This window comes from Botryllus schlosseri, chromosome 10 (genome assembly GCF_051294905.1).
Source record: "Botryllus schlosseri isolate E-star chromosome 10, Bs_hap1, whole genome shotgun sequence".
Taxonomy (NCBI): Eukaryota; Metazoa; Chordata; class Ascidiacea; order Stolidobranchia; family Styelidae; genus Botryllus; species Botryllus schlosseri.
In genome coordinates this window covers 17,879,939-18,000,512 of record NC_137245.1, presented here as the reverse complement: position 1 = coordinate 18,000,512, position 120,574 = coordinate 17,879,939, and the positions used below count along the sequence as shown (strand labels likewise).

At 39.9% G+C, this 120,574-nt stretch overlaps 4 protein-coding genes across 4 annotated transcripts; 1 reads left to right on the top strand and 3 right to left on the bottom strand.

Annotated features, from left to right (window-relative positions):
* Positions 1 to 13,501: 13,501 nt before the first annotated feature.
* LOC145447919 (uncharacterized) lies at positions 13,502 to 112,097 on the bottom strand. The gene is made up of 17 exons (XM_080326190.1): positions 112,014 to 112,097; positions 108,252 to 108,336; positions 106,020 to 106,188; positions 105,820 to 105,932; positions 104,467 to 104,742; positions 101,211 to 101,447; positions 100,989 to 101,132; positions 91,645 to 91,826; positions 91,391 to 91,505; positions 27,456 to 28,451; positions 27,267 to 27,398; positions 26,022 to 26,160; positions 18,769 to 18,890; positions 18,515 to 18,669; positions 17,569 to 17,686; positions 15,851 to 15,954; positions 13,502 to 14,261 (listed from the first exon to the last, which is right to left on the bottom strand). Exons 6-17 carry the CDS (start codon positions 101,302 to 101,304, stop codon positions 13,920 to 13,922), a joined length of 2,643 nt encoding a protein of 880 aa, XP_080182316.1. The 5' UTR covers positions 101,305 to 101,447; positions 104,467 to 104,742; positions 105,820 to 105,932; positions 106,020 to 106,188; positions 108,252 to 108,336; positions 112,014 to 112,097; the 3' UTR covers positions 13,502 to 13,919.
* On the bottom strand, positions 52,392 to 65,566 carry LOC145447925 (uncharacterized). The gene is made up of 6 exons (XM_080326197.1): positions 63,810 to 65,566; positions 61,893 to 62,053; positions 60,850 to 60,940; positions 59,036 to 59,204; positions 58,824 to 58,936; positions 52,392 to 53,683 (listed from the first exon to the last, which is right to left on the bottom strand). Exons 1-6 carry the CDS (start codon positions 63,886 to 63,888, stop codon positions 53,334 to 53,336), a joined length of 963 nt encoding a protein of 320 aa, XP_080182323.1. The 5' UTR covers positions 63,889 to 65,566; the 3' UTR covers positions 52,392 to 53,333.
* Positions 54,426 to 56,092, top strand: LOC145447928 (uncharacterized). Its single transcript, XM_080326200.1, has 3 exons — positions 54,426 to 55,150; positions 55,211 to 55,494; positions 55,746 to 56,092. The coding sequence occupies exons 1-3, from the start codon at positions 54,980 to 54,982 to the stop codon at positions 55,789 to 55,791; spliced, it is 501 nt and encodes a 166-aa protein (XP_080182326.1). The 5' UTR covers positions 54,426 to 54,979; the 3' UTR covers positions 55,792 to 56,092.
* LOC145447920 (uncharacterized) lies at positions 73,859 to 88,467 on the bottom strand. The gene is made up of 8 exons (XM_080326191.1): positions 86,725 to 88,467; positions 86,535 to 86,666; positions 80,562 to 80,700; positions 79,537 to 79,658; positions 77,937 to 78,091; positions 76,410 to 76,527; positions 76,220 to 76,341; positions 73,859 to 75,078 (listed from the first exon to the last, which is right to left on the bottom strand). The coding sequence occupies exons 1-8, from the start codon at positions 88,232 to 88,234 to the stop codon at positions 74,857 to 74,859; spliced, it is 2,520 nt and encodes an 839-aa protein (XP_080182317.1). The 5' UTR covers positions 88,235 to 88,467; the 3' UTR covers positions 73,859 to 74,856.
* Positions 112,098 to 120,574: the final 8,477 nt, after the last annotated feature.

The following is a 120,574-nucleotide window of genomic DNA, read 5'->3' as shown; positions in this document are numbered from 1 at the left end:
TATGCGCTATAACTAAAATAACAATGTATTAGTTATGGACGCAGAACAATGAAAATAGTGAAATCCGGTGAAAATCTGTGTTTCGCTTGTATATTCCTAAGCATGCATACATTTTCTTGCCCCGATAGCGTTCATAATAACTTTACTCATATATTCCCCTAAGGATGCTCACAGCGCATTCACTCCGTCGCCAACAAACATGTATATTGCACAGGTAATCAGGTATATGCAATCTACGGTTACAAAAAAGTGCACCCATGCGCGAGGCTGATTTAACATGTTGCGACAGGCCAGTAAGTACCAGTCAACAGTACCAGATCTGGAAGAACAGCAGTTGATGCCATCAGACGGTTGAAATATTGATGGAAAATGATCTTTATATCCAGGTGCGCGGCGTACATCTTATTTCGTGTATCATTACTATATTTTTAATTGAAATAGAAAGCGAAGGAAAATGTGTCGAAATGTCAAACGAGTAGTAGCGAGGTAACGAATATCAGTTTGATTGACTGGGTCTGTAACAGAGATAAGCGGATATCCGATTGAAACGCTACTATGCTCAAATCCTGTCGACTCATTGATTCACACTTTTATAATGTTTTCAACTAAAGGAAATATTTATAAACGAATGAATGATCGCGAAATTCTGGAATCTAAGTCTCTATACTGCTTCTGCAAGATGTATGAAATTCGGATACATCCAATCAGGCAGAAAATTCTTGTCGTTCTTGTAGAAACATCTTGATAAGATCCGACGATGCAAGCAATTCTAAAATTCATATCCCTTGGCCATATCTAAATTGATAAAATCTCAATAGTTCCTTGGTTGCATGCAGACTGTAGAACTGGGTGAGCATATCTGCTCTATATCTATTATATTTGAACAGATAGATAAATATTCCTGGATTCGCATGCCGCCCGCCATTGGAGTGCATCCGTTTATCTATTTCGGCGCGACCAACGTTTGGTTTTTGACTAACAAGAGAGGTTAAGCTTACGCTTTCTAGGTTAGACAGGACTAGGGCTGGGCACAATGATTCGAGTAATCGAATCTGAATCGAGTATTAATTTTAATGATTCGAGTCGAGTAGTAAAAGACGATTTTTTCGAGTACTGAAATTATACGCTCCTCGCAACTGAAAGTTAATTTACTAACGAGAATTGTGGTTTTCATACTATTTTCCACTAAGGAAGTCGTGAAATCTTGATTGGCCGTGTCGCAGCATACGAGACATAGTACAAAGCTACGAACGTTAGTGGGAATAACACATTTCCGAAGTCACTATCATCCCACAACATTGTTAAGAAGGGCAATGAAATCGGTATGGTCGAACAAATAACAAAGTATCTTCAATGTGACGGATAACAGGCATTATTCCCGTTGTGGTGGCACAAAAGGTCCATATTTGAACTTTGACATATTACATTATGGTGTGACGTCATAATGAGTGATACTCGAATACTCGACTCGAAGCGTAATACGTGATTCAGAATCGAATGACTCAGGTACTCGATTTTGCCCAGCCCTAGATAGGACACTGTATTCTTGGTGCGTCAGCTTCATTGTTATTGATCAGAGTGAAAAAACGGTTTCTATATTTGCTACATATATCACCTCAACAAGTTGCCTGGTGTGTTATGAACACAGGGGGTGAAAGTAGTCGTCGTCGCTACTCAAGTAGAAGAAGAAGTAACGCCGGAATTTATACTCAAGTTGAAGTAGGAGTGGTGGTTCACAAGTAAGTAAGAAAGTAGGTATTCTACGCCTATTTTTGCCTGTAAAACAGAATACTGTCAAGTAGAAGTAGAAGTAGTCTAAAATAATAACTACTTAAAAAGTGGTGAGAGTAGGCAAAATCTACTTCAAGTCCTTCAAAAAGTACAAGTACTTCGTTACATTGAGAAAAATGGATTCTATTAAATGAAAAACAAATCGTCGACAAATGTTCTGTTGTAAATGTTTTTGAATATAGTAATAGTGATTCTGCGAAAGATACAGTATAACACTTGTCGTTTTGATATTCCATCACAATGTACGGGTAAATAAATCCGGCCTAAACCTGAAGACTTGGGAGCACCCACAGTCATACGAACAGGACCGTAACTGCCGCACCCCAAATGGGTCGGGCTCGAGCTCGAAAAAGGCCCAAAATTACTTCGTGAATTGACATAAAGTATATAGTATTTTTTTTTTAATTTACGCAACTTTTCGAAAACTATACGCGCTTTCCGCGATTTTGTGGTGTCAAATATCTTTAATATTGCGTACCCTTCCCACAAGAAAAAATACCCATGATTGATAGAAATGGGTATTTCGGCGTCGGCCATTACCGTGTCTCAACGCATCAAGATATATAAAGTTTTAGGTCATGTAACATTCGACTTCGAGAAGTCTGCTATAACGATCGGCAGCGAGAAAACCTTGGCCGGAAAGTACTGTCCTTATGCTGATCGAAAACTTCGATAGGCCCATAAATGACTGGTGCAGAATGTTCCTGACCTGGAATCTGAACACCACAACACAAATGCCATTACTATATTAAAGGGCCCTACATTTTCTAAGGCACCTCAATCACCTTTACCGATAAATCTGATAACGTGAGCAGAGAGAGGATAAAAAATTGATAGCGATATATTTGCAATCCCGATCATATTTACCTATTCAATCATGGATTATAGAGATTTTACGCGTGTAGTAGTAATATGTAGTAAAAGTAGGTGAGGGTCTGGGATGCCAAGGCCTCCAGGAGTTTGGTTAATCACCCTATACGGGGGGCCCAAGACCAACGTTTTTTTTGGGGGGGGGGGGGAGGTGACGAAGTGCTGTTTCGGTCCTGCATACATAGGTGCTCGAGACGAAGTACTCCTACCTCTTCGGAGTACTGCTCTACGTACCAAGCAGTTAAGTTTTTAGACTAATTCCACTTCTAATTGAACAGTTTTTCTGCCAATACTACACTTACTTTCCACATTTGGGAGGGTACAGAATGTATGTAGTTGTGGGATAAGTTTGGTCACTTTTACGAATGAAATTGTCATAAGAACCACATGAAATACAGTAACCTCTTTATCACGGAAACTGAAAATATTTTCGAACATTCTGTCTATTTGTATTGTCATTAGTCATATGTAATAAAGCCGCGGAGATGCATCCAGTAATTTCCGCGGCACTTCCGATTATCTTTCGCTAGTATGCGACCCCTCGACCGAATGTACATCTTTAAGTGTTGCGCAAATCCTTTCAATGTCTGGACGCAAATTCTATAATGCTACGTGACCACCATCTTGCCCCATATTGATGCAGGGGATTTTCAGAGTTCGCTTCCATTTCCTTGCCAAGTTTGGTAAACAATTTGGACTCAACAACAGTGGTTCGCGTTGATTTACTAATTTGTCACAGAGACTTCGAGCGCTCGGTGATACTGACACTTAAGATTTGTTTGACAATAAACCCTGTCCGCTGCCTCATTGTCGATGCAACTGACCATCACATTGCAGAGGCCACGCACGATCGCCACTAAAGAATACAGAGACATGCAAGAATACCAAACGCAGCTCCACGGAACCGTATGGCACGCGTGGGTATAGCCAATCAATTCTACTGACAGCCAAACACAGTCCAATTAATACTTATAAACTGGAATAATAGCCTCAGCGGCGGGAAAATTAGTTATCTGCTAAGATTTGATAAACTTTACTTCTAAATCCTCAAATTCGTCACCTGCAACATAACGTTACGCTGCAAGCCTACATTTTAACGGCAGTGCCGGTACGCTACCTTACAATCGCAGTATTGATAGTTATGTTTGTAATTTGAATTTGTAAACGTGAACGTCATTTCCAACGGATCTCATTTCTCGCTAGCGATTATAGAGACAATGACGATTTGAAAACTGCATTGTCATTTGTCACACAGGCACCGCCAGATCTGCTCTTCTGTGCAATCAATCAATGTATTGTATAATACTGAATTCAACCTTCAAAGCACGCGACGGAGGGATTTTGCAAATATACAAACATCACATCGGGCCCGACGGATTATAATATAGATTTGTTCACCGTTTGCTATAGACCTGAATTATTTTGCGGACAATTTCAAAAATTTTCAGAAATCTCGGCTGAGAACCACTGAATTACCTGGCAAGGAGTGTATAGCTTTAGTACCCTACTTTGGGAAAAGTCATCTGTCATCATTCGATGGCTTGATGTGGACTAAGGATTCAGAACACAACGTGTGATCACGTGCGACTCGCGGTCAAAACCCCAGAGAACTTACTGCTCTCTCATTATACCTAAAAATCAGTTCGAAAATGCAATGTCGTGCAATTGCACTTAATACTGTGCTAGTTAGTCTGTCTTCCAACAACATGGAATTTCCAAAGAGAAATATTATTCCATAAAAATTATTCATGCAATATACATTTATTTTGCTTTAAACCTACGGAGAGCAACAGCAGATGCACGAAACAGCCGCACGTGACTCATGAGTCGCAAGTTTCCGATCCCTGTGCCAGATGATGTTTCCAAAAACCAAAACAAAAACAATAAACTGTATGTCGACTCTATATTTCCATCACATAATTATTAGTACTCGAACCATCAATATAGACCAGTGGTTCCCAACCTTTTTCGGTGGCGGGGCCAAATTTAGAATTTCTGAGTACGGCCGGGGCCGCACGAATACCAAGGCAATGCAAGGAACCCAAAATAGCCACCAAAATATGAAAATTGGCATTTTTCCGATCATTCGCTTGACGCCATTGGCCATTGTGTTGCCGCGCTCCCGTTGTTCAGAACAATCAACCTTTGCTGGCTATTTCGGTGTAGTTTTATTGCCGATTCGTATTTTTGGAATCAGTGCGACACTTGCTTTCGATGAACACCGACATATCAAATTATTCGGACGCTTGAGTCGCGAGCTATAGGACTACTAATTATGCTGCTTTTTGCCGGCTAAGCAGTACGCATCTCGGCGTATTCAATCGTGAGTCACTTGTTGCACCAGGGCCGTAACAGCACTTCGTCCCGAAAAAAACGTTTCTCTTGGGCCCCCCATAGGGTGATAAACAGAACTTCGAAGCCCCCAGACCCCCTCAGGCTAGATGGCTGTTTACCGCTATTTATCATCTAAATCGGGTGTCCGTTTTAGGCAGCTTCTCTCGACTAATCGCGCGAAGCGCGAAAAGTTTATATAATTCATGATTGAATCGATCAATATAATCGGGAATTGCATATATATTGGTATCAGTTTTTATCCTGTCTCTGCTCACGTAATCAGATTGACCGGTTGAGCCGAGTGAGTTGTGTTTGATAAGGTAGGACCACTCAATAATAATTAAACATCTTCGGGCGTATACCCGTTGGCAGGAACGAAACAGCACTTCGTCAGCCCCCCCCCCAAAACACTTAGGTATTGAGCACCCATAGGGTGATAAACCGACCCCCCGTGCCGTTGTTCGCTTCTGCCACGAAATCAGGATCCCCGTTTAGTGAGCCAGCGTCGAGCGCGAAAATTTTCGATAATTCAAAATAAAATAGGTCAATAAGATCGGGAATTGCATATATATTGCTATCGATTACTTGTCCTCTCTGCTCACGTAGTCGGACTTACCGGTACAGCTGACTGAGGTGTCTTGGAAAGTGTAGAGCCCGCAAATAATAATTAAGCATAGCCTATTCGGACGGGTGGGCCCGTTGGTACGACTTCGTTACATGATGTTATTTGTTATTTCGTGACCTCCAGTCTGCTATATCAAGAAATATAGAATCGCCCAAACATACTAAACTAAAAGATGCACATGATTTCAAATTGGTAGTTCTTCACTGACATATAATTCTTCCCTGCGGAATGGTAGCCTATTTGTCTCGTGACGTTCAGATTGCCAAGACAGGAACATTCGGCGCCAGTCATTTAGGCGCCTATGGTCAATTAAACCTATATGTATTTTAAATATACATAACGAAGTTTTCGGTCAGCGTAAGGGCAGTCCTTTTCGGTTAAGGTTTTCTCGCTGCTGATCGTTCTGGCACACTTCTTGGAGTCGCATGTTACATGGCCTAAAACTTTATATGTCTTCGCGCGTCGTGGCGCGGTATTGGCCAACGCCGATATGCCCACTTCTATAAATCTTGCGTATTTTATCTTGGTCGAAGAGTACCCAATAATTAAGGTACTTGGAAACTAGAAATCGCGCGCAGCGTGAAAAAGTTGCATAAAATTACATAAAATACTCTATAATTTATGTTAATTAACTAAATAATTTTGGTGCCTATTCGAGTTATAATTTTTTTTTCATAAATCGATTTCTCAATATTTTTGGGGGGCCGCAAGAAGGCTTGCTGGGGGCCGCATGCGGCCCTCAGGGCCGCGGTTGGGAATCACTGATATAGACTATAGACATTGTATAGTCATTGGACGTCATCGAAAGTCTTCATGGCGGAAGGAAACGATCGTTACAGCGAAAAGTGATACAAAGAAGTGTATCCACGATTTCAAGTTAAGAACACAACAACTCACACTAACAACATGACATACATAAGCTACATCTTTTCCCGTTCAGCTGTAACAAACTGCGACTGTATGACTGCTACACTAAATTGGAATGCTCCTAATATCGCAGTGGGCAAATAATATAATGGGGCCGAAATGGGGCCATTGACCATTACTATTATTTTACTACGTTGTTGAATAGGTTTATACTGTGTTAATAGAAGGTTTCATTGCGCAGTATTTTTCACGATGCATTCAGCATAAAAAAATGAATATTGACATGTAGATCATTCCTCTGCTGAAATTGAATGGAGCCTATAATTCAAAGTGAATGAATTCTCCGTGTACGTTGTATTTGAACAACACGGCTTTACTTTCCAACGGCGGTTGGCGTATACAATGTACTGTATAACTGCAAAAACCTGAAAGCTATGTTGTCAACGAAACGAAGACATGTGGTCATAGCAAGCCCGCCGTGGACAACAAATAACGATGACCTGGTACTTCATCTCACATTACATTAATTGTATCCCTCATACATTGTCCCCCATTTAATGACGGTGCCAAAAACTAGGTATAGATGTCCCGGGTGTGAATGTCAACAAATTTTAGGCTTGAATAATTGGCACTTCACAACTACTGGATTCCAGCCCCGAAACGAGCTTGCTGGTTTGCGATTACACGGTGACGTCGGTGCGAGAACTAAAACATGTTCATGTACGATGCCATGTGATCCGCTTCAGCGTTGTTTAAACAAAAGCCTAGAACGAAAGTGGGCCGTATACTACATGTCGCCAGATCACCACAATGTCGTGGCATTTTGTTGTTGTCACCAACCGAATTCTTTCAAAATCAGGTTCTTAGCTGAAAAATGCAGCCCCCTCAACAAAATAGGTTACCTTTACAGCGCGACCACCTTCTGCATGGATAAAAAGACGGACGCCGCGACTTTAATGCTCTAGGCCAGAGATGCCCAAGCTATTTCGAATGCGGAACGCACTTTACATTGGTAAGGTATCAATTTATTCAACATCGGATTATAGGCCAAAAATGTGGATTAATCAATATAAAATAAGTCGCCACTTTCGGCTCTGGAAACATTGCGTTAAATTCGGCAATGGTATTCCCGGTCGGAGTGTGACGGATTTTTTTATTTTGATTTATATATTTCATATGCAATAATACTCTTTACTACTTGACTTGGTGGATCTGTCGCGATTGGGCAGATATTGACTAGAAAGGTATTGTTGTGATGGATTCGGCAAGTTGAAACAAATTGGCATGATACTGTACACAGCCCACATACACAATCATAAGATACAATTCAAACTTGCACCAATTGCTGACGAGCAATATAAACCTAAAAATTATATTTGTTCGATTCGAATGTTCCAGTGAACACTGAGCAGTCTATGGAACAGAGAGATATAAATGTATTACTACTATAGTTTACGACAAAGTTAATTTTGATCACTTCTTTTGCGGTCAATTCATTTGTGGTATAAAAATGTAGGCTCAGTAAATATTGCTACATGCACATTGGCAAAGTCTTTGAATGACTGGTTGCTTTCACGGGTCACACAGCGTATCGCGGACATGTGAATGTGCACTGTCCAGGTACAGCGATTTAGTCAACACCGATTGCTTGATGCCGCGAAATTGACTTGAAATAAATGCCATCGCTGCGTCACAGTACCAAACTCCGCTACGATGCGAAATTCGAGGCTGATTTTTGGCTGTTACATGACCACAAGCAGAATAAAATTTCTATTTTCGCAATGAGTACCGCGGTAGTTTTCAGTTGATACCAACTTTATCAATTTATGCGCTCGGCAAGCCTTGGCCAAATGGAAAGAGTGCATTACGCAACCCTATCGCAGCGAGCAGTGAGACTTGCTTGTGTCCACACCATTGTAGGACATTAACGTTAGGCTTACCATACGTCCTCTTTTAAGAGGATTTGTCCTCTTTTTTGGCTTTTTTGAAAGTGTCCTCGGAGGACGCCCTTTTGTCCTCTTTTTTGAGATTTTGTCCTTTTTTTTGAAAATTTAGGTCAGATTTAGAGGAAATTGCGAGTGATATGCCGCAAATTAGCACAGAAGTGACGCTCCGGCGGGTATTTCGGAGTGAAAAACGGTGATTTCTGCTCTGAGCGAAAAAATGACCTTTTTTTTTAGTCATCCACCTGGCAATGTGGAGAAAGAAACGGTATTTTGAGCTCTGAGCGGAAAAGATGACCTTTTTTTTTTTTTTAGTCAACCGCTCGAAAAGTGGGAAAAATTCACCGGTTTTTGAGAATTCTACTCCGGTTTCGCAAGTTGCAAATTTCTAAAAAAGTGTCCTCTTTTTAGATTTCCAAAATATGGTCAGCCTATTAGCGTGCGATCCTCTGAAAGGTTTTGGTTTGTGTAAACCCGAACCGTTATGAAAGGTTCTATGTGAATGTGAACATATTACGTAACGTGACGTCATATTGCTAATTCTAGGCCTACATTTCCGTAACGTAATATATTAATATCCACGACACCTAGCGACGACTAGGCCACATTATGGCACAATGCTGGCAACAGTATCAACTGTAACAATCAAATGCTCTAATAATTCCATAAAATCAATATTTTCTGTCTCTTTGTCAACAAATTCGACGAATATAAGCTAACCCCTTAACGGTCCAGGCTAGACCGGACCAAAATCACTCAATTACGAATGAGTTTGAACCGGGCAGTGTATTCTCGAGGCGTCATGAAAAATATACAGGAACTCGAACCTCCGAATTTCTGAGGTTCACACACCGAACGCGAACTGACTGAATACACGTCACATCAATCGAACACTGATTCGAAATCTAGATGATGGATGATTTGCATAGGCTAAACCTTGTGATTTCACCCCAAAAGAATCCTAATTAACATCCATGAAAATTCAATGGTGATGATAAGTATCGTGAACGGAATGGATGCATTTCGTGCCGGTTTCTGCGTAAGGATAGCATAGGTTCACGTCTATTCAGCGTGGAAATTAAATTTCAGCCAGCTGATATGCGTAACTACTGACATATGCTATAATCCGCTTACCAAAGGCACGTGACCTGAAACCAGAGCAACGATCTGACAAAAGTAGCAAAACCAAACCTTTAACAATGCTGAAACAATCGTATAGCTTCCGTCCATAATAAAACATATTGCATTGCATTTCCATTACAATCGTGTGTTTCTGCTCTGTACATTCATTAATACTGCACCATTGAAAATCATCCGCAGTTTATCCGCGATTACAGGAACAAAAGTAGCCTAGGCCCTAGATAGCCTGGCAGCCTAAAGCCTGATATCCTTTGGGTGAAGATTGCCAATGTGATAAGAAACAGGTCGCGAACTCAATTGGCTAACCTTTTATTATTCAAAGGAATCTGCACCGCAATCATGGAACTAACCATGATTTTCCACAGTCTGAATGATCTCTTCAACCATTATTTAAGTTTGATGTTAGTGAGTATCATATTTAGTTTTGTCGATACGGTGTCCCTTTTATTATTGTAAAAATAAAATCAAACGATCAAAGGTCAATAGAAATTATTAAACCTAAATTAGAACCCTAAATAAAATATTTTTGGATTTCCATCAATCATTTTCATTGAGAAATCTGTATTAAATCGAATAAAATAGCTGGCTATTTCACTGAAGGAAAAAATGAAATATGTATTGTGGAATGTAAAATTGCAGCGGCTAACAGAGTGCAGAGTGCAAACGATCCAATTTTTTTTTTTGGGGGGGGGCGAACTCGAAGGGGCCCAAGATTATTTCGTGAATTGACATAAATCATGGGGTATCATTTTTGAACATTTATGCAACTTTTTCAATTCCTGGTCATATTGACCGATTTTATCACAGATTACAATTACATAAAATGTTCGTGCTTCGCGCGGTCAGGTGATACAAGCTGGCTCACTAAACAGCAGAATAAATTGATGTTGATAGTGCGTGATGGGGGGGGGGGGGGTCTGGGGGTCGACGTCCTCTAGTAGTTTCCTTTATCACCCAATATGGGGGAACCAAGACCAACGTTGTTTTGGGGCTGATGAAGTGCTGTTACGGCCCTGTTTGTATGTGTGTGTGTGTGTTCGCGGGGGATCAGTGCCTCACCGTACACCCACCTCACGGCAACTCACTGCATCAACATGATGGGTTGTGGAATCTCGATGTCCTGCTCTGGCCCTGCGACGTTTTACACTTATTGAGAAAGGCGAACGATTCACACTGTTACCTGATTGTAAAAATAGTTTCTGTTGTGGTATTCACGTTGTTTTTCGGATACGATGGTAGATTACATCGGGCCGATATTCTTTATTATGATCCGTATCTTCCGACCAGGGCCGTAACAGCACTTCGTCAGCCCCCCCCCCCCAAAAACTTTGGTCTTGGGCCCCCCATAGTGTTATAGATCGAACGTCTGGGGGGCTTCGCCCCCCAGACCCCCCTCCGGCGATACACTGTTTACCACTATTCATCATATTCATTGGGAGTTTCTTTAGTGAGTCAGCTTTTGTGGCCGAAGCGCGCAAAAATTCTAGAATTCATGATTTCATCGGTCAGTATGATCGGGAATTGCATACATTGTTATCAATTTTTATCTTCTCTCTGCTCACGTAATCAGATTTGCCGGTAGAACTGAGTGAGGTGTGTTTAAAAAGGTAGGACCACTCAATAATAATTAAACATCTTCGGGCGTATACCCGTTGGCAGGAACAAAACAGCACCTCGTCAGGCCCCCCAAAACGTGGGTCTTGGGCTCCCATAGGGTGATAAAACGACCCCCTCCATCACATTGTTCGCGTTTGTCACGAAATTATCCGTACTGTATAGTGAGCCAGCGCGAAGCGCGAAAATTTTCGATAATTTATGATAAAATCGGTCAATCAGATCGGCGACTGCATATATAATATGCTATCAATATATTGTCCTCTCTACTCACGTAATCTGATTTGCCGGTAGAGCTGAGTGAGGTGTGTTTGAAAAGGTAGGGCCACTCAATAATAATTAAACATCTTCGGGCGTATACCCGTTGGCAGGAACGAAACAGCACCTCGTCAGGCCCCCAAAACGTGGGTGTTGGGCTCCCATAGGGGAATAAAAGCACCCCCCTCATCACGTTGTTCGCGTTTGTCACGAAATTACCCGTACGGTATTGAGAACCAGCGCGAAGCGCGAAAATTTTCGATAATTTATGATAAAATCGGTAAATCAGATCGGCGACTGCATATATAATATGCTATCAATTTATTGTCCTCTCTACTCACGTAATTAGATTTACCGGTAGAGCTGAGTGAAGTGTCTTGAAAACGGGGAGGGGGGGCGTAAATAATGATTAAACATCTTCGGGTGGGCGGAACCGTTGATATGACTTCGTTACATGATGTTATTTCGTGACTTCAAGTCTGCTATATCAAAAAATATAGAACCGCCCAAACGTAGGCTTCTAAACTAAGAGAAGCACACGATTTAAAATTGGTATTTCTGCACTGGCATAAAATTTTTCCCAGCGGGATGGTATTTGTCTTGTGAGGTTCAGACTGCAAAGACAGAAACATTCGGCGCCAGTCATTTAGGCGCCTATGGACAAATTAACCTATATGTATTTTGTATATATAGCGAAGTCTTTGATCTGCATAAGGGCATAGACCTTTTCGGCCAAGCTTTTCTCGCTGCCAATCGTTCTGGCAGACTTCTTGGAGTCGCATGTTATATGGCCTAAAACTTGATTGTATGTCTTGGTGGGTCGTGGTGCGGTAATGGCCCAATACCCAACAGGAATGATACACGGCTACGTGAATTCGCGCGCAGCGCGAAAAATTTTTGAAAAATTGCATAAATTTTCAAAAAATACTCTATGATTTTTGCTAATTCACGAAATAATTTGGGGCCCCCGTCGAGCTCGGGCCCCCCCAATTGGGGGGTTTGGGGTGCGGCAGTTACGGTGCTGCTTCCGACTTATAGTACGGCCCACCGCTTAAGCCGATCGGATGGAGGAGCATGTTCATTTTCGACAATCGTTTAATTTTCAGAATTATGGCCATTGACGTAGCGAGCATGAACATTTGAGAGACGCAATTGATTCGAGTTAAAAATGTTCCAACTACTACTCGGTGTCATGGTTCATTATGATACGTAGTATATATAAAAGTGCTCTTCGCCCATGACTACGCTGGTGGAATCCAATTCCGATTCATAAACGTTTCAAAATTAGAAAAAAATGAGACGTTGAGCACATTAATTCTTATACATGCGGCGAACGCGGAAGACACTTCCGCAAGAAAACACTGTAATCGTCCCTATCGTGTAAGTTGAGTATTATCCTGCTACAAAAGTGTTCGATGGTTTTTCTTTTAGATTTTTCAAAGTAGTTGGTGTGGGTCAATGAATTCGAATCAATCGGAAATGTAAATGCCCTCTCATTCATCAATTGGAGTGGTAACAACTAACACCTTCCTTATGTATTTTTCTCGTCGCATAGCACAGCGTTAAATGTAATTATTAATATTAATATTATTTGTATTGTCAAAAGTAGTATAGGCCTAGTGACGCTCATAAGGAACCGACCGACATAAGGAACCGACATAAGGAACCGGGGCGCCACGGTCCGGTAATTACCTTCTGGTATGAGCGACTCCGGGACATAATTTAACTTTTACTGTACGAGTAGCGTTATATATAAGCATCCTGAGTAAGTGTTGTACTTTCGTAGTTTGGTATGGCAAGCTGCTTGCGAAATGCTGACTGCGATTTTCGTTGTTTGATCAAAGTGACCTTGCCTCTCTCCTTGTTGTCGCTTAAGCACGCGTTTCGAATCTCATAGTCATGATTCAGTTTCGAACCTACGGTAAATTCTATGCTCCGTAACCTACCTTATGACGTCCGAAATTCGGGAGCATTTCATGGCTCGGAAAATGGGATTACCGTGTAAAATATAGTACGCATAATTCATATCAAATAGACCCCTCTATAACGACACGAAATATTGCATGAAATTTCCATTGTTATAATGGGCATATATTATAACGTACGCTACTGTTATAAGTTCAAGTGAAATATACACAACGAATAGAGTTAGCACAATTAGAACATATAAACGTAATATCGACGGAAATAAATGTAGTAGTCATGCGATATCGGAACAAGCTTCGCCTTCAAACAACCTGAATATAATTTACACGATTTTGCATAATCCAGCCAAGGATTCAGTAGTCTTATATGAATTGTTAATAAATTAAAGGATTTTGCATAGGCGGTAACACGCTTACACCCAACACGTAATTAAGGAACGAAAACAAAAGCACTGTTTGCTCGTTACAGATAAATGTGCTTTTAGGGGAAGTGCATTATGATTAGGTTCGAACTCGAGCATGAAACTATGTAAGGGTCCGTGAAAACTAAACCTACAATTCCGTTGATCTTGTATCTTGTTGTGAGTCTCGTGGAATCCAAAAGATGGCTTTCCATCCACAGCATCCCCTCTGCTGATTTTCGTGTGCCATGTCGTACGGATTTTCATCCCTCGGGTCATCGGCTTTGTTGCGTCTTTGTTGAGCCTTAACTTTGAACACTCGTCGCCAGGGGAACCAGGGTGATTTGACACCGTTTTCTTCAACATCATCGTCCATCTCACGGTCATTCATGTCCGATTCCTGAACCATGAGAATGGCACTCCAGCAGGAAAAGCAGCGCGATGAATTCAATTCGTTTCGAGTTGTCACGTCGAGTTTGGCGTACCAGTGGTTCTGATGACACGTTCGTTTCGATATGAAGAGAAAATCATATATTTTCATTCTAATACAGACAAGTTATTTTCAATATAGGTCGGACACGCTTGTGATTTACACATGATTTGTTGCTAACAAAAATGTGATGACGAACTGACCATGATATTCGATTCACTGAATTATCTATCCAATTTTACACAAAAATTAATCTCCATAATAGTATATATGTTGAATATATCAACCTGATTGTTGATGCGATCACTTAACTATTCCTAGCATGCAAAGCGCATGCAAAGCGCATGCAAAGCGCATGCATTTCATTGTGGTATAGGTAGGCTGTGACGTTAACCTATTTAAGGGTGGCAGCATACAGCCCGTGACGGGACTTCGAGCGGCTAGCAGACAGTTTCTGGTCTTACATGATAATGTGGCCCTCGGTAACAGCTTGCCGCAATCCCACACTACTTGCTAACTACGTTAAATTGTGGTGACTGTTGCATAGGTTATGCTTTAGTATTTTGTTTTCTTTGAATTTTTGATTTCGTATTCAAGTCTCGTGACAATCATGTTATGTGTTCCGTCACGAAACGCCTTTGCATTCCTGGAATATGGCCACGAAACTACCTGTTCTGTTCTGTTCATGTCAACATACACTCGCGAGCAATCATTTTCGACCATGTACAAGACATTAACAAGACAAAGCTGAGTTCCAATCTAACTGATGTTCGCGTGCTTTACGAATGGTTTCTGTACGCTTGGCATCAAGCTCGAGTTTAAAGAACTTGTTGACGACCACAGATGTCTCATTGACTACCCCAGCTATTGAAGTAGATTGCATTATTAAATTAATTGGATACTGTTTTGGTCTCTATGCTATAAACTTGAGGTTTTCATCAAATACGATATCAGTGGGTAAATACGCGATTAAAGGTTTCAGGGATCCGGCTTGCCAAGTACTTCATTTCTCTTTATCAGGCCCGCCGACTAGAGAAGTTGTCCGACCCTGACCTACATTCACTGCGAAATAGGTAACAAGACTGGGTAATTGTATAAGGAATTTGCATCCACTGCAGCTAATATTATGTGAGCTATAACTAATCTTCCGCTACTGAAAGGTTTAGTATTCATGACTACTATACTTCATTGCAATGAAGCGTTCACTTTTACTCACATGATAATTTCATTAAACCATTTCCGTCATGGCGAATGCACGTCATACGATAAATGCGAGTATGATCTAGGTATAATTGTATTCTGCTACACGCTAAATCAATTAGTGATTTGTACTGTGTGTTTGTATGTGTGAAGAATTGTTAGTTAACTATTGTGATTTTTCGTGGTTTATCCCATCCCATGTATATAACGTTATTTAAACTGACATCCAAAACAAAGAGATGATGTTATTGTTGATGTTGATGATCATGATGATCATGATGATGGTGGTGGGGATTAACGTAGACGAAATGGATCAATGTGGTGATGTCTAGTTGGAGTGAAGGTTCGGTTGTAAGAATCTGCATAAGGATTGTGCACGTTGATCTAAAGTGGAAATTGAACTTGAACAAGACAATGTCAATGGCTACGCATATATGTCAGTTTCGGCTTACCACGCGCACATGAGCAATAATCAGACCAATAACGAGAGACAGTAGCAAAACGAATCCTCCCAGAATCCACCACCATTGTAAGGGCGTGGATGTCATCGCATAAGCTGTGAACAAAAATAGGTGGTGCGGGTTGGCTATATCATCAAATTTATTGAAATTATATTTATTAGCCCTATCTATAAAATAGCGGTTCTGAAACTGGTATCCGCGGTCCTGTTGGGGTTCGCGAGACAATATTTTAGGACCACGAAGCAAGTTCCGAAAAATTCAAAGGATCCAAAAAAACATACAAGTGGCAAGATAGTGCAGTGGTATTATCCGCGGCTACAACACCAATGGGTTGCTGCTTCGAGTCCAACCGAGGTCGACTTCATGTTTCCTATACTTAAGTGTTGGAGGTTTATCTAGGCTCCTCCTCACCACCTAATCCGCGTAGGCGGTGCATAACAAAAAGCCTAGAAGTGGGCCGTGCTATAAGTCGGCAATTACGGATTAGAAATGAGGAATATCGACCTGATGCAAATGACCATAGTAGGCGACAAGCACCATGAATACCGCAAAAACAAAGAAACAAATACATACAAATCAATTTTCAATCAAACTCGATGGTGACTCGACATATTGTTAATCAACATAGAGTATTTAGGTGCAGAATTATTCATTTTTACATTTTTGTCGCGCTTCGTGCGCTTCAGTCTCGTTATGCATTTCTTGATTTTATTGTTCCTATGCCCACTCTCGAATAAATACGCATGATTTTGCATAAATAAGTCCACCTGTATTCCCAATTATTAGAGCAGCGCTTGAGGCCACTGCAATACTTTAGTCTATAGGGGTCGCATTTCGGCACCAGGACACGCCGTGACATATATGAAGGTTTGTCCAAACACGCGACTTCACGAGACGTGCACTGCTAGAATGTTCGCAGGCGATAAGCCCGTGACCCAAATTATCATCCCATGTTGTCCGGGAGATTCGATATTGATGTTCATTTGTTCAGACATCGAATTTTTCGCTTAGTTCAGTCTGGTACGTGTGAGCGATTACAATATTTTTCGAGAAGCCACAATCATTACTTGAATTCACGAAATAACAACATGCTTCAACATGGTAGTTATTAATATTGACAAAATGGATTCCTTGACTCTGAAAAGATCGTGATCCACGCAACAGGAAATAACTGCACACTGATTTTTCAGAACACTTATGGTTGATGCTTAGCCTACTAAACCGATTAAAACAAATTGATAAGTCTTGCGTTTGCTGTTAACTATTTCGGCTTGTTCGTGGATCGCGTAATACCGTTTTATAATCTGGTTGATAGAGAATAGTGATGAAATTAGCCATAGGGGTGAAAGGGGCACGGAGGTTTCGTCCCCAAAAGATTGAGCTGATTGTCATATTTGAAGGTCAGGGCCACCGGTTTCAAGAGTGGATTGTTAAAATGAACCAGTTGAATGAGATTCACGATATCAGAGTTGCGTTTTCAAAAACGCAGACAAACATAGCAGAGCTGGTCGCAAGAAAATCGGCTACACCCGTCACATTGACACCATAAAATCAAGCGCAATGTTTTGTGTAGATTTTATAACGGATCGAGAGTCATTCAGAAAATAGCCATGGGGCCGTTTTGTGACTTTATCTGAGAATTTTGATAGCCACTGATCTAGTACTACATTTAAGGCTAATATACGTTGTCAAAAAAATAATAAACCCACTAGTAACTCGTTTTTCCACATATGTGCCGTTGCCTGCATCGTTGGCAGCAGCAATAGAGAATATGTATTCCGTATCAGGCTCCAGGGAATCGAAAGTCAGATTTGTTCCAGTTGTTTCCTGTTGAGAGCAAATTGCAAATGAAGACTGACTACTTATAAGTGATTCCCGATAATGATATATTGAGTAGAAAATGTATTTTTTTCTTCGACGTAGCAACGACATTATACTTGCAACTTTGAGTAATAGGTTTAATATGGACGGTACCGGTATCGTTCTACCGAACCTCGACCATTATAAGGTGGATATACACATGTTGCGAGTGGCATTGTGGGTCCGTACTGATGTATCATGTGGAAGCGAAGTCAGTGACTCAGCGTATGTTTTTCACTTTCTACTTAAAAATAAACACTACAAGATGGAGGTCGCGTGGTTAGGAAGCGAAGACGCGCAGCCGCGGCAGCTAGAGCGTAACGAGGCTTTATGGAAAAACCAGTTACTTGCAGTTCCATACTTTCATTACGGTGACTTACTGAAGAAAATAACTGCGGTCAAAACTGTTTTCCCGATTTTATCTTCAATTATAGACGACATCACTTTTAGAGCGCAGTACCCCTTTAATGTTTCAACAGCACACATTTGGGTCACTCGCAACTGCGCACAATTTACTTTCAAATTATGTGACCAATTCATATTTATCGTTGACATTGTTTACATTTTACTAAAGAGCAGGGAGCTTTCATAAAAAGTACTTGCTGATGGAGTTTGCAGGTCAGACGTATAGAGATTTAATTGGTAACTAAGTGACGAGCTTCCAGGTTCAACGTAATATTGTTGAAATTCGAAGTTAAAACTTCTTTTTGGAGACCGTCAGTGTCGTCTTGAATTAACCCAAATAATGTGACTCATTCTAGCTAGACGGTGTTAGATTATCTTGGTCAACTTTACCTTGTATTGGGGGAAGTTGTTTCCTGATCTTATCCTTTTGTTTATCATTACAGCAAGAGATGCAAGGTATATCTGCGAACCTTTGACTGGTGACCATAAAGCCGTTATCGAGTCGAAAGTTGGTAAGACCGTCACGTTTTCAAGATGTGATGGAACTGAAGGTAAAACAGATACATATTTATTCAATTTCACAGCGCCTATAGTCACATATACTGAAAAACAACCATCATGGTTATTATAACTGTATCACTCACCTGTATGTAATGTTCTACACGTAGTATTTCCAGGCGGTATAGCACAGTAAAGAATGTGCATGCAAAATTCCATGGTATTGCCAGGCTTCAAGTCGGTCGCGTTAAAACTAGATTCAGTGGTGCTGTGGCGATTGAAATATGGGTGAATTGAAACTTATCGCATGTATCTATTAATTAGCAATATATGTATCCTTACAATGAAGGTCAAATTACCGTGACTGGTATTATTTTAGTGAATGCGGTTGTATGATAAAATTACAGTTGTTTACAAATACGTCATAATACCGAGTGATTATTCTGTCACTCGTTTAACCTGAGGGTATACAATGCATCAGTGGTCCCCTACTTTTTCGCTCTGCGGATCGGCTTGCGTGTGATAATTCTGCCGCGTCCCATCGAACCCCAGAAAAGTTTGGTGTCAACACGAACTCGTCTACGGTTCTAGTGTCAACACTAGGGTTCAAATTACCCAAATCAGTTTAACGAACGTAACCACGAACACACCGCATATTGACTCCCTTACGTCCACTTTATTTTTTTCTCTAGTTCTAGTTCACTCGTCAGTGATTGGTATGGGTTGTGACTAAAATAAAAAATTTGCCTGTAGCAGGAATTGATGAACATTTTGGTATAAAGTAATAAAATTATAATCATTTTGTTCAAATCGAAAAAAAAATGTCCCGCACAAACTAAGTTCAATTTTAGACACTGGTCCAAGTATAGAAAAAATTTTAAATTCAAAGATATTCTTTGCTACAAATTTAATCCTCAATTATATGTCTTTTTGCACTTCTTGTAAAGTTCATCCATCAATTTGACTTCCCTTTCTGTTATTATGTTAGTGCCAGGGACATCTACGACGGACATATCCGATTTCCAATGGGGTTTTGAGGCCCTTTATCGCTGCAGGACATTCGACCGCAAAGATAGCAGCAAATAATTCATTGGTATATTCTAGAGCCCAACCGATATTGGATTTTTGAGTCGATATCGATAAAACCGATACCTCACACCTTGACCGATAACCCCAATACATTCAGCCGATATTCAAAAGAAGTTGGATGTATACATAAGCACATTTTCAAAGCTTCAGGGCATTTATTTGAACATCTTTACAGCCATTGTTGTACTTGAACATGAAATAAACTAGAAAGACTGCATCTGGACACCTGTAAAGTGTAAGCTATATGAAATATATCAATATTCTCAGTCTAGCGGTCAAAGATTGTAGTTTTCTGACTTCCTTTCGCCATGTTGTGACGTCACACGTAAATTGCCGATAATTTTTCAGCTCCATTGGCCGTTTCCGAAAATTCTTTCAAAGTGTTGTTATCGACGAGCCGATAATCGGTCGGGCTCTATTATATTCCATCTTTAGACATCTGGTAAGAATACCAGTCTTCCTGACACGCTTTTGCGATGAATAAGCATGATATCTACAGAGCGGAATTATTGGGCTCGAAAGTCACGTGACTTGTGGTTCGCTGGGGCCAAACAACTATCTTAGATAGCCGCTCGCTGTGTTAATTTGCGATGTAGGTCTGTTTTCAAATCGTATTTTCTGTCTCAGTGAGGTTGTATGAAGTACAGTTCTGGGTTTTATGTTATCTTCTATTACTTATTAGCTAGTTTCAGGACTTTTAGATACTAACTACGTAGGTTCATGTTGTTTTGCAGCCGCGCAAAATGCCAGGGTATAACGTGCCAATTTGTTAAAATGGATGAGAAAATAATTCGGAGTAGTCTTTCCACGACTTCTGAATTGCCAGAAAACGACAGGAAAGTGACTTAAATTAATAAAGCTAGTGGTAATGATAAATATAATTAACATTTGAACTATGTTGACTTGTTTGTTTGGTGGTATCAAATGTCATACCGGTATCTGCGTGCCCCAAGACAGCGTAATCGAGTCAGCTTCAATAGCAAATGGTTTAAGATAACCCACAATTATTAGATTTTTATTAAAGTGTTGATATAGTGAAATTGGCCTAAGAATATACGCATCAACTGCAGGCATTGGTTAGCTATTAAGATATCTGTGCCATTTATCGAAAAAGATAATCAAGAATTTCGGTCAGCCAAATTTAAGTTTAACCATGCCAATCAGAAGGAAGTTATTGATTGTTTCAAGGATAGTGCTGAGAAGACTGCTATTGCCGGACAAGGACAAGAGTACCGTACTTTCGACTTGGTTTTTGTGATAATGCAGCGATTTACTATTTATTATCATTCTAACTGGAATGTAAATATTCTTTTAATGGAGACCAGGTCTTGCTGTTACTCATGACACTACTTCGTATAATTTGGTACTGGCACTGTTGCCAATGTTTTTTCTAAATTTTGGTCAAGTTTCTATACATCAGTGTTGTTCAAAAACAACTTTTTTTCCAAATTTCACTGTCTCATAAACAAAATTGTTAGGTTGGCTTGAAAAAAGGTTGCACACTAGATTCGGCTCAATTCCAACATGCATATATCATATTTTACAAAAAAAAATTGAATTTATTGAAAAAATAAAATGTTTTATAAAATTTTACTGGCTATGCCATGAAATGGTTGAGTTTTCAAAAAAATGTATAGCAAATTTGGCTAGTTGAGCCAAATTTAAAATTTTTCTACCTTCAGTAGCTTTTGCATTGCCCTATACAAAATTTACACTAATTTCTTGAACAAAAATCAGAGGGTAGGCTAATTCATAATCATTTTATTCTCTTTATAGATACTTTTAGATGCTTAACAAATCAATGCAAACATTGATGCTAGTCTCACTAATCTGTACCTGATTGCTGTGCTAGTGAAGTTGCACTGGGCGGTATACGTAAACCATATCCGGGGCATCTCTGAACCCGGCATCTTGTATGATGCAATTGGTATCTCTGCCACAAACTGCTCTCCAGAAGACACCATCTCCTTTATCGCAAGAACGAGAAGCACACGCACGCTATTTACCCCTTGAACCGGGAGAAAATGCAGCTCAACTGTCTATGGAATGACGTCACCGTAGGGAGGTGGAGCGAACACTTCAAGACGCTACCGGCCTTAAAAGTCGGGACCACATATACTTCCTGAACTTGGTAGAAATCCACCCAAAACGCTGGGAAGGAACTGACATTGTTGTCGACATATGGTACATCAACACCACCAGTAGGTCATTTGTGTGAGACCAGCCTCGTAACCATACGGACCCAACAACACTTGTATCCCTTACCGTCGCTCTCAGTGCCAGGGCCAGAGCACCCTAAATTTACATAGACGCCGTTCAGGGTCTTGGCTTGTCAATGGAAGATACTGACGTCGACGCGATGCAGCAACGCAATAACTACAGATTGTCATACTCACAGTTACACTGCTTGCTGTTATTCTCGTTTACGTCAATTTCGATATACCAACACAGTCCTCTCAATTGTATTGCTTATGCCCGCCCATTTTCAAGCAAACTCTGTGTGTTTGAGTGAGTCGTCAGTTTAAGACTACCTCCACAGTAGCAGTGTATAGCTCAAGTCAAAACTAGATCCGTTTATGGCAAGTTGGCAACATTAATCAGGAATACCTAATCTGTGACCAATACCTACATTCTATTTGTTTCATTCTCGGTACAAAATACAAGTTGTGAATTTGTCGAATTTATTGGCCAGTTATTGATTTCGTCAGCACTCTTAGAATTTTGTAAAATCAAGCGAGAGTATGCAAGATTAACAAAGTATTGTTGTGGAAATATTATAATATCAGAATTAGGTAGTTCTTCTATTCAGAATCTTAGGGTATCATCGGGTCCAAAACGAATATATGGCATATGGCATAAGTTTTGAGTATGCAATGCACAAGCTGCCCTGCACTTGTCAAAGTACTTGTGATGCTGGGCAAGGGCAAGTACTATAGTATCACCGACTCATTTCAAAATGAAGACTTTCTTCTAAACGCTCAAGTCTATTAATGATCTTGATTTGGTAGAATAGTGACACTTGATATCTATCAATACACACATCACAAAAGTGCCGCAAACATGTCCTAAAACTACTTTCAAAAATATAACACTCTAGCAAGTATGCAATATTACATCATAGTACTCTGAAAAGGTGGAAATACTATCTTTTTTACTTTCATTCAGTGTGCATGCCTCCTCTTTACATCGCCTAGGTCAAGATGGGTGTCTGATTCCATAGACTACTCCAAGTCGCTTCGACATCTTCCTGTCTTTTCATTGTATCGCATTTTGTGGTGTATTGAACTGATAAAATTGCTAATAAACCAATGATGATGATGATGATCGTCTGTTTGCACCACAACATAAATGCTTTAAATTTCAAAGGTCTCTTTGCTTTTTGATTAGCTTTTTCTGAGTACCTGTCACCCATTCGTTCACCATCTTTCTTCTCTTGCTTACTTCCATACGTCCTCGTCAGTGCTGCCGATTTTCGAGCCTCATCGGCTTTACTTAGCCATCTGGGCTTGATTACATGACGCTGCTCATGTAGTTAGGTAAGCAGTGGAAAGTCCGGATAAGCCTCCGACCCACTTGCGTCAAGTGGGATTCGAACTCCATTCCAACGCTTCCCCAATCTTTCAGGTAATTTTGCAGTTACCAACCTCAACGTCATAAACTTTCTTTCTACTCATGGCTGAACTGAATATTTCCCAATTCTATGCCATCACCACCATACATTACTGATGTTGGATGGTCGTTGTCTAAATCATTGTGACTTCTTCTGACCAGATTCGGATTAATTTTGAAGAACTCGCATATTGTAAAAGTATAGCCTAACCAAATCCATCTGAAATCAAATTTAACACAGTACGGTAATGTTACAATATTACTAATCTCCGATGTTGACTGATCACTGTCTCCGTGTCGATAAGTAGGCCTATACACTTGAAGCATAATAATGCTGCAGCCATATACGATGAATAGTTAGTAGGTCCAGATGAAGGTACTAAACCTTGGGAATTACTTGTTGGACAAAGGCTATCTTAAACTGCTCTACTCCATCATGGTAATTGAATACTATACATTGTCATCTATCTGCACGAAAAAGAAATCAATCCTGTTTTAGCCACTTTCGTTACACAAACACATAATGTGACAGCTAAGACCAGCGCAGTAGCAGAAATTGCGACATACAAATGCATTACTGTCGCAGAGAAGATGATACCAGAAACGCGCTTGGCCCCAGACGGTGGTTGCTATGCTGGAAAGTCACGTGACTTTCGAGCCCAATAGCCAGGCCGTGTTATTTTTGGCATTTTATTAACCAGATGCCAAAACTGCCAAAAATAAAAATTTGAAATTGCCAAAAATAAGCAATTTTTGGCATATGCCAAAAATAACACGGCCTGCCAAATAGTCAATTCGTTCGTGGTGTTGTGTTAACAGGACCGCGTTACAAGCGAGAAGAGCGTTTGTGAAAGGCAAGTTTCTTAATCTGGGTCCAGTCCACCCATTAGGGGTGCAAGCATGGTGTCCTAAATGGTGTGGGCACAGCGAGATCGAACGGCTGACTGCATTTGGTTTACGTCATACTTTCCATTTGTCCAAAGGCAATTTTACGACCATTTTCGACCGGCTTGTCGAGCGCTAAATTTGATAAAACGGGTATCAATGAAAAGCTGCCGCAGTACTGATTATTAAAATATAAATTATATTCTGCTCATGGAACTCGAACCCCAAAAATCAACCACGATTTCTGCATTGTGATCGAGTTGAACATTGTGACGCAACAAACTGTCTGGCTATTTCTGAGCTGCATGGTCTAGTTTTGCCAGACAGATTTGTTGCGTCAATGTTCTTAAACAAGCTAACCTTCCTAGGACTCTTCCATGCGAGTTGGTAATATTAAAGCCACCTGAAGTGACAAAAGTCCTCCGAAAATATATCGGTAGACTGAAGGAGAAATGATAGTCGGGCTACTAAATAGAATGTGTTGAGAGACAACACAGGAAACTCCTGGAAAAGGATCACGAAGAAAATCATTTCCGCGATGAGATCGATGGCACTGGCGAAGTGATCTCCTTTCATGATGCATGGAAGCCGGTTCGGCCCTCCAAAGATTTTGAAGCTCTGAAAACCTTTTGTGGATGACTGGCAACATTCTTTCCCTCAGTGGCTACTGTTGAAGCCGATATGTCCCAGATTCGCTGGGCGAGAAATGAATTTAGGAGAAACTTAGCCGACCTGAGTTTGGAAGCACTGCTACAGCGCAACGATTTAAGTCTATTCAACAGCTGTAACAATCAGCTGTTGAGTGTGTTTGTTAGGATTTTCTTTCTTTTTTTTTGTTTATTGGCACCGATTCCAATGGATACTGCACATTTTGTGATTTCGTTTGATATTATTAACCTATGAAATCGTTAGGTTTTTTCTTCTTCTTATTGTTTGTTGGCACTGATTATATGTGAATGCTGCACATTTTGTGGTGTCTTTTGACAAACTATCCCAAATAAAGTGTTTTTGTGACTATTTCGAGGCTGAAACTATCTATTTAGAGGACGATGCCAAAACTGCCAAAAATAAAAATCGAAAAATGCCAAAAATAAGTTATTTTTGGCAGTTTTGGCGAGTGCCCAACTCCCAGCCGTGACTTCTAGTGAACATGTACATCGATAGAAATTGAAATCGCACAAGATTTGAAATTGAACGACAAAAATGAGACGAAAATATTTCAAACGAATCTGTGATCTAGAAATCTCCGTAGTCTTGAATAATAATCACTCTTTGGTCTTTAGTTATTTCATTAAATCCAAATGTTCCAGTTATGAACGGGTTAGCTAACCAGTTATGTTTTCACTAACTGACACGGTTTGGGAAATGTATAGTGATAGTGATTTGCTGAATCTGGTTAAACAGTACCTACAGCAGGGATACGTCCAATTTCTCAGCATGGCAGCTACCTATCAATTGATCAAGTCGAAACGATCACCATCTACACAATTAACTAACTCTGTGGTCCATTATTTTGATCGTCCAAGTTTATATTCAAGTGTAATGAATTCAATCCGCCAGGGAAGCATAGTCCGCATGGTATATGCTACCAGCTATAGCCTGCAGACAATGATCAGATGCCGCCTGACCGTGAGCAATTGCCATGCATATCATACTAAAGATATATGTCACCGCCACTGTGTCATGTCCCGCGATCTACCACCGGCGACCGCCTTGGCGATCAACGTATTGAGTACCGCTGATTTAAGGATATTAAGATAAAATCAAAGAATATGTAGCTAGACATAAACTTTATTACGATCATAAATCTTCATACTTGACTTCATCCAAGGGCGCCGAATTTTCCCCACTGAGTGCGATAGAAAATGCGATTCCGCTATATGTTTTGTCCCACCTAACATGGATTGACGAATTGGTTGAATACACTTGAACCGGAATCGTTGGTAGAAACTTGCCTATTTATTGAAATAAATTTGGTTATATATAGCCTACCATACAAATATCTGCAAATATGTGGATCGAAATATGTTGCATAATATATACATTCTATTCACCGTTCGTTACAATGCTAATTTCATAGTTGGGAGATATCCGTGTCACAATAAATGACACCCGAATAGCATGTGCCAATGATGTCTATGATGGACACTTTGATATCTCTACTTTATAATCGAATGTATAGTGTTATTATTATTATAGTGTTATATATTATAGAAATATTGTTTTCGCTCACCGAATAGTTTCCAACATCAGTATTAATGGCATGGTGGAAACGTGATTGTGAATCTTGACATTAAATTGTAAATTGCTGCATATAATATACAGCGGATGTTATCCGATTCTGCCTATTAGTGCAGAGTGGATCAATAAATTCCGCAGTCCGACTAAGGTCCTGTTTCTTCAAAATGGAATCCGACTACAAAGGGGGGCTGACGAAGTGCTATTTCGGTCCCGCAAATGATTTCTGATGATGCACCGGTCTTGGCAATCATCAGTTACACGTCATTAGACCCAATCATAAATCGAATACTGACCGTTTTGGTGGTACGTAGCGTGCAGTGGCGCACGCAGTTGAGGTTGGGGTTCCAAATGAAAACCCCGTCCTTCCGAAATGCCAATTCCACGTCCAATATCAATAATATAATTTGTAATCAAGCAATTACTGGTACTATGCTGTTGCGTGTCAACCGAACTATACGATGACACTTTTTAGGGTGAAGCCTTGCATTTCTGAACTGGTATCGGAAAGAGAACAGCAGAAGTCACACTAATTTGCAATAAATATTCACATAATCTTTTCGTTTGGGGTAAAACTATATCTAAACGTTTTTTTTTCGGACTCTGTTGATACAAAGTTCATTTCGTGCACCAGTAATGTAGTTAGATGTGTATCGTGGTAGAATTTGTTTTCGATGACTAATCGAAAATTTGGGGTTCCTCGAATCCTTAGCATAAGTGTCCTGCAGTTTAGTAAAAGTTAGGAACCACTGATATGATTTGATGTCATTGTTATTTTATACCACCGAAAAAAACAATATTTGAAACAGGAGATAAAATGCACCTGTCGTAAAGTGATCTTCAATTAGTATCATTTCGTTATCCGCTCTGCGACCTTCAACGGAATAAAAATTTCCGGGATATAGACTTGAAACTATTGTTTCCGTACTGGTAATATTCATTTTTCTGATATCCTCTGAAATTATAGCCGAATTACGGTATTTACACATTTTCAAGTAAATGGAAAACTAACCACCAGCATCCTGGCAAGCTTCAATGGAATAAATGGATGTCGATCTTTGAAGAGAAATTTCGAGACTTATCCCCGTCGGCCAATTTGTTGTCAACTGCCATGCTGTGGCATTGAGTGTCTCACAATCATATTCAAACTCAAAACAATGGGTCAGGTTGCCGATATATCCGACGTTGCAGCTGCACGTGTGGCTTCCCACTGTATTACTGCAATTCGCATTTTCATCGCACACCTTTATTTCATCTGAACATTCGTCAATATCCAAGCATTCTTCTTCGTTTCCTGTAAATCCGCCGATGCATTCACACGAGTAGTTTCCAATTGCGTTTACGCAAGTTAAATTTCCTGTACAGTTGTTATTAATTCCTTCGCATTCGTCAATATCCAAACATTCTTCTTCATCTTCACCATATCCATTAATGCATTCACATGAGTAGTTTCCAACGGCATTAACGCAAGTTAAATTTCCTGTACAGTTATCAGTTCCTTTTTCACATTCGTCAATATCCAAACATTCTTCTTCATTTTCTTGAAATCCGCCGATGCAATCACATGAGTAGTTTCCAACGGCATTAACGCAAGTTAAATTTCCTGAGCAGTTATCAGTTCTTTTTTCACATTCGTCAATATCCAAACATTTATCTTCGTTGCGTGTAAATCCGTCGTCGCAAATGCAAATGTAACCATCAATTGTGTTGATGCATGTCGAATTCAGAGGACAAATTTTGATATTTGCGTCACATTCGTAAATGAGATTGCATGCAAAACCATTGCCCGTAAATCCGTCATCACACGTACAGCGAAATCCTGGGTACTCGATTGAATTTAACTCCGAACAGGTGGCGTTCGTGTCACAATTTGAGGAAGAGCACCTATTCTTTGTGCAAACCATTGTTTTGTTTCTAGAGAAGCCGATGTCGCAGTCAGAAAACGATTCCCCATCGATGTTTTTGTAGCATATTTCGTTGATTCTCGATTCGTTGCATGTCATCAATGCTGTATATAAAATTTTAATAGCTCATAAAATACATCCGATTTACAAAGTCAAATTTGGGGAAGCGAGTGGCATAGTGTGTTGAACGCATGCGCTGGGACACCAATGGAAGCGAATTTGGACCCCGGTTTGGGCAAGTACGCATGTGTCGGAGGTTTATCTGGGCTCTTCATCGCTGACCCCATTGCGTATGCGCGGTATGCGGTGCCCAGATGAATCAAGTGAAGTTGAGCTTATAATATCAACAACAGTAAACTAGACACTGACGAGGACGCATGGAAGCGAGCGAGAAAGAAAGATAGTGACTGGATCAGACATGGGGTAATCGTGATTAGTAATCGTAATCGATTACGACGATTAAAGCATTTCCAAGTAATCGTAATCGCAATCGATTACATTCGAAAAAAATCCGAAGTAATCGTAATCGTAATCGACTACTTCACATATCTAATCGATTTCTCTGTGAAAGAACGATTACTTTTCATTTGTGCAATGCCCATGACATAAACTGAACTATGAACATTCATGAGCAACGAAGAGTGTGATTTAAAACAGGATTTGGATAGCAGAAATGTCGGGTTTTCAAACGCCTCTATACTCATTATTGCGTCACAAGTATTAGCTTGGTTCTTGATTGCGTAACGAATTATCCGCACATAGTAAATAGATATTCGATGTAAATAATGTAGTACTGTGATTGTAAGAACACCTGCTGTGGATTATGTCACTGCACTGATCATTACACTGCACACGCCACTACCTCGCAGCAGGATAATAATCACCACACGGCCTAGTTTCGAATAGTAACGTATATGTACAAATTGTACATTGTACAATGTATAGATGTTTTGTTATGCTTAGGTAAACGCAATCTGACCGTAGCTGATTGGGGAGCGGTAGGCCTATTTACGTATACAATGGACAACGATTTGAAATTTTGTACCCGTCAAATTAAACATGACAATTTCCACATCGAAGCATTAAAAACCATGCTGCTGATAAAAAAATCATAACCGAGCCGTTATTTTCCGTTACTCGTATAACGGCAGATCGAAATATATGTGTTGAGTGGATTGCAGTCAGAAGTTGATGTTTACCTCATCATATTCTCATACGGCCCTACTTAAAACGGGCAACAATTGTTCTTTCGCAATTTTATACTCATCATTCGGATATGCCACTAGCCATTCGATTACACACCATGTTAGCGTGGATTTCAGCTAGAATCAGTACCGAAACAGCACTTCGCCACCGCCATTCTCACAAATGGTGATCTTGTGCTCCCCATAAGGCGATCAATAAAGCTTGTGGCGGGCGAAGTCCCCCAGAACCCCCTTAAAGGCCGGGCTTTTCACAAGAACTGGAAAATACGATTTGATGCGATGGGTCCGCTGTGAATTTGCTGTCAAGTCGCGCCAGGCGCGAATATTTAGGCACATAATTTACGACTATAACTTTATTGTATGTTGTTAACTCGTGACCTCCTGTCTGCTATATAGTCAGCAGATATTGGAGTCGCCCAAACGTAGCGGACGAAAAGAAAACTAAACGAAAAACTTTTGTGAGACGCACCAAAATTGTCATTTATGCACGTGGTTCATCATTTTCCTCAGTGAGTGCCCCCGGTGGCATTTGTATTGTGGGGCTGAGATTGAGAAGACTATTCTTCGTGACCATCCAGCCCGGCTATGGACAATGGACAAATACACAATGTTTCGGCCAATGTAGCATGTCTTGTTATGTTGCGGCGCGGTATTGGCTGGCACCGAAATGCCTATTTCTGTGTGAATCATGCCATGGTATATTATGTCATACACAGGAAATGACGTCATTATATCTCAGTTAAAAATAAAGACCTTCTCTCATGAGGCCTTATCATCGCATTGTTGTCTTCCAAAGATAACTTCTCAGAAGCAAAATGAATGTAATCGTGAGTAATCGTGATTACTTTTCCAAAGTAATCGTAATCGTAATCGACTACTCGCGGATTTTACTGTAATCGTAATCGTAATCGTAATCGCGTGATTCATAAGTAATCGTAATCGCAATCGATTACATTCATGAAGTAATCACCCCATGTCTGGACTGGATGGCGTGACTGGATGGCGTCAGTAAATCGTACTAAAAAATAGAACTATGAATAGTACAACATTCATTATCATGGCATAAATAACCTGAATAGGCGATAAGCGCCAAAAATCTTTCAATAAAATAAAATACAAAACAAACAGGGTCTGATTGTCTGTTATTAATTAACTGAATACGTCGACTCCGCTTAATTCAGACACCAAGTAACCCGGACAACTGCTATATTCGACCGAAATGCTCGAGAACGGAACAAAAGTAAAATTAGCTTTTTTTTGGGTTGCTGTATGTTGAATTCATGGTGTTTGTCGACTACTATGGTCATTTACACCAGGCCAATACAACTTAATTTTGATTCCGTATCTGTGGACTTGCTGCACGGCCCACTTCTAGACTTTTTGTAAGACGTCGCTCATGCGGATGAGATGGGGAGAGACGAGGAGGAGCCTAGGTAACCCTCCAACACTTAAGTAGGAATTCTGTAATTGACCTCGATCGGACTCGAATCCACAACCCATTGGTCTTGTAGCTGCGGATTATACCACTACGCTATCTCGCCACTCAGATTTTTCGGGCAATTCTCCGCTTAATTCAGACACAGGTCCGCAATTCCTATAGTCAGATTGACAACATGTCAACACAAGATGCAATTGCAATATGAGTGATAATGTTAAAACAATGAGTAGGCCTAATAATGACGATGTTTGACGAAACTACAATTTTCGTTGATAAATATAGGCAAGGATCATATAATTTCAGTGCTCGAAAAAATCATCCATCATTAGTCAACTAAAATCAGTAGAATTATTGCTCGATTCAGATTCGAGAACTGATGGATGAACCAGATAAAGTATGATGGTAAGCTACTACCATATGATTACAGTGTTTCGACAGCTATGATCATTTCACACCAGGTGATACTCAGTATTATGATTCCTGAGCTTTCCAATTCACAGCCCACTCCCATTACAGGATGTTTTATGATTCCGACCACGCGTGTTCGATGCCGCAGAGGGGCCCAGGTAAACCTCCAACATCTAGATAGGAATTCTGGAGTGGAAATCTGTCGGATTCGAACTTGCAGCAGATTGACAATGCAGATGTGGGCAGAGCTACTATACCAACAGTCTACTCTACACTGCCTCGTCACAGCACGGGTATGCAACCTATATTATATGTGGCACTATCCATTAATAGCTATACGGCTTCGCAGTTGCTGACCGCACGATTCAAACCAGTGGTGGCAACCCCGGGAGAAGGCTATTTTGCCTTTTTGGAGGGGTCGAGAAAGTGCTGACTATTTTTATTACTTATCAATCACTATAGGACGAGTTTTGCAACTTTTTAAACTTTTTTTAAGCTTCCGGTCACTTCCTAAATATTCAGAATTTATGTATTATGTTTTTTTAAGGTGTTTGTAGGGATTTTATGATGCAGCTTTCTGTAACTTTTTGCTATTTTTCATGCAACATTTTAGTGCAACATATATCAAGTATTGTGGAAAATGTAAAGGAGTGTTTTAAAACATGCTATAAAACTGTTTCTAGTATGGTTGTATTCGCTCTTATTTGCATAACACACATCTATGTGATGGATAAGCTGCATTTCAATGTTATCTATATGACGCAGCAGCCGGCTTGCAAGCTACCGTGGCTTCAACTTCAGCAACCCCAGACAAGCACGACAGGGCCCAAACTAAAGTCGAAGTGGAAGTATTACTTAGCCTTCGGTCAAGCCCGCGCAAGCGGAAACAGGTTGTCTCTAGTCTAGTCTTTCGATATCAAGTTTTGTGAAGATGCCTTGGTTTGTTAATATGTGTGTTTATAAAAGTGCGTGCGTTATTTCGCAAATAAGAAGCGATAGCGGCCAGTCTGAGAACTTTGTGCGGAACGCTAGTCATTTTCACTCCAAGCAGTGTTTTGTACTTTAAATCTTTACCTGATAAAAAATTATCAGTTAGCTTTTAGGGGCGGAGGAATAGTATGGTATATGGGAACTGTTCTCTCTGTTCGGCTTTTTTATTTCTCGTGCATGAGAGAAGACGGGAGAGTGTTCGTTGTGCAATAATGCTTCCGAGACTGATTGAATGAGGCTTGCGCTAAAGTGCTAGTTGTCAGTTAGGACACTTGTTTTTATAGCACAGTGTTGATTGCCTGTTGGTATTTTTTTAAATTATGTGTGTTGCCAGGACAGTGTAAGCATACCCTATAATCATTTAAAACAGTGGTTCTCAACCTTTTCAACCTCGTGAACCGGTAAAACCACAAAACAAATGTTGCGGACCGGTGAACCTTCAAAGCTCGACTTTAACCTAAATCGTGATTACAAAAAATGTGTATATCTCAAAAGCAAATACGGCAAACTCCATTTAATGCTACCTCTTTGATATTAGATATTTATACGTTGTTCTATTTGCGTTTCTGCAAGGCGGATTTCCGTTGAAATACGCTAACTACATTTTGATTGTTCGGTTTCTTTTGAGAGATTGTGACTTTGCTGTTTGCTAGTCCGATTATACTGCCAACTGTCACCAATGTGTACTTTCGAAATTCAATAAATTATTTTTAAAACGCCTTCTTACCTTTCACATATAACTGGTATTATAACTGGTCTCATCGTGACGAGTGCCAAGTCCAAAGAAGATCATGAACCATTTTTAAGACACGGTGCGGAAAAAATGGTTTCTAATTTCTAAATCAATGTAACATTTAAGTTCCATTTCTCTAATTAATGCAAAAGTAGGCAACTTCCCGCACTTTAAAAACTGAGTTATCAAAATGTCATATATTTGGCGGGTCGGCAGGAAAGTTACCATTGACCAGCACTGGTCCGCTGTTGAGAACCAATGATTTGAAAGACTTGCTCATCAATGCAACTTTTGTTGTAGTTAGTGATACTTTCTCAAGATTTTAGTGCAACAAAAACTTGCCACAGTTATCACTCTACCAAATTTAGGGAAGGTCGCGGAACACTTTCAGACGTAAGAGCAGAGTGAAGACACATCGATCGTATTCTGCCGGGAATGCCCGCATCGTAACATGTGCCCTAATTAAGATCGCACAAAGCTATTGTCGGTTAAGTTTTGCGAAAGATTTGTGTACGCCGACCAGAGTCTAAGTCTGTACACGACGCTGCATATCCCCATCCCATGGTAATAGGATTGGTTGCCTATATTTAAGCATGCGACGCAAGGTAAAACGACAGCGGAGCAGTGAGCATGCGACGCATGAGCATGTGAATTTAAAACCACTAACTAAGCCTAACTCCAAAACCAAACCTGCCCCTAACCCTAACTCTAAATCTAACCCTAACCCGCCCCAACCCCAATTATAATCCATAAGCTCAACTGCCGCACGTTCATATATCCAAAGACCATTAATATTTTCGGAATTGTATTGATATTGAACTGAAAATATAATCATTAATAATGGAAAAATAGTTTTTGCGGACAGGTAATTGCAGTGCCTCTTTGTTGTTATTGATTATAGTTAGAGATCATCAGTTATGTTATGTATTCGAATTGAACGTTCCATAGTTTCATGGTATACTTTGTGGCAAATTGGTAATCTCTTCGCCTCCCCCGTGATTCGTTAATCGGACCCTGTTTGCGAAGCCCTGATTTGGTGTTTTGAAGTAATCAACTCTTTGTGTACAATTTGCTAAATATTCGGTATGATTTCACTAAATGCTTACCAATGACTGATGAGTACAAGAGAATAATCACGGTTTCGGGTACGCGTCTCAATTCTTGCTCGTTTTCGAAATGTTCGAATTTATTAAGTTTATTTGAGCTATACTAATTGCCCGCGTCACAGAGAAAGACTCGGTGACTGACGCATGCAAGGGAATACAATGAATGATGGAGAAATCTTAAATTCAATACTAATAATACCAGTAGGCGAACTTGTATTTTCGATTGGAAAAAATGATCAGTGCTCATAGCCATTTGAACACCCTCCTTCCAGCTCATTACATCGTATATAGATATAAAGGCTTTAATTTTTCACGTCAATAAACACAAAAAAGATATACAATACATGGCAAAATTGCAGTATGGACTGGGAGGCGGTGAGGGGCCGTCAGTCTTTCAGGGTCAGTCTCCGTCCGCATTGTGATTTTGTGTATCGCATTGCCTTCAGCGGATGAAACTACCATAGTATTGCTGGTTTGTGGCATGTTCAATAGACAGGTCGTTAAGACGTTATGTTTGTATTTACGATGCGGTTCAATGTATCTGTGTACGGGGGCTATTTAATGACATTTCCATATGGCTCGCAGACAAGACCAAATTATCGGGCTAAAATTGCACTCCAATATCAACTGGATAGTACGAGGTCAAGTCTGCCAAGTATGCGCCTAGTGTACTCGGTCCACTTCCACCTTCTCGGTCCAAAGGCAATATGTCTAAATTGTACTTATTAGCGAATTTACAGGTTTAACCTAAAAATTACAGATTCTGCGTAAGATTAAATAACGATGTGAAATATCAAAATAATCCTTCGCGAACACATTAATGATAGTGGAGGCGCAAATATACCGATCTTATTCAAACGTTGAAATTGCCTGTACTTGTCGTAATGTTGAATGGTATTTCATCGGTAGTTGCCTGGCCGCCATCATGATTCCTGGCAGTTACGGCGATCGTGAACCCATTGGTGGCGTTTGCAATTAGGTTATCCAAGTGAATCTAGCAACATAAAACATTGTCCGATTATTATATATCGAAGTGGTTGGTCAAGAAATGAAGCTCAACAATGCACTATATAGGTAAATTACAGTTTTAGTCATTCAAATCGACTGTGCAACCTCTCGTTTAACCTGTAAATATTCGGAATCATCAATCTCATCTTGCAATAACGCTGCGTTCGTTCCGGACATGCTCTTCACTTCGTATGTCACAGCTTTTTTAACGTTTGGGAAAATCAAAATAGTCGAATTATAGTCGTCTCGAAAAGTATATTTCAATTCCGTTATTGGCACGTTGTTACTTTGAATGTCTGGAAATAATTTGACCAGTGATAGTATCTTTATACTCATTGTAAATATAGGGCCAACTTACCTTTATTAAAAATCCGGTATTGCACCATTTGATCCGATGATACATTTTTAGCCTCATAAAGTTTGGTGTAAAGCAGGTCATTGGCTCTGTCATTGAGTAAAGCGACAACGCTAATGCTGTTAATCGTGTTAGTAGAGAAGTTGTTTGATAAAACGTTGTCTGGTGAATCGTCTGCAGACAATGAAAAATGAAACAGTGTCTTATCAGTTAAATCTGGAACGAAATTTCAATATGTAGGTTACTTTCTTGCTTTAGATAAAACTCCCACGGACCGCACTGTGCGTTTTCCGATACTATCGAATTAGATAGTAAACGGTGTTCCCCGTTCTCAAGAGTATTTCTTATTTCAATCGTTGTTTTTAGTAATCCAGGTGAATTTGCGCATGTTATGTTGAAAAGACTGTCGTTGTAAAACAATCCTTCCACATCCTCTGCATCATTGAAGTACCAAATGAATCTGCCATCATCAGTAGCTTCTAAAAATACGACGGCCCTTTAGCTGGCTGCACATACTTCCTGCAAAAACTCTGGTTACGCAATCATGTTACTTTGGTGACATGACACATCTCGAAACAAAACTGAGTCTTATGATGCTGTAATGATGGTTACTTGTGTCATAAGCTATATTTGTGGTGTAGTTGGATATGCGTTATGAATTACGTTCTTCTTAAGTTCATATAAATTAAAAAAATTCTCGTGGTATTCTGTTTCGGCATTTTAATACTTTTCGGACCAACCAAATAATTTTCTCATCAGTCAAAATTGTGCATACATGAACTATGACGTCACATTATGAATTAAAAGCACTCCCTTTCAATGAATATGAATAAATACGACTGAATATTTAATATATACAATGCTCTGAGGGCACAGTAATTTTATAAAAGGAAATGAAACGACATCAGTTCCACTGTGATTTTGCCAAAATATGATGACCAATTTAAGGGTGTTCAAAAATGACATTTTTTCTAAAATTGTACTGGCTACTTGATAAAATTGTGAGGTTACCTAATTAAGGCCTACACACCACATTTGTTTCAATTCCAACCAGTAGCCGCATTGCTACAAGAGAAGAAAGTTATTTATTTATTTATTATTTAAAAATAAATAAATAAATTTTCAAAATTTTCTGTTCACATCATAAAATTGTTAGGTTGTCTATAGAAACTATGCTCATCAAATTTGACTCAATTCCAACCAGTGGAAGCGTAGTTATTGTAGTTGAAAATTTTTGATTTGATTGAAATAGTATTTACGGTGGCAAATTCTCTCAATTCATTACTAGGGCTATTGTTTTTACCTAAGTTAGGAATGATAGGAAGATATCGACCTAAATAATCAAAATTTTTACATTTTTTGAACTTACAAAACTGAATTTTGACCAAATTTTGACCTAACATGTGCAAATCAGGTGTTTTCCCCACATAATGGTAGAATTATACTACTTATCTATATCTTCATTTCTTGTTCGAATTGTTTGTTCTTACGAAGTAGTTCGGCGGCCTGAACAAACTTTTTTGACTGAGAAACTGACTAATTTTTTCATGAAAAAAATGAATTTTAACAATATCTGGCGCTATGAAAAATTCCAGTAGTTACATCACGTATTATGATAGAAATAATTAAAATCTGTTGTAGGACAATGAAAGATAGTCCCTACATTCTCGGGTAGAAAGTGTCTGTCCTTAAGTAGCTTGCCAGCCAATAATGGAGAAAGATCGTTCAACAGTAGCAGTTGTTGGCTGACAACACTGATGTTGTGCGTGCGTACACTGCTGGTGACACACCGTGTTGATTCATACTGTCAATGATGTCTGCATCACAATTTTTCATCATGCACTTCTTGATATAAGAACCATGCAAAGCACCGGGTGGCGAGATAGCGCAGTGGTATAAACCGCGGCTGCAACACCAATGGGTGCGGGTTCGAGTCCGACCGAGGTCGACTTCCGAATTTCGATACCTAAGTGTTGGAGGTTTACCTAGGCTCCTCCTCGCCACCTCAGCCGCGCCAGCGGTGTCTTACAAAAAGCCTAGAGGTGGGCCGTGCTATAAGTCGGCAGTTACGGAAAATAAGAAGAATATCGGCCTGGTGTAAATGACCATAGTAGTCGACAAACACCATGAATACCCCCAAAACAAAAACCATGCAAAGCCCACGCAGTCTTGCTTCAGTTAGGATATTGCGGTACGTTGAGCATAACACCATGTCAACCTATTTGTTTTATTTGAATGTTTATGATTCACAATGAGCATACAATTGGCCGTCAACAATGGCCTATAAAGTATAGGCTACAAACTGTAAAATGTCAAATGAAAAGTTCCCCGACAGTGCAAAATCTAAGATACAAACGAAATGCAGGTTGCAAAAAAATTTTGCCTTTGTTTACAATTTTGACATTTTGTGACCTAACGCTACAATTTTGACCTAGTTTTAACTTTTTTTGACATGTCAAAATATATGCCCTATTTTTACAGTTCTGCCCACCGTAGATACTATGATTTGAAATCTCAAATTTTGAACATCAATAACTTCGGTTTCACTGCTTCGATTTAAGTCAAACTTATTGTGCGTCGTTTTGTTCACACAATCTAACAATTTCAGTGGGTTGCCAGGTAAATTCTGAAAAAAATATATATATTCATTTTTTAAATAACTCAAAAACTTTTTCTCTTATAGCAGTGCATTAATAGGTTGGAATGGAGCCAAAATTGGTGTGCAGTGTTTTTTTTAGGTAACCTAACAATTTTACCGAGTAGCCAGTACAATTTGAAATAAAAAAACATTTTTGAACACCCCTAATGACCATACAACGTGTGAATTCACATTCTTCGATTTGATTCACCAGGTCATATCTTCCCTACATGCATGTGTGTGCAAATTACGGGGACAATGCCCTATCAACACCGGAATATTTGTATCAGTGGTTCTGAAACGACTTTCCACGGAACACTAGGGGTTTCCCGGGCCAGTCTCAGGGGCTCCGCGTAGGCCAAGATACAGCCTCAACTTATGAATATGATTTGTGATGTAACGCATATCTTGACCATCATTGGTTGCAGCCGATTATGCCCGATCAATTGTGACTGTTGTGGTATAGTACGTTGTGTACAGTGGCATTTGCGGGGAGGCTGACCATTTTTGTAGTAATCAGCACACTAAATTGTTAGGTCGGACGAGGAACATTTTCAAATCAGAAATTGGGTAGTGACCGTAAAAGGGTTGGGAACCACTGATATAAACCAATGCCTTACCAGGTCTGAGGCGCCAGAACTAGTTAATAAGTCAGAACATGGCTTGTTATACATTCTATGCGACATTTGAATGTTCCGGCAGCTGATCTATGCTCTGTTATTCGGTTCTGCTGGGATTCGCCAAAACCTAGTGTAGCTACAAGTAGACATGGGGTAATCGCAATCGATTACATTCGAAAAAAATCCGAAGTAAGCGTAATCGTAATCGACTACTTCCCATATCTAATCGATTTCTTTGTGAAAGAGCGATTACTTTTTATTTGTACAAGGGCTATGACATAAACTGAATATTCGTGAACAAGAATGAGATAATATACCACGTTAGCGGTAGCACACACGTCTGATTTGCAAACGCCACTACTCATTGTTGCGTCAGAAGTATTAGCTCGGCTCGTCATTGCGTAAGTATCCAGTCCACACATAGTAAACAGACATGCGATGGACATTGTAGTATGATTGTAAGAACAATTCGTTACTCACAGTTCACAGTTCGTTACTCACCATTTGGACCTGCCGCCATAACCATCCGCTTATATAGCCTGACATGTTAGCGTGTGTTGTAGCTAGAATCAGAACCAACAACAATTCGTCCAACCGTTGGTCAATTTTCAAAACTGGATTTCGTCAATAATATTGGTAATTGCATTAGATTACTATTCATTTTTAACCTCTCTCAGCCCCGAGTGTCAGATTTACCTGTAGAGCTGGGGCACGTAATTCATAATTATAGCATCTGGTAAGTTGTTATAATTACTTTATTGTAGGTTGTTAATTTGTGACCTCCAGTCTGTTGATTAATCAAAAGATATTGTACTCGCCCAAACGTAGCAGACTAAAAGAATATCTTTCGTGAGACGCACACGCAAATTGTCATTACTTTATTCCTATGTGGATGCGCTGGGTGGCATTTGCATTGCGGGCTCAGATTGGAAGGACAGGATTATTATTAGTCACGCCCACCCAGCGCGGCTATCCCGTGGAGTTGCGTGTTGGCTGAAACTGCATATGTCTTTTGGTGTGTTGTGGGATCGTGGCGCGGTAATGACCGGCTCCGAAATGCCTGTTCCCATAAAATAGCCTATGCATGTTTTTTCTGGAGGGGGAGAGGTATGCATTTCAAACCCAGCTATCTAGTGGAGCAGGGGTCACCAACCGTTTTGAAACAAAAAACTACATCTTGTGTAGTGTGTACTGATTATTGCGACGACCGACGGTTACCACTTTCTCCCACCGTTTATCCGTGCTCAGTTGGATTTATTCACTTATCAGAGCACTAGGCCGGGTTTCCGCCCCTTACCAAGAACAAAAAACGCTCACTCGCCGGGACTCACACCAGCTCCTCCGGGCTCAGTTGCGTTGCTGCAGTGCGCGCCAAAGCGCTAATCTCCGCGTCGAGACTCGGGAATATTAACTATAGATTCCCGTTGAGCCGCCACGTGGGCGAAGACGAGCAATGCCCCGAGCGACTGCGTTCGTATATTCCTTGGGGTAGGCCGACCCATGTTCAACTGCTGCTCATATGAAACCAGCTTCCACTTTCAAATCTTTCATTTGAATATTTGCTACAGCGACCGCGGGTGACTCATTTGGTCCGCGTTCGCGACCCCTGTACTGGAGACATTTGAATCGCGAAGCTCGAAGAACATTTTCAAGAATTAAATAAATTCTCGAAAATACTCTATAATTTATGTTGGTTTACGAAATACTTTTGAGTCCCCTTCGAGCACGCTCCCCACCCTATTGAGGAATTTGGGGTGCGGCAGGTAAAGACCTGGCAATAATGCAAATCGCTTGGTGTAATAAATCATCCCAATAAAGTTGGGCAATTGGTATATAATGACGTAATAAGCAAATGACGCATGATGTATGAAGAGACTTGATATCTCATTAAGCCCTTTCATCGCAATCCTTGTATTGTCTTCCAATATATCCTTTAAGATTATAGTCCTAAGAAGCAAAACAAATGTAATCGTGAGTAATCGTGATTACTTTTCCAATGTAATCGTAATCGTAATCGACTACTTCCTGGTTTTGCTGTAATCGTAATCGTAATCGTAATCGCGTGATTCTGAAGTAATCGTAATCGCAATCGATTACATTCATGAAGTAATCACCACATGTCTGGCTACAACCATTCCTTTTCCGGCATATTAAATTGGGATGGTGTGAATGTGAGGTTCACGTTCGCGTTCTGTGTGTGGACCTCGGAAATGTAGAGGTTCAGGTTCACAAACGAACCTTGGTAGGTTTTGCACTGTGAACCTTTTTCATATATTACAAGTTTCACTTTATTATACCATCTCTGGTTAAAATCTATTGCATTTCAACTGCGGGACCCACTCTGTGCATGGCGTTGGTAGCATAAACAAAATCAACACTAAACAGGCAGGCACCTTCACAATCTCAAACATTTTAACAGGCGTACGTGGTCAATCTTGATTTCATATGTTTATGGTATCATAAAAACCAAATCCGTTCGATTGGAGTGTTGGCTACTGCTGTATAACGTGTTAAAGAGTTAATAATATCGGTAGCAAGTACAGAAACCCGTTTTACACTCTGCTCAATATAAACGTAGCAATAATCAGACGACGAATACATTTTCCGGTCTGACCTAGACCGTTAAGGCGTAAGCTTATATTCCCTTGCAAGTCCTCGTCGAAATTGTTGGCAAAGCGACGGAAGATATTGATTTTATGGAAGCATTATATCATTTGAATGCCTTCGATGATACATTTGGCGAGGTTTAAAACGTCAATATATGTACTTAAGCATTAGGGCATTACGTGGCCAGAGTCGTCACTAGGTATCATGTTCATCAATAAAGGCTATCAACTTCGCTGGAATGTAGGTTTGAAATTAGCAATATGACGTCACGTGACGTCACGAGGTTCACGTTCGCGTTCACACAGAACCTTTCAAAAAGGTTCGCGTTCACACGAACCTGAACCTTTCGTATGTTCACACCATCCCTAATATTAAATACCACCATGTCAACCCTCAAAGATGACCGTACACCTTGATCTGACATTTCAATCCTGTCTATCGACACATGCGTCATTCATTTTCATCACTCGTCTTTTAATGTTATCCCATATTTCTTTCCATCCAGTGTGCATGCCTCGCGCCTAGGCCCAGGTGAGTGTCTGATTTCAAAGACTACTACAAGTCGTTTCGACACCTTCCTATCATTCCAATTGTATTGTTTTGTCTTTAGGTGTTTTGAAATCAATAAACTGATACCTATGCTGATCAGTGTTGGGATGACTCGTGTCACCTTTTCCGTATGGCTTGACTTGACTCGGCGTTTCAACTCTGAGCAAAATAAACGAATCAATTACAACTCATCAAGTAATCGGTGTCGATAAAAATCTCTCTGTCTTTCAGACGTTCGGATTGTTCGCAATACGCGGGTGTGACCTGTGTGAGCGACCAATTTCATTCATTCAATGATTTTGCGTTTTACTGAAAAGAATAACTAAAAATCACTATTATTTGTGTCCAAAAAATAACGAAGAACCTGCAGTCACTATAATTTGGCGTAGTGAGCAAGTAGTGGAGAATTGCAGCGGACTGTGACCGCTTGCCGTATGTTGCGCGCCCCTGGTATAATGTATGTACCAGTGGTCGGGAACCTTTTTCGTCCGAAGAGTCATATTTGCCCTATATTTTCCATTTTAACTCCCAAAGAGCCATACATGTCAATGAATTGTAACGTCACAATTGAAAACTCATGACATCATAATAGCACTAATTTGAGCTCACTGTAACATGGGATTCGTCGTGTGCGCCATATCTTTTCAGTAAAAACTCGTGGGTCCTAATCATGCTGGTTACCTTCTCTGAGTATGCGAGACTTGAGTTACATAGATCTTTTGCAAGTTTCATCTTTTTAATTGTATTATAGTGAGAGCCATACGATATTTTTCGAAGCTTCAGACAATTAACATTTCCAACATTTAACGTGTGAATCTACTATTTACACGCGTTTTACAGCTAATACGTCTCTTGGTGTTGCATGATATTACTGATGGCTGTGCGGTCTGGTTGATAATTAATGAGTTCAAGATTCAAATAAACTTTGAGACTTTCGTCAGTTATACTAGATCGTAAGTTCGTTTTGATCTGGGCTGTTTAACCTTTTTATTATTAACGGCCGCATTTCGATTATATATATATCGAGTACGGCCGCATTTCAGTGTACACTGTACAGTCGTAATATCACCTGGACGCCAAATATCAATATTAAATAGGCTACCTGAGGATTTCGTATCGCAGGCAGCACTTGTGGTTTCTGCACCATCACAGTTTTATTGTGAAATACCTTACGCCAGAAATATTTTAATTGTAGAGACGGAACGTCCCAGCAGGCTTATTATACGCAACGAAATCGCAAATATTATGGATATGAAAAGTTACCGGAAATAGACGTCTAGTCGCGCAAAGCGCGAAAATTTTTCCGTCTTTATGAATGGACTTCGTCGACAATATTGGTAGTTGCTCATATTTTTATCAAATGTTTATCCTTTCTAAGCCCCCTCTGATCTGATTTTCCGATGGATGGGGTGCCTTCGAAAATTTTAGGCACATAATTATTGATGATACATCTTCGGGTTGTTTTTAATCACTGTGTTGCATATCGTTGTGTTTTGACCTCCCATCAGAGGAAAAAGCCAAAATATATATTGGAATCACCCGAACGTACCAGAAAAACCTTCATTCGTGAGACCCACGCGATTCCAAATTGGCATTTCTGGACAAGGCGCATCATTTTCCTTAGTGCTTCGCATTTGTACTGTGCGGGGTTCCGATTACACTACTATAGTTTTAAAAGGAAAAGTCAAGACACTCAAAATCGCGCAGTGCGCGAAGAAAATTTCGAAGTTGTCTCCAACTTCCTGAATTCAAATTGCATTTTGACGGCAGCCAACTCGCGCCAATTGACGCACAATTATAGTTGTACGGTCGCAGGTTGGCCACCCCTGGTCTTGATGCTCTTTTTAGATGCGAGTATCCATGATCAGTTGATCACGTGCGTAGGTAGAGCCAATCATGGTCACCTCAGTAGCACATAGCCACCGTAAGGTGTGATACGTCAATCACGTGGGGTCATGGGAGGCAAGTGAAGTGAGGCAGTGCCCCACCTGCTGTCAACATGAGTAAACGAAATTTGTGACACTTTCAATGGTTATGTTATTTTTATTTTCTATCAATGTTCATGAATGACTTAACTTTGAACGTATAAATTCAGGCAATTTGCATAGTTATTGTTCGAAAGTAAAGCTTGAAAGGAGAGGTAAGGCACAGGTGATATACAGAGGAGCCAAGCGTCATCTGAGATAGCGCACTTCATAGTAATTAGATTCGACTTTAATATAACTGATATTAGTCGAATGTAAACTAAATTTCGTACGAATTCCGAAAATCTACATATTGATCGACTTCTCAAATCTCAAACTATTTCGCGGTAACAAAACTTTGTGCTACACGCGTACATTTTGACGGCAAAGCTATACTTACGAATCAAAACCGTGGATAGCTATGGCGTTGTTTGTAATTTGAATTTGTAATTGTGAATGTCACTGCCACGGATGCATTGTAATACTATATATAACTAACCTTCGTAGGTTAGTTATCTATAGTCATACGGCGTCACCATGTCTGTTATTCTCTTTGATCAATCAACGTATCGTGCAATCCAAAATTGCGAGGCGGGTACATCGAATTCGCGAGTCATATTCGTCGCTGGCGCGACAGTAACTTAAATTTGAGGATTTTGAAAAGGGGGTCGGAACCCCTAACCCTGAATGCGTTACTGTCTTGGCCTCTCAAAGACATGTTTATACTGCCACGAGAAGAATTATTGACCGTGATGAAAATCTACTAACAAGTCACTGCAATATTAATAAATTGAAACTACAAAAATTAATATTCGGCAAAGAGCCATATCTTATACCCAAAAGAGCCATATATGGCTCGCGAGCCATAGGTTCCCGACCACAGGTATATACGGACAAGGGCTTGGGATTTTTCCAAATTTGCCAGGATATCAATTCAGTACGGTTAAATACATGCGTAAATGCCGGTTATGCAATTCTTTTCATGCCCCACTCTGGCACTCTCATCAAATCAAACACACACGCTAAAGAATAATCTACAGTCACTATCATTCGACGTAATAATCAAGTAGTGGGGAATTGCGGCACACTTCAACCGCAGGTCATATTGTCATGTACGGACGTAAACTCTCTGCGGACCGCTCAAAATCACGTCGCGGGATGTATGGTGCCCGGTGCTCACCCCTTTCGCCGCGGGTGGATCCTAGAGGATCCATGCACAGTTTTTCACAAACACGCTTCAATCAATTAACGACATCTTGCGTTGTAGGGGTCATAAACGGTTACAATGATCGTCTATAAATAGCGATTGTCGATACGCATACGACCAGCTATATATAACCCATTGCCTTATGGCATAACCTGTTCAAAATGCAGATTGAATACAGAAACACGTTTCCCGCAAAATACAATGTGTAGCTCAGTTCGCCTGAATGAATGCTAATCTTATAATTCCTTCCGTTCTACACGTCGTAAGCAGACACAGTTGTCGTTTTAGAGTAGTTGTTGATCGCAAGAGTTCATTGCCACCATAATATCGGGAATTAGTTGGATAGAACACGCTTCAAATTGGTGTGAAATAAAGCAATATTCTGTTACGTGAAAAATGCCGCGCACGTATGAGCATTGCCGCATAAGGCCATATACATTCACTTACACTGTAAAAACTGGACCCACCTTTAAAGGAGGATACAAAAATCACCCTAAAAGGGTGGACCATGATCCACCTTTGTGAGGTGGAGCAATGTTCCTCCTTTTTAGGGTGGGTTATGTCCCACCCTTTTAGGGTGATTTTTGTATCCTCCTTCAAAGGTGGAATCTCTTCCACGTTTCCCCTATCTGGATCCCATCCAAATACTAACCGGATAACCTCGAGCCCTTCATTACAGGTTCTCATACACCGCATATACACCTTACCTCACAAATCCTCATCGCATATTGGCATAAATCATTGATTCACTTTAGCTGCCAACTTTATTTGGGTGTTGATAGTTCAAATGACTAAACTGTACGGATATAAAAAGCGATAAAGCAAACCTGATAACAATAGCCTAGCAATAAGTCTTCGTGGCCATCTCGAGTTGCATAATTACAGTTGACACTCCATTCCGATGCTATTGAACTCAAATCTCATACAGCGCTTGTTTGCCATGTAGGCTAAAATCATATAAGTGCTAGTTAACATCGATGAAAATATTACCTGATCAACTATCAAGTGTGAATAGCTGTCACCAAAAATGGTAGGCATGCAAACCATCCAATCCAATTTTGAGAGTCTGTAAAATATTCAATGTTAGGTCATAAGTTGATCACTGAAAACATATCCGATAACATTAAAGGGTGGCTATCAGAGGTAGTAATTAACGAAGTACTATGTCTGGAAATATTCTTCTACTTCCATTCCTCGATAGTTTTTATGTGTCGAAACTTTGTACTGCGTCGCTACTTGTACTCCAAGTAGTTTAAAGACGTTTTCAAAAGGACTACTTCTACTCGTACTTGAGTAGATATTAGCTTCCCTTTTTAAGAGATGCCATAGGACGTACGGCACTTATCAAATATTTGGCGTTTTCCGCTGAATGAAATATAGAAATGGTAGTATGGAAACAACTTACACATAAGCTTTCTGATGTAATCTGGAACATTTCTTAATTTTGTCAGGCATTGAGCCGAGCTGGACACTTTTTCTGCGATTATTCTTGGTAGATCAACTCAAATCAAATCAATTTTTGTATTTCTTTTTATGTGATAAATAACTTTCGTCTCTCCTAGCAATGCAGCTATTGGATTAAATTGAACCAGCAGCCTTCAATTAGGTAACCTAACAATTCTATCAAGTAGTAACTACAATTTAAAAAAAGTCATATTTGCACACTCCTTCAGAACACCCCACCTTGACTAGACTTGATCGCAGCGGTGCTACAGGATGGATGTTCATTGTTCACCTTCACAGCCATCAGCAGTTGATGTCTTCTCTTCATCTAATAAAGAAATCAAATGACTCAAACGTGAATGCTGATCGCAGGACACAACGGCGTTCAAAAAGGACTTTTGCTGTCAAATTGTACTTGCTACAATTGTTGGGTTAGCTAACGAATTTGACTAAGAACTATATTACTAAATACTTCGGAATATGCCAGGGTAAAAACTATTTTATTCAAATCTAAATTTCTCAATTATAAAATAACTCCGCTTCCACTAGTTGGAATTGGACCATATTCGGTGATCATTGTTTCTACATAGACAACCTGACAATTTCATGGGTTGAAAATAAAATTTTCATATTTTTGTATTTCTTTTTATGTGATAAATAACTTTTGTCTCTCCTAGCAATGCGGCTATTGGATTAAATTGAACCATGCAGCAGCCTTCATTTAGGGAACCTAACAATTCTATCAAGTAGTCACTACAATTTAAAAAAGTCATATTTGCACACTCCTTCAGAACACCCCACCTTGACTAGACTTGATCTCAGCGGTGCTACAGGATGGATGTTCACCTTCACAGCCATCCGCAGTTGATGTCTTCCCTTCATCTAATAAAGAAATCAAATGACTCAAACGTGAATGCTGATCGCAGGACGCAAGGGTGTTCAAAAAGGACTTTTTCTGTCAAATTGTACTTGCTACAATTATTGGGTTACCAAACGAATTTTCAAAAATGACTTTTTTTCAAATTGTACTGGCTACTTGATAAAATTGGTAGGTCACCTTCACACAAATTTTTACACAAGTGGTATTGCTATGTAGAAAAAAAGCTTACTATTCATTTCATTTATTAAAAATATATACAATTTCTTCAGATATTACCGGCTACCACATATTAATGATAGATTGTGTGAAAGAATGATGCAAAACGAATTTGACTTATAATTACATAAAAGAATTAGGAGTTTACCACCGTAAATACTACTTTATGCAAGTCTAAATATACAGGCATAGGCGGGTTTTTCCGCAAAACTTCAAAACATGACCTTAATGGGATGCGAAACAGAACCGTATGGTCTCGTGTAATGCGGCTCCACAACGCATAACCAACTACGCCACGAAGCGAGGCGGCCACACATAGACCGCGAGTTGATATAACCCAATCGCGAAGACGAGAAAAACTTGATGCAAAATTGTACAATTGTACATGCTTTGGTTGCGTCCTTCTAGAGTCCAGCACATATACCTATTGCGAATAAGTACGTGCTGTGAACAGCAACAATGATAACATCTCTCGAACAAGACATCAGTGACCGCTTTGCTCAACTTATGCGATCGATACAATCTAAGTACTGTAGAAAGTTTCACAGAAAGCCGCAGTTTGACGCGGCCGACGATACTAACGAGACCTTACTTGTTGGTTTCGCATCCCCTTAAGGTAATGTTTTCAAGTTTTGAAAAGTGAAGTAAAATTTTTAGGAAAAACCTGCCGGTATACCAATCAGTTTAATGGTAAATTTGGTCTTACCTTCATTGCTGTCGCGTATTGGAACGCTATCCTTGAGGATGCCATTGTCATCGACCTTGGCATACTTGAGATCAACATAATGACCAAATGACCAATGCACTTGATTTTACAATCACTACCGTGCAATACATCTTCAAATACTTGATAAACCGCACTTTCTATCTTTGAAGCATCAGCAACAGAAATAATTCAATCGTGATCTAATAGCTTGACTAGCAATCTCATCATATTGTTATCTGGACTGAAGAAACAAGTTGATTAGAAGATATTTAGAAATTACTGGCATCGGAAAGACATACCGGTACAGAAGTATGTATATGGCGAGCCAATCCAGCGTCTACACAAAATCCAGCGCCAGCATTAACATTTTTTTTCACTGCCGAACTTTTCAGTAATTCAATAACCAATCAGAATCCAACAGTCCGCCAATCATTTCTCACCCAAGTGAATCAGTATGACGTAACAACACTGGCGTTCAAATATTTTTCGCAGCCGAACTTTTCAGTAATTCAACAACCAATCAAAATCCAACAGCCCGCCAATCATTTCTCACCAAAGTGATCTGCCTTCCGCCGGATAAACTCGCCAGTGCAAATCGGTTTATAGTTAATTTGATCTTACCTTCGTTTCTTCAAATACCTCAAATGTATAGTTTTTAAAGCATTACGCTGGTTCAGTAACGTCATACCCACATATTTACGACACAAGTACACATTGCGTTATATTTATATGTTTATGCATAAGACATAACGCAACCACTGTTGATGTTCAACGTTACATTTCGTGGATAACTTGCCCGTCTCAACGCACATATAGACAAAACATATTTAATCCGTCTAAAATTTCATAATATGACACCTAACAAAGATGAATAGAAATTTGTAAAATTTTGCAAGATTTGGATGGGATTCAAATTTAAGATGTTTTTGTAATGGTTTTGGATCTGGACTTACCGATTAGAAATCCCCTCACCGTCATCACGTCATCACGTGCACGGTGAAGTTTTGAGGTGAAACATGAGGTGGAAATACATTTACTCCTATTTGAATAGGTGGATAGTGGCATCCACTCCTTGAAATAGGTGGATCGGACTTTACACCTGTACGAAAAGGTGTAAATGACACTTACACCCCTATTCCACCCAAAAATCCACCTTTATTTTTTACAGTGTACGATTGTCTTATACAGTTGAATGTCACACACATAGTTGGATGCAGTCCATAACACTTCAACAAGATCAGTATCACGAAGGTTGGTCTTATATAAGTTACACGACGCCAGTGCTAAACACTGCAGACATGGGTGTGTAAGTTGGCGCGAGTATACGGTACTCGCGCCTGTAATAACAACATCATACAGACAGTTGAATCATCCGTTTTATATGTTATACGAAGTTACTGTAGACTTCAATGAATAGATGTTGATCATATGCCCATATACTGACGAACCTGTATCGGACATTCGATGTGTAGAACACGTTTCAAATTGATATGAAATGAAGCAACAACAGAAATCGCACGCCTATGAGAAGTGTCAAACAAGGCAATATATTTACTTCCGATGGCCTTGTGCAGTTGCAAATAGAACATTTTGTTAGTTATGTACGATCAATAGTATCTAAAAGATCAGTAACATGGATTTGGACTTATATAACTGGACCAGGCAAAGTCAAATAAACACGAATTACAACGCGCGTTGCCTCTATCGCAGTGGTTCCCAACCTTTTTATCTTAATTCCCCACTTCCGTATTATTGCGAGCCTTCATTCCCCACCTAATATCTGTATATCAACACTTTAGATATGCTACCTCTTATAAAATTTTGCAAGATTTTGCTTAGTAAATACGTGATATTGGGGATTGTTTTAAGATCCCCGGAATTGATAATTACACAGCCGTAAAATGGTAACCGTAAACGCGACTCCGTAATATGTATTCACCCTGGCGCGCAGCCAACAGAAAAAATAGAAGGGGCTTGAAAATTTTCCTAATGTTGCGGGTTTAGCATCAATTTACATACGTAAATGCCTAATAATACATGGGTCAGATAAACTTACTGGTGTTGACGAGCTCATGCGTTTGATATACATATAAGCTGCCGTAAACTTCACTTTCGCATGCGATTTAAAGAACTTGAAACTAAATAAATATCTAATTTCATTTGTAACGGGTCTGGATGTGCTATTAATTAGCGAGGCGCGAGTCCATGATTTCCCTCGAGTGCATGTTCATTGTTCATGCTCAGCAATATGAGCTCTTATTACAACGAATCAGGAAATTTCCACCACTACGTTTCGTGACTGATGATGGTGTACAAATGAATAGAAACAGTTGCTGGACATCATGTGTCGCTATCCAGGTGATTCTTGCGAATCGGAGGCACTGACAACATGAATCGCTTAATTGTGAAGGAGCTAAGAAATATTAGAGATATCGATCGGCATTTCTAAACGAACTTTAATAAAGGAGAACTGTAAAGATTTTTTTCAAAAGTGAATCTATAACCCACCAGAAATCCCGAAATTCCCCACCAGTGGGGAATTCCCCACCGTTTGGGAACCACTGCTCTATCGCGATGACGTAATCAGCGGCGGCCGTGAGTAACACTTATAACGAAAACTTCCCAGTCACGGTGCGCTCGGCTGCGTAAAGATTTCAAGCTCAGTAATGTCTTGTTTGAATGCCGAAATTGATATGTAAGACAACCACGTGGTCATTCACCATGGGAAGGATTATGTATCACGTCACGTGAAAACGAAAAACAAATTTCTCTTTCACTTTTGAGAAATCGCGTAGACCGGTGTCAATATCATCGTCACCTCTCTCGCCTGAGCCTTCCGAGTAGTTCAGTTGGTTAGGCTGCTATTTCCTGATCACCGCGATATATTGGGCGTCGGTTCAAGTCCCGTTGTTCGCGTTTTATGAACTTTTTGGTTGATGCATTAAAATTTGGCCTGGATGCCGACCACGGGAGTAGGGTTAACCAAACATCTTGTACGAATAAATTGAATTCTAATATAGTTTATATACCTCGTCAATCTTTGGATGCTAAAATTGTGTCCCATATGTAATTGGGTAGTGCATCAAATCAATTTGTTTCAACTCTCTGAAGTTTTATATTCTATTCTCTATTTTCTCGGATAATTATAGACGGAGCATATACAGTAACTTACGTAGTTTAACATTCAGAAAACGTAGTTGATCAAGACTGAAAACAGCCGAGTTCGCTATTTTTGCTGTAAAATTTGGTGAGTTCACTAAAAGAAAAGCTCGTTTGGTAACCCTATTTTTGCACGTCTATATTTAACTCTATATTAAGTCCTCGATGGCGAATGCAATGACTTGATCATACCTCGTACTTAGAAAAGACAACTTGACTTAAATTGCGATTTGACTCGTGACTTGACTCAACTTGACTCGAGTCACCTCCAAAAATCGACTGACATGCTTGACTCGAGTCACCTTCGAAAATCGAATAACTTGACTCGACTCGAGTCAAAATTTGCAATGACTTGGGATGAATTGTGACTCGCAGGTATGGTGACTCGATCCCAATACTAATACTGATATCGATGACAGTGATAGATTGATAAAATCGACACCCAATTAGGGTTTCATTAAAAAAACAAAAAACAATTTAAAACAAAGTAAAACAGCTGTCGAACCAACGACGATTTTGAGGTTTGCAGCCACTTTAAATCGTATAAGTCGACTTTATTGGTGAAAATCGTCCGTAGCAGGGTTGTAATAACTCGAGTCATGACTCGACTCGAGTCGCGTTTTTCTGATGACTCAACTTGACTCTAGTCTTTTTCTCAAAATACGGAAATGACTCGACTCGAGTCAATCTGTGTATTCGACCATGCCTCACTCCCCGTAAATTTTCCTAAACTAACATAAGGAGGATTATTTACAGATGTATTTACCTTCAAATTTTTCTTTGCTCGCTTCCCAATAAATAAAAATTGAAACAAATAAAAGTACGCATGATGCATAGAATTGAATCTAACTGTGTTCGTGGGGGCTTTATACAGTTGCGGGATTATTAGGCACGAGTTTTGCGGCCCTAAAGAGACATGCCGCGGGGCAGAGAAAGGTTTTGCAGACACGAAGTGGGATCCTGGAAAGATCGCCGGCGATATAACCTTAGCCGACGATCACGCCAGATGGCCCTGTCATTGCAATCTGAGTTCCACGGTACAACTGCAACCAACAGACGCAAATACTGCCCCATGTGACTAAGTCCAAATTGGGAATCGTGTGCGTCTCCCTAAAGAAAAATAGTCCAACCGAGTGGCACGAACATATAGCTCAAGATTTCTAATTACGTGCCTTCTAAAAGATATTTCAAGACACAGTGTTCCAATATAGCAACAAACAATATATCCATATTGTAAATTATATCCATATTGTAAAAACTGTTTCCCGAAGCAAGCTCTCAAGTGGATATTTCCTTTCAATTTTATCGGCTATAATTTGTCTGTCGCAAGGTCTTCACGCAATTTTCAAATACGGAGATGGTTAGTTTTCCCGACTATCCCTACCGTTGCAATTCGCATATGTTTGCACGTTCCCCTTATGGAATATTAAAGCCGCATACGGTAGCCTCTCATGCACTTTGACATTCCGACCTCACCAAACATGGTTTTCTCAGCGAGATTAAGCTTTTGTGCTTAAGACACATAAAAGGATCGACCTGGGCCTGTTCAGGTCTTTCACTCAATATTCACGCCATTTTACTAAAAAAATTATTTTCGACTTGACAAACAAAATTTCCCAAAAGTATAATTGAGAGAATTTTGACATCAGAGGATGTTGAAGTACAAATGGATGTCGTAAACAAATAACCACATCGCCAAGTAGTGCAAATCAACAAAAGCTGTTCGAGTAATATGGACAAGTAGAAATACCTTTTTACAGATGACCTCTGGTTTTAGAGGGCGATGTCGCCATATAGGTTTGGAGAGGGAAAGTTAGATGCCACAGCCCACCTCCGTTATTAATCCTCGATTCCTTGAATCCCTCTGACGATATGGTGAAGTCCGGAACGCTCTCAATAAAACTTTCAAATACTTTGATCTCGTAATCCACAGTCGCACATCCAGACGTATTCCTAATACGTATTATCGATAAATCTGAGAAGTAACCTTTTTCCAATGAAGCGTTTCCTATGCGCCAGGTTATATTGTCTTGTACTTGTGATGATGGGTCGCTTTCGTATTGAATATCGAGCAGGGTTACTCGACCGAATACAGAACGCATACCTAGAAAATATAAGATCGCTCCTCAGAATTGGGATGTATCATTAATTTAAAAGGAAGGGTCCAATGTCATCCTATACGACTTACCAACATCGTATGAGGCTGCTGCAATGCTTTAGTCTAGTGGAGTGCAACCTGTATTTGCGGGACTATTAGGAACTGAAATTTTGATACATTTCCACGTTAGGAGACATATAACGTTTCGGGCAACATACAACTCAGTGAATTGCGCTACCAAAAAGAAACCTTGAAATTACATGATTGCCGCATGTTGGCCCAATGTTTCGATATTGATATGTCGAGGCGCCGGATTTACCGGCTTCAAATAGTTCGGACCTGCAGAGAGGAGATCCGCGACGAGATGCGATGAGATCGGCAAAGAAATGCGAATTTGAAATCATGTTCGTCACACGACAGAAAATCGATTTTCTTCCAGTTTGGTCTGGTACGCGTGAGCGATTCCAATATACATTTAGTAGCGTTAATCTTAGCATGACATCGAACCGACTTGTATAACACAGTGATCGAGCCATGTTATCGAGACTACATTTGTGCGGGTGTTACTTAAAGGGGCACTGCGCTCAAAAAATGATGTGGTCTCAAATTGAAGAGTAGAACGAAAAAAAAATTTTGGCCGCAGCCGTTTTCTTCAGAACGCCACCGTAATGGAGCTGCAATTTATTGAAATTTCCAGAGTTGCAGCAGTCGCGGCTCCGGATAATCTCTTAACCCGTAACATGGCACGATGACTTCATCGTCGCATTTGCTCGACGCGATTACGCAGAGGACGAACTTTAGATAGTTGTCAGTCGATGTTATGAATGACTCATGTCTTGCACACCAAGGCGGCGCTCAACGTACGGTGTTAGGTCAGGAGGATTTGTGTCTGGAGCTTGTCACGACTCTATAGTATTTGCCAGTTGAATGATACTGAGATGCCGTTACAGTTGTATATTGATGCAGATACAGCTGTCATTTTCAAGATGTATTATTGACTGCACAGTGCACAACCTTTGGAGTAGTGGTCTTGCGGAAGAGACAGACACATGATATTTTGCATCATTTACCCATGGCATAGCAACTGTCTTGATACGGTCTAGTTTACTTGTTCAAGACACAGATGTATAGATAATCAACACGAAAATTTCATTCTCATCAAAGTTCCAATATTGTTGTGGAATTTTTTGTCGTAACATTGTTGTTCTCAGTTTCACAAACGAATCTTCTGTCTCCATCAGTTCATTCATGCAATTCCTTTGACACGTAGATATCGTAAAATTTGTTAAAATTATTAATGGTATGGAAGAAGATCTTGTTGATGAATTAACTTCTGATGAAGATACAGATGTAGAAGATTTCGATGATATCACGATATTTGGTGAGAGCCTGCCGTATCAATTCGAGCCACAATATTCAGAGGAGGAATTCGCCCGTCTTGTTGCAACTCAAGAAGCACAAACTCATGTCTCTGTAAGTATTGTACCTGTGTTTCTTGAATGCAATTTATCAATCTCATTGTATTGGTCAAAGGAATCGTCAGAAAACCAGAGTCAACTTCGGACACTTGACAACAATGAATGGTGCAGTTGCTTGAACTGTGCATCCATGACAAACCAGAATGAACGCGTCTGCTGCAGGGAAATACAACAAATAATGGAGCTTCTGGGGAATGGAGGGTCGACTTGCATAACAGAACATGACGATTTTCTCGTACATATATATCCCTCCATTCTTGAAACGTTTTTCAAAGTGAACAGGAAAAATTGGAATAATAACAATCAACCACATGGTCCTGGCAGAAGGCTTTCTAACAAGTGGGTCCTAGAACATTTTGTTTGTGTTGTTTAGTATTGGACCTATATGTATGCGACAGGGTCTTGGGACTTATGACATGGTTCCTGGATATAAACGGCAATCTCCTGCATTCTTTACATTTTCTCGCATGCTTTTATATAAATGCCTACACTTTATAAATTGGGAGCATTATACTGTCATATATATGCTGCTATTACTTTTCAGCATTATTTTTATTGCTGCAATATACTTTGATATTTTCCAATTGCAGACTATCGCTTGGTGTCTTATCGACACATACTGGAATGGATTATTGATGGCGACGTTTTGGGTAGCAAAAACAGGATGCCCTTGCCAGCCTGCATCGTGACTGCTATAAGGAAAAAGTACCCTAGTGATGATGGACTGTATGTCGGTTTCAAATGGCCGATAGAAAACGAACTGTGATTGATAACACTGCGGCTATGCTATATAAGTCGAAATCAGTTCTGTTGCTGTATTATTACACAGTGAACTGGAACTGTTTGCATTCTATATTCCACGAATGCCTGCAGTGCCTGATACATCAAGACTACTTTGCTTACTCGTTATTTATTAAAATAAATAATAAAAAAGAAACATCCGAGGACTTTATAGCCAGGGTATTACAACGGGGCAGTCAGGCAGTGTGGAAGAATGAAATTGAGCTATTTAGCTATGCAGCACTGCACCACATTCCATTCAACTTGAAGATAGGGATTAGTAAGTCACGTTCTAGAACGACGTTTTGAAAGTAATTCCTCTTTAGAGGGGGCTGGTTCTGGTGCAATGCTGACTGGATGCACACTTCTTGAAATGTTACTGGGAAAGTTGATGCCAGTGCAATTCTCAGTAGTTCGCCTCAAAAGCTCTCTCGCATAGTGGTTCGTCTTCTTTTCATACATGTTTTTCAAGATCCACTCTTTTGCTGACCGAGAGTAACATTTTTTGTATCGTGGAGCACCTGCTTAAACAAATAAAAAGTAAGTAACTAAGTACCTTGACTTGCAAACATTTCATCTGTACAGCAAACCTGCTCGTGTCACCGCCTGAAATCTACCAACATTCTCATTGTGGTCCAGGACAGCCAATTTGGTTCGTGCAAGCATCGTGTCATAAGTAAAATGAAGACGTTTAGGTGCAAATTTCAATATGACGTTGTGATAAACTTCCAATGATCCTAAAAATGTAAGGTGTGAATTGTAATGATCTGACCATGCTCCGAAAACTGGTGTGCAGATGTGATGAGTCAAAAAATTACCAGTATGTTTGAACAGAGTCATCTGCTCCAAATCCCGGATCAAACTTTTGTTTTCTATCAAAGATTTCAATGCTTTGAAACTAGGAGATCCACATTGCAACCATCTAGTTCTTAGGCACTGATCCCCAGTCAAAGTGCCATGTCAATCCAACATGTCTTAGGGGAAAGAAATGCAGCCTTACTTGACAAGATTCCTCCAAAGATTGATCTTCCTTCAAAACTATAGTCAATTTGTGATCTGTTACGTTCTTGGTTTTATAGAACTTCTTTGTAAGATCCAACGAAGGTACAGCTTCTGTCAATAAATACAAAGGAACATTTTATAAATATACACAAGAGTTTGCTAGAGATGATTGCCACCAACCCTTTTTAAGTCGTCGACGCTTGCTATTTCCTTTATGATGACGAATAAAATCGCTTTTCTTGAAATGCTTACTGCATACAAATATATTTTTCTGCTCTATCTTGGTCGACGAGATTCCTATGGCACTAAACCACTGTCGTCTTAGTGCAATTTCAGAAGGAATTTTATGAAGAGTATGCGATTCGTCATTCCTTTTGACATCACACGATGTAACGGCACAACTTCTCCATGTCATTGCAGCTTGCTATAATGTCAATGTATATTCTATATACTATTACGAAGACTCTGAGTAGAGCAAGACAATAACGTAGACAAGTGCTTTTCAACCTTTTTGAGCTCCATTCGTACTTTTTTTTAAAAACAATTTAATTCGCACCAGCCAGCTGGAATTTATTACACAAAAAGAAAATGAAAAGCTTATCACTTTTTGTATTTGTAGACCTTCCTGTAGGTACAGAGCGTCATTATTTCACATTTAGTGTATCGTATTGCTGATTAATCAAATACTAAAATCACTGCAGTAGAAAAATCACAGATATCGCACTTCCGCTGTTCTCAAGGTCTTCGTTGCTTTTTCTGCGGGTATCGTGCAGTTATTTCTTTCGAAGCTTAAAGGGCGAACCCATGAACAATATTCACTCGCAACAATATCACTTTCCACTAAATCGACGTATTATGTCAACGCTATATGAATGTGTGCCGAAATTCCAATACTTCGCATTCAAATCAACACTGGCATCGCACACTATTTCCTATAATGTAGGGTTATCATATTTTGGATTCGGGAAAGGAGGACGTTCGCACAAGTACGAACCGTCATACAGGTTGAAAAGCACTTTATTCTGTAGCCGTTTTTCAGAGAAACAGTAATTTCTTATCCACAACACGAATACCACCACCACCAGTCAGGGTTCCCCATGAACATGACAAAATTCATGACATTCAAAATTGGTGGTTCGGGTACTGTAGGAAAATTCATCATCCCTAACCAAAATCCAACGGCACGCAAACCTAACCTGAGCCCACAACTCCGCAGCTGACCCTAAAACATATATAATATATTCATTATATTGTAATGTTACTAATCCCCAAGCCATAATTTTAAGATACTCTCAAACCCTCATCTTATGATTCTCCAACCTGAATGCGAAACCAATTATGACCGCTCTGAATTTTGAAATGTTCAGAGGGCACACTAATTGGTGATGGTAATGTTTTATACATAACATAAGAATAGGACATGATCTATTCCTTCCCTCAAGAAATAGAATACACTAGGCCCGATTACTAGAAAAATCTAGTGACTGAATATCGTCCGTGGAACGCCGTATCTACACCACCTTGGCGTGTTAGACATATTTGCTTCAGAACATCGGCTGACTTCTATCTCAAGCTCGTCCTCTGCGTGACTGCGTAATCGCGTCGAGCAAGTGCGACGATGAAGTCATCGTGCCATGTTACGGGTTAAGAGATTATCCGGAGCCGCGACTGCTGCAACTCTGGAAATTTCAATAAATTGCAGCTCCATTACGGTGGCGTTCTGAAGAAAACGGCTGCGGCCAAAATTTTTTTTTCGTTCTACTCTTCAATTTGAGACCACATCATTTTTTGAGCGCAGTGCCCCTTTAATGTGTTACTTATTGGTACAGAGCAAAGTGAACTTGCATACAATCAAAGGCACCTCTCGGTATCGATTAATTAATTACCCGTGGTAAACTTTGTCCAATCTCCGAAATCAGTTCTGTCAATGGCTTCACCCAGTATTTGTGACGCTCTCGCCCGTACCACATATTCAGTGTTTGGCACCAAACCTGTAACACTGTGCGGAGACAATTTGAATGGATGTGACTGTGAAGAATGTGACTGTGTCTTCAACTGTTATGCAAGGTCACCATAAACTCAAATAAGTCGCGCATACCTGAATCCGTAAAAAGTGTTTGAAGTAGTATTCCAAATCTCCACAAACGTTCCGTTGGCGAAATTCAGTTCGATCTCCCACTGAGTCACCCTTGGATTAGAACCGACAAATAGCATTGCCGAGTAGGGTGTGGGTTGTTCCCCCACAATCAATTTTTCTGGGGCAGGGTCTAAATTGTCACAAAACAAAAAGTAATACAATAAATCTCCGTGTCGTATTTGTCATTCGTATTCTACTTCCGGCCCACATAGTATGTAAGTAGGGTTACCATATTTTGGAATCGGGAAAGGAGGACACTTAACCAAATCAGAAAAATTAGCTGATCAAGACTGAAATCATCGGATTTCGCTATTTTTGCTGGAAATTTCTGGAGTTTACTAAAAAAGGGGTCGTCACCGTCGTAGTAACCTGATTTCAATGACCGGATATTCCGGCAGTCATTTGTGAACATACTATCCAAGTTCCTAATTGTACGAATCGTGTATGTGGACGGGTCTATTACGGGGTTCTCTTACGGCCCTTATAAGTAGTGGTAGTAGTGGTAGAAATAGTAGAGCTGAGTATCGTAGACTGGGACGCGCCAGCGCTGCGCTGATGGGTTGCAGGCTCGACTCTGACCTGCAAGCCGCCAATCATAAATCCCATAGTATCGGTCAGGTGTAAAATGGCCATTGAAGTCGAAAGGGCTTCACAGTCACGACAGTATCATCAACTCTGTACCAATGGTATCGCACACGCACAGTATCGTCAAATTCGTTGCCCGGTTGACGATAAAGGATCGTAGTGAATAGTGGAAATTAGCAATCAGCTGTTCACAAACGATGAAAGGGAGTGGGCGGCACCAAATCTATCCGATGGATAATTCACCTAACAATCGTTGACGTTACTATGATAAATTATTAGCTTTGGCTATAATGAATTCGTATTTATTATAATGTCAGTCTCCAATGATCTACGCGAGGGGTGTTCAAAATTTTTACTATTCACGGCCGCCTTGGTATTAGTTGCAATGACATAAGGGGCGTTGGCGTTACGACATCAATTGCAGTACTTCGAATCCCGGTTAGGACCAACTTCAACGTGTTGGAGGTTTATCTGGGCTCCTCGTGGCTACTCTCGCTGCGATTACGGTGCATGAGAAAGACCAAATTGAAGGTGAGTCGAAACCAGAGTCGACAGCACAGACACAATATACGGACGCACGAATAACCAGAGTGACTGATGGTGGGAGAGCGCGAGCATGGAAGTCGTCCGTAAGATGGCAAAAAAGACCGCAAAAGACGCTGATGTTAAATTACCGCGCTGGGCCCAAATGACCTGATAGGCGATGAGCGCCAATATTTTCAATAAAACAACAAACAATAGGGTACGGTCGTTTTCCAACCGACAGTCCGAATGGAGCAGCTGGACGCCAAATATCCATGATAAATTCATTTCAGTATTATTGGACTACAAGATACTGGAAAAACATTCTAGGAAATATAAAACTAAAGATAGGAATAGGACGTGGTATAATTTTGCGGCATATACACCGACTCATGATATATACAGACAAATGATCTGCACATATGCATACCATAATTTTTTAATTAGTTAATTAGTAATTAGTAAAAATAAGCAAAATACACCAACTCATACGGAGATAAATCGCAGTGCTGGCTAATTTAATTCTTTTTTGACTTCCGATGTACCACTTTCAGAGTACGGGAATCTACACTATATTTGCTTGTGTGTATGATTAGGTTCAAATCTGAATTCCTAACATTGAAGTCAATGTTTTGTGGTCAAACTACAGTCTTAAAATTCATTCTTACATGTATGGGCGGTGCAATGCTGCGTAGTCCATGCCATGTTTGCTGATTCTACTCTAACATCGTACAGGGTATCCGGCTTCAAATAAGATATCTGGAATGATAAGATATGATTATGAATCCGACGATATTAATACGTACTTTTGGCTCCTCATTTAGGTGATACTTGGGCCATGGGAAAGATTTTCTTGGTTTGATGTTGAAACCAAACAGGATTGCTATATGCACAAATGTGTTTCATTTTTTCAAACCACAGTCCAAGATACTTAGACTGTGAGAGACTCGCCGATGCAAATCTTTTTGCAGACCCCAAATCATCGAAATATTTGTTTACTCCACCATCATATGTGTATCGGTCAAATTAGATGAAAATGGCATGGTCGTAGCGTATTATAATTACATGACATTGCGTACTGCCATTGTTATTTTATAAACTCCAGAACAAAAATTTCCCATAGTTGTTGTTATTTCGCACCACTCTCGCACCGTGGAGACAGGTCCCTTATGCTGGTACATTATGTCGAATATAATGATATTTCAGGTTCAACACACATGCATTCATAAGTCTGTCGTAATTTCATCGGTCGCGGGCATCATGATCTAGAAGGGCAGGAATCGATTTATTGTGGTAATCAAGTACGCCTTTGCACTTGGTATGGACGAACGTTACTATTGCACAGCAAATGCGAATCGGGTCTTAACAAATGGTCAAAAGAGTGACGTTGATTCAATATTAAACGTAAATGCACCAAAAATTAGAGAAAATGGATGTCGAGCATCAATCTGGTCCTGATCTCCATGCCGTTTCCCCAAAATTCCAGAAACAAAATATGTCGAGCTAAAATGTCGGTAGCTATGGAAAAGAAGTTGGAGGGGCTAAAGTAAGACCAATTGAGAGTGGGAGTGCGCAAAGATGGAATGTCTCCCATGATGGAGAATCAATTGAACATTGCTAAATGCATATGTCGTGGTGCATAACGCAATGAGGGATAAGCTATGTTGTCGTTGTGTCACAATAATAATATGATATTACCACCACAAAATACCTGAACAGGAGTTACGTCGATGTGCAAAGTGAATCCAGTAGTGGATATGTCATGACGAGGTATAACGCTTATGTTGTAAGACGCTGCGTCTGTGATGTCGCCCCATTCCATTCTGATCGACGAGTCGCTTTCGATTGTAATGTTCAGATTGCAAGAGGCTTCTGTCGCATGATCAAAGATATTTTGCTCATTTTCATAAAATTGGCGAATACATAATTCCACTTGTAATTGCCCAAGCCTTTACAATAGTAAGGATAGCGGATGACATACGATGATAATATACACATTGATACTGCCGTTTTAACCCATTGAGTACCAAATCATTTGAATGACAGAAATAATGTTATTTCGGACGACCCATTGTCGCGTTCGACCAACAAGGAATCAAATATTAATCGGTAAAATATGTCAGATAGGTACCATGGAAAGCAGCCTTCGTGCGATATGTCACTTTCCAGCCTTCATTTAGATAAAAGTACGGTAGAATTAGTTGAAATTATTGCTGTACATGACTGATTTTGTAAATTATTGGGTGTTAAACCTGACTTTGACCCATGAGTACATTTGATTTCGGAAAGATGTACAATTCATCATCCAGAGCAGTGCTTCTCATTCTGTCTTCGCGGAGCCCCTTTGGACAGTCACGGACCCACGCGGGCCCCTAAAGTTTTAGTTCACTATTAGCTCTATCATCGTTCAACCGTCATCTGTCCCGTGCAAATATTAACTGTAGGCTATAGTGTTAAACTGCAACAAAATGACCATTCTCGAAAGAAACATCATAGCCTAGGCTACTATTTATATTGAAAGTGGGAAGCCTTTTATTATTTCAAAGCGAATACTGTAACTAACTTTCTTGAAAACGCGGTCATGTCTTCAACATCCGCGAAGTCCATTTGATATGTACGAGGACTACAATGATGGATGGTGGCGAATGTAATTATAACGCTCAACGTATCCGACGACACCTTTGGGTATGATCGCAACATATATGACATCAAAATTGGGAAACAGATTTTTAGTGAGCTTATAATGTCCGCGGCATAGTCATTTCTATCTAGCAGCTCATCTTGAGGTTATTCTGGAATAGTGGTCAAGCATATCGCAGGAGAAAAGGAATTTTCGCAAACAAAATTTTCAAAATCAGCAATATGTTTGCAAGAGTAGGCTATTGACAATATGGAAATTGAAATGACTTTGCACAGTAGAATATTTTATCTCAGACGGCCATTCTGTTTACGTAAGTTATGTAAGTAATCTCCTACTAGTCGTACCTTATGGCTTATTATTGTAAACATGTTTCGACGTTCTCTTTAACATCTGGGCCATTTAACATGCGATGATCTATCGCAATGTCTCTTTGATGAAGCCACACATATACAAAGGAAGAGACAGGATAGTAACATCAGTTTCGAGCATCTTGATGGTTGTATGAAATTTCAATGATCTTTCGCGTAAATAAATTCACGATCCCGTTAACAATGATCGTTCCTTATTGCAAAAATTTAAAGAAACATTAAAGTATTCGTGGGCTCAATCTGAAAAATATCTTGGATTTGTTGTTTTATCAGTGATTGCCAACTAACTACCAAGAAAATTTAACATACCATTAAACTCAAAAGTAACAATTCTGCATTCGTTTTGCACGCAATAAAAATGCCCGACTTTCGGCTGCTGAAAACATGGTAGGGTTATCGTATAGTGGAAACTGAATAAATCGATAGGGTTACTAAGATTTCTTACGTGATTTTATAATTTCATCTCAAAACACATTAAAAAGCACTAGCTGAATAATTAAGAGTAGTGGTTGCTGGTCGCAGCAACAACGACTCGCGGGCTGCATGCGGATCACGATCACGATACATGCGGATCATCCTGCTGCAAAACGGTGATCATAACTTTACGAGTATGATTTACCTGACGCTGTTATTAAAAGCAAAAGGAAGGCCAAACATGTCGCCAGCCGTACTCCTGTCGCTTTTGGTGTGTCGCGCATCGATATTTCCAGACTACACTGTTGTGAAGCGGTATCGAATTAGTGCTGAAATATTCCCTTCAAATAGAAACTGTCTCCAAGTAGGCTCTTATTCGATAGCAATCCGATAGCAATAATTCTCTGTATGACAACCAGTGATACAGCTCAAAAGAAATTACCATTATCAGTGGATTAGTGGATGTAGCGATACTTGATTGTAAGGTTGATATCGAATATTTAAAAAAATATTAATAATATATAATATGATGGGATATTATAACGATAATCCTCACTTCTTCATCTTATCTGCGTAATCAACCTTCCTGTTCTTTTCTTCGTATATTCTAGTACAGTAGTGGGCAAAGTACGGCCCGTAACACCGGCGGCCCGCGAAAGTCTTGAGAAATGTATTATTATTGATAAAATGCGTAAAAATAATTAAATTACTGTGGGCACTTGATTGAACTTTTCTTAATATATTTCACCATGATATGATAAGTTATATTCTTACCATAGTATTTTTTTATTTCATTGATGGTGCGATAGCCCGACCTCGAGGCCCATGCTTTGTGAAAAGTTTCAATTGATGGACATCACATAACGTGAAACTTACATGACTTTATTTGGACCGCGAGTGGAATTCTAGATGTCATTCCGAGCAAGTTTATCACTTTTAAGGCTGTACTTGGTAAAACCGATTCGCGAGTGTGTTAGATTCGTTCTTTGTATGTTTATTTATAATATTTATTCATTGTAGAAGAGTATATTTAAAGTAGGTGTACCATATTTTGGAAACGGAAAAGGAGGACACTTCGACTAAATCAGAAAAGTTAGGTGATCAACACTGAAAACAGCTAACTTCGCTATTTTTGCTGTTAAATTAGGTGACTTGACTAAAAAAACTCGTCACTTTCGATTGCACAACGAATTTCCCGCTCGAACGCTATTAAGTGTCATTAATGCCCATTTTCACTAGAATCTGTCCATTATCTTAGCTTTAAAAGCTGCAAAGGAGGACGAATTGCTCAAATAGAGGACATTTAGGCGTCCTCGGGTGACATTTTCAACAACCTTAAAAAGGAGGACAAATCCTCCTAAAGAAGGACGTATGGTAGACCTTACCCTAATTTAAAAGGAACATGGCTATGAAGCTGTCAGCATTGTGTGACCTGGAGTTCAACGAAAAGTAGGTTACAATAGGCAAATCTATGAACAGATCGCTGCTCAGAGACTCAAGTTTACATACAGTTCTAAGAATCGGGACAATCCGACTCTTCTCCTTGATTTTAGCAATGAGGACGACCACGTTATGAATTCTCGTATAAGTTTCTGACGCGTTTACGTTATCATCAAATCATTGTTTGATTTGTTTTAAATATACAAATACCCATGTCGTGGGTCACTATATAATGAAAAGGCAATATTGAATTTTGGCTTATTACACCAATTTTATATAGTGCGCCCCGCGAATGGATTCAAATGTTGAATGCGGCCCGCGAGCTGGAAAGTTTGCCCACCCCTGTTCTAGTAGATCTGTTGAATAATAACTGTCAATGCTGCTAGTACTGCGTACTCATCAACTCTGACGAGCGAATTCCAGACTGGTAATGCATGACGGTAACCTTGCGTTCAATAATGTATCATTCTGTGCCATGTATATCACTACAGATCAGGGGAGGCAAGTGAGGCAATGCGTCGTCTGTCCTCAGGGTGAGTGAAAGAAAAATGTTAGAATCTTCAACGATCTATGTAGTATTATTGGTATTTTTTCTAAATGTAATAATAAATTGTTCACAAATGACTATAATTTTTCAACATGCACTCAACTCATAGTATTCATGTGCACAGCTCGTGTGTATGTATATCCATTGGTGGTCAAAGTAGTCACTGTCGCTACTCAAGTAGAAGTAGAAGTAAATCCGGAATTTCTATTCAAGTAGAAGTAGGAGTTGCAACTCACAAGTAAGTAAGTAAGTAGGTATTTTACGCCTAAAAAACTGAAAACTGTCAAGTAGAAGTAGAAGTAGTCTAAAATCATAACTACTTAATAAGTAGTGCGAGTTGGCAAAATCAACTTCAAGTACCTAAAAAAGAAGAAGTACATCGTTACTGACCAAATCTGTGTATATCATGAGCCGGTGTATATACCGCAAAAACATCAAGGAGAAAAATATAAACTACGTCCTACGTCCTTGCATAATATTAATTAAATGCTATTGTGGCACTGATCCGGAAAATCCATATATTAATAATGTCGCAGCACCAGAGCTTCCACAAAACCACCAAGGAAGGTGTGAAATACGGCTATGTTACGTACAATGACAGCGCAGTGCAACAAGGCTATATACATGGCTGAAGTATACGAATTGATTTGCCTCGCCGATTGTTGACCTTACAATCGCAGTAGGCCTATACAGTGAAACAATGCGTGTTCGTCTTTGCGAACCAGTGTAGTGTAGAACAACGTTGCGATAAAAAGTATATTCACTCTCGCTAAATCACATAAAACATGTTTGAAAGCTGCATGGTTCGTTAAATTTGTTTGCAACAATGTATAATGAAAGTTTTTATAGATCATCGGCTACATCGTCGCTGTGGTATCAAAGTAACCTAAGTAACTTTGCGTAAAGTTTTTGTTTTCTTTCGGACATATCTTTTCCATGATTAACTTTGAAACATTGTGACTAGCATAAAAATGGCCAATATACAGGCGAAAAATATGAAAGTTTTTCAAAACCTTGATTTTCTATCAAGTTGAATAATTGATCTCAAAAGATTTAATATTGCACATCGGCCTAAGCTACTTTGGTTCCAACGCGACGATATGTAGCCTATGTGCAAGAAATACTCCATGTCCTATGTGATTTTCATGTAAGCATACATATGTGCTTGGCAGCATAAGATTTGCGAGGAGCAGAAAACAATTAAAATAAGATGGGATGACGGATCAAGTATGACGCATACGACATAGATGGTGTCAAAACGGTTGAGGGAAATATAACTTTTCGTACCCCTATAGCTCAGACATGTCCGACTAAATTTGGGCCTATACTGCCGGATTCCGACCTTTAGGTCGCGCCGTCTGGATCAAACAAATTATGTCAATTGAATGTCTTCGCTTTTCAGTCGCATGCTCCATTAACAAATAAAACAACGGGATATGCCAATCATCATTCTTAAAACTCACAATGCTCTATTACGTCACAGAGTTCCTCGTAGTTCTGAGGTCAAGTTCACTAGCAGTCATCCCATGCTGATGAAGTCCAGAGATTTCTAATCATTCATGTTATCTTTCGCACTATGTGCAGTGCATATCTAATAGTTACAACTGTTATAGGCGTCAGTAACTATAGTGGCCTAATTGTTGCCCCATTTGTCACGATATTGCTAACTCTCGGCTGTTACGTTCCACATTCTGATTTCAATTTGAGATAAAGTAGGCCTAATATGGAAATAATATTTTGTCGTAGCTTTAATAAGCTGCAATGCCAATCTTGGTAGTTGATTCTACTATCGTCAGCAATATGTTATTTAGGTTTACCATACCCCCTCTTTTAAGAGGATTTGTCCTCTTTTTTGACTTTATTGAAAGTGCCCTCGAAGGACGCCCTTTTGTCCTCTTTTTTGAGATTTTGTCCTCTTTTTTAAAAATTTAGGTCAGATTTAGAGGAAATTGCGAGTGATATGCCGCAAATTAACGCAGAAGTGAAGCTCCGGCGGGTATTTCGGAGGGGAAAGCGGTGATTTTGGCTCTGAGCGAAAAGAAGACCTTTTTTTTTAGTCATCCACCTGGCAATGCGGAGAGAAAAACGTTATTTTGAGCTCTGAGCGGAAGTGATGACCTTTTTTTCAGTTTTGCATGTCTGAAATTTCTGAAAAAGTGTCCTCTTTTTACATTTCCAAAATATGGTAAGCCTAATGTTATTGACATCGCCTGTGTCTCCGACGACGTTATAGGCTCTTATGGTGGAACAGCCTCCCATGAACGGAAAACTTGCTTTGTGGTTCGTATACGCCTAGAATAGCACATTGGCCATTGTACGAATGACTGGTGGATATATAAGGCATATAACAATATTGCATTGCTGAAATTAGCATGTATATCCTGAAAACAGCAACGCCATGAAGAGGGAAAATATATCACTTATTCCCGTCCTCAAGGGACTTGAAGAAATACCAATAACTGTATGACGCATTTCTTGTATGAATTCTTCGTAGTATTATTTTACGACGCCTTGGAAATCATCTTTTATATTCCACGTAGGAATTTTCATACAAGTATACATGGAATGTTTGCTGCTGCCCTATTTTATTTCCCGGGAACTATTTCCAAAAGGTGCGCCCTGCTTCTGCACAATCAGAAAACATATATTATACACTAGCGCCATGACCAATGACCATGCATATAAACAAGGTAGGAAAACAGTCATAGAGGTCAATACCTGCTTATGTTAAGGCGTCCAACATTCTAAATTGGAGCTTTATCGCATCATCCCTGAACTAAGTCTCCATCAATGAAAAGCATGTTGAAGGAAAGTTCAGCTTCCTGATAATATCGTCTATGAAACCCGAATTCATTCACAGTACACAGCTGAGTGTTCCACTTTTGAATACGGAGCTATATGCCGACTGACTAATATGAATTCCATCAGTAACATTGCCCCCTATGTCCGATTTGAAGTTGTTATGTGATCCTTAACGTCTGATTCTAATATTTAATCAAGTGATATATGGTCCCCCTTAGCAAGTAGAAATCAAAGAAAATAGGTTATGATTAGGATATCTTGATGGACAACATAAAACTATATATTGACCTACCATCTTCAACATCCTCTCATCACGAATATTTATTAGGCCTAGACTGACCATTTTATTCCTAAGTGCAACAAGCTATCTCGGTGCATTTATTTTTCAAGGATTCATTCGAAAAGTCTGGCGCATGCTTTCTCGACGTCAGAGAAGATACTATAATTAAAGCTGAAGCCCGCCAAACCCTATTACAATACCGACTGACGAAGCTCGTTTATTACCTCTCCTCTTGTTCAAGCAAGCATATGAATACAAATTACAATGATAAACACCTTCAAAAAGCAATGGATAAACAACTATTGGCGCCAGAAGGTGACAGATGACAAGTCCCGACTGTGCAACAGGATGAAACGCTGTTCAAATAACATTTTATTTCGCAATATTTTTTACAGGGCATTGTTCAAAAGGGTCAACATACTAGCATACTGTTGACTTGGAATGCACCTTCAATATAATATATTACGAATTCGGCGCGTACGTTTTGTTAGAACGCTCACGAATTGTAAATATCACCTGACATTATGTAGGCTATCAGTGGCCGTTAACTGGGTTCGATTGAATCTCAGGGGTTCGGTTAGTCAGTTTCTTGGGTTCGACGATTTGGTTCACCGAACTCATATGATTCGTGGCGTTACGCATTGCGTCGCCATCACGGAGCAGCAGCTCATCACTTCGTCTCTTTGCCAAATGCTGCAGGTAACGCAGTTCAGTCAGTCGTCAGCCCGATTGAGATGAAAATCCTTGTTTGCTGCTCCATATTTCAGGGATCTACCGTATTTGAGGACGGTAAATATATAAACGAAGTGCAACAACATGTTTGGTCAGAAAATTTAAACCCCCTTGGTCACAAAACAGTCAATACTGAACACCATTACCGCATTGTTTCGAGAAGAGCAAAATGTTTCGGAAGGATGCTACTTTTCATCTTTGAATGTGATTTTGTGATTATTCCTACAACATCACCAGATTATAATTTACATTTTTGAAATTAAATTTTAGATACCAGTTTTATGAAATGTTTACTGCGTTTTGCCACAAATTTTCGAATGAAGCAAATTTCCCATCTCCGTTTAGCTGAATTGGATCAATTACAATAATTCAGTCCAATTACAATTACAATTACAATTACTTCCTTGCGTGTTTCACTTACATTACAATTACAATAAATCACTGCTAAATTATCAAATTAGAATTACATTTACAATTATTTTCAAACATTTAATTAATTGCAATTAGTGTTAAACAAGTAATTGATGCGATAGAGAGATGTTCTTTGACAACCGTAGCGACGTAATGAGTAACAATCTTAAGCTATTCATGTTTCATTCATGATACGTAGAATACCCTTTAATTGAAAAAAAACTCAAACGTATTCCAACTATTCCTAATCATGAATACTGAAAACTACAAACACAGAAAAATGTTTCAAGCGACTGTTAACAATTAAAAGTTTGGGCGACCAACAGCGGTTAGGCTACAGGACAGTCAATTAAATTTAATCAAACGATTAGGCTACTCCGAACTGAGTGAGGATGATGAAATGTAATTGGTAAGGCGTCACGATAATATATGTAAAATTAAAATAAATGCAAAAGGAAAGAACCTCCTGATAACTACGAATTACAACATTTTGGTTCGCATTTACATTTTCACTTGCTTGGAAACTGTTAGATTGCATTTGATGAACATTAAGGTGCTAAAATCTCTGGCTCCAGTAAATTTGCCTAAGATTGGAGTTATGATTGGGATAAAATCTCTGCAAATGCGTGATCAAGTTTGACTAAACCTTGGTTGTAAACTTGAATTTCTTTTTGCAATTATTGAAGCAAGCCTCGTTATTGGTCGGAGATTTCTAAAAAACTCTGACCGTGGTGAGGGAAATGGTTCAGCACAGATTTCAGAAGAGTTTATTTGCTGTTCATTCATTTTTGAAAAATTAAGATTTAGTTTAGCCCACTGGTTCTCTCACTTTTTGGACACGCCCCGGCCCCTTTATCACAGTGAAATATTTTGTGCCCCCTTATCGTCATATAACACCATGAGACCAGAATGTTAGCAATCCTTACAGATGGTGTGATGGTATGGAAAGTTACGACTGTTGACGAGAGAACTCTCCAATATGAAATTCGGACTATACACAGAGCAATGACTATGAAATGGAGGTGAATCGCACCAAGCGCGAAAAAAATTCTGTTTGCCGGAGATTCACGCACCCATTCAGATGCTTTCACGTCACCCAAGGGGAGCACGCCCCCCAGTTTGAGAACTACTAGTTTAGCCTAAATTGTAATTCACAAAGTTTTCTGTTGCTACTGAAGTATGGGAAACAGTTTAACATGGCTGAATTATCTCATTATAACGCGGCACACATGGAACACCGATGTAAATAGGCTAATTATTACAGGTGGTGATTGTGTACTAAGGCAATGCGGCCTCTCGTCGTCATCTTGGTCGGGACCGGATTTTCACCGGTGTGACGAATAAATGATTGATTATTTTATGTTGTGATTGTCAGGTTACCATAACAATGTAATTGAAATCGTAATTGAGCAAAATTTTCATCAAATTACAATTACAATTACACAAAATAGAAATAATTAATTACTATTACAATTACATGAAAAAATCTAATTATTTATTTTCAGCTCAATTACAGATTACAATTGATCTAACTCTGGTGGACATATGAGCACACATCACTTAATAAGCATATAGGCTGAAGTCAATGTTCGATTAGAATTAGGGTTATGAAGTAACATGCTCAAGTGACGCATGCTCAAATGTGCTCAAGCAAAAAATTTTATTCATTACATAATGCCTGCACAAATAACCATATATTTCCTTCATACGCACAATTGCATTAAGATTATATAAATTGCTTCGTTTTCAGTCTCTATCCTGACATTTTATCAAACCTTATTTGCTCTGTACAAACAATATAGAGCTAATTTCTGAAGAGAGCACTCTATCGCGGGGTTTTCGGTTGGATATTTTGCATTCATTCGTACCAATTACACCAAGAAAGGCAATGCACTTACACCAGCCTTGGCCACCGCCGAACACTGTGCGGCCTCAGCGGACAGAGAGTTGCATGTTACAGAGATTTCACGTGGAAGGCTTGGCGAAATCCGATACACCAGTGCCTTTCAACATGTGTGATGGTACACACTTGTGCGGATGAAAAAAATATTGCAGTTCGGATAAAAATCCGAATGGGTGCGGATAAAAATCTTAACTGATTGTTATACTCTTCTGACGTGTAATAATTCAAATAAACCTAATAGGACATTCAAGGGCAGGGGCTTCCTACCTTTTGTTGTTGCGATGCAATTGTTAAAACTTGTATGAATTACGACGTACCACTAACCTAAACTTTTTCTCGCTATTTGCGCACTATAACTATTCCTTATTTAAAAGTGTGATTCGAAACGCGTGTAGTGACAGGCACACACGCCTCCGCGACTGGAGGGGGTAAAATGACGTATAATTGAGTTTCTGCTCTCTTTCTCTAATCTAAGCAATCATCATATTTTCGTAATAACGGTTCGAATAGCACGAGGCACGAAGATAGTAGTAAACACCATCACTAAACTCACATTTGCAAGTTTTTGTAACGGAAATGTTTTATCCTTTAGGCAGGGGTGTCAAACTCAACACTATCCCAAAATCCCAAAATACCTCAATATCCTTGCTCTTATTTATCTTTTGATTTCTCCATTAACCGCCTATATACACAATGGTCGGATCATAGGGGTTCTACTTTGGCTGCACCTTTATTCGCTGATTAGCAGGCTGAATGCAGTTATAAAGCGATAAAACAGTGGCTCTAGCGATGATATAACTTGGCGTATTTCTATGCTCCCTTCGGTATAGTGATATATTTGCATCATCCCTGCGTATGCGTTGTGAGGAATGCAAAAGATTTAACTGTAAACGAGGACGTCGGCATTTGGTTCATATTAATATATCGCGATTCGGGTTTCACAGGAGGCTGGAGACCTCTATTATCTTTTCCATGTAACCTATCAGGGTTTCACAGTGGCGTTTTCGCTTCTGTGAATAACTAGTTTTTAGTAGGTGAAATAATTCGCACTTTCTTGCCTTCTCGGAATTGGGTGTCAATGTCAGCGACATGCTCCTAATTGTGACTGGAAACTACAACACCGTAGTCGGGTGGTTATAATGTGCCCTATATAAACATCTTTGACATGTGCTCTCTGGAAGGACTAATTGATTCAAGTAATGCTAACTAAAAATCTCAACATTTGTTAGAAATGCTCAGGATAATACATGACTTTTTCGATCAACTCAGCATTTCTTCGCGGGCCTGATGAAATCATTTGGCAGGCCGGATGCAAATTTCGGGTCACCGCGGCACCAGAGCGATCTGTTTGTGTACAATGTTTGTTGGATTTCTTTAAATAAAATTTCTTCGCGCGATTTCTTGTGAATAGTTTTTGCATATCCATGCCTACTGTGTTGGGTACAGTATAGCCATTACCCTATAGCCATTATCCTATAAGCGAGATACTTAAAACAGACAGCTTGATTATGAAAATCGGCCGACCTTTGGGTTTCACAAATTACCTTCAGGTGGTCTACGGGCCACGAGGAAAATGTGTTGGCATTCGATGACGTAAAACACATAATGTTAGTGGTTAGTTGATCTTTTTCGCATGATATGAATAGCTTTCGACTAATCGATGATATGATGTACTGCTGATACAGGCTTAAATCACTATAGTTTTCTGATAAGTGAGAACACTGTGAGATCACAAGAATGACTGGAATTGCATGCCTCTAGTGGTTGACCATGGATGCGAATGGGTCTCCTATTCATGATAATATTTGTCCGATTGGTTTCTCCGGAAAATACCGTCAAAAACTGTTGGGGGGATATAGTCTATGGGTGTGCAACGAGTGAGTAAGGGCGTATCAGAGAAGCCAATCCCTTCAACGTCTGGATACATGAACACGTGAAGTTTTGGCCAACATACCGCTGCAAATTAGCGTGTGTGTTCCCATGGTTAGTATCGGTCAAGAATGACGGGGGGAGTGATGACAAATACTCTGACTGCATTGCTTTGCTATCTACACTATTATTATTAAGTAGGCTAGAATCCTGAATTCCTGATATATTATATTAACGATGTACAAAATCGACATGACAACACTCGCAGTAAATTCAGCTATTTATATTTTAGAGGATATCAAAAGTTCTTGAGCACCATACATTGCAATATGCTGACGTTACATGATTAAGTTTTGTATACAAATACTATATAGTAATGCATATAAATCGTCATTCATATATTTAAAAAAACGCAATACACGCGTTAAAATGACAGAAAGTTCTTGTAGTTGGAATGCTCGTTTGAATATATCACTTTTTATGGTTATGTTGGCAAACATACGATGATTACATATTCTGATAAAAACTTGAGGATTGTTGCAGAAAACGGGAGCAGGTGAAGAAAGGTTTTATCGTCATATAGTTCGATGATTTGACCGTTTCGGAACAAACAAAACATTTTGAGACTGGGAACGTAAATTCCAATTTGGATTGTGGCTAGACAGACGAATTGACCTCGTGATTCGATCTATACAAAATAGTGTAAATAAATAGCAAAAATTTGCATAATTATAGCCAGTTCAATTTCCAGAAATTAAATCTATTGCGTCAGTCAGATTTTAAGACCGATGTTGCCGAAGTTGAATCGGACGTTTCTGAAAATTGAAAACGCAGCATTTGGATCTAATAAAAATCATGATTGGAACATATTGGATCAATATTCTATGCTGGAGTTTATTATGTGCTGATCGCTTATGGGACCTCCCAGTCCATACGGGGCGATGTATAATGACCAAGTGGATAGAGTCAACCTAATATTTTATAAAGGTGGGCGAAAGTACTTTTGACAATTTGGAATCTGCAATCGGCAATCTCAGTATGAGGCTAGTGAAGCCCTGAACTACTATATTGAGGTCGTATTTTGAAATTTCTGCCTATTGAATGGCAGCAATAATAGCCTACACGACCAAAAAGCGGTGGAACATTTACTCGACGTCAAAATAATGAACCAATATGTCCATACTATATATATAGTATTATTTATGCATTTCCGTCACGAACATTAATTTTAAGTGTCTTCGACTTCATCGGTTTACGAACCAAGTTCGCTAAACGGCCGTTGTAGTTGATTTATGCTGTGAGTCTGTGTGATTGTCTCGCGTGACCCACGCGCAACATCCCGATTTGTAATCGTCGACTTCCGATGGCAATTCTCGTTTCGTTTCTTCTCCTGATTCCTGAATCCATAACACGGCCCGCCAGCACGTAAAACAGCGCGATAACTTCAATCGCTCTTTTGCTGTCACATTAAGCCGGGCGTACCAACGTTTCTGTCAGTAAAAGATCAAATCGGGCTAGCTAAATTAAACTGAATATTTCGTACTGAAGGCAAGGCAAATAGCTATCAAAATCAGGATCTTACTGCAGGACGTAGTACACGATGTATATTCGGTGTCGGAAACTTATGATGAGCACTAATTACAGGAAGTCATGAAATACTTGAACTTATTCGGAATACTCAGTCACGTATGTTTTGTCTACTTACTTACTCAATTGGATACGTTGTTAGACTATTTCCACTTACTTAACCGTTAATAAGGCAAACCTACTTACTTACAGACGTCTGAATTTTGTAAAGGAAGTTTTGGGTCAGTTTATACCGCTTTCATGTGTGAACCTGTCATAATATCTGGGCGAAAAAGTCACCACTGTCTCTCAGTGACTGAGTACGTTTTTGAAAGTGAACCCTGGTGTCGTCATTTTGCCTTGTTCGCAAAGATGCATTCTGTGGCAATAATTTCGAAAGCAGTCATCTCGGGGATGACGGGATCAATTTCTTTTTAAACTATTATATATACTCACGTACCTACTTCATTTTACCTCAATTCGAAGCAGTTTAGTGATTGCTAGGAAATAGCTTCTTCTACTTCTAATTGAGTATACACTCAGGGGGTTACTATTAGGCCTACTCGAGCAATCACATATACGTGAGTAACTAACTGGACTACTTTGACCAGCTTTTCTGATATTAACTCGGTGTGTCCGCACTCATGATGATCAGCCTGATCCTAAAATTTGACCATAACGAATTACGCATCTTACGGAATTTTAGTGTACTTCTTACCATCACTTCGAATAACCACAATCCCAATGTCCATTGTCCACGTATACAAATATTCATTTTATAGTGGCGCAAAATCCTCGATTTTAATATGATAAATTGCATAATTCCAAAATCCAAGCCCAATCTCGCTTTAGAATTAGTGTTTTACCAACATTAAGATAGCAAATAAAACTTCTGACTCTCAATGTGTAACATTACATCCTTCGAGATGTCATGTCAAAATTAAAGTCGTATTCTAACCGGCCAATATACCACATGCAGAAATAATGATGTGGTATATTTTCCTCTGATACTGTCCAGCATGACATTTCATCATGTGTTCTGTGGCTCAAAAACACTGAACTCACCGTATAATAGCGCGCAATTACGATCCCAATTACTGATACCAGGAGCGAAACAACCCCAATCACTACCCACGCCCACACGGGAGGATCAGGGGGTGGTGGTGGAGACGGTTGTGACTCGGAAGCTGTCAAAAGAGTTTCGTTATGAATCCCAACGAGTTTTAAATCTTGGACAATTCATATCTCAACTCACTTGTTACGGTTCGTTCGATGAAGGTACCGGTCCCACCATTGTTTGCCGCAGCGAGCGAAATTCGATAGGTTGTACCGGGCTCCAGAGAATCAAAAATAAGACTTGTTCCATTCGTCTCCTGTCGTGAGTAATTTGTTCAGTTTACTTGCTCCCAATTTCAATCGATTCGGATATGACATTTGATGCTTTAGGGTACGAGAAACCAGTAATACATAATGGTAGAGCACTGCACACTAGGGATGGTGTGAACCTCTAAATGTTTTAGGCTCGTGTGAACGCGAACCCTTTTGGAAGGTTCTGTGTCAACTCGAACGGGAACCTCATGGCGTCACGTGGCGTCATATTGCTAATTCCAACCCTACATTTCAGCAAAGTGATATATTAGTGCACACGAAACCTAGCGACGACTCGGGTCACACAATGCCACAATGCTGAAGTACATACTGACTTTTTAAGCGTCGCTAAATGTATTAACTGGAGCAATCAAATGATGTAATAATTGTTCCCTCTAATTTTTTGACGTGTCTGCGTCCACTCACCAACTCACTGAGTAGCCCCTTGGACAACAGTGCGTAACAAGTTAAAAAAGATCATCACTTCGGATTTTTTGTGTGCAAGTTGAATTTTCTGTGCGCAGATACCGTGTCAGCGCTGCACAATTGCGCACGTGCGCAGCTTAGAGGTAACATTGATAATAATCCCATAAAATCAATATCTTTCGTCGCTTTGCCAACAATTTCGACGAGGACCTGCAAGGGAATATAAGCGTCCTCTACGCCTTAACGGTCTGCGCCAGACCGGACAATGTATTCGGCGTCTAGGTGTTGCTATACCTTGATATTGAGCAGGGTGTAAAACGGGTTTTACCCTATAGACAAATTATACAGCAGTAGCCAACACCTTAATCGCACGGATTTGGTTTTTATGATGCAATATACATCTGAAATGGAGATGCGGACCCCGTACGCTTGCTAGATTTTTTTACATCAGACAACGATATTAATTTCATTGGCTGGTTGAATAAGCAACATTCGTTGACTACCTACATGTAGCGTATTTCGCTCTTGATGTTGTGTGATTTCGGGTCAAGCTTACAGCAAAGAGTCACTAAATATTCACAAACAGAAAGCTGGATATTTCCAGCAAACTTTTGTAACAAAACGGGCAAAATTTTTGAGATTGTCACGGTGCATGCTGGTTAAGTGTGGATTTTTTATGTTGCCCGCGCCATGCATAGAGTGTCCCGCAGTTGAAATGCAATAAATTTCAACCTAAGATGTTAAATTGACGTGAAAATTGTAATATATGAAAAAAGGTTCTCAGTGCAGAACATACCAAGGTTCGTTTGTGAACTTGAACCTCTAAATTTCTGAGGTTCACACACAGAACGTGAACATGAACCTCGCGTTTGCATCATCCCTATAGTGTACACATTGATATCGGAACGATACAATTCAATCTCGAATTATACTATCAAATAATGTCACCTATTCATTTAGATATCGATAAACTTGCCTCTCACCCTACCTCATGCACTGGAAAATTTCGTACGGATCGTTTTCTTCTGCTATTGACCAGGTCGAGAAAGGCAACGTACTTTCTCGATCCTCTGGCTGGCGACCACCGTGCGGTCAGCGAATTGGAAAATACCGAAATTTCAACATCGTTGAGTTTTGAAGGTACTGAACACATAGTATAAAGTCACTGAACGCACGTACTCAACAATAGCGGAATACAATTACAATTACAATTACTGTTAAATATGTAATTAATTACAATTATAATTACAATTACAATTACTTTTAAACAGGTAATTTATTCAGTAAAGAGGTGTTCTTTTACAACCGTAGCGACGTAATTAGCAACAATCTCAAGCTATTCATGTTTCATCCCTGATATGTAGAATACCCTATAATTAAAAAAAAAACTCGAACGTATTCGAACTATTCCTAATCATGATTACTGAAAACTACAAGCACAGAAAAATGTTTCAAGCAACTGTTAAGAACCACAGGTTTGAGCGACTAACAGGGAATAGGCTACAGGACAGTGAATGAAATGTAATCAAACGATTAGGCTACTCGATCCAGAGCTGAGTCAGGATAATGAAATGTAATTGGTAAGGCGTCAGCGATAAGGATGATACCGATAAGATGCGTAAAATTAAAATAAATGCAAAATGAAAGAACCGCCTGATAACTAAGAATTACAATAATTTGGTTCGCATTTACATTTTCACTTGCTCGGAAACTGTTAGATTGCATTTGATGAACATTAGGGTGCGAAAAGTTTCTGGCCCAAGTAAATTTGGCGAAGATTGGGGAAAGATTGGGATAACATCTCTACAAATGCGTGATCAAGTTTGATGAAGCCTTGGTTGGAAACTTGAATGTTTTTTGCTATTGATGCAACAAGCCTCGATCGGTACTGGTCAGAGATTTAAAAAACACGCCCCCCTTTATGACAGTGAATATTTCGTGCCCCATGAAACCATGAAGTTAGCAGTCCTTACATATAGTTTGATGGTATGGAAGGTTATGACTGTTGATGAGAGAATTCTCCAATACGAAATTCAGACTATACACCGAGCAATAACCATAAAACGGATGTGAATCGGGCCGAGCGCGGAAAAGAATTCAGTTCACTGGAGCGTCGAGCCCCGTTCAGATGCTTTCACGCCCCCCAGCTTGAGAACGACTGTCATACATGCACCACCATGTCTGATTCTCTCTGATCAATCAACACAAAAAGCAATTGTCCGCATTCAAGTCGAAATACAAGCAATTTCTTCTAAATGAATACTAGCAGGATTACTGGACCACGACCTAACATATTGATCTCGCCTTCCCCCACATGTCACCTCATTTTGTCGCTTGCCTTTTAAATTCTCTGATTCACTTTTCATTCAGTGTGCATGCAGCATGCCCCTTCTCTACTTCGCCTAAGCCAAGGTGGGTGTCTGATGTCAAAGACTACTCCAAGTCGTTTCGACACTTTCCTATCTTTTCAGTGTATCGCAGTTTTGTGGTGTTTTGAAATGATGAAAATATTAATAAAGTGATATTTATGAACCACATTAAAAATATAATCTAATAGAAAAGTTACCAATTCTAGATTTGTCACTCACGTGTATATACTGTTTTGCATATGAAATTTCCTGGAGGTGCCACGCAATACAGAATCCGAATGCAAAATTGATGCGACCGTCCATAATCCAAGTCAGTCACGTTGTAACTAGTCCCTGTGGTGCTGTCATTAAATGGAATAACAATAACATAGCATCGAGACAACCGTCTTGTAAATTATGCCATTAGATGACGTGTACCGTTACAATCAATTCAAGTTCCTATCACGAACCACAGACGTATTACATGATATAAAGTAGGGAGACTGAAAATCTTTCAAACGAATAAATAGCACAGATGGGCGTAACGCAATTATGCGTTTAATGAATGAATTGGAACTCAAGGCAGACAATAAATATTTGTTACTACTTCGGGTCTAATTAGGATGAGAAATGCTTCAATAGTTCACGAGAAATCACTTCGAAAATGTAGACTGTAACGTGGCGTCGCAGACTTACTATATTAGTTGACCTCGTGTGAAAACATTCAAAATTGGACTGATTCATCTTGAAAAGTTTCGCGGAATCACTATAACGATGGCATAACAAATAAGTATGTCATTTTCAAATTAATATTTCACGAGTTTCGCTTATATGGCGATTGTTCGCATAGTAGTAGTGTAATATATCAGTTAACCGAATGCATAAATCTCAAAACTAATCTATCGGAGTAAGTGATAAAAGTGGACTAACTATAAGTGTGATAGCTTCATTTGATCACCCACATAGAATGTACAATATGCCTTCATTGCCCTCCAAACTATATATATGACAGGGATAGGATAAGAAATAGCCCACGTGGACAAGTCTTTGCGTTAACGTCAAAAATGACACTTATCACTGCCATTACCACTCATCCATACCCCGTGAGTTTATCTTGAAGTAAAATGATGCAAATTGACATTGGCTGTCTGTTCTGTGAATATAGGGAAAATATCGCATCGGCAGTTTTTCACAAAAACATTGGATTCTAAATTCCACTATAAATGTATCGATATAATATAAGTAGAACTTATAATTAATCTCACTTGTATTCATGTGAAATATTGTACTCAGTTCCAGTGAATGCAATTGAAAATGCGATTCCGGTGTATTCTTTATTCCAACGAATGCCAATGGATGAATTGCTAGCAAGCATTTGAGACGGATCTGGCGGAGAAACTTCACCTGGTGCGTTGAAATGAATGCATATCACTATGCGCTTTGTGATGAGCCAGACCAATGTACTAACGGTAGGCCTTTATTAACAATAACCCGATTAGTGGTGACACCATAATAAACAAACGACCCTGGCTAGGTAAGCTATGGTAAGAGTTATAGCAAACTGCACGGATTGGTTGAACGGTAGTGTCCGTATATATATAGTTGAGGAGTCGTGAATGAAATGATCGATTTAACGAAACTGGCGAACTCGTAACAGTGGCTATATTAGACACAAACGGCTATTTTCAGCCTATCTTTTCCATAGTGCTATAACTCATAGGCGCCGACTTACGAGGTTACGAGGTGGCGCAGCCACCTCGTGACCATATTTACGAGGTGGCGGCCACCTCGTACAAAATGCTCAAACGGCCAAGTGATTTGCGACCAATAATTAGTAATCAGGCGAATCGATGCGACCTCGTTAGAGACGTCTTCGATCTCAATACGCGCGTGTGCCAGGCGCGTAGCCACGGTGGTCGAACTTCCCTATTTGAAACGCGAAACCCCGTCATTTTGAAATGATCATTCTAACTCTAATATTCAGTTGCAATTCAACAACTTTGTTATCAGTGTTACGCGCGGCTGATTTGCGAGAAACGTATTGTCAATTAGCGAGAAGAGTCTGTGAGGATCTCCCGCTGAGATGGTCACGAAATTAGGTCATTCATTCCCGTGCGCATGGCAATTGTCGCTAGCCTGGTTTATCGCGTCTCGAACAAGCCTGGTTCCGAAGGCTTGAACTTGAACAATCACATCTGCAATAGGCGCACTTCACACTATATCATCGCTTGCCTGCGCAATCGCATCTGCATTGGCGGCTTCGGCCTGGTGTGAAAGATATTATTGCTGACCTAACTATCGCGTCTCGGGCATAGCATGCTTTGGCTCCAATCTCTCGCAGGTTTGGAGGCAATGCGGTCGAGTTTACGCTAATTAGTGTTTGTTTTATGTCATATTGATTAAAAAGCGACATCGCGAAACTGAATAACATCGAATCGCTGCAAACAGACTTAAACGTGCGTAATTGATTCCCGCTAATACTTGAACGTAACGATCAGATGATGTGTATCATGGCTTGAGTTCTGAAAGACGACAATGGTTTGAAATCGGTGTTCATCAGTTCGGACATTTTGATTTGCGAAAACTGTCGCCGAGACTGCGTAATACTCGCGCGTATTTAATTGTTCACCAGAGATCAGGGACTCGCTAATTGATCGCACTCCCCGACTCTTTGGCAAGCTTATCATACGTCTAAAATCGTCAATACGCGGAGATTGCATGATCGCCATGTACTTGACCCGAATTGAATTGATGCTATAAAATCTAAATCCCGTTAATTTTTCGACTGGCTACGCGCCTAGCATGTGCTGAGAAGCACCATCCTAGATCCCCTCTCCCGATCAGGCTCCCAAATATACGTTCTGCTTTTCTGCAATCTAAATTATGTGCGCCCATATTCGTTTACAAAACCATTCGTGAGCTAGCTAGCTTCGTGATAGTCTTGGTAATCGTAGCGCGAAATTGGAGGGTGTGTTGGCGTGTGCCTGCAAATTGGAGTTCATTTCTGCGCATATTCGTTTCTCTAACAAGGCTTTGCCAGTGACATTATTCGGGAAATGTAGCAATACAGCTCAAATACCGATATAATGAGTAAACAATTGTCGCAACGAAAGCTACTCAATACGGTGTCAGACTCAAAACCCATTCGCGGTGATACTGATTATAGAATACACGCTTTCTCATTTCCCATCATCCATATTTCTTGTTATCTACTTGATACATTCGTACTCCGAAATTGTCGCACAAAGTCATTTTTCAGTGTTCCTTTTATTATTAACGTGCAGTAGCCATGCTATGCCATTGTCAAATATTGATGCATCACAAGATTCTGGGTGGCACAAATTTTGATTTTATTCGGTTCGTTTGAACAGGGAACCTTCTACATTCCGGTAAACTTGATTGCTGGATGTACTGTACTCGTATCGAGAACAACAATATCGAATAATAAACTATTAGGCATTAGGTAGACAGTGGATTTCTATTGATAAGATCGCGGCATGCGGCCGGAAGTGTGGAATTAATTCTAACCCAGGGGTGGCTAACCTGCGGCCGTAGAAGGAAATTTGTGCGGCCGTCTACACGTAATTCAATTGGTATGAGTTGGCGGCCGTCGACATGCAAATTGAATTTACGAATTGACCGATGTACGTACTCCCGAAATGCTTCGCGAACGTAAATCGAGAAATGCACCAATGCCGCCCTAATCGCTCTTTTAATCAGCAAATAATTGCCGCGATGCGAGTTGGTCAATGCGAAGCAAGAAACCGCAAGAGACAATTACTGATTGGCTGCGCGATTTCGCGTTTGTAATCATCATTATTGTCTGCTTGAAATATAAGAGAGTTGTCGTACGTTACTTGGCGCCAGTGCGTAGTGTATTTCGCTACTCACACGGCGCGTTGCGCGAGAATAACGTTGATGCAATTCCAGATTCTCAGTGACGTAAATTCTGTTTTTTGTTCGATGCATTCCGTCGGACGGACTGGTAGCGCCGGCTGCAGCTACACTTTCGAATGATAGTACCATTTTAAGATTCCATTTAATAACTCGATTGCATGGTTTGGTATTAATGAGTGCAGGCTGCAGGGCCGATATTAAAACGTCACGCAAATGGTTTAACGCTGCACGTACACCAGCGGCTTGTAGTAAAGCGCGTTTTAGTGCGATGATGACGTCTTCGATAAGGAAGAATTATGACGTCACAACACTTCGCCACCTCGTAAAAAAATAAAAGTCGGCGCCTATGGCTATAAGATATGGTCATTGGTCATATGTAGGCTACGATGCTGGTTCGATAACCATAGTCACGTAATACCGGTTCGCAATCGCACATCAATTTTTAACGAGACTCTGTTGGATTCATCTCGTGTATCATGACACAAATGTATATGATACCAAGAGGCGAATTACCCGGTGATTGCTAGGTTTCAATTTGTGGAAAATAGTAACATCTGGACAGTGGACACCAGGTGCGTTATGAAAATGGGCAGGACGTGCTCATAACTCTCTTAGAGTGAGATTTATAAGGGTGCTTTTATTTTGTACATGCAAGCTAATGAAAAGCTAATTAAGCTAATCAAAAGCTAATTAAGCTAATGAAAAGCTAATTAAGCTAATTAAAAGCTAATGAAGCTAATGAAAAGCTAATTGAGCTAATGAAAAGCTAATGAAGCTAATGAAAAGCTAATTGAGCTAATGAAAAGCTGATTAAGCTAATGAAAAAGTAAGCTAATGAAAAGTAAGCGAATGAAAAGCTGATGAAGCTAAAAGCTAATGAAGCTAATAACTATGCTGTAGCACGGGGGCCTTTCGACCCGCCTGGCGGGAGCAGACCTTTTAACACGGCCCATGCATTTCAAAGGGGAGTTTGAACTTTGAAAATTTTTGAGCTCGCCTATACTTTAACGTGGGCGACATAACTGCCGCAACTTTGCCGCGCGTCGCCTACCCCAAAACACGCGTCCCTATGGCAAACCGCCTATACTTGCTCGGATCGGTTCCAGATTTCGCGTGAGCTTAGTCGTGGGGGGTATTTGGCCAAGAAAATTTTTAGAAATTGAAATTGAAATTGAAAAAAAAGTTGAAGTACGAAAATCTTTTTTTCCCCTCCAAGCACCCCTAGTCGTGTTTCTCTCCATGTTTCAAGACGCTCTGTGAAAGAATTATCCGGATCGGACAAAGGGTATGGCCTCCAGAGCCGATCGAAGGTCGCTTTTTTGGGCCCTTTGATCGGACATATCTCGGCTCCGGATATCTCGATCCGGATTTTTTTTTTCTCCGGCTTTGTCTCTTTGCGGCGCTTCCAGCGAGGGGTCGAGCTTGGGGCTGGGCCTAACAGGAGCCGATCTATAACACGAAACGTCGTATCTCGGCTCCTGTGCGTCGTAGAGCTAAGCGGATAGTCGATTCGAGCTCCTGATAACAGAACGAGGATAAAAATCTGAAATCTTTCTGCGACCTCCTAGAGCAGGGGTCGGCAAACTACGGCCCGCGGGCCGCATCGCAACGATGTTCTGTGCGGCCCACGAGAGTAAAAACCATAAAGAAAGTTATTGATAAAATGTGTACTAAAATCGAATTAATGCAGAGACTTGATTAAACTTTTTTTTAGTATATATATCACCATGATAATTCCAAGGCAGTAGTTGTCAAACTGAGGACAATGCCCCCATTGGGGCGCGAAAGCCTCTGAATGGAGGGGCGAAGCTGACCTCAACTCTTTTTTTTCGCGCTCCGCGCGATTTACATACAGTTCCTCTTTATTGCTCTGTATTTATTCTGAATTTCTCTTAGAATGTTAGTCTGAAAATTTCTCATCCACAGTCGTAACCTTCCATGCCATCAAACTATCCGTCTGCTAGCAGTCTGGTTGCGTTCCTGGTTGCGTTTTGTGATTTGACGATAAGGGGGGCGCGAAATCTTGCACCATCGTAAGGGGGCGTGTCCTAAAAAGTTTGAGAACCACTGTTCTTATGTATATATTTTTTATGTTCAATTTCTGGCGCGACAGCCGCGATCTTAAGGCCCACGCAGTTTGAAAGGTTTCAGCTGCTAAACATCACGGAAATCCTAAGCAAGATTGAAAAAATTCGGATCACGAGTGTGATTTCAGATTGATGGTCACTCCAGTATTCATTATTTCAGTGATGTGCTTTTAAAAACGATTCGCACGTGTCTTCGTTCTCTGTGTGCGTAGAATTAGAGTATTTATATTTCATCTGCACATAGTAGAAGCGTGTTTGAAGCTAACATTGATATGATGCTGTCAGCCTTGTGTGTCCTGAACTGTACCAAAAGTGGAATAAGTAATTATATGAACAGATTGATGCTCACAGATTCAAATTTCAATCCTGTTCTAAGAATTGGGACAACCGACTTTCGTCTCTATAGTTTTGACAAATTAGTTATTGAGGTCGACCAGCCTATGAAATCTCGCCACTGTTTCTGACACGTGTACGATATCATCAAAGCAATATTTGCTTTGTTTTAACTAAGCATATCTCCATGTCATCACTATATAATCAAGTACCAATATTGCGTTTTGGTTTATAATCCCAATTTCATAAGTGTGGCCCGCGAATTAATTCAGATGTTGAATGCGGCCCGCGAGCTCAAAAGTTTGCCCACCCCTGTCCTAGAGCCATGCCGAGGGTACCGGCGTGTTCTACTGCGTCCGCTGCGTCGAACGATACCAGAAAAGTGGAAATCGAAAAAAAAATTGAAAATTATTTTTTTCTAAAAAACGACCAAGTCTAACTTCCCTATCCTTTAACATGGGGACGAAATAGAAAAGTGCAAAGTCCGAAAAAAAATTCGGGAAATTTCTTGCCCAAACACCCCCCACGACTAGGCTCACACGAAATCTGGGACCGATCCGAGCAAGTATAAGCGGTTTGACATAAGTCCGAGTGTTTTGGGGTAGGCGACGCGCGGAAAAGTTGCGGCAGTTTTGTCACCCACATTAAAGTATAGGCGAGCTTGAAAATTTTCAAAGTCCAAACTCCCCTTTGAAATGCATGGGCCACGTTAAAAGGTCTGCTCCCGCCAGGGAGCCTAATTAGCTCTTCATTAGCTCCATTAGCTTTTCATTAGCTTCATTAGGCACCCGATTTATAATTGCATGACATATTTTCTTTGGTTTACATCACGACGTATGCGTGACTTCCATCAAACATCCATTCCGCGGACACCACTGATGGCTACACATGTCCGTATCAGTGCACTATGATGTAACCAACCTGTTGAATTCGACTCCTCGCACAGGACCTCTGCTGTATCATCCCTGATGGCTTCGAGGAAGTAGGAGTTCCCGGGAGGTAGATCGTTAAATATTGTTGCCTGATCGGATATGGGCATTGATATTAAATCACCTGAAAGAACAATTAGGCGTTAATTGACAACGAATGGCATACGAGTGTGATAACTCACCATCTATATCTTGGCATGCCAGTGTAGACAGGACGGTGGACGAATTGGCAAGATCAATTCTTATAGTAGCACCAGTAATCCAATTAGTCGCCACTTGTAAAGTAGTTGAATCGAGAAGTGATGTATGGCATCGGAACGGATTCTCGGAACATTGCGTTTGGTTGCCAATATATCCTATGTCACAAATACATATGTAGCTTCCTTCTGTATTATCACATGAGGAATTGTTATGACATTCGTATGTCCCGGCTTTGCATTCATTGATGTCAAGACAGTGTGCTCCATTCTTCTCAAATCCGGAATCACAATCGCATTCGTAACTTCCAAATGTGTTGTGGCAAGTTGAATTTTGAGGACAATTGTATGTTCCCAGTGAGCATGGGTTGATGTCGTTACATTTTGTTCCATTCTTTCGAAATCCGTAAGCGCAATCGCATTCATAACTTCCCAATGTGTTGTGGCAAGTTGAATTTCGAGGACAATTGTACGTTTTCAATGTGCATTCGTCAATATCCTCACATTTTGTTCCATTCTTCTCAAACCCTGAATCGCAATCGCATTCGTAACTTCCAAATGTGTTGTGGCAAGTTGAATTTTGAGGACAATTGTACGTTTTCAGAATGCATTCGTCAATATCAACACATTTTGTTCCATTCTTTTCAAATCCAGATTCACAATCGCATCCGTAACTTCCAAATGTGTTGTTGCAAGTTGAATTTTGGGGACAAATATACGTTTCTCTTATGCATTCGTCAATGTCACCGCATTCTGTTCCATTCCGTTCAAATCCGGCATCGCAAAAGCATTGGTAACTTCCAAATGTGTTGTTGCAAGTTGAATTTCGAGGACAATTGTATGTTCCCAGTGAGCATGGGTTGATGTCGTTACATTTTGTTCCATTCTTTCGAAATCCGTAAGCGCAATCGCATTCATAACTTCCCAATGTGTTGTGGCAAGTTGAATTTTGAGGACAATTGTACGTTTTCAATGTGCATTCGTCAATATCCTCACATTTTGTTCCATTCTTCTCAAACCCTGAATCGCAATCGCATTCGTAACTTCCAAATGTGTTGTGGCAAGTTGAATTTTGAGGACAATTGTACGTTTTCAGAATGCATTCGTCAATATCAACACATTTTGTTCCATTCTTTTCAAATCCAGATTCACAATCGCATCCGTAACTTCCAAATGTGTTGTTGCAAGTTGAATTTTGGGGACAAATATACGTTTCTCTTATGCATTCGTCAATATCACCGCATTCTGTTCCATTCCGTTCAAATCCGGCATCGCAAAAGCATTGGTAACTTCCAAATGTGTTGTTGCAAGTTGAATTTTGAGGACAATTGTGCGTTTTCCGTGTACATTCGTCAATATCCTCACATTTTGTTCCATTCTTTGCAAATCCGGAATCACAATAGCATTCGTAGCTTCCGAATGTGCTGTAGCAACTTGAATTTTGAGGACAATTGTACGTTCCCAGTGAGCATGGGTTGATGTAATAACATTCCATTCCATTGATTACAAATCCAAAATCGCAATAGCATTCGTAACTTCCAAATGTGTTATGGCAAGTTGAATTTTGAGTACAATCATGCGTTCCTAAGTCACATTCGTCAGTGTCATTGCATTCATTACCATTGCCTGAAAATCCGAAATCGCAAGTACAGAGAAATCCTGGGTATTGGTTGGAATCCAATTCCGAGCAGGTGGCGTTTGTACCGCATGTAGAAGAAGAGCGTTTTCTTTAAGTGCAAATCATCGTTTCATTTTTGGTGAATCCGAAGTCACAATCAGGAAACGAGTCACCGTCGATATCTTTGTAACATATCTCGTTGATACCTGTTTCGTTGCATGTCATCAGTGCTGTAAAAATACGCAAAACGTGATTAGATGTAATAAATTATGGTGGGTTCTTATTTTATACAGAATATACAAATTTGAAATTTTAATAATTGTAGACGTTTTTTAATACGGAATCCTCTAACAACATCGTTTCATATGAGATGGTTGTATTTGCGTTCGCGTCGCGGCCGGCTACCAACACACTGTTTCAGCATGGGAGAAAAACATAATAATATCGTGCATATATTTCACTCTTCAATTTTTACTGTAAAGCTTCGACAGCATTTTTGTTCGGCTCGATTTATTGATGTAACTTTATATTCTAGGGAGCGCTAAGTGAAAAAATTTAAAAAAATTCACATCCTCGATACTTTTCAATTAATCACCCCCTTATCTTTACCGAAAAATACCTAGTTTCAGAGTTGTTTGTGTAAAGTGAGACATACCAACTATATAGGAATCAAATATTAATTACTAAAAAATGCAGGTGTCGAAGTCAGCTTTCGTATGATATGTTGCTTTTCAATTTTCGTCAAGACAAAATTGCGCTGTAGTTATTTGAAATTAATGTTAAGCATGACTGATTTTGAAAAGTGTTAAGTGCCAAACCTGATTTTGACCCATGACGCCATTTGATTATGGTTAGGTTTTTAATTCAGCATCGAGGGCTTCTTCTATTTTGTTATTACCTGCAATTAATTGATCCCAACAACATAGCTACGCTGTTTTATAGACGTTGCCGTCGCATGCAATCTGAAAGTAATCGAATTTAATGGTTGCCTGAGCACAAAATTGTAATTTTGGAAATGCGATACCTTTGCGATCAGGGGTTCAATCTTGACGAAATTTATTTTGCTGCACTCAGTGCTAAATACCAGACTTAACTCTAAATTTACATTTATATCTGAGATCTAATGAGTGACTATCTGGTCGATATGGCTTGTAAACAAACCATTCAGATATTAGCAATAGCGAAGGTCATTAACTTATCATAATAAAGAGATAAATATACGTGTGTCTCTTCCTATATGCAGCTGTTTTGCAACCACCACGTTCGGTTGGTTTAAATGTGACGTTTGGGTAGTTTTGCTGTAAATGACGCACTAAATCAGTTCCTAATTTCCTACTTCAGTGCACCCCTCGTCAATCTGAGAGGTATTGAGTATTGTGGAGTTTTTCCATCCAGCATGAAGTTCCAACTACAATGGAAAGGAAAATATAAGACGTACAAACTGGATCAAAATGTTCTAGTAACTTTAGTTACCATCAATATGACCCCACGTTTTGTGGTGGATTCGCATTGGCAAGACTCGCTGTTACGAGCAAGTGAATGATTTTGACCCCTTTTCATCATTATTTTTGTCTCTTTCCGAACTATTCGAATGGCAAAGGACATTACCCCCCTGCCATCATAGTGACATAAGATCCTCAACCGGACTTCAAGATGATATCGACAGCTGCCACATGTTACGTCTGGAGTCTAAACCAGTGGTTTCCAACCTATTTTTAGACACGCCCAGTCGCCCACCTTAAGGATAGTGAAAAATTTCGAGCCCTTTTATTGTCATATCACAAAATCCAACCGGGATGCTAGCAACCCCATGGCATGGAAGGTTATTGCTGTTGATGAGAGAATTACAAAATATGAAATTCGGTTTATATATAGAGAAACACGCGTGAATTGGAGGTATATTGCGTAAAGCGCGAGTTTTTTTTTCAGTTGACTGCTTCTTAGCGCCCCCCTTCAGAGCTTTCACGCCCCTCCAAGGGGGGCGTACCCCCCAGGTTGGGAACCACTGGTCCAAACCCATTTTTGGTAGTCTTTAAGTATCCCACTATGCGGTCTCTAACCAGTCCACTACTTGGTGTCTTTCGATATATTTATCAGAAATGCATTTTCTACCAACGAAATAATCACAAATATAGCAGAGTAAATCTGGCGAATTTGGCATTGTCCATTACAACGTGTGACTTCTATATAGAAACAATGTTAAATCAATTTTGCAATGACAAGTTATCACACTGAAAAAGAAGTAACTCAGATATTTTAACATCTACTGGCGTATTGGACCATTGAACAAAGAAAGAAATAGCTTGCATGTATATTTTTGCGATACTCGATATTTTGATGCAGATTACGATAGCATTACAGCGGATATGAGTTAACTGAGCTTTAGAATCAATTCAGTACTTCAGATATAAGTAGACCTATGGGAAAATAAATCCACAGCTCAACAATGGTGACATGATACTAAATCAGATTTGCCCTTTCCATTATGTAGTGCAGTTAAGCCCTACCCCCCCCCCCCCCCCCCCCCACCCCACGCCACCCTGACCCCTTGGAGGGTTAATTATATCGACGATAGCGAAAAAATAATGACATTTACGGAAACAGCGCCCCAAAATTAGCTAGAAACAATTAAAAAATCGAGCTAACGAGAAATTGTATCCGATTTTGTAACTAGGGTTGTAAATGATAATTATAAAAACGGAAAGGCAAATAAACAATCGTTAAAAATCTCCAATCCTAAGGTTCAGGTATTCTGAATCCGAATGGTAATGACGAAATTTGAGTGAGATTTCAGCTCTAATGTAATATTCAATGACTCCTATACTCGATTTCAAAGGACCTGTACGCCTACTTAGTAATCCCAGGTCAATAATTATACTCAAACCTCCGTACGTTTAAATCTGCGAATAGCGCGTTGCGAGAACATGACGACACAATATTTCGATGAGATGATTGCGCAATTGCGCATAAATTGATACCGCGTTCGGAATTGGAGTGTTTCACGATTGTAAGGTGACAATCCTTAATGCTTACTTGTACTAATGTTGAATGGTACCGTAGTAGATGCCACCCCTCCATCTTGATTTCTGGCGGTGACGCTGAGGTTGAACTCATGAGTTTCGTTTGGCATAAGGTTGTCCAAGTGAATCTACCAATAGAACAAACGAATCATTAAGTAGGGATATATTCAGTGTTCAATTGTCAGTCAATGAATAAAACGGACCACAGTTTTATATCGGTAATTTAAGTCAATCCGATAGCCAATGAACTATGGTATATCATATAACCTGTAGAAAACTGGAACCATCAATGTCATTCTGCAATATCGTGCCAGCTTGCGTGCCAGAAATGTCCGTCACTTCGTATTTCACAGCTTTGTTGACTTTCGGTAGGAACACGATTGCGGAAGTATAGTTGCTTTGTAAAGTATATTTCAATAGCGATAGGGGAACGTCGCTCATTCCAATATCTGAAAACGAAAACATCATGATGCTCGTATTTCAATTGTATGGTAAACATACGGCAACTCGCTAGGGATGGTGTTAACCCCTGAAAGGTTCAGGTTCGTGTGAACGCGAACCTTTTTGAATGGTTCTGTATGAACGGGAACGTGCACCTATTGACTTCACGTGACGTCATATTGCTAATTCCAACCCTACATTTCAGTGAAGTGATAGCTTATAGTGGTCGGGAACCTATGGCTCTTTTGGGTATAAGATATGGTTCTTCGACATATATATTTTTTTTACTGAATTGATCAATGTTGCGGCGACTTGTTAGTAAATTTTCATTACGGCCAGAATAATTATTCCCGTGGCAGTATAAACATTTAGTTGAGAGGTAAAGGCAATGCCATCTTCAGATTTATGGGCTCGGACCAATGCTCCCTCCAATTTTTGACGAGTCTGCGCACACTCTCCAACTCACTGCGCAGACCCTTGGACAACAGTGCGTAACGACTAAAAAAAGGTCATCATTTCGGATTTGTTGTGCGCAACTTAGATTTTCTGTGCGCAGAGTGCGCAGCTTAGAGGGAACATTGGCTCGGACCAGACATGGGGTAATCGCGATTAGTAATCGTAATCGATTACGACGATTACAGCATTTTCAAATAATCGTAATCGCAATCGATTACATTCGAAAAAATCCCGAAGTAATCGTAATCGTAATCGACTACTTCCCATATTTAATCGATTTCTCTGTGAAATAACGATTACTTTTTATTCGTACAAGGACTGTGACATAAACTGAACAGTGAACACTTGTGAACAAGGAAGAGATATTATACCAGTTATTGAGAGCACAAACGTCTGATGTTCAAATGCCACTGCTCATTATTACGTCAGAAATAGCCTATTACCTTTGCTAGTCTTTGCGTAGGAAGTGTCCACACATAGTAAATAGATATTCGATGTACATTAGTGTGGTTGTAAGAAAACCCACCATGCTGTATATCGGTTTATCAATACATTTCAGACGCCACTACCTCGCATCAGGATAATTAATCATAATTACCTCTCTGCCTGAGTTAAAATAGCAACTTTTGTATTGATGTTTGGTTATGATTATGCATAGTTAAACTATAGAATGTAATAGTTCTAATTCTATAGTTATAAATGCAGTTTCACCGTTGCTGCTTGGCGAGCAGTAGGCCTATATGGTACGAACGTACAGCAGACAATGGTTTAAAATTTTGTGCTCGTCAAATAATACATGACGGTTTCCACAAGGAAGCATTAAAATCAACAGCTGCTGATATATATCATAACTGGACCGTTGTTTTGCCGTTTCTCGTAATGTCAGCTTGCAGCACATTATCTGCATTAAGTTGAAGGCAGAATTTTACGTTCACTTTCTGTTATTCTCATATTATTCTACTCAAAACGGGCGCCAATCGCTATTTCACAATTATTTACTGAACAGTTGGACCTGCCGGCATAGCCATCGGCTTATACACCTTGTTAGCGTGGGTTGTAGCTAGAATCAGGATCAAAACAGCAAAAGCTTCCCCCAACCAAACTTTGGTCTTGGGCCCCTATAGGGTAGTCAATTTTGAAATTGAAGATTTAATTTCGTCAATAATATTGGTAATTGCATTATATTGCATTTTTAATCCTATCTCAGCGCCCGATAGTCAGATTTACCTGAAGAGCGGGGGGGCGTAATTCATAATTATAACATCTGGTATCTTGCAATAATTACTTTATTGTATGTTGTTAATTCATGACCTCCGGCCTGTTATATAGCCAAAAGATATTGATTGTAGTGGCCCAAATAGCAGGCTAAAAAAAAATTGCGTGAGACGCACATACAAATTGCCATGTCTAAAGCTCTGTGGGTGCCCGAGTGGCATTTGCATCGTGGGCTCGGATTGGAAGGAATGGACTGTTAGTCACGCCCACCAAGCGCGGCTATTAACAATGGACACATACCCTAAGTTTTGGCCAGTGTCTTTCTTTAATAGCACACTTCGTGGAGTCTTATGTTGGCCGAAACTGCATATGTCTTTTGATGTGTCGAGGAGCGGTATTGACTGGCACCTAAATCCCTATTATGCATGCTTTATTTCTTGAGGGGGAGACGTATGCGTTTCGAAATCAACCTATCTAGAGACATTTAAATCGCAAAGCTCAAAGAGAAATTCCAAGTTAATGAAATCTCTCGAAAATACGCTATAATTTCTGTTGGTTTACGAAATACTTTTGAGTCCCCTCCAACCACGCTTCCCATCCTATTGGGGAATTGGGGGTGCGGCAGTTATGGACCTGGCAAGAATGCAAATCATTGGGTGCGATAAACCGTCCTCTATAACAGTGGTCCTTAACCTTTTTCATGTCGTTACCCCCAAGAAGAAAATGACGGGGCGCAATTACCCCTTTTCAAAAAATAAAAAAATTACCGCTGGCACTCAATTAATTGTAAAACAGCACAAATATTACGTCATAATGTACCATAAAAGGCCAGTTAAAAATACCAAGTCAACGGGAAGGCTGATGATAAACAGCATCTCACATAATCGCCAATCGCAAACATTTTTCGTTTTGATAGATACCATTGCAGAAAATCCTACTTCACAGCAATAATAAGTTGAAGGAAATTTAATGAGAAAGTTCAATGCCATAATAACAAAGATTGGTTATTAATTTTGAAGGAAAACCTTAAGGTTCCAAAATCTTTCCCACGTTTCTTCGAAGGCATTTTGATGATTTCAGACTTTATTTTACTGACTAGAATAGACCATTACACTTCTCAATACTAACAACTATATTTCTACTTTATTGTTACTTCATTATAAGTGTAAAGCTAAACTTAGACGCCCCTTGTTGTGTTTCAATTTGCCAGCATGCGCAACAATATATGATCCGCACTACAGCAAAAGAAATTGGACTTACATAGCACTATACTCAACTGCATTCGGCCCTGTTATTTATATTCACTAATAGTTACTATGATATCACAGCAGGTGTGTTAAGTGAAACGAAATATATACAAGCTCGCAAATGTCAGCCTACATTCATATTTAAGTTTTAAAATATTTCAGAGCAGCGTTAAAAGTATATAAAACGTCACTTTGAATTACCCCAAAAAATGGCAAATTACCCCTTTGGGGGTAATTACCCCCAGGTTAAGAGCCACTGCTCTATGAAATGGAAAATGGGTACATTATGACGTAACAAAGACATGTCCCATCTTTTTTAAAGACAGTTGTTATATCATTTGGCCTTTCCAGCGCAATCCATGTATTGTCTTCCAATATAACCACTACGTTGCAAAATAAATGTAATCGTGAGTAATCGTGATTACTTTTCCAATGTAATCGTAATCGTAATCGACTACTTCCTGATTTTGCTGTAGTCGTAATCGTAATTGTAATCGCGTGATTCAGAAGTAATCGTAATCGCAATCGATTACATTCATGAAGTAATCACCCCATGTCTGGCTCGGACCATCTCTTTTCAAAATCCTCAAATTTAAGTTACTGTCGTGCCGGCAATCAATATCACTCACAAATTCGATGTTCCCGATTCGAAATCTTGGATTGCGCGATACGTTGCTTAATCAAAGAGAATAGTAGACATGGCGACGGCAATATGACAACGCAGTTTTCAAATACACATCGTATTCCTGATTTACGGCGCGAAATGAAATGCTGTGGACGTGAAATTCACAATTACAAACTCGAATTATAAACGACGCCATATCCACGTTCTTGATTGGTAAGTATAATTCTGTAGTACCGAAAATAAATGTAGGCGTGTTAGCGCAACGTTATATGTTACCGCCGAATACTTTGAGAGTTTAGAAGTCGCTAAGTGTTTAGATTTTCGGGATCAGTGCGACACTTACATTGGATTAGTATCAGTTATAATGAATTCTAAGCTATTTACGATGAATTGCATTATCAATGGCGAGGCTCGGCCCGTCTGTGCCTTACTTCTCTTTTCGCGCTTTATTTTCGAACAATAGATATGCAAATTGTGTGAATTTGGGAGAAAATGTTCAAAATCTATTCATTCATGAACTGAACATCAATAGAAAATACTAGGGATGGTGTGAACCTCTTGGCGTCATGTGACGTCATATTGCTAATTCCTACCCTATATTTCAGTGAAGTGATAGCCTATATTAATGTGTACCGGGTACACGATACCTAGCGACGACTCGGCCCACAAAATGCCACAATGCTGAAGTACATATTGACGTATATTAAACGTCTCCAAATCTTTCAACTGGGGCAATCAAACGCTATATTAATAAATGTATCAACTGGGGTAATCAAATGATAAAATAATTCCATAAAATCAATATCTCCCTTCGCTTTGACCACAATTCCGACGAGGACTTGCAAGGGAATATATGCTTACGCCTTAACGGGACCGCGGACCAGAAATGGACCGCGCGACTGAGTATTGCCACGTTGATATCGAGCAGAGTGTAAAATGGGTTTCTATTCTTGCTACCTATATTATCCCATTACCAAGTTATACAGCAGTAGCCAACACCCCAATCGCATGGATTTGGTTTTTATGATACAATAAACATATGAAGTCAAGATTGACCCCGTACGCCTGCTAGATTTTTTTTTACATCAGACAACGATATCAATTTCAGTGAATGGTTGAATAAGCATCATTCGCTCACCATGGTACATATTAAGAATGGTGTGAACCTCTGAAAGGTTCAGGTTCGTGTGAACGCGAACCTTTTTGAAAGGTTCTGTGTGAACACGAACGTGAACCTCGTGACGTCATATTGCTAATTCTAACTTTGTCTTTCAATGAAGTGATAGCCTATATTAATGTACACGATACCTAGCGAAGACTCGGGCCCCATAATGTCACATTGCAGAAGTACATATTGGCGTTTTGACATCTTGCCCTTTTTTATTTTATCTAATTGAAAAGTCGATATATATATATATATTGGCGTTCTAAACGTCACTAAATGTATCAACCGCGGTAATCAAACGATATAATAATCGCATAAAATCAATACATTCCGTCGCTTTGCCAACAATTTCGACGAAGACTTACTAGGGAATATAAGCTTACGCCTTAACGGTCTTAGCCAGACCGGACAATGTGTTCGGAATTCGGAGCGGGGCCTACGATAACTTTCGGCCTTATATTGCGCATTCCACTCGCAACATCGGACAGGCCGACGTTCGCAAAACAGACATCAGCGATTGCTTACGATTTCGTTTGTCGCAACCAGATCCCTCCCTTAGGATAAGTCTAGCAAAGCCTTATAACAGACGAAATTAGTACTTTCCCAAAGTTACAATTGACAGCGTCCAAGATACAGTTATCCAGTATATCCCCTTATCCACTAATCACACAAATAGACTGTATAGCGGTAAGGAATAACCTTGCTAATGAGAAGTATTTTAATGCATGGTAAAATCAATTACAGCATGTAAAGAATATATTGAAGTCATTTTCATAAGTAACTACTCGCGAGTTCATTTTTGATCAATCCGGTTACATAAGCTCATGCGATTTCGACTCTATCGTATTGGATTGCTTGCTCCATCAGAACCACTCGCCAAGTTTGTGGTATCACCAAGTTTTTCAAACCTGGATAGTTCTGATACAATCATCTGCTCTCATCCTCGAGTCCCAGTGGAAGGAGCTCCGAAAATGTTTTGCAACGATTTGGGGGCCCTTGGGCTTTGCCTGTTCTACTCATGAAGATCGAGCTTTCAAATTGGCGAGCCTGAATCATTGTGAACATATGTTACACTAACAAGCAAAAGCTGGTCAATGCCTTCATGAGAAAAAATGATGTGAAGGACTTAAAAGACGGCATTTGAGCAAGTAGTGGCCTGCATACTTCATTGATGCATTTGATTCACGGATGTGAGGTCGAAGCTTTATGACCATAAGCTTGGTGTTCTTTTTTGTGAATAGTTACTTATGAAAACGATATCAATTTATTCTTTACATAATGTAATTGATTTCACCATGCATTAAAATGCTTAACATTAGCAAGTTTGTTCCTTGCCGCTAGCAAGTTTGTTCCCTACCGCTATACAGCCTATTTCTGTGATAAGTGGATATACTGGATAACTCTTCGACGCTGTCAATTGTAACTTTGGGAAAGTACTAATTTCATCTGTTATACGGATACGGCTTTGCTAGACTTATCTTAATGGAGGCATCTGGTTGCGAGAAGCGAAATCGTAAGCAATCGCTGATGTCTGTTTTGCGAACGTCGGCCTCCCCGATATTGCAAGTGGAATGCGCCATATAAGGTCGTAAGTTATCGTAGGCCCCGTTCGGAGTCTGAGTATTGCTACATTGATATTGCGCAGAGTATAAAACGGGTTTCTATACTCGCTACCGATACCGCAAACAACAAGTTATACAGCAGTAGCCATCACCTTAATCGCACGGATTCGGTTTTAATGATACAGTAAAGATATGAAGTCAAGATTGATCCCGTACGCCCGCTCGATTTTTACATCAGAAAACGATATCAATGTCATTGATTGGTTGCATAAGCACCATTCGCTGACTACGTATATCGCTCGTGATGTTGTGTGATTGTGGGTCAAGCTCACAGCAGAGAGTCACTAAATATTCACAAACGGAAAGCTGGATATTTCGAGAAAGTTTTTGTATAAAAAAAGCAAGTAAAACTTTGAAGGTTGTCAAGATGCATGCTCGTTTAGTGTTGATTTTTTATGCTACCAGCGCCATGCATAGAGTGACCTGCAGTTGAAATGCAATAAGTTTGAACCAGAGATCTTATAATGAAGTGCAAATTACAATTTACCAAAAAGGTTCACAGTGCAGAACCCACCAAGGTTCTGTTGTGAACGCGAACCTCTAAATTTCCGAGGTTCACACACAGAACGCGAACGTGAACCTCACGTTCACACCATCCCTAGTACATATGGTGTATTTCGCTCTTGATGTTATGTAATTGCTGGTCAAACTCACAGCAGAGAGTCACTAAATATTCACAAACTGGATATTTCGAGCAAACTTTTGTAACGAAGCAAGTAAAACTAATGAGATTGTCAAGCTACATGCTCGTTTAGTGTTGATTTTTTATTCTGCCAGCGCCATGCATAGAGTGACCTGCAGTTGAAATGCAGTAAATTTCAACCAAGAGTGTTATAATGAAGTGAAAGTTGTCATACATGAAAAAGGTTCACAGTGCAGAACCTACCAAGGTTCGTTTGTGAACGTGAACCTCTGAATTTCTGAGGTTCACACACAGAACGCGAACGTGAACCTCACGTTCACACCATCCCTAGAAAATACCTGCACCCTCATTTGCCTCCCCTGACCCTACGTTACTGATGTATCATAGCTTAGAGCGGGTAGGCCTATATACTGCTGTAGTGACCATGTTTGGCTCCAGCTGCGCATGTGATCATGGGTTCTCGCGTTTAAAAGGACCATCACGACGAACCTAACGTTCTCGTAACTCAAGTTTCGCATGCTCAAATAAGGCAACCAGCATGATTATTACGAATTTTTACAGGGACAATGTGACGCACACGGCGAATCCCATGTACGCTTGGTCAGTAGTGAGTTCCAATTAGTGTTACCATAGTGTCCTATATGGTGTCGACACAGGCAAATCTCACGCCACAGTGAAATTGTATCACGTCACAATTTCCATTTTGCTACAAGCAATTTGACGGTCATTTTTGACCGGCTTCCCGAGCATTAAATTTGGTTAAACGGGTATCGATCGAAAGCTGACTCTGCACTGATTACGAAAATAGGAATTTTATTACGCTCGTGGCCCTGGAAGCCCTGGCCCACAATCAGCCTCGAATTTTTCATTGTTATGGAGATTGGCATTGGGACGCAACAATGCTGTCTGGCGAAACGAGAGAGTAGCTCAAGAGAAAAGGAGCCAGACAGCATTGTTCAGCATTGTTGCGTCCCAATGCCAATCTCCGTAACAACGAAAAATTCGAGGGAGATTGTCGGAGTTCCAGGGCCACGAGCGGAATAGAATTTATATTTTCGTATTCAGTGCAGAGTCAGCTTTCGATTGATACCCGTTTTACCAAATTTAATGCTCGGCAAGCCGGTCAAAAATGACCGTCAAATTGCCTGTAGCCAAATGGAAATTCTGACGTGATACAATTTCACTGTGGCGTGAGATTTGCCTGTGTCGACACCATATAGGACACTATGGTGTTACACTGACGTTCGGAATTTTCAATCGTGACGTAACAGCTGAATGACGTGTGCGGCTCTTTGGGAGTTAAAATGGAAAGAAAATAAGGCCAATATCGCTCTTCGGACTAAAAAGGTTCCCGAACCCTGCCTATACACGATGCGTACCGACGACGCGGGCCCCATAATGCCACAATGCTGAGGTACATATTGACAATTTCAACGTCGCCAAATCTATCATCTGGGGCGATCAAATGATATAATAATCCTGTAAAATCAATATCTTACGTTGCTTTGCCAACAATTTCAACTTGCAAGGGAATGCAAGCTTACGCCTCAACAGTCGAGGCCAGACCGGACAATCTATTCGGCGTATGAGTACTGCTACGTTGATATTGAGCAGAGTGTAAAACGGGTTTCTATATTTGCTACAGATATTACTCCATTAACTAGTTATACAGCAGTAGCCAACACCCCAATCGCGCGGATTTCTTTTTTGTTTTGTTTTGTTTCAATAAACATATGAAATCAAGATTAACCCCGTACTCATTTTAGATTTTTTACATCAGACATCGATATCAATTTCATTGATTGGTTGAATTAGCATCATTCGCTGATTACCTAAATGTAGTGTATTTCACTCTTGGTGTTGTGCGATTGCTGGTCAACAGAAGAGAGTCACTAAATATTCGAGCAAACTTTTGTATAAAAGCAACTAAAATCTTTGAGATTGTCAAGGTGGATGCTCGTTTAGAGTTGATTCTTTTATGCTGCCAGTGTCATGCATATATTGGCCCGCCGCGCAGTTGAAATGCAATAAATTTCAACCAAAGATGTTATAATGAAGTGAAAATTTTAATATATGAAAAAGGTTCACGGTGCAGAACCTACCAAGGTTCGTTTGTGAACGTGAAACTCCAAATTACTGAATTTCACACACAGAACGCGAACGTGAACCTCACGTTCACACCATCCCTACAACTCACCCTTATTGAAGAAGTAGTATTGCACTATTTGTCGGGACGGAATATTCACAGCCTCGTAAAGTTTGGTGTAAAGCAGGTCATTTGCTCGATCGTTTAGCAGTGCGGTAACACCGATGCCGGTAATCGTGTTTGTGGCAAAGCTGTCTGCGTACGCGACAAAACGAAATCGGTCACGATGAGTAAATTACGGATCGAAATCTTAACGAGCACTGTGCAGGCTACCATCTTGATCTAGTCGTAGTTCCCACGGACCGCACGATGCAGCTTCATCTGGATTTCTCGACCAAACAACTATGACGTGTTCGCCACTTTCCATGGTGTATCCTATTTCGATTGTTGTGCGCAGTAACGCAGAAGGCGAATCGTGACATGTTATGGTAAGATTACGGTAGACGTATCCCAGCTCGTGTTTTGTTCCATCGCCGAATCCCCAATATAATATTCCATCGTTGGTTGTTCCTAAAAAAGTGACCTACTGATTCGTGGTGGTGTGCACATTTCGTTGCAAAATGCCAATTAGACCGCCCCGTTACTTTCTCGATACTAAAATATCGCAATCTCAAAATCATATCTCGTATACAATCGTGACTGGTATGTGTACCAGAAATGGAAGCATGCATTCAAGTATATATGTGTTATGTCTAAATCAGTGGTTCTTAACCTTGCCACCATTTTGGCGATTTTGAAGGGGGCGGAAATGCTCAGAGGGTGATATGGGGGGCGCTGGGCTCAGGGGGGCGATAAGGGGGGCACTGAAGAAATTGGCTTCGCAGCAAATGATGTGGTAGTAGCTAGTAAGACATATCCTTAAGGAGTATTCAGAAAAATTAACATCACAGAAAACATGTCAAATCCCGACATTTTTGGTCGCGCTACGCGACTATGTTTGCTACAAATGTTTTCATAAATGTACTGGGTTATTATAATTCATATAAAACAAATCTCGCGTACTTTTAGATCGCCAATTTCCCGTTAATTAAAACACTGCCGTCACGCTTGCTAGGGTTATTTTCAACAAAATGTTTCGAATTAGGTATTATATTCTACAGCGCACAGCGTGTGAAAATCGAAGAAGGAGGCCCTGTATATCACTTTTGATTGAGAGTGAGTGCCCCTTGTACATAACATAAGTTTTGAAGCTTTGTGCACGAAATGAATCACTAAATATACTTGTATTTGAAAGCTACAAAATTAAACCGTCAGAATAGGATGATATTATCTCGTGTTGTTGTTCACAACCTCAGATGAACGTTATATAATATGAGTTGCTTTGTTTGGAATACATTCATGTTAAAATTAATAACTGGGTACAGTACTAAATTCAGTGTGAGCAGATAGATGCATCCCATTCTCAGTTGACTTACAAAATCCGAACCACAGGGTATATGAAACCGTACCCGATTGTTGTTTTAACAACCTTTATTAGACCCTGAATATACCAATTATTACATATTATTATATGGTTTATTATAGTCGAATGGTCCTCGAGCGCGATTAAAGCGCGAAATATTTCCAATACCAAAGTCCCAAAAAGACCGACTGAACTTTGACCTCTTACCAAGACCGAAACTGCTGCTACCCAAACCCCCGATCCGTTCGCTCGAAGGGTGCCCTAAATTTTTTTGGTGAATGAACATAAATTAAACATCATGTTATGACGACTTCCCCACAGAAGAATACGCATAACTATAGAAAATATAAATAGGCATTTCGGCGTCGGCTATCACCACGCCACGATTCACGAAGACATATGAAGTTCCGGTGAATATGGGACTCCGAGAAGTTCGTCAAAAAGATCGTCAGCTAGAAAACCTTAGCCGAAGAGGATTGCCCTTATGTTGAGCGTAAACTTCGATGTATATAAGTCTAATTGTCCATATGTGATTAAATCGCTCGTGCCGAATTATCATGTCGTCGCAATCTGCACCCCACAGGACAAATAACATCGATCACAAAAATTATTTGCCAGTGATGAAATACCAATTTTGAATCGTGTGCTAACTTTAGTTTAGTACGTTTATGCGTTTCAATATCTTTTGACTATATAGCGGACAAGAGGTAACAAAATAGCATGTAACGATTTAATTGTACCAACGGGCACGCCCGAGTATGTTCAATCATTAATTACATGGTCTTCATTTTCCAGTACAAAAGCTCACTCAGCGCTACTGGTAAATCAGATTACGTGGGCTGAGAGGATAAAAAGTTTATAGTGACATATATATGCATTATGCAATTACAACCTATTTCATTAATGCATTATAGAAAATTTTGGCTTCTAGGGCGACCAGGCCACATAAACTTTTCTGAGCATTGAAATCACGCGGCGGGGTTCATGGGGGCGAAGCCCACACGAGTTTGGTTTATCACGCTATGGGAGACCAATATAATCATTTGTTTAGAGGGGCTGACGAAGTGCTGTTACGGCCCTCCGTCTGACCCATTGTCTTTATTACACTCCTTACAATATGAGGTGGGGGGCGCTGGAGCACGATAATTTTTGAAAGGGGGCGCTGGAGGAAAAAAGGTTAAGAACCACTGGTCTAAATCATATTATATATATGTATATCTATTTTAGATTCCATTGGTAATAATTGACGATGTCCTTTTACTTTTCCGAGTATTCAAGTATAGGCTTTGCCTGCCTCTACTACTTATTATCAAGTGGTTAGGTTGTTAGACTGCTTCACTTCTACTTCTACATTACTTTGGGCAAAACTACATACATTTTACACTTATACTTTTGTAAAGTACAAAGTAGTTTTGGTATATTCATTGAAATTATCACGATAACCGGCCAAAATTGCCCGCCCCGAATCACGGTAATCGAATATATGTTACCAAAAAGCCCGACTACTTGACATGTCAGTCTTTATTTTACCCCACATCTTCGTAAGTGTCCCCTCCGACTCAACCGCTAAAAGTAGACGATCAACGAACAACGACTTAATCTGCTTTTAAAACTTTTTCGTTGATAATTCTCGGATTATCCTTGATCGTTGGATTATCAACGAAAAACTCATATAACTCCGCTACTACTTGTTGGAATTGACTCAAATTTGTTTTGCATCGTCTTTGAAGACAGCTCAACAATTTCGTGGGGTCGACAGAAAAATTTGAAATTTTTTCTAATGAATTAAAAATTTTAATTGAATCTGCGGTGTCGCATACTTTTTAGAATTGAATCAAATTTTGTGTGCAGAGTTTTTTAGGGTAACCTGACAATTTAATTAGTGAATGGCTTGAATCCAGGGAAAAAAAGTTATTTTCGAACAGCCTTAAATTGAACAACCATAACTAATCAAACACGTAAAATGGGTGCTACAGGTATAATCAGGCAGCAATCGACCCTTTGATTAGGACTTAATTCCACCCGGTAAAGTGCAGCTGGGCTGGTATCCATACGCCAACATTTTTACCATGCGTATATTCTATAACAGGTGGACGAAAAAAATCCTTTTAATCAAATAACCTATACCGCTACCGTCATTAATCCTCGATTCATTGAATGCCTCCGACGATATGGTGAAGTCAGGAATATTCGCAATAAAACTTTCAAAAACTTTGATCTCATAATCCACAGTCGCTAATCCAGACGTATCCGTAATACGTATTATCGACAAGTCCGAGAAATTTCCTTTGATCGAAGAAGCGCGCCGTATGCGACTGGTGATGTTTGCTCGTACTTCTGACGATGGGTCCGTTTCATATAGAACATCTAACAGGGTTACCCGTCCGAATACAGATAGCAGACCTAAACATATATTGTTCGCGCTTAGGATTAAGATATTTCAATGAGTTTCCTTTATAAAGTCACCGTCCAAAGTTCAATGGTAGTTAAAAGTTATACAAGAATGAAATCTCGGAATTATAACGAATAGTATATTTGGAAGGTAAAACCTCCGCGAATTATTTACTGGACTGAAGCTATATTGAATCGTTTCCATACCAGCAACAACACGGCTACAGTATTATCGCACTCATGAGCGTATTCACAAAAAATTTGGGTGGATCAATTTTTTGGAGTTCAGTGGTACTTCCCCGACGGAACGCCCACAAGTCCTTCCATCCTTTTCAAAAAGGCCATTTCGTCGTTACCATTTATACATGCGATATATAGACCCACCCACGTACCCTTTCCTTAGCGAACCAAGTTCGGCATTACGTCATCAATTCAAGAACGAGCCTAAATCGCTTAAATTAAAGTAATAAAAAATCAGTGCGCACTCTGTATAGTCGCAAGGGGCGCAAAATATTGTAGAGGGAATGAATGAAGTCAACACATAATATTGGTACGTGCGAATATTGCATATACAATTATACATAATCAAGTAGGGTCTTCGAAAATTTAGGACACGTATTCCGTAATGTTAAAACTTCAGCAATGTCCATGCCAAACGGTGAAGAGTATACTGAGGTTATCTTGGGTTTGCTTCACGACGTTCGGGCCAGTGACGTAGCCATAAAAAGAATTAGGTACGGCGAGCATAATTTGATGAGTTCTAAGCAAATATATATGTTGAATAGACTATACATTTCACAGACACACACGCCCTTTCACTAGTGAATTGAGTTAGATATTACGCGACGCAAGAATGAGGTAGATTTGATGATGGCGAACTCAAAACTCATCTGTCATATATCTATTGGCTTATCGCACACCATAATAGCTGCCTCTTCTTGCAGCTTCTGGAGTTCATTTCTTTTAATTCATCAAATTGTAATTGATTTATTTTGTTATCGTGGACTTCGAGATGCTAAAATTCTGCATGACTCGCCTGAAAAAGTCTTATGGCCTCCTAGGACTCACGAAGAATTATAAAATTAATACCTGTGGTAAAATTTGTCCAATCGCCGAAACCAGTTCGGTCAACAGTTTGACCAAGTATTTGCGATGCTCTCGCGCGCACGATATAATCAGTGTTAGGGACCAGATCTGTCACGCTGCATTGAAACGATACGAATGAATTTCACTCCCTTGAAGATATGTACCTACATCAAGTAATATACTATGGTATCATTTCTTCTTACATGAATCCGAAAAAGGTATTAGCAGTAGTATTCCGACTCCTTGCGCTCGTTCCATTAATATAATTCAGCTCGATCTCCCACTGAGTCACCCGAGGATTTGAACCGAGGAATAATACTGCCGAATATGGTGTGGGCTGTCGCCCAACAATGACTTGTATTGGCTCGGGGTCTAGAAAACCACAAGCAGAAAATCCTTGACGTAATGTTTCTAAATCGAAATGCAGCAATTTTCCGTAGCATATCACCTGCAGAAAATCGTTTGTCTGCGCCATTGTACACACATAACTGACTTATGCCAAATAGCTTTACGTATAAGCTTTTTCTAAGAAGCCAGGCTAATGACCTTATGATCCGGCAGTAATTTATAACAAGGGCTGGTCAAAATCGACAACCTGAGATATCGATTCCGAATTGAGTCCTGCATCTTTATTCCGGTATCCGTAAACGTTATAAAACCATGAGAGATGTGAAAAGATTGAATAATGTATCTGCCTATTATGCTGCCACAAAGAATACATCACCAGTTCTACATCACATGAAACATGATTTGCTATCTTTTCGACCAAAGGCCAGTGGCTCCCAACGTGGGCGATATCGCCCCAAAAGGGCGATTTTGGGAAACACTGGTTCGAAAATACCAGAGGGACGATTTGGGGGGCGGTAGAGGGCAAAAATATTACCGAGATATGTTTATTTAACACAGCCAAACAATGCACGAGAAGACGGCTTATTCTGCACACGACGAGAAAGTTGACTAAACAAGGTGAACTCAAGGGAAAGTATAGACGCGGAAACCGGTCTTTCGAGCAGCTACTCGAAAAATTACCCTTTTTTTAGTCAAATTACCAGTAATCTGAGTTAGGTGAATAAATTTCCCGTTTACATGTCCTCCTCGAAACCGTACATATGGGGGGTGGCGAACATTTTGTTGAGCTTGATAAGAGAGCGATGAGTCTAAAAAGTCTAGGCTTATTTCATTGCACTTGGTGACAATGCGGTGGTTTTATCACGACTTCGCGGATAGGTCATTTCCAGTTACGTGCCTAGCTCTCTACTACATGATTCGTATGCTGCGGTATAACAAATCGAGGTTTCAAGGCGTCCACAGTGCAAATACAATCGAAACTATAACTTTTGTTGATATAGTAACAATAGTCGTATATTTCCATTAGGTCTACTCGGAAAAAATCATCTTTCACTATACTCAACTCGAATCATTGGGAAAAATACTCGATTCATATCCGAACACGCGAATCGATGTGCCTATAGCCCTATTCATAACCATTCGACCTTCAGGCCTGTTTGCTATCCTCCCACAGCTCGCTAGATTTGGTATACTTTCTCGCGGAATAGGGTTCAAGTCGGGAAGATAACCACTTTTGTCAATTCAATTATTTTGTTATAGATATACTCAGATAATTTGATTTCGCGATATCTAACACCTGACCCAAACATGAAAAAGTAGCTAGAATACGTTTGGTGGTAGGAATCACGGGATACTGACTGGATACAACCAAGAACCTATTTTCGAAAGTCAGCCAATTATGAACATCCCTCTAGCCTACATTACCTTGGTATAGCTCCTTTACCGATAAACGTTAAAAGCCTTGTATTACAGGAGCGTTTCTATAGTACTGACACTGGCTCGTAGTGTTGAGTCTGGCGATTTGGGAAGGGCAAAATCGGGTAACTGAGTGATTCGATTCTGAATCATGTAATATGCTTCGAGTCGAGTGGAGTAAATGAATATCACTCATTATGACGTCATATCAGAATTAATATGTCAAAGTTCAAATATGTACCTCTTATGCCACCACAAAGAATATAATGCCTGTTATCCATCATATTAAAGAGACTTTGGTATTTTTTCGACCATACCAATTTCATTGCACTTGGTTACAATGTTGTGGATGATTATGATCATGAATCATGATCATGACTTCGGAAATGTGCTATTTGCAGTAACGTTCGTAGCTTGGTACTATATGCTTCGTATGTTACGATACGGCCATTCAAGGGTTCGAAGCTTCAACAGTGAAAATTAGTATCTAAACTATAATTCTCGGTAATAAATGAACTGTCGGTGGCGAAAAGCGTATAATTTCAGTACTCGAAACAATCGTCGTTTACTACTCGACTCAAATCATTACTCGGATCATTGTGCCCAGCCTTACTCGTGATCATTCAAAAAATGGGTTTTTATTTTTACTTCTAATCACGTGTAAAACTTACACGTGTGAGCAGTGCAATTTTTTGTAAACCAATCCGACGATTCCACCGTGATGTCGTACAGCGTATCTGACTCTAAATAGGAGACCTGAAATTCAAACGCGTTCAAGTACGACTATTATTGAGTCACAGAAAAGCACAGAAAATGTACCAAGCAGTCTCACAAATAATTCAGTGTTTCCAATGGCAAACGTGGTTTGCTTTGACAGCCATATACAGTTATATAGATAGTTTATACTTCGTCAAACCAAGAAAACGTACAAAAGAATAAATTCTGGTATGGATCCGGTGCCAACTAGTGACAGCGCGGTCTTCAGTCTCCCAAGGGAGTCTCATATGCAGCTACATAACCGTGAAAACAGATGCAGATAGTTTACTACTTCATCAAAGCAAATGTGTAAACGATCAAATTCTGGTATGGATCAGACGCCAACTAATGATCACAGGGTCGGGTCGTTAGTTCAGTCTCCAGGGAAAGTTTCTTAGACAGCTACATAGACATAGACATACATCGCGAAAACCCGATCACGGAAAATTTTTCCGTATTTGCGAAGCTCTTTCCAGAGAATTGCCGTGACCTCAAAAGAAATAATAGAGATGAACATAAAATTGACGTGTAACATATTTCGTAAACCGAACTTGAATGATTGCTTTTATTTGGCTGGCATGGCGTTCCTCCACGCGGGTTTGTATGTCCGTCATTTCGTTTGATTTTAATAGCCTTTTCTTCGTGTTCATCGAAATATAATCAGACTAAGAATGGCGGGAGTTGATTAGGACTGGTCATGGGTATTGATTTAAGTCTTGAATTGAAGGATTTTCATAATTTTGGTTTTTGCCTCAATCAAACACGTGAAAAGTAATAAATAAAAAGTGAAAGTGACTCAGCCTCGAAAAAGGAAGAGGAAAACCCGCAGTGCGTGAATTAACGTAGAGCTTCAAAGTTTCAGCAAGTTTTGCTCTAAAACCAAGTAATCTGAAAAGACAAGAATCAAAAGAATGATGCTTATTTTCTTAATCGGCAAGCCGATGGTTGATGGTGAATTCACGATTTTGTAACAATGGCGATCAATGGAAGGAGAATACTGCAGGGTTACAGGCTGCCTAGGAAGTTTTTTTTTAATTAGCTATCGCTGAGAAACCTTGTTGCCTAGTTATGGTATCAAACGTTATGGTAGAGTCTGAAGTTCAAAACCTTGAGCCATGCAGTCTCTCTCAAGCGACATTTTGTCACAGGTGGTGTCGAAGATACAGAGTGAATGTTTGACTTCTTTGCAATCGCGCGTGACTAAACACAGATGTAGTAACTCGGCGGAGATACATGTTTATGTACGCTATACATACACGACAAGAGCCATTGCTAAAGTATTTTTAGTTTCGGATTCGACGAATCCAACCGTAAATGAAAACATGGTATCGGAGACGTTACTACAGCTATTTACTGAATTCGTCATTTCAATGGCGTGACCGTACGTACAATAGTTCTATCCATCGTTTCCGTCATTGACACACCGTAAATACTAGTACGGAGCGGATCGTCAAATTCTCTGGTCCTACTCCGATACTGTTTTTTGAATCTCTGGTCCGATTCTGGTCCGATCGGCTCCTAGGCCGGATTTTAGAAATGAGCGTGATCGGTCCGTAAAACTCCGATAATAATTATCTACTCACTGGATGGTATTGAATATTTATTTAGAAATTGCAAATAGGACATTAAAACGCAAAGATCAAACCCAACCCTTATCTGAAGTATTAATGCCAACTTGGACTGACCATGTGGTTTATTCCCACGAACGTTTTAATAGCTATTGATTCGAGGGTGCAAGGTGGTGAGGCTGTCATACTCTTAGTAATAAGTACTGTTCCGACTCCGAACCGGCTCCAACAAAAATGAGAAAATCCGGCTGGATATCCAATCCGGCTCCAGTCCATGCTCCGCCGTAGTTAATACGCGTGAATTCATTCAAGTCAAATAACGGAGGTTTTGATAACATTTTGGGATCATGTATGCGATTAGGGAAGCGAAGGCCTTTAGAAATTGTGCTGATTGGGACCAACGCCAGTGTTTTCCGGAGGTCGACAAAGTGTTGTCACGGCCCGGCTTGAAACAGATACTCTGTAGTGCCCGTCTTATTCTTCAGTCAGATGATGTTTGCGCTGGAAAGAATTGCCTTTTAATCACCGGGCTGATTTCTCCTATTGGGTAATTTTGGCTCAAGTTGCGGCCAAAGGGTCCACGAGATGAAAAAGGTTGGGAACTACTGAATTAAGCGAATATGGGAACGCTTGTTAGCCTGTATATGTTCAAACGTTGGGAACTGCTGAATTAAACGAACATGGGAACGATTGGTAGCCTATAGATGTTCGATTCATCTATCGAAGTTCGCATTTGCAAAAGTAGCACTGCCAATCCAGAATATCACTCTTCGATAACAACCAGATAACACACTTACGAATTTTTTATTGTTTGTTGCGTCCTGCTTATCGATTTATATCATTTTATCACGCACAAAGTTGCAGATCGTTGCGCTGCGAATAGTGCTCATGCGGGGCCCAAGTTATCGTAGGCCCCGACTCGTGCCTATATTTGTCAATATGAATCTTGTACTTTGTTCATTATAATACGAAACATTTCAAGACATTCTTTGAGGTACAGAATTTAGAACACCCGTATACAATTGAATAATATGTGCATATAGAAATATACCCGAATATTTTGGGCTTAAACTCGTCCGGGGTATAGGCCAATCGTTATCAGCTAGTGGAGAATTGAAATATTGTATATCAGCAATCATATTTGGTGCTACAATTTTTGATAAACAATGTTCATGTGAATTTTCTACTAGTTGATGACGATTACCCCTGACTAGAGGTCGACCGATTATCGAGATGGCCGATTATCGAGGCCGATATTTAGAGCTTGCCCGATTGTCGATATCCGTCTATGAAGGCCGGTATCGCGGCCGATATTTTATATTTTAAAAAAATTAAAAATATTGGAAATTCAAGGCCCCGTGTTCTCAATCTCAAGAACTTGACGACGCAAAGGATAATATATGACAGATTCACCATTGTGGGACAAGTTTAATTTGGTGAGCATGCAGAGAAACTTTGCTTCCTGCATTACAATCTACCTTTTCCGAACTGATCGGCAATTCTGTATCATGTTTTGATTTTCCGGTTATCCCAAATTTCAACGAATGTTCACAATTAAGCAATGAGTCTTTTCGATTTCAGGTTTCTCGTTTGTTGTTCACCTTTCTGTGGAATGAACAAGTGCCATTTTGCCTAATATATAATATTTTTGGCGAAATTGTTCTCTGCTCCTTCCATATTAATATCGGCCTGTGATATCGGTTATCGGCCTTGTGAGTGTCGAAATATCGGTATCGGTATCGGCCTGTAAAAATCAATATCGGTCGACCTCTACCCCTGACTGGTGTTAGCCGAAAATATCCGTGTTTAGGTAAATACGAAGAAATGAGTATATTATTCAATTTACACGAAAATGTGGCCTTAACTCTGCAAGCTATTACGCGAAATGGGCGGTGTCGTCCCTGTCACTTACGTGCTTCAAAACGATATCCGTTGAAGTGTGAGCATGCAGTACATATACATGCGTGGCTTTAGCATGAGCCTTTTCAGCATACGACATTTCAGTTCACTGGTGCCAATTATATACACTCATATGCTCAAGGGTCGCATGCTTAACAGACGTTTTTCATTGTGTCGCATTCTTCTATTTCAGGCAACCTCAAGACATACCTGCACATAAGTCTCGTTGGTTTCCAAAGTGAATCCTAGTGTCGATATGTCATGGCGTGGTACGATACTGATTTTGTAGGATGCCGCGTTGTCAAGTCCTCGAATTCAACGATGATAGAAGAGGTGCTTTCGATTGTGACGTTTACTTCGCAAGCGAGGCCTATGATGTAACTAATTAACATACAAATCACTTATCTTGTCTTGCCTGCTCAAATGCTAACAAACAAGTTGGGGTCAGTGGTTTTACATATCGAAACTTCAATCCCGCAGGAGCTGCTAATGTAAAGTGTATTTGTAATTCATTTATCAGCAGCAAAATGATATCACGTTTACATTGCGTCAATACAAGTATAATGATTTGACAGGGAGGAACAGTTTTGTATTTTCTCTGACCGTTTTTGAGACATTGCGTTTCTAAGAGATTGTACAAGGTAAGGAAGCTTCATTTCTATCGGTACGCTAAAATATATATATTGGGAAAATATTGAGTATGCCACAACTTCCTAAAATGCTATAAATATGTTACTTACCAGGTGTTGTCATAAAAAGTAACTCGACAATGACGAAACAAGTCTGTCGTAACTGTGGCAAGCTGATCATTTTTACTATCTCACACTTCACCGCAACACACCAAAATTACATCAGGTAGAAATATTTAAAGCATCTTAGCATACTGATTCTGCAAATGAATAATTCTTGCATCAATTCTTCATCTGCTGATTATATTGGTAAAGTAAAATCACCAAACAATATGCCAACACATACAGTAAAAGACACATTTGATTTATAAACTTATTTCTTTGTGGGGACACGCGGTCGAATATTTTAAAGATCAAGATGGTCGTATTGATTCAGTGAGGTTAATGTCATTAGAATTTATCCTTCACATTATTTTGATTGCGCTGCTTTTTATTACTATATTCTGAGCTATGCGTAAATCGATTATTGCCAACTTTATCCTATTGTGAGCTCCTTACAGAAAATTTTCAAGCTCATGGTAACCCAAGTCATTGAAATGCGCGATTGATTTCACAAAGTCAAGCACTGAAAATCTATGTTCACCCGTGTCCTACTATACAGAGCGGAACCGTAGGCCTACCTGTATTTCGTATAGATCAGAGGTGGGCAAACTGCCGCTCTTTTAGCCTTTGACTGCGGCTCTTTAACGTGTGCACATGTATTGGTTTTTTCAAAAGTAACTTTCTTTTCCGAATATCGGCATTCACTGATTACATTGTTAGGTTGCCTAAAAACGCTACATACCAAATGTGGCTCGATTCCAGCAGAAGTCGACGCGGAGCCAGTTAAAAAAAATTAATTTATGATAAAAATTATTGAATTTGTGTCCAAATTTCACTGTCAACCCCATTAAATCGTTGATATTTCTACAAAAACGATGCAAAACAAAATTGACGCAATTCCAACCGGTAAAAGTGAAGTTACTTGATTTTTAACTGATGATTCTGGGAATTCTCCCCTTCGATCCTATTTTGGCAAATCCATAACTTTCAACTGCAATAACTTCGCTTCTGCTGGTTGAAAGCGAGCAAAAATTGTTACGAATCCTTGTTTTGGGCTACTTAACAATTTCGTGGGGTTGACAGTAAAATTTGAAAAATTCATATTATATTTATCCATTGTAGATTCAAAAATTTCATTTGGCTCTGCCTCAGTTTGTACCCTACTAGTTGTAATTGAGCCAAATTAGGTGTGCAGTGTATTTTAAGGCAACATAACAATTTAATCGGTGAATCCCCTTTGCCACGATTTACCAAACGATGACAGAGTTACGGAGAAATGAGATTACCGAGCTGAAATCTTCTTTTGAAGCTTGAAAGCATTTGAAGGAACTGCTCCGTACTGCTTTGACGTCACATCAGTCTGATTTCAAGCACCCGCGTGGAAACGCATCGTATCACCACACAATAATAAACTTCATTCGATAGCATACATTTGATTGTGACGTGATAAATGCGTATTTTCGAATTTTCGTGTTGTGGCTCGATTAAATCTAGATTAAACCCCTGGTATAGACTATATTGGAGTCTTTCGGTGCTGATTTTATTTGTATAGAAAATTTTCTTCGTGCATGGCGCCATTTAGCTTCACTGGATTTCTTGATTTTAATATGGATACATAAATATATAGGAAAAATATGCATAATATACGCAAATGAGTTCAACCGCATTAGAAATTATGAGAGAACGGCGACTCGATATCGCGTAAGGCATTTGAGATGCTTTAGTATCGGGGTGTGGCAGCGAGACTATTCGGAACCCGCATTATCCTGAAAAAAATACGCGAATACTACGTACACGATGGCTCTGTTGCGGAAGCGACCCAAATTTATACCCTTCGCGACCCGTACCTTATGAACCACCAGCGTAACCGACTATAATTATGACAAAATTGACAATGTTTGGCACGCATTGCAATTGGTAATATTTTGACAATGACATATTTTGGCAAGATGCTTACTAAAAGGTGGCGACCCCTGCTCTATATGATAAACAAGCAGATTTCACAGAGATCTCATCGAGCTTTCTTGTCCATCGAGAAACGCCGAAGACGCCGAATATCGCACCCATCTGCTTTCTGCAATCAAGTGCGGCCACTGGTTATAGTAGGCTTATATACCACAAGACAGTTCTTTTCAACCTGTGAGATGGTATACGCACTCGTGCCGACGAAAAAATGCAGTGCGGCTGACAAACGTGGTGCGGACGAGTGTGAATGAAAAACGTGAATATTTGTTACTTTTTCTGACGTGGAATAATTCAAATAAACTTGATAGCAAATTTAACTACGGTGGATCCCTGACTGTTCTCGTTGCGACACATTAGTAAGAACTTATTTGACTGACAACGCACCACTAATCGTTGCTTTTACAATATCTGTATCTCGCACTAACCGCAGTGAATTAATATTTTCGCACTACAAAAATCTGATTCGAAAGCTGGTGTAGAGCGAGACATATCAGCACGTCAGAGACTGCGACACGCGGCAAAAAGGACATGAAATTGACTTTCTGCTTTCTTGCAACAATTTCGTAATCACGGTTCGAATGGCACGAGGAATGAAGAGTGGATACTATCCAGTGGCGGCTCGTCCTATAGGGCAACTGGGGCATTGCCCCACCTAAAATTCTGTTCAATAACAATTCTTTACCATTTATAGACGCACACCTATCTATATAAACCGAAATCACAGCGAAAATCGTATATACTTCTTGTCCTTTCGCTTGTAAATGCCCATATATAGCGAAGTCTATGCGAAAATCGAATTCTCTTCTGTGTTTTCGCTTTGCGAATGCCTAGCCGGGGCTTGCCCCGGTAGCGCTCATAACAAGCTTTCACTGTCTATTCTCTCAAAACCGCGCACAATAAAGAAACGGTGATTTACTCTCTCCTATTCATAAAATTACCGAGCAACCGGGGCACGATAGCTCTGTGCCCTTAAGGTGTGATGTAACAATCGTATCTATAGCTGAACTCTGTTACCGTCATATGCGTTTAGTCGACCTTTGTTGGTATAGGTCGATTTTAATGGGGTTTCACACCATGAAAACTCTTGAAACTTGTTATGTCATGTCGTGATGGTGGTATTTAACACTGCCCCAAGTTTCAGGGTTTCTACTTAAAGTTTAGGGTAGTAATTCCGTTTCCGAAGTTGAGTGTGTGCTGATCCGTCATGTATCGCAAACAGATTTTACTCAAAAGCCGGTATTGGTATCCATTGGTTCTGACGGTGTTCAATACTGAGATCGGTTATGACATTTGGCACGGTAAATCTTAATGTTAGTATCGAACGCTGTACCAAGTTTTAAGTTTGTCACTGAACTGTGTTAGTGGTAATTTCGTTTCCTAATTCGAGTGAGAGCTGACTCGTCATTTATCGCTAACAGATTATACGCAAAGCCGGTATTGGTCTCTATTGATTTTAACGATGCTCCTTACCTAGATCCGTCATAAGCTTTTGCACGGTATGTCTTGATTTTAGTATCGAACGCTGTGCCAAGTCTCAAGGTTGACACTCAATGATTAGGGCAGTAATTTCGTTATCAAGGTCGAGTATGGTAAAGATGTGCTCCGATCTGACACTTTAGCCTACAACACATTGCGGATTTCACGCAAAAGCCGGTGTATCTGCGGTAACGTTAAGTGAGATGATGATATCATTCTCAGTTTGCATTCAAATATTTACTTTGATCGTATATTCTCCAATGTCAATTTCACCGTGAAATTGTGGCCTTCAAGCCATTTGCGTACAACCCCTCGCCACTTGATCAGCCTATTCCTCAGTAAATTTTACGCAAAATTCGGTGTTGGTCTGTTCGCATTAATTTTGACAGTGTACCATACCGAAAAGGGCCATGAGGCCACTTCTCGATAATGTCATGTAACAGTGTACCAAGTTTAAGGCTTTCATCCACGTATTTATTCGGTAATATATTTTTCAAAGGCGATTTCGCAGCAGACCTATAAGACAGTAATAAAAACGTATGTGTCGTGTTACAGTCTCCAGTTTCAAGGCCAAAATCTCTTATGCTGTACCGAGACCAAATTTCCGAGGCTGCTATTCTTAGTCCTTTACAATGATGTTTTGGATTCAATAGGACAGGCTCAATCTATGAGATAACAATTGCGTATCTGTCCGTATTCGTTGACCTTTCCAATTAGGCTTACGCTATCTCTCGAGTTATAGTCATTTCCATTTCTGCAGATAATTAGTCAGGTCTAATGCGAACATGAACCGTGTTGAATCTTTGTTCCGTACGCCGTTTACGCAGTTACCACACTTCAAGTCACAGCTCACCAGCGGACCTCTCGTGGCACATACGTTAAAATCACTGTTGCCGGGAAATTCATGTTACCGTACCATCATTAAGTTACTTGTTTACGTTGGAAAACGCCATTGTGACGTCATCTTGATAAAAAGTCGCTTGCAGCCCTTGCCCCACCACCCGATATTGTCACGAGCCGCCACTGATACTATCATTATAGATCCAAATTTGCATTAAGTTAATGTACTGTAATTTTTTTTTCAATAGTTCTCAGAGCATGGGTCGCAAAGGGTATTATTTTAGATTGCGAAGGCACCAGATCGATTTTCTGTTGATAGTTTGGACAATGGACATATCCGAACTCACTGAGTAAGATTCCATAGCCAATAAGCGAAACACGAAATGCTTGATCATGAAAATATGCCGACCTCTGTATTACACAAATTGATGGTTTGATTTCATGATAAGATTTTTCCTACATTACTGTGGCTCTGGAAAACACCGTCAGAGACCGTTGGGATGCTATTAATAGGGATGTGCAACGAGTGGCTCCGGGAATATGATGCACGGGTAATTCGAGGCCAAACCATTTCGCTCCGGGGCACATGAAGAGATGAAGTTTTGGCCAATATACATCTGGCAAAAGTATGACGCCTAAAAGATCAGCGGCGATGAGACCTTCGCCGAAATTCGCCGTCACTGGTTTTCTCTTTCGCGCGATTTCCTGTGGATGGTTTGAACATTTATGAACTCGCTGTGTTGGGTACTATAGCCAATAAGCGAGACATGAATTGGCGATAAAACCTTGGCCAAAATTCACCGTTCCCGGTTGGCCAAAACCTTCGATATTGATACATCCGGTCGTTGAAATGTTCGGCACCGAATAGTCCTGTCATTGCAATCTGAGTGCGACCCCCAGACGAAAGTAATCACCGAAATTTGAAATTGACAGACATGTTTCATAAAGCTGCGTTGCGCACAATTGTTGTCTGCATGTTCGCTGTGTCATACATACCCGTAAAAACGTAGCATAATAATATTTGAAAATGTATTCTTTTATATGTGTGAGGCTTGGGCCCTTGATTATGTGTGAGGCTTGGAGCGCAAGATTCCATTGAAAATCAGATGTGGTCACGCTCTAAAAATTTTAAGGACCACTGCTTCGTCGGTATTGGACTGCTATGAGCTTTCAAGTTTCAAGTTCAATTTTCAAAGTTTGTGCGGATAAAATATTTTTTGCAAAAAAATATTCGCGGATAAATATCTATCTGCCTGTGACTTATAGGATCTAATGCTTAGCGCAGGGGCGGTTTTTACTAGCCCGCGAGGTAATTCTCGAAATAAGTCAAACATTAAATTACCCTGGCAATTTATTGTGATCTTACAAGGCAAACCAAGAATTTTAAAAGCCTGATCGCGAAATAGAGGATGCTGATGTCTAAAATATCAGATCCTACGCATTGGCGTAGCCAGGGACCAGGCCCATTTTTCGTAGATCTTCGTATGTGATCATAAAGTAGAATATTTCCTTAAAGATTTATTTGACTTGAAATCTTTCTTACCATCTTCGCGCGATTTATTGTCAATCGATTTCTTGCTTTTAGTATTGGTACCCCCCCCCCCCCCCCCCTGTAAATTAAAAATTACAAAGCCGCCAATTTACAGAATTGAGTCTAACTAGAGTCTCAATTATGACAGAACGGTCGTCCAACCTGCTACTTCGCATCTGCACTTGCAGAAAGATCGTCGGCGATGAAGCCTTGGAACATAATGATAGACACATGTAAGCCGAAATCGTCCATATCGTTATGTCTAAGCGCCAACAATCCTGCCCTTGCGAAATGAGACCAGCGGTATACAGAGGCGGCCCACAATACATGCAAGTGACAATATTATTGACCGAACTCATTCATGGTTCGTAAATCAAATGTGGCTCTTCGGCCAAAAAGCTTGGCCACCCCTGGCTTATAGTATACATGTGCACTGCACACTTGTGCACAGCGAACACGCTGTTGCGTATAAATCAGTGACGTGCGGCGAGGTCCACGACTGGTGAGGCACTGACCCCCCTTAGATGCAGATTTACCAATAGATAAACCCAAACTAAATGGTAGCTGATTCAGTCGGCGACTTGTTTCTTATTATCTTAACACTCTTCGCACACAGGCTACGTAAGAAGCTACTATACCTATCCGAAAATGGACGTATAACTATGGAACAGCTACATCTGAAATTGAATGAATTTGCTCTGCGATGCATGTTGGCCGTCTAAACTACACGATTAATACTACACCCTCGGTTTGCGAAGTCGATACCGCATTGTACCACCGCGCTGCGAATTTCGGATTGTTAGCTAATACTGGGTGAGGCAAATCCATCATTGCATCACCTGGTCATTGTTTCTCTACGCTGTGATTTTACGTAAAAAGGCCGAATTTCACATTCCGCGGCGATTTTGATCGGGTTCTGGTGCTCTGACGTTATTAATGTTTCGATTTTCGGAGCAGTGCGACAATAGCATTCCATGAATATCGGTTTTTATCAATCATGAGCTGTTACTAATAAATTGCTCTATCGCAGGAGAGGCCTCGCCCTCTGTGCCTCACTTCCCCATTCCCGCTACATTTTTTAACAATGAACAAGCAAATTCCCTGGTTGTGGATGTTAAAATTTTTCTAAATTAGTCATTCATGGACATGGACGTCGATAGAAAATACCCGTAATTTTATTTGTGTTGAATGTTTCACAATATTCCAGTAAGTAATGAAATACTGTACACCACCTGCAGATCAAAGTCTGCCATTGCATGCATTCGCTATCAGGCAACTTCGATAATTACTTTACACGTAAAGCTACATGTATTCCGGTATGCCTATATAAAGTATATATGCTATGAAGATTATCAACAGAAACCTTCGCCCAAAGCTGGCCTCTCGTGAAATGATTTAAAAGTTAGAAGTCTTTCCGTTATGTAGGCTATTCAGATATATTAGTACATATATGCCTACTAAGGTTACCATATTTTAGGATCCGCAAAAAAGGACGCTTTTTATAAAAGAGGACTTTTTTTTGACATGTCAAAGTTGTAGAGCTAGGCGAAAGAATTGTCAAAATTGTTCACAAAGTCAAAATGTTTTTGCAACCTGCATTTCGTTTGTATCGTACATGTTTGAACTGTCGGTGATCTTATCATTCGTTTTACAGCTCGTGGCCTACTTAACATGCCTACCGTTGTAGACGGCCCATCGTCTGCTGATTGTGAATCATAAACGGTCAAATGAAACAAAGAGTTTGACATAGTGTTATGCACAAGCACAACGTACCGCAATATCCTAACTGAAGCAATACTGCGTGGGCATTGGTTCCTATATCACGACGCGCATGATGAAAAATTGTGATGTAGAAAACATTGTCAGAATGAAGCAACACGGCGTGTCACCAGCAGTCTGCGCACAACTTCAGCATTGCCAGCTAAGAACTGCTGCTGTTGAACGTTCTTTCTCCATTCTTTGCAAGCTACTAGTAGGGAGAGATACTTTCTACCCGAGAATGTAGGAAAGTATCTTTGGTTGTGATACAACAAATTTTTATTGTTTCTACGATGATGCGTGAAGTAACTCTGGACTTCTTCATAGGCCCAGATTTCGTTAAAATAAAGTTTTTTCAGGTAAAAATTTGTCAGTTTTTAAGTCAAAAAAGTATTTCCAGGCCAAACTACTTCATAAGGACACACAGTTCCAACCACAAATGAAGATAAGTAGTACAATTCTAACATTTT

What these genes read in the sequence shown, in the direction of transcription:
- LOC145447928 (XM_080326200.1), top strand. Translation starts at nt 54,980, where the DNA reads ATGGAAGAAGATCTTGTTGATGAATTAACTTCTGATGAAGATACAGAT. An exon ending in AAGCACAAACTCATGTCTCT is followed by an intron (nt 55,151 to 55,210) that starts GTAAGTATTGTA and finishes TATTGGTCAAAG; the next exon opens with GAATCGTCAGAAAACCAGAG. An exon ending in GGCAGAAGGCTTTCTAACAA is followed by an intron (nt 55,495 to 55,745) that starts GTGGGTCCTAGA and finishes TTCCAATTGCAG; the next exon opens with ACTATCGCTTGGTGTCTTAT.
- LOC145447925 (XM_080326197.1), bottom strand. Translation starts at nt 63,888, where the DNA reads ATGCGCGACACACCAAAAGCGACAGGAGTACGGCTGGCGACATGTTTG. An exon ending in TCGACGTAACTCCTGTTCAG is followed by an intron (nt 60,941 to 61,892) that starts GTATTTTGTGGT and finishes TTATCATTCCAG; the next exon opens with ATATCTTATTTGAAGCCGGA. An exon ending in GCATTGCACCGCCCATACAT is followed by an intron (nt 59,205 to 60,849) that starts GTAAGAATGAAT and finishes GTGACAATTTAG; the next exon opens with ACCCTGCCCCAGAAAAATTG.
- LOC145447920 (XM_080326191.1), bottom strand. Translation starts at nt 88,234, where the DNA reads ATGGAATGTTATTACATCAACCCATGCTCACTGGGAACGTACAATTGT. An exon ending in CGAGGAGTCGAATTCAACAG is followed by an intron (nt 80,701 to 86,534) that starts GTTGGTTACATC and finishes TCAACGCACCAG; the next exon opens with GTGAAGTTTCTCCGCCAGAT. An exon ending in ATGCAAAACAGTATATACAC is followed by an intron (nt 78,092 to 79,536) that starts GTGAGTGACAAA and finishes CTATGTGTTCAG; the next exon opens with TACCTTCAAAACTCAACGAT.
- LOC145447919 (XM_080326190.1), bottom strand. Translation starts at nt 101,304, where the DNA reads ATGGAAAGTGGCGAACACGTCATAGTTGTTTGGTCGAGAAATCCAGAT. An exon ending in TGTGGAAAAACGAGTTACTA is followed by an intron (nt 15,955 to 17,568) that starts GTGGGTTTATTA and finishes TTTTGTTCACAG; the next exon opens with CTTATGCGATGACATCCACG. An exon ending in TTATTGCTCATGTGCGCGTG is followed by an intron (nt 14,262 to 15,850) that starts GTAAGCCGAAAC and finishes ACGTGTCATCAG; the next exon opens with AACCACTGGTACGCCAAACT.